This window comes from Zeugodacus cucurbitae, chromosome 3 (assembly GCF_028554725.1).
Source record: "Zeugodacus cucurbitae isolate PBARC_wt_2022May chromosome 3, idZeuCucr1.2, whole genome shotgun sequence".
In the NCBI taxonomy this organism is placed as follows: Eukaryota; Metazoa; Arthropoda; class Insecta; order Diptera; family Tephritidae; genus Zeugodacus; species Zeugodacus cucurbitae.
Window position 1 is genome coordinate 38,951,576 of NC_071668.1, and position 124,013 is coordinate 39,075,588.

A 124,013-nucleotide genomic window follows, 5' to 3' on the forward strand; every position below is an offset into this window, starting at 1 on the left:
AAAGTTAAAGTTATTTTGTTAGTGTAAAAGGAACAATATGCCTCTCTCATTTGCAATTGCAAATATGCAAGACCATTTGCACCAGATTGTGAATTGCCCTAGTATATATATATAATAAGTACAGTACGCATATGTATGTTTGTATGCTTGCGCATTAATTTTCTTTCGTTTCTGTTTCATTTCTGCGAATTCTCAACTATTTTGTGTGACTTTTGGTTGAAATATTCTGCGTAAACCGTTGAAAAGTTAAGACTTCACAGGATCATTTCTGTAGACAGTGTTTTTTATTTACTGATTAATATCATGGCATTGGAAGCAATGACAGATCATGTCGCGCTTTGCGAGATGAAATGATAAAATTACGTCAAAATCCAATTATCACCTTAGAAAAAGAATTATTCGAGTTTCTTAGCACAAGAAAATGTTTATCAATAATGTTTAATGAGACACGTTCAGTTTCGGTTTCGCAATAGTACTCGAGCTCTGGTTGCCCAGAGCTCCTTTATTTATAGAATATTTTTAGCCTAGTTCATGTAAGTGACACACACACATAGTTGTGTTATACATGTACATATCTTAATCCTAATCCACTGTACATAACTGCATTATGTACACATAAATTAATCTTAAGTGTTTTCAACGGCGACAGCATAACATAACAATCTCTTATCTGTTTGTTAGTTTAGGATCAATTGTGATCCTTTAATCCTTTAAAGCTGCTTTCGACAGCACGAAAAGGAGCTGCCTTTATGCCGCGATGTCTGAATTTGGTATCCCCGCAAAACTAATACGGCTGTGTAAGCTGACGTTGAGCAACACCAAAAGCTCCGTCAGGAAGGACTTCTCCGAGCCGTTCGATACCAGACGAGGTTTCAGACAAAGTGACTCACTCTCGTGTGATTTCTTTAACCTGATGCTGGAGAAAATAATACGAGCTGCAGAGCTAAATCGAGAAGGTACAATCTTCTATAAGAGTGTACAGCTACTGGCGTACGCCGATGATATCGATATCATCGGAAACAACACCCGCGCCGTTAGTTCTGCTTTTTCCAGACTGGATAAGGAAGCGAAGCGTATGGGTCTGGTGGTGAACGAGGACAAGACGAAATATCTCCTGTCGTCAAACAAACAGTCAGCGCATTCGCGTCTTGGCTCCCACGTCACTGTTGACAGTCATAACGTTGAAGTTGTAGATAATTTCGTCTACCTGGGAACCAGCATTAACACCAATAACAATGTCAGCCTGGAAATCCAACGCAGAATCACTCTCGCCAACAGGTGCTACTATGGACTAAATAGGCAATTGAAAAGTAAAGTCCTCTCTCGACGAACAAAATCCAAACTCTACAAGTCTCTCATCATTCCCGTCCTACTTTACGGTGCAGAAGCGTGGACGATGTCAACATCCGATGAGACGGCACTAGGAGTTTTCGAGAGAAAGGTTTTGCGGAAGATTTATGGTCCCTTAAGAATTGGCAACGGCGAATACCGCAGACGATGGAACGATGAGCTGTATGTGTTATTCGACGACATAGACATAGTCCAGCGAATAAAAAAAACAGCGGCTACGCTGGCTAGGTCATGTTGTCCGAATGGATGAAAGTGCTCCAGCTCTGAAAGTATTCGATGCAGTACCCGCTGGTGGAAACAGAGGAAGAGGGAGACCTCCACTCCGATGGAAGGACCAGGTGGAGAGGGACCTGGCTTCGCTTGGAATAACCAATTGGCGCCAACTGCCAGAAGGAGGGATGCGTGGCGCGCTGTTTTGGACTCGGCTATAACCGCGTAAGCGGTGTCTACGCCAGTCAAGAAGAAGAAGAAGAGATCACTTGATCGATTTACTTTTTAAATAAACGCTCTGTAAAATGGAAAACTAAAAATATATAAATATAATATATGAATAGTTTAAAAACTCTTTTTTTAAACAATTTGTATTATAATTAAATTTTGAACAACCCTTTCACGACAACCATGTTTTGGTTTTTAACGCGAGGAAATCTTTTATTATTCCATATTTTAATTACACTTAAATTTACACTATTACATTCTTGATTATTACACTACGGTGGACTCATGAAAACTCGAACACACGATAACTCGAACGTTCGGAAACTTTAACACTTTTTTTTCTCCATTGGCTACTTTAAAACTCGAACAAAATATGATGGCTTAAAACTCGAACAAAAATGTTCCATTGTTTTATACGCGAAAACATATAATATACGATATACGTATGTATATATTCGAACTGTTGTTTGTTAACTTGTCCACGTCAGTATCCAGAAGTTGTGCAACGGCCGATGCGGGCACTATTGTTGTTAGATGCGTATTGTTTTATTAAAAGGCGCCTTATTGGCGACTAGTAACGGTACTTTTCTTTTGAATTCGCTATACTGGCGGCGGTTTTGTCATGATTACATCGCTTTCAATTGATATTCTTCATGAGCAAACGTAATCGTGCGCGGTTCAGGTCAAGTGTATTTTGTTGCATTATGGGACGAAAATTAAATGTTTTGAGCTTAGCAAAAAAGGCGAAATAATTAATGCAGTCAAAAATGGTGAATGTGTTACAACTCTATCCAAAAAGTTCACGATTGCAAAGTTCCCAAGTTAGGGTAAGTTACTTTGGAGAAGTGCTGGAAAATATTTTAATATTTGCCAACCGGGAAGACGATGACGAAGATGATGTTCCGTTTAATCTTTTGGAAAACCAAATGGAAGCAGAAGCCAAAAAATTGGAAAATGAAGCTGCAAATATTCTCAAAGGCTTAAATCCTGAGGTATGGTGGTGATTCAAAATAAAACAAGTAAGGAAGGGCTAAGTTCGGGTATAACCGAACATTTAATACTCTCGCAATTTATTTATTTAATGTATCAATATAACATATAATTTGGACTACATATTCGTCATATATGTATATGGTATAAAGTCAATTGAAAGTTGGAAATCCTAAAAAAAATTTTACTGTTTTATATAAAATAACTTTTTTTGTAATAAAACACTTAAATACGTTTAAAATGTGGCATGTGAATCTTCAAATTGTTGAAGAACCAACATGTAATATTGCAAAACACTTATCGATAGTCAAGTTTTATCAGCATCGAAAATCATCATATGGAACGAATCGCGCATAAACGTGCATTTCAAGTACATAACTGAAAACTAAAAGATCTACACAATGACTCGACAGCTTTTGGAGGGTCAATCATTTTACTATCTGGCGATTTCTGCCAGTAATTCCAAGATCAACTGCTGCCTCAAATCATCGAATCTATGACGTTATGTGTATGAACTTCAGTTAACAACAAAAATGAGAGTTTTGTTGCTGAACGATACACCTGTTGAAGATATTTCCGAGCAATAACTGACTATTGGTAATGACCGAGTACATTTCGACGAATCGAACAGATTTCCAATTTCTGTAACTTTGTCTTATCGAATAACGAACTTATCAACAAAGTGTTATCAATCACTAAAATGATGAATGGTTGAGTGAGCCATCAATTTCCGCGGTTTATAATAAAGAAGTAGATTACTTAAACTCCGTATTCACCTAATTCACTATGAGATCATTGGTACACTTCATTCATTCAAATCTATTGACTGTGTAATAAACGAATATGAAGCCACCAACTATCCAACTGTGCCCCATTTATTAGCTTGTTTTGAAGTTATACCTCTTATACGACTTCGGAAAAGGTTGCGATAATTGTTTAACGCTGCAGTGGAGAGGGAAAAGCGTTGAACAATTATCGCGAGAGAGAGAGAATGAGAATAAAGCAGAGAACTTAAAGCACTTGCCATGCTTATGCCACTTGAGCAATTCCTGTTTTTGTAGAACAATGTTTAAATTTTTGGTTGGTGACATATTCACATGTATGTTTGTATGCTTGTGCATTATTTGTTTTTCTTTCGTTTCTGTTTCATTTCTGCGATTTCTCAACTATTTTGTGTGACTTTTGGTTGAAATACTCTGCGTTGGCCATTGAAAAGTTAAAGTTATTTTGTTAGTGTAAAAGGAACAATATGCCTCTCTCATTTGCAATTGCAAATATGCAAGACCATTTGCACCAGATTGTGAATTGCCCTAGTATATATATATAATAAGTACAGTACGCATATGTATGTTTGTATGCTTGCGCATTAATTTTCTTTCGTTTCTGTTTCATTTCTGCGAATTCTCAACTATTTTGTGTGACTTTTGGTTGAAATATTCTGCGTAAACCGTTGAAAAGTTAAGACTTCACAGGATCATTTCTGTAGACAGTGTTTTTTATTTACTGATTAATATCATGGCATTGGAAGCAATGACAGATCATGTCGCGCTTTGCGAGATGAAATGATAAAATTACGTCAAAATCCAATTATCACCTTAGAAAAAGAATTATTCGAGTTTCTTAGCACAAGAAAATGTTTATCAATAATGTTTAATGAGACACGTTCAGTTTCGGTTTCACAATAGTACTCGAGCTCTGGTTGCCCAGAGCTCCTTTATTTATAGAATATTTTTAGCCTAGTTCATGTATGTGACACACACACATAGTTGTGTTATACATGTACATAACTGCATTATGTACACATAACTTAATCTTAAGTGTTTTCAACGGCGACAGCATAACATAACAATCTCTTATCTGTTTGTTAGTTTAGGATCAATTGTGATCCTTTACAATAAACAGTGTAATATTCGTATTGCAGTATTTGTATTGTACTACAAACTCTATTCAATATACCCGAACATGTATTTCCAGTGTTGATAGAAATGGGCCATTGATAAATACGTTTCTATGTTTAGCGATAATGCACACAAATATTCGTAATATGATATCTTTATGCGTATAGTTTACAAAAATATCTTATCTACAACTGTAGCCGTTAAGAACTGTTCAGAAATCTGAACAAATAATATTTTTCAATTGTCAAAGTCTTCGTGCTCATGTTGATGATTTCTCAAATAGAGTGTTTAAACAGTAAAACAAGAATTGGCGATTTGTGTGCGGTAGAATGCAAAATGAACCCTAGCGATAATCATAATAGTAAAAAAATGAATTTAATTGTCATTTTTATATCACCAAATTCATCGATGAGAGATATAAAATTGTTCATAGGTAAAGTTTTATTACCGTTGTCAACTGCAGGTTCGCAAGCTTTTGCAGATATTATCGGAGAACTAGTAGAGTATAGCGAACAACCGGTACTCGTTGCGGGAGATTTCAATGTAAATTTCTCATTGCTAGAAGCTGAACCATTACTGGCATTTCTCAGAGAGAAATTTTCATTAGAAATGATCATACGACAAAAGTAGGTACGACTATTGATGCGGTATTCGCGAGAAATATAGATAAAATAGATGTAAGACATTTCATATCGTATTTTAGTTATCATAATCCAATTGTAAATATTATAGATATCAATCCGTCAGAACCCAGAAATGATAATTGATTTGGACTTTGCTTTATAAAATGTGCATAATAAATTTATAAAATGTGAACTTAAGAAAGTATTGGTCACTGCACCATATTTTTATCCTTTCCCTCTCGCTAGCTTTCTTTCATACAAAATGATATGGATTTCTTGAAATATCACTAAGAAGTATATATACGTATAACCCACAAATGCCCAGAAACTAAACCCGCTATTTTCGGTTCGTTCTACCAAAACCCCAAATGAAAATATACAATAACAAAATCATGCATTTAATTATATGTATATTGTAAATATCATGCCATTTCTTCTACTTCTTCCTGACTGGCGTAGACAACGCTTACGCGGTTATAGCCGAGTTCACAACAGCGCGCCACGCATTTCTCCTTTTGGCAGTTTGGGGCCAATTGGTAATACGAAGTGAAGACAGGTCCTTCTCCACCTAGTGCTTCCATCGGAGTAGAGGCCTCCCTCTTCCTCGGCTTCCACCAGCGGTTACTGTATCGAGCACTTTCAGAGCTCGGGCACTTTCGTCCATTCGAACAACATGACTGTCGAATAACACACACAGCTCATCATTCCATCTTCTGCGGTATTCGCCGTGGCCAATGTGTAAGGGACTATTAATCTTTCGCAAAACCCTTCTCTCGAAAACAACAAGAGTTGTCTCATCGGATGTTGTCATCGTCAACGCTTCTGCACCGTAAAGTAGGACGGGAATGATGAGAGACTTGTAGAGTTTGGTTTTTGTTCGTCGAGAGAGGACTTTACTTTTCAATTGCCTACTTAATCTATAGTAGAACCTGTTGGCAAGAGTGATTCTGCGTTGGATTTCCAGGTTGACATTGTTATTGCTTTTAATGCTGGTTCACAGGTAGACGAAATTATCTACAACTTCAAAGTTATGACTGTCAACAGTGACGTGGGAGCCAAGGTGCGAATGCACTGACTGTTTGTTTGATGACAGGAGATATCTCGTCTTGTCCTAGTTGACCGACAGACCCATTCGTTTCGCTTGCTTATCTAAGAGCGAAAAAGCAGAACTAACGGCGCGGGTGTTGTTTCCAATGATATCAATATCATCGGCATACGTCAGTTGCTGTACACTTTTATAGAATATTGTAAATCAGCAGGCAACATCAACCAAGCAGGTATCAGCAAACGAGCGGACACCAATGAAAAATACAATGCAATGTGAGCATGTACCAAAGAGAAAAGTACAATCTGTACATACTGGCATTGACCGCTACGTCAACATTAAAATGAAATCAAGTCCTATCAAGACAGCTGTTAATGCCAAAAAGTTAATACAAATAAGGCTGGAATTTTAAATGGCAACAGATTTGCCATACTAAGCAATGGTTTGGACGACGATGCGAAGGGTACCACCGTATTTGCGTGAGCGTAGCTCAAATGCACTTGTTGATAAACTCAGTGAAATTGTAGGTACCAATTCGTGACTTTGAAAAAAGGCAAAATAGATGCAACTAAAATACAATCCTACTCTGAGAAAAGTTTTATGGATATAGTGAAATTTTTGTCAAATAACAACAAGAATTATTATTCTTATCAACTGAAGAGCTCTAAAGGCCTAGTTGTTGTTGTAAATGGCATTGAGTCTTCGGTAGAATCTAATGATATCAAAGAAGCCCTTGAAGAATGCGGCTTTGGAATTAAAAATGTGGTAAATCTTTAATAGAAATAAAGTACCACATCCAATGTTTAAAATTGAATTGTTGCCAAACTCTAATCCAATTAAAAAGAATGAAACACACCCAATATACAATTAAAAATATTTACTCCATCGTAGAATTACCGTTGAAGAACCTCATAAAAGAAATGGTCCGGTACAATGCACTAACTGCCAAGAGTATGGGCATAGCAAATCTTTTTGCATTCTACGCAGTGTTTGTGTGGTATGTAATATTTACACCTAACATCAAAATGTGCTCTTAAAAAAGAGGATACAAATAAAAAATGCAGTAATTGTGGAGGAAATCACCCTACTAACTACAGGGGCTGCCCTGTATATAAAGACTTGAAATCAAAATTGTCACTGGGAATTCAAGCTCGTCGTAACCAAATGATGTATATCCCTCGTAACGAAAATGTAGAAATTACAGACCAGAGTTCGAAACCTGGTAATTCTAAGAATATCCTTGTCCAAGTAAGCTAAGCAAATGTGGTAAAAGGCAATGCTGTGCAAATGCAACAACCGCAAAACCCACCAATTGGAGGTATTGAAAATATGATTCTAAATCTAACTCAATGTATGACACTATTCATGTCTACCATGCAAAACATAATCCAAGATTTGATCAAATCTCAAAACCAAATGTTGCAAACCTTAAAAATAAAAAAAATGAGTATACTAAACATTTGTATATGGAATGCCAACGGTGTAAACCAACACAAACTGGAGTTAATACGATTCCTGACTGAAAAAAGCATAGATGTTAAGCTGCTATTAGAAACTCATTTAACAAATACAAACAATTTCTTTATAGCGGGATATAGACTTCATGTTACAAATCATCCAGATGGAAGGCGACCGGTGGAATAGCAGTATTAGTTAGAAATCGGCTAAACCACCATGCTTTAGAACCGCATGCTACAGCGCAGTTACAAGCTATAACAATATCATTGAAAAATCGAGGTTCTGACCTCAATCTGACGGCTATATACTGTCCACCTCGTTTTAAAATTACAGGCTGCGAATTTAAAGATTTTTTTGGAACGCTAGGTCCAAGATTTCTAGCAGGTGGTAGATTTTGCTGTAGTCAAAAATATAGATAGATGGCTTATAACAGTAGATACATGTATTGACTTATGTTCTGATCATTCTCCTGTAATTATAAAGTTATGCGAACAGCCCATGATAGTTGAGCCAAAAGTATCTCTAACATCTTTTAAAACTAACTGGTTGGAATATAGAAAATATATCAGTAGCCACATTAATATCGATTTCAAAATAAATACAGGAAGAGATATTGATGAAAGCATAATTGAATTCAATGATGTAATAACTAATGCAGCTGTCTTGGCAACACCTAAAAGAAACGTTAAGGTTTTTAGGAACATGACTAATAATGAAATAGAAAAGCTTGTAAATGAGAAAAGGCAAGCGAGACGTGAATGGCAGTTAAGTCCTTCCCCTTCAACTCTGCGTCAACTAAAATCGGCTGTACGTAAGTTAAAAAAAGCACTTAAACGCGATGAAGAATACAATACTGAAAATTATATTTAGCACCTGTGTCCAAATTCTAGCAAGAAAAACTCCCTTTGGAAAGCGCAAAAGTCTTTTAAGCCACCAGTAGATTCCAACATGCTTATAAGACAGTCGAATGGTAATTGGGCGCGTAGTAATGAGGAAAAGGCAAATTGCTTTGCAAATCACCTAGAAAAGGTATTTCAACCCAATGGCCCAAAAAACAACTTTAAGTTGCCAACTTTGCTCAATATCGCAAAAGAGTCAAGCCTGACTATTAGGACGTCTACTTATGAAATTACCAAGATCATAAAAGAGCTAAGTCCAAAAAAGTCTCCAGGACACGATAATATTACTCCAAAAATGTTAATTGAGTTACCAAATATTGCTATATCAGAGCTCCCTTTGCTCTTTAATGCAATTCTTGGTTTCGGGTACTATCCAATTTCGTGGAAAAAGTCGCGGATCATTATGATAGATAAACCTGGAAAAGACTTAAAGACAACCGTCTTCCTACAGACCAATAAGTCTCTTACCATGTCTTTAAAAAATATTCGAAAAAGTTTTACTATCAAAAATGTCTCCTTTCCTCCACGAAAATAATATAATACCAACCCACCAATTCGGGTTTCGTGCTAAACATGGTACGGTGGAGCAAGTGAATAGAATTACAAACGAAATCAGGAAGGCATTCGAGCACAGAGAGTACTGTTCAGCTATTTTTCTCGATGTAACTCAGGCGTTCGATAAGGTCTGGAATGAAGGCCTTTTATGGAAAATCAAAAACGTTTTACCTTACGAATTGCATAAAACATTGTAGTCATATTTAAGAAATAGGAAATTTACAGTTAAAGTAGCAGATTTCATATCAGAAGAGAAATAAGCGCTGGTGAACCTCAGGGCAGTGTATTAGGCCCTACTCTGTGCATAATATATACAGCAGACATTCCAATAGCTAATAACGAATTGACATCCAGTTTTGCGGATGACACAGCCATAGTAAGCCGTTAGAAATGCCCCATTAGAGCATCAAGAGTGTTAGACGAGCACTTAACTTTTGTCGAAGAATGGCTAGTAAACTGGCGTATAAATATTGATGAGCAAAAATGCAAGCATGTTACATTTTCTCTAAGACCAGAAACATGTCGGACAGTTAAAATAAGCAATGTACTAGTACACGAAGCGAATGAAGTAACTTATCTTGGGATTCACCATGGTACATGTGTAATGAAAATATACATAAGGATCTTGATATTCCTATAGTAAAGAAGGAAAAAGAGGACAGCAGAAAGAAATATATTTCTAAACTTCGTGAACATCCAAACCCATTGAACAAATGCCTTGGTACATTCCTGCAATCAAACACGTTTAAAAAGAAGAGATTTACCTGCCTACTAAAGAGCAACGTTCCACCAAAAAAGCTCAAACACATTCTTGAGCTTACTTATGTAGTTGTAAATAGATTTAAAATTTTAATACTTATTGTTAGGCTTTAAACAAAGCAGATTCAATAAATAAAGACATATTGAAACAAGTAAGGAAGGGCTAAGTTCGGGTGTAACCGAAGGTTTTATACTCTCGCAATTTATTTATTTAACCCTTTCATGTCAGAATTAAAATGGGCGGAGCTAACATTTTTTTTAGGACAGATATATATTAGTCTTAACTCAAATATGAAGTGATAAAAATTTCAAAGTCCTATGTATCCTGGTTCATTAGTTACAGGATGTTGCTTATAGGCACAAATTAGATTATTATAAAAAAACTAAACACTTTTCTCGTGAAATTTTTTTTTTAAATAACTCTCTTATCTATACTTATTTATATAGTTCACTTTGTTTTAAAATAAAACAATTTTTTTTTTATGTTTTTGAGTACTTTTTGTATAAACACTTCAGTATAACTTTTTCGCGAAACCGATTTTGACAATTCCACTCTGCGGAGAAGGCCTACTGAATGAATACGTGCACAGCTCATTACAAAAAATTTAACTGTAAGCTTGCACAACACATAAGTCTACATAATTGAAAAAACCGCTGGTCAAAAATATTTAAATAACGAGAGTTAGAAGCCGGTAAGTACAATGTTGCCTATAGGCAACATTTGACATGAAAGGGTTAACTTTATTTATATTATATTATACACAATTTGACCCACATATTCGTCATATATATTGTATAAAGTCCATTGAAAGTTGGAAACCCTAATATTAGGTTAGAAGCACTGAGGTCCTCATGTTCGATATATGGGGTCTTGAAAACCTATGGTCCAATTTCGGCGATTTTTAGAATGGGGCTGCCACACTATAAACGTAGTATTTATGCAAAGTTCTGTATCAATATCTTCAGAAGTGCTTTCTTAATGTATTGTAAAGTAAACGATTCAGAATGACTTAAAGTTCTGGTATATAGGAAGTAGGCGTGGTTGTGAAGCGATTTGGCCAACATATCATTGGGGTGTTAGGAAACTATTACAAACCAATTTTCATTGAAATCGGTCTAGTAGTTCTTGAGATATGGTTTTTGACCCATAAGTGGGCGATGCCACGCCCATTTTCCATTTGGTAAAAAAAGCTGAGTGCAGCTTCCATCTGCCATTTCTTATCTGAAATTTAGTATTTCTGGCGTTTTTCGTTAATGAGTTAACCCACTTTTAGTAGTTTTCAACATAACCTTTATATGGGAGGTAGGCGTTGTTATAATCCGATTTTCTCCATTTTTGGACTGTATAAGGTTGTACCTAAAAAAACGACTCCAGAAAGTTTCCTTGAAATAGCTTTAGTAGTTTGCGAGATATGTACAAAAAACTTAGTAGGGGGCGGGGCCACGCCCACTTCCCCAAAAAAATTACATCCACATATGCCCCTTTATAGTGCGATCCTTCATACCAAATTTTATTTCCATAGCTTTATTTATGGCTTAGTTATGGCACTTTATGTGTTTTAGGTTTTCGCCATTTTGTGGGCGTGGCTGTGGTCTGATTACGCCCATTTTCGAACTTAACCTTCTTATGATGCCAAGAAATACGTCTTCCAAGTTTCATCAAGATATCTCAATTTTTATTCAAGTTACAGCTTGCACGGACGGACGGACAGACGGACGGACAGACAGACATCCGGATTTGAACTTTTCTCGTCACCCTGATCATTTTGATATATATAACCCTATATCTAACTCGTTTAGTTTTAGGACTTACAACCTAAAGCCTTTGTTGCGAGAGTATAAAAAAGGTTAAAGAAGTCATACGATAGCGAGTCACCTTGTCTGAAACCTCGTTTCGTATCGAATGGCTCGGAGAGGTCCTTCCCGATCCTGTCGGAGGTTTTGGTGTTGCTCAACGTCAGCTTACACATCCGTATTAGTTTAGCAGGGATACCAAGTTCAGACATAGTGCCATAGAGACAACTCCTTTTCGTGCTGTTGAAAACAGCTTTAAAATCGACAAAGAGATGGCACGTGGTAAAGATCTGGTCAGTTGTTGATTTTCCAGGTCTAAAGGCACACTGATAAGGTCCAATTAGTTTGTTGACGGTGGGCTTTAGTTTTTCACACAGTACGCTCGATAGAACCTTATAAGCGATGTTAAGGAGGCTTATCCCACGGTGGATTGGTCAGAGTACACTGAGATGCCAATCGTCAGGCATGCTTTCTCCCGACCATATTCCGCATAGAAGCTGATGCATGCACCTTATCAGCTCTTCGCCGCCGTATTTGAATAGCTCGCCGCTTTGTTTTTTTTGGCGATTTGGGAATCGGGTGTTGTACTTTCGCAGCCATTCAGCCGGCTGGAGAAGTGTTCCCTTCACAAACACAGTATACACTGATCATCAACAACTAGATCACCTCTGGTTGTCCTACAGGAGTGTCCTCCGGTCTTTAAACCTTCAAGTTGTCGCCGGATCTTTTCGTAAAATTTACCTATGTCGGCCAGCATCATACCAGCTGTTTTTTTGACTTTTCCGAAAGCCAATGGTTACGGTTGCAGCTGTACGTAAGGAGTTTATATGCCGTTCCACAGTTCTCTTATACCGAGATGCTGATGAGTGCTCTCAGAGAGCAGGGGTGCAAGTCGAGTAGAAAATCGTTCGGCTGTCGGTTGTGATTGCAGCTTCTCGATGTCGAACCTTATTTGTGTTTGTTGACGTGTGCACTTTTCTATACAGAGGCGGGTGCGTATCTGAGCTGCTTCAAGATAGTGGTCCGAGTCGATCTTGGGGCATCATCTATCACAACATGATCGATCTGGTTGCGAGTGATTCGATCGGTGGACAGCCAAGCAGCTTGATGAATTTTCTTATGCTGGAAAGTAGTACTACAGACGACCATTTTTCAGGCCCGAGCGAAGTCGATTAGCCTCAGACCGTTTGGCGATGTTTTGTCATGTAGCTGAATTTTTCGACTGTTGTGCCAAAGACACCTTCTTTACTCTGACGTTAAAATCGCCAAGCACGATTCTGACATCGTGACGGGGGCAGCGCTCATGGGTGCGTTTTAGGCGCTCATAGGAAGCATCTTTGGTCACATCGTCCTTCCCTTCCTTTGGGCGCAAATCAGCAATGTGTTGAAAAACTTCGCTTTGATGCGGATTGTCGCTAGACGTTCATCCACCGGAGTGAATACCAGGGCTCGACGACGGAGTCTCTCTCCCACCACGAAACCCACACCGAATTTGCACTCCTTTATATGGCCGCTGTAGTAGATGTCAGTAGGACCCACCTTATTCCGTCCTTGTCCCGTCCATCGCAATTCTTTACTTTACGAGGACATCAACCAGCTGGGCAGAGGCACCGTCCTAATTAAGTGTCCGGACATTCCAGGTGCATGCCTTTAAATAATAGTTCTTAATACGTTTGCTGTGGTCTTCATCAAAATTGGGGTTTCTTATCCGAGGCTGTTGCTTTCTATTCATTGGTTATTAGTTTTAATGTGGTGGGTTCCAAACCCTATGCACAACCGCATAAGCGTGATTCGCCTTCTCACTTTAGCTCGGATACTTGTTAGAGAAATTCATTTGCTGCTACAGTTACCTCGCTAAGTCTGAAAGCCTCTTATGTTTCAGTCGGTTTTCTCGTTCAGCAATACCGATGAGTCTGGATGCCTCTTCATTTACATGCTGTATAAGCCTAATTTCGTGAGTCTTTGCAACTTTTTTTATTTCGTTTACTACTGAATTCACACCAAGATCACGGTGAAGGTCAGCAGGTCTAACATACCAGGAGCATTAACAATACTTCTTAGTAGCTTATTTTGAAGGCGCTGAATGCTGGCAATACAGTTTTGACTTGAGCAACCCCAAAGTTGAGTTCCATAGGCCCAAATTGGCTTTAGTTCTTGATTATATATAAAAAGCTTGTTTTCGATTGAAAGCGTGAATCTCCTACCGACTAGATGGTAAAATTTTTACTTTTGTGAACAAATTTTAAATCAAGCTCACACCTTTTTTTCTTGACATGCTTTTTCCAGCGAAGCTTACTCTAGGGTACTACACTATATACATATGTATATAGTATTGAATAGTTGAACAATTTATGATCTGTTTTTTCATTAATTTCACTAGTAATAGATTCATCAACTTTCTGTGAGGAGGGTTTTTATAAACTAAAAAGTAAAATTTTTTTTTTTACAACATAAAAGTTCGAATTGACAGTGAGATGAAGTATTACTGTATCACTCTCCTCAATTCCATCTTTTGGCTTTGGAAAACTTATATTTTACGTTTTACTTATTTTAAAATGCGTGCTTCAATAATTTAAACTTGAATTAGACTGCAGATCACTGATTTAAATAAAACACGCAAAATAACAAGTAGCTATTATATATGTAGCTCAAAACAAAACTTGTTCAAACACACGAGAACTTTGGTTGTTTCTTTTTCTCATTCAGGGTGCTGTACGAGAGAAGAGTTGATGTAAATGTTCATGGAAATTTTACCCTTTTTTGTATATGTATGTATGTAGTGGTGTTATTAAAATTTCTTTGAATGTGTTGGAGTTTCAGTACCCATGACTTGCTGGGTATGCACTTGGTTGAATTAGTAGTTAGTTTATTTCTTCGGAATTCGGTCGTATAGCTGAAACAGGCTTGTCCAACATACGGCCCCCGGGCCACCATCCAGGCCCACCATCTATTGGAGTCTTTGGGCATCCCAGTTGTATAGGTTTGCTTCTATACGTTTACATGTGTGTGTGTCAATTAAAAAACTTACTCTATTGCAAGTAAAACAGTGCTCCCTGTAGTAAATAAAATAATTAGTTGATAAAAAATAGTACCTATAAATTACTGTACTTTGCAAGTGCCTACAAATTGGTTTAAATCTCATGAGTATATCAAGCAAAACGCGTACATGTAGAAAAAGAAAACAAAACAAAACAAGCGTGCCATATGACACGAATTGATTAAAATAGCGCAACAACAAATTCATGATAAATATTTTCGTCACAAACATCAGCACGAGCTAATGGGAAAACCTGTGTATTTGTTTTTTCGCATTCTCGCTCCAGCAAATTTTGTGGAAAAAATAGCAACAACATTCATCATTTTTTCTTATGATCCGTTAACCAAGAAGTAATAGGAAATCCTATGCAAAAAAAATTATAGTTTGGGAGCGATAAAAAAACAAATTGTTTTTGTTCTCGCACCACAAATCTCATTTTTGGAAAGCCTTTACATTTGCTTTTGTACAAATTAATATACATCATATGAATGTGTGCTTACATCATGTAGAAAAAAACGGCTCTCAATAAATCGGATTCAACTTGTTTTGACAGTTTTAAGACAACGATCGTAGCGATTCAAGCGTTATGTATCGCGAGGAAGAAAGTGAATTTGAGCAGTGTTTTGCGTTAAATCAGTTTGTGAATTAGTTGTGTTTTTAATAAAGAAACCTCTGTTTTTATAGCCTTTGGCACTACATATATTATTTCGTGAATTATTGCATTGAAATATTAAAACGGTAAGCAAATAATGCAATTCTCCAAAAATGTAATTATCTTAGTTATGTTTTTTTCTTTAGTTATAATTTACGAGCTGCGCTACAATTAAAAATTTTCAGATCAATATGTCATCATCAGAAAAGAGACGTAAAGTTGATGCAGAATGTCGAATGTTTAAAAATAGCTTTTTTTGTCATAGAACAAAATGAAACTATACTGTGCCTCATAAGTCACGAAAAAATATCAGTTTGCAAGGAATACAATATAAAGCGCCATTATTCTACAAAACACGCTTCTAAATATGATGAGTACAAAGGTCAAATTCGAATTGATTGTGTAAATTCGTTAAAAAAAATATGAGCGGCCAACAAGCGATATTCAAAATACCTAAAGAATATTCCGAAACTGTTACAAAAATTAGTTTCATGATAGCAGAAGTCATTGCCAAGCGAAGCAAACCTCTATCAGACGGAGAGTTCGTCAAGGAATGCTTGGAGATATTCGCTTCAGTAGCCTGTCCGGAGCAGAAAATAATAATAAAAACAAGTAAGGAAGGGCTAAGTTCGGGTGTAACCGAACATTTTATACTCTCGCAATTTATTTATTTAACTTTATTTATATTATATAATACACAATTTGACCCACATATTCGTGATATATATTGTATAAAGTCCATTGAAAGTTGGAAACCATAATATAAGGTTAGAAGCACCGAGGTCCTCGTGTTCGATATATGGGGCCTTAAAAACCTATGGGCCGATTTCGGCGTTTTTTAGAATGGGGCTGCCACACTATAAACATAGTATTTGTGCAAAGCTCTGCACCGATATCTTCACTAGTGGTTAGTTTATATATTGTAAAGTACACGATTCAGATCGTCTTCAAAGTTCTGGTATATAGGAAGTAGGCGTGGTTGTGAAGCGATTTTATCATTGGGATATAAGGAAACTATTACAAACCAAGTTTCATTGAAATCGGTCGAGTAGTTCCTGAGATATGGTTTTTGACCCATAAGTGGGCGACGCCACGCCCATTTTCCATTTTGTAAAAAAATCTGAGTGCAGCTTTCATCTGCCATTTCTTATGTGAAATTTAGTGTTTCTGGCATTTTTCGTTACTGAGTTAACTCACTTTTAGTAATTTTCAACCTAACTTTTGTATGGGAGGTGGGCGTGGTTATTATCCGATTTCTTTCATTTTTGGACTGTATTAGAGCGGGAGCGGGACCACGGGAGCGGGACCACGCCCACTTCCCCAAAAAAATTACATCCAAATATGCCCCTTCATAGTGCGATCCTTCATACCAAATTTTATTTCCATAGCTTAATTTATGGCTTAGATATGGCACTTTATGTGTTTTCGGTTTTCGCCATTTTGTGGGCGTGGAAGTGGTCCGATTTTGCTCATTTTCGAAAGCAACCTTCCTATGGTGCCAAGAAATAAGTGTGCCAAGTTTCATCAAGATATCTTAATTTTTACTCAAGTTAAAGCTTGCACAGACGGACGGACGGACAGACAGACATTCGGATTTGAACTCCACTCTTCACCCTGATCACTTTGGTATATATAACCCTATATCTAACTCGTTTAGTTTTGGGTGTTACAAACAACCGTTATGTGAACAAAACTATAATACTCTCTTTAGCAACATTTGTTGCGAGAGTATAAATATAAGTTTGTCACATCAAACCATAGCAAGAAGAATTGATTTCATGGCCAACGATATTGAGTCGTCTTTAAAAACGCAATTAAAGAAATGTGTTTCATATAGTTTAGCGCTCGACGAAAGTACTGATATGTCAGATACAGCCCAATTGGCAGTTTTCGTGAGAGGATTCGGATACTCCTATACCGTTATCGAGGAATTGTTAGATTTGCGTTCAATGAAAGATACAACCACTGGACAAGACATCTACGAAGAAGTTTAAAGTTGTATAGAAAAATATGAACTTCAAACAATAATCTTTGCGGCTTAACAACTGATGGTGCGCCTGCAATGACAGGGAAGAGAAACGGCTTTGTGGTTTTGATGCGTAATAGCATGACACATACAATCATACAGCATCATTGTATTATTCACCAAGAACAGCTATGTGCAAAATTTCTAGACCTGAAACACGTGATGGATAAAGTAGTGCAGACAGTTAATTTTATACGCGCAAGAGGGCTTAACCACAGACGGTTCCAGGCTTTTCTGGCTGATGTCGGTTCAGATCATGAAGACATTGTATACTTCAGTCGCGTTCGCTGGCTCAGCAGAGCAGCTACACTAAAACGATCCTATTCCCTGCTGGACGACTTAAAGATTTTTCTTGACAACAAAGACCAAGAAATTTCTTTCCTTACTGATGAGCAGTGGTTGGCTGATCTGGTTTTCCTGGTTGATATAACTAAATATCTTCCTGTTCTTAACTTGAAACTGCAACGGAAAGACCAACTATGCACACAGTTATACGAACACGTTCTAGCTTTCACAAAAAAGCTTTTGTTGTTGGAAAAGCAGCTGGAACAAAAGCAGTTGATTCATTGGGGGACCTTATCTACAAGAAAGCAAGATACCTTGGATTTTGACAAGTACGTTTTGATGTTACAAAGATTAAGGAACGAGTTTGACGAGAGATTCGCAGACTTCAAATCACAAACTGAAAGTGTTTCAAAATCCATATGATGTTGAAATTGAAGGCGCTGCGCTGAATTTATAGCTGGAGTTAATAGAATTGCAAAGCAGCATATAATAATTGTCTTCCAAACTTAATTGAATTTTACAAAAAGTATATTACACCCAGTCAATACCCAAACCTTACTAAGCTGTCTATTCAACAAATTTCTTTATTTGGTAGTACATATGTTTGCGAGCGCTGTTTTCTCGCATGAAATTTAACAAATCAAAAACCAGATCATCTTTATTAGATAGCCATCTTAAAGGCATTTTGCGCATACAGACATCTCATTAATTAGATTTTAAGAATAACAGCCCTATTCTGAAAAAACCTCATAACTGAGTTGTGAGAAAAAATTTGTGAGGTTTCTTGTGACGTATAATTTGTGAGTCTATTCTGGCTCGAACATCATAAGAAAAAAGCTTAAAAAAGTCACCAATTGAGGTGAAAAGCATTTTGCTGTCAAACAGTTGTTTCAAAAGAAATAAATTCGAAATAAATAAAAATTGATGTAAAATTTGTAAACAAATGAAATTACGTATTTACAGTCGAAAGTTAAAAAACAAAAGAATTATAAAACAAGTAAGGAAGATATGGTTTTTGACCCATAAGTGGGCGGAATCACGCCCATTTAAAATTGTGTATACCATTTTGTGAGCAGCTCTTCTGTACCATTTTTACAATGAAATTTAAGGTTTCTGGTGGTTTTCCTTACTGAACTTACTGCATTTTTAGTAATTTTCAATATAACCTTTGTATGGGAGGTGGGCGTGGTTATTACCCGATTTTCTTCATTTTTGGACGGTATAAGGTAGTACCTAAAAGAAACGACTCTAGAAAGTCTCCTTGATATAACTTAATTAGTTTGCGAGGTATGTACAAAAAACTTAGTAATAGGCGGGGCCACGCCCAATTCCCCAAAAAAATTACATCCCTTCCTAGAACAATCCTTTGTACCAAATTTTCGGTTATCGCCATTTTGTGGGCGTGGCAGTGGTCCGATTACGCATTTTCGAACTTAGCCTTCTTATGGTGCCAAGAAATACGTCTTCCAAGTTTCATCAAGATATCTCAATTTTTACTCAAGTTACAGCTTGCACGGACGGACGGACAGACGTCCGGATTTGAACTTTTTTCGTCATCCTGATCATTTTAATATATATAACCCTATATCTAACTCGTTTAGTTTTGGATTTGTAACCAACCGTTATGTAGACAAAACTATAATACTTTCGTAGCAACTTTGTTGCGAGAGTATAAAAATAACCTGGGTGTTAATCATCGTCTATAGAGGCTGTGCGTCAGTGTCCTTTGCTTTACAAAAATAAGGCGTCCTTATCGGATCGTAGATGTGGTTGGCAGCAAATCGCTCAACAAATGAAAATGCAAGGTACGTCCATATTGCTCCAGATTCGGTTAAACACAATTATTCGATAACTGAACTTTTATAGAGGCCATTTTTTTTCAAAGAACAATTCCTCCATGCTCGTTATAGCACGCAAATATTTACACATTTGTTTACAAATATTGCTAAAAACCAAAACAAACACAAATATTTTTGTATTGTGATGGCTGCTTTCACACGTCACAGATATTTGTGAGCATTTGAGCTTTTGAATTTTCTCCAGCATAAGGTAATCATCACAAAATCCAAAAACCTCACAATAGTGAGTGTGGTGATTTTTGTGAGGGCATGAGAATAGGGCTGTAAGAATAACTTTATATGCTAAGGCCATAGTTACATTAATAATAATATATTAAGATTTATGTGATGTTGCTTTTTATAAATAAATAATTATACCAAAACTGAAGGTCATTTTATTTTTTTTTTTGGCCCGCTACGGTTATGAAAATGCTAAACCTGGCCCTTCACAAAATTATGTTGGACGGGCCTGAGCTAGAATATTAGAGGAAATAAATAATTGGAAGTTTTAGGCCATTTTTGTTATACACTTAGATATAGTTATTTATACTATAAGGCTTATTTCAAATGAAATATCATGCAGAATGGAGGTAGATACAGAGATAGTCAAAATTATTTACACATCGAACGTTTATTTTACAAATTTCACAGAAAAAGCTTTTGCTTGTTGTTGTTATTGTGGCAGTTCCACACAATGTTATGTTGTTGTAAACATTGATCTATTTCTAAGCGAACGATGCCAGACGATGAGAATAGCTGGACATATGACAGAGAAATGGGCAAAAGAACTGATGATTCGCAGTAGTCAAAAGTATTACACACATTTTTTTTTGCTTCAAAAGTATTTCCACACCTCGATTTAGCCTATATTCTTGGATTTGGTTGAAATAAGAGTAGTGATTCGTTTCTATTGTATTCATAACTAACTAACAAAGACTTAAAATATAAACCTTGGTAAATAAAATGCCGAAAATAATTATATATCGATTATAACTAGATCGGAGACTGTTATTAAGTTTAAGACTGGTGTTTCGGCATCGGAGTTAGTAAAAATGTAAATTCTGTTTATAATGTCATTAAAAAGGAGGACACGAACAATTGAAAGGATAATTTAAAGAGAAGTGGGCGGAAACCTGTGATAATTCAAAGATAATGTAGAGGATTAGTAGGAACTGACATACAAAATCCCACAATTAGTCCTCTTAATATTGCAGCAGCATCGAATCAGCATACTGTATGACCAGTCAATGATGCTACAGTGCTCAGGACATTAAAAAAGTTAACATAAATGCTTTTGTTGTCCATAAATTGGTCAATATTTCCGAAAATAAAAAAGCGGTATACCAGTAATTTGCCTTAAATTAGATCCTGGAGCTTGTCGTGGGCACATAATGCTGAATTTTCCAGTTCCGGGGCTTGTTTAGCAAACGCAAAACAGAGTCGGAGGTGACATGCCGATTTTTAGGGGAACTTTTCCTTCCTTAAGTTTTGGAGATGTGTAAATAATTTGGATTACCTCTGTATATATGTATATTTGTACCAGTGAAAGAAAAAATTAAAAAAACAACTTAAAAAATTATAAAAAAACTAAATATATTCAAAGCAGTGAAATAAAATAAAATAAGCTCAAAAGTTTCTAGGAAGTTATAGGTGTATTTTAAATTGATAACTTTATAAATTCCCGTATATGTGTGGTTGACGGTGACCTTCCTGGGCAAAGCAACGGGATCCATAAGACAGCATAACGATCATGTCTCGTCAAGGACATTTAAAACTCAAGGTCAAGCAAGGTAAGGTGATTCCTGGGCAAAACAAGGTAACCCCTGGGCAAAGCAACGGGATCCAACTGGGACAACATAACGATCACGTCTCGCAAGTACAGTTTGCGACGACAAACACGACAGCAATCGTAGAAAGTAGAAACAAATTGACAACGGCGTTGGCCGCCGCATTGGAGCTACAACAACATTGCAAGTGTTCTGGTAGCAACCACATTAGCAACGCAGAGAGTTTGAAAATATATATATAATAACTATACATAAACCGTTGGTTACATACAAATATACCAGCTCTTTACTAATAACATACAAGTACATATATTTGGAAAATACATATATAATCATTAAGTTAATTACATTTTAAGAATTTATGGATACCTTGGAAATAAGCATATTTAATCTGGTGTTAACGTGTATTAAAAACATAGAAAATTTTGATGGCAACGATCCAAATCAATTGCCAGATTTTATAAAACAAGTCCAAAATATTATACCGTCAATAACAGAGTTTGATACAAATAATATTATATTTGGTTACATAAATAATAAATGTGTAGGTAGGACTAGAGACGCTATACATAGACATGCAAATGTAACTACATGGCCTATTTTAAAATCAATTCTTACTAGGCACTAGAGAGGCTATACATAGACATGCAAATGTAACTACATTTAAAATCAATTCTTACCTATTTTAAAATCAATTCTTACAGCTAATTTTGGCGAGAAATATTCCAGTAACGATTTAATGGATAATTTGAAAACTTGTACATTAAAGGGTACAATCGAAAACTATTATTATAAAATAAACAAAATTGCAAATAAGATTCATAACAGAAATTTAACACATGGCGATAACACGTATTCAACAGAAGAAATTAATAGAATTGCGCTTAAAACATTTAGAGACCATCTTCCAGAACCAACCCGCACCATGATTTTTTCGAGAAATCCTGTCACTTTAGAAGATGCTTTCAAAATTATAATAGATGCAAGGCACCAAAATTATACACAGTTTGGGCCAACAGAGCAAAACTATTTTAACACAAATAGTGGAGTTAAATTTAGCAACGACCATAACAATGTAAACACTCAAATTAACCAATTTCCAAATAATTCGAACAGTAATAGATACAAACGACAATTTTATTATAACAATAGAGAAAACAATAATTCAATTAGACCTTATTCTACCAGTGTCAAAAATATTCATAACCTACCATATCAAAATCAACAATTTGTCAATAACCCTAAACATAATAACATAAGTAGCTCTAGATTAACAAATCAAACCAGGCGATCAAACAATTCACAATTTTCACAAAGAAATCGGCAACAATTTAATAATAGTACAAATTGTTATGAAAATGGTCAGCCAGTGCCATCATTATTATGGAAAAATTATAACTCGCATAATAATACAAACCAACAAATTGAACCGATGGAAATTGGGAACTCCAGTGTAAATTTTCCCATTTCCGCCGAACACAACTACCTTACATAATAATAAATACCGCTTTGAAATCTTTAAGGTTTATAATTGATACAGGAGCAGAGTTTAGTTTGATAAACCCTGATATTTGTCACCCTAAGTGGAAGCAAGACGTTAATGTATTAGCAAGAGCTTTAGGGACAAATACATTGATAAAAAAGTTGTGTAAATCCAATGTTTAAAGAATTTAAACTAAAAGATTATTTCTGCGAATTTTTAGAGTGTAAATTTAATAATAATTTTGATGGTCTCATAGGAAATAATATTTTAAGGGACTTAAACTGCATTATTGACTTTACTAACAGACAGTTCATAACAAAAAATGCTGTTATAACTCTCTTTCTCACTGAAGAAGAAGAAGTTTATAACAAAAAAGCATATAAAGAAAACTGGAAAAATTCGAAAAGGAAAAATTATTTCGAATTGTCAATAAATATAAAAACGTTTTTTTATAAAAAAGATGACAAGTTATCTTTTACAAATGAACTTAAACACAGGATAATAACTAAAAATGATATGCCAATATACTCTAGGTTATATAGATATCCAGAGGTTCATAAGGCTGAAGTTGATAAGCAAATTGAAAGTATGTTAAAACAAGGGATCATTAGGCATTCAAACAGTCCATACAATAGCCCTATTTGCGTCGTCCCTAAAAAATTAGATGCGTCTAAGCAACAAAATTGGCGAATAGTCATCGACTATCGTAAACTCAATGATGTTACTATTGAGGATCGTTTTCCAATACCAAATGTAGATGACATTTTAGACAAACTAGGAAAATGCAATTATTTTACGACACTTGATTTAGCTAAGGGATTTCATAAGGTGGAAATGCATCCTGATGACATTGAAAAAACTGCATTTTCTACAGCTACCGGTCACTACGAGTTTTTACGAATGCCATTTGGACTACGAAATGCACCAGCTACCTTTCAAAGGATGATACATAATGTATTAAGGGGATATATTGGCACGAATTGCTTGGTTTATTTGGATGATGTTATCATCTTTTCAACAAGCTTAGAAGAACACTTAGAAGCTATTGAAAAAGTGTTAAAGCGTTTGAAAGAAGCCAATCTTAAAGTACAAGTTGACAAGTGTACCTTTCTTGCAAAGGAAACCGAGTTGTTAGGCCACCTTATTACTCCTGAGGGCATTACACCAAACCCTGAAAAAGTTAAGGCTATAGACAAAATAATGTTGCCTAAAACCCAAAAAGAAAGTAAATCTTTCTTAGGTATTACAGGGTACTATAGACGTTTTATAAAAGATTACTCTAAAGCAGCATACGACCTAATAAAATATTTAAAAAAGGGCTTAAAAATAAATATTAATGATCAGGATTACAAAGATTCTTTCTTTAAATTAAAAATGTTAATAAAAAATGAAGGGTTATCTATAGCTGCGAGAAAGTGGTGTAAGCCTAGCAATCATACTGCACAATACCGTGCAATATCGTTTTACCGATGGTGACAGCTGTCCGGTCACGCGATATTCTCGAAATATTTAATATATACATCCCCCCAGTTACAAGTTGACCAACAGGATATCACCCGAATTTTAGTGCGCTACTTCGTGGTGAAAACCGATAGGTACTTGGCGACTTTAACGCGCACCACGATCTTTGGCATTTTTGCCTGTCAAATGATCGGAGAATTATGAGCACTTGCATCAGTTCGCCGGTCATCACCATTGCTAGCGGTGGTCTGATAAATTGCATAACCTGGCGACCTATGCACAGTGGTTCCGCCATAGGCCAAAAATCAAAAAATCCATCACACGATTTTTTGACAAAAATCTAAATTGTCCACACTTCCTATTTGCAAACTGGATTTTCCTAAAAATCTATTTCTAAAAATAGAGTTAAATGCATGAACAGCTGTATTTTTTTAAAGCACACCATAATTTTTTTTTAATTTCGCAGCAACAACGAACTTTCATTTGTTCTGGTAATTGTTCAGGTTAACGAATCAAGATTATTTTTAATGGTTTTTGAAGCTAAAGGTATTTATTTTAACTTTTGAAATTAATTAAGATCTATTTTTTGTATTTTTTGTATCTTTTTTTCTGCGTCTTCAATGTGTTTACATAAACTTTTAATTGTGTTCCCCCGCGATCCCCCTTTAATTATATTTTATATAGTATTTAGCAGAGCCTTAAGGTAATTAAAGAGTTAAGGTTAGTTGCGGATGTAGTTGCAATCGTCAAAATAATAATGGCCTTTGAATTAACTTGTTTTAAGTTCAAACTCATCATAATTGGGCTAAGAAAGCTTGGAAAGAAGGATAAACCATCTTTATTTCAATATGTGTACGGTTTACTAGATGATACATTATAAGTTTTTGTTTTAATTATAATGGCTGTTGAATGGCAGTGAAAAAATGAACTGTATTAAATTGGTTGATAATTTGCTTTTTTTCAACATGATTTTTATACTCTCGCAACAAATGTTGCTAAAGAGAGTATTATAGTTTTGTTCACATAACGGTTGTTTGTAACACCCAAAACTAAACGAGTTAGATATAGGGTTATATGTACCAAAGTGATCAGGGTGAAGAGTGGAGTTCAAATCCGTATGTCTGTCTGCCTGTCCGTCCGTCTGTGCAAGCTGTAACTTGAGTAAAAATTAAGATATCTTGATGAAACTTTGCACACTTATTTCTTGGCACCATAGGAAGGTTGCTTTCGAAAATGAGCAAAATCGGACCGCTGCCACGCCCACAAAATGGCGAAAACCGAAAACACATAAAGTGCCATAACTAAGCCATAAATAAAGCTATGGAAATAAAATTTGGTATGAATGATCGCACTATGAAGAGGCATCTTTGGATGTAATTTTTTTGGGGAAGTGGGCGTGGCCCCGCCCCCAAATAGGTTTTTTGTACATATATCGGAAACCAATAGAGCTATAAACGAGTTAGATACTTTCTACAGTCGTTCTTTTTAGCCACTTCTTAATACAGTCCAAAAATTAAAGAAATCGGATAATAACCACGCCCACCTCCCATACAAAGGTTAGGTTGAAAATTACTAAAAGTGGGTTAACTCACTAACGAAAAACGTCAGAAACACTAAATTTCACATAAGAAATGGCAGATGGAAGCTGCAGTCAGATTGGCCTATTTAAAATCAATTCTTACAGCTAGTCGAGAAATATTCCAGTACCGATTTAATGGACATCCACCATCCACAGAGTCTCCTTCACAATTAAGGGACCGGACATTCCATTTACCTGGAATCATAGTTCTCAATACGTTTGCAGTGGTCGTCATCAAAATTGGGGTCTGTTGTTTCCTTCTCACTGGGGAGTTACGATGATTTTTGACCCTATTACGGTTTATAACTCGACTCAATTAAGACTAGGGCAATTAAATTCCAGATCACCCCAACTAAAATGTGTTATTACGGATCATTACCAACTTAAATATGTAAAGAATTAACCATCTCATTTTAAACGAAAATTTTAAGTTTCTTTATAAAAGTGTGAATAAATATTGAAATGGAGATAAGATAAGATGTTACAGTCAAAACTGATGTACTGCAAAATACAAAAAGGCTTCGTGATCTTTCGATTCCATTGGAACTTCAAAGCGCCAAGTATGGCAATGTTGTAGTGCCTATCGTGGCTTTTGAATAATATTGGTTACAGCTTGAAGTTATTTCAGTTTAAATAAATAATTGTTTGATTTTTTACTAAATTAGACAAAGAAAGATTTTCACAAACGTACAAATGTGGTGGAAAAACGGGAAATTATGCACCACTCGACGTTCCCTTATTGACAGTAGTTATCACAAATCCTTGAAAATGATTTTAACGTTAGACACCTAGCGCCTTCCCTTATTCCGACAATCTCAGCTTGGAATACCGAATTGTAGTCGTTTAGCTTTAAGCTTCTTTCTGTGTGTGGGTATTTACAGAAGAAGCTTGCTCCCGTTCCTGATCACCTTTTGATCCGTCGGTGAATATATAGATTTCACCGTTGGTACTATCTATGATTGTTTCATTGGTCCAATCTTCTCTGCTGGGGAAGGAGAATGTTGCTTTAATTTCCTCAACAGTCTCGGTTTCCCGGTCACAGGACCAATCCAAACCGAGTTCAGTGACAAGATTTATTATGATCCCATGTCCCCATTGGTGCAATGTTTGGGTCCAGTGGCCCAAGATCTTTAGCCTACACGCTGTAAGCGCTGCAACATACTTCACTTGTATATGTATTGGCCGGATATCAAGGATAACCTCCAAGGACTTTGTTGAATTTGTTTTCATAGCACCGGTTATCCCTATTGGAGGATGGAGTCATATGTAGAAGTTCACGTAAGTGAGGAAAGTTTCTGACTTTCATTCACTTGGGAGTGGCCAAGAACGATTCTTTTACATGTGGCTCAGGCAGCTCACGACTTCCGGTCTTAGACCAAGTATCCTCTAGGTAGCCCACAGACATCCGTTTGGAGGCGAGCTAAAGTGAGAAGGCGAAACCAGCTTCTGCGGTTGTGCGTAGGGTTTGGGACCCACCACATAAAAACACCCCCCCCCCCCCCCCCAATGAAAAGAACAAAACAGCCTCGGATGAGAGACCCCCCTTTTGATGACGACCCATGCAAACGTTTAAAGGAATACGATTTAAGGGCATGCACCTGGAATGTCCGGACCCTTAATTGGGAAGTTGCCTCTGCCCAGCTGGTTGATGTCCTCGTAAGAGTAAAGGCTGACATCACCGCAATCCAAGAAATGCGATGGACGCAAAAGGACGGAAGAAGGTGGGTCCTTGTGACATCTACTACAGCGGCCATATAAAGGAGCGCAAATTCGGTGTGGGATTCGTGGTGGGAGAGAGACTCCGTCGTCGAGTCCTGGCATTCACTCCGGTGGATGAACGTCTAGCCACAATCCGCATCAAAGCGAGGTTCTTCAACATATCGCTGATTTGCGCCCACGCCCCGACGGAAGAGAAGGACGAAGTGATCAAAGATACCTTCTATGAGCGCCTAGAACGTACCTATGAGCGCTGCCCCCGCCACGATGTCAAAATCGTGCTTGGCGATTTCAACGCTAGGGTGGGTAAAGAAGGTGTCTTTGGCACAACAGTCGGAAAATTCAGCCTCCATTACGAAACATCACCAAACGGTCTGAGGCTGATCGACTTCGCCGGGGCCCGAAATATGGTCGTCTGTAGTACTAGATTCCAGCATAAGAAAATCCATCAAGCTACTTGGCTGTCCCCAGATCGAATCACTCGCAACCAGATCGATCATGTTGCTGCTGGTATGATGAGGATTGTCGTCTCTCAGTGGAGAGAAAACAGACTACCTACCTCGCAACGTTGCGATCGACCGCAACACGAGCGGAATGGGGAAGATACCGAGAGCTGAAGAGGGAAGCGAGACGCATTTGCAGACAAAAAAAGAAAGAGGCCGAAATGCGTGAGTATGAAGAGCTTGACAAGCTGGCCGACAGGGTAATGCTCGAAAATTTTACGAAAAGATCCGGCGACTAACTGAAGGTTTCAAGACCGGAGCACACTCCTGTAGGACCCCCAGAGGTGATCTAGTTATTGATGACCAGAGTAAGCTGAGTTAGTGGAGGGAACACTTATCCAGCCTGCTGCATGACTGTGAAAGTACAACAACAGGAGATGGCGAACCCGATTCCCCAATCGACGACGATGGAGCAGATGTTCCATTGCCCGACCGTGAAGAAATTCGAATAGCAATTACCCGCTTGAAGAACAATAAGGCGGCGGGGTCTGATGGATTACCGGCCGAGCTATTCAAATACGGCGGCGAAGAGCTGATAAGGTGCTTGCATCAGCTTCTTTGTAGAATATGGTCGGAAGAAAGCATGCCTGACGATTGACAAAGTACACTGTACTCTGCCCAATACACAAAAAGGGAGACCCCACAATTTGCGCCAATTACCGTGGGATAAGTCTCCTCAACATCGCGTATAAGGTTCTGTCGAGCGTATTGTGTGGAAGACTAAAGCCCACCGTCAACAAACTGATTGGGCCTTATCAGTGTGGCTTTAGACCTGGAAAATCAACAACAGACCAGATATTCACCATGCGCCAAATTTTGGAGAAGACCCGTGAAAATAGGATCGACACACACCATCTCTTTGTCGACTTTAAAGCTGCTTTCGACAGCACGAAAAGGAATTGCCTTTATGCCGCGATGTCTGAATTTGGTATCCCCGCAAAACTAATACGGCTGTGTAAGCTGACGTTGAGCAACACCAAAAGCTCCGTCAGACAAGGTGACTCACTATCGTGCGACTTCTTTAACTTGATGCTGGAAAAAATTATAAGAGCTGCAGAGCTAAATCGACTCTTCTACAAGAGTGTACAGCTACTGGCGTACGCCGATGATATCGATATCATTGGAAACAACACCCGCGCCGTTAGTTCTGCTTTTTCCAGACTGGATAAGAAAGCGAAGCGTATGGGTCTGGTGGTGAACGAGGACAAGACGAAATATCTCCTGTCATCAAACAAACAGTCAGCGCATTCGCGTCTTGGCTCCCACGTCACTGTTAACAGTCATAACTTTGAAGTTGTCGATAATTTCGTCTACCTGGGAACCAGCATTAACAGCAATAACAATGTCAGCCTGGAAATCCAACGCAGAATCACTCTTGCCAACAGGTGCTACTATGGACTAAGTAGGCAATTGAAAAGTAAAGTCCTCTCTCGTCGCACAAAAACCAAACTCTACAAGTCCCTCATCATTCCCGTCCTACTTTACGGTGCAGAAGCGTGGACGATGTCAACATCCGATGAGACGGCGTTAGGAGTTTTCTGGAGAAAGGTTTTACGGAAGATTTATGAACCCTTAAACATTGGCAACGGCGAATACCGCAGACGGTGGAAGGATGATCTGTATGTGTTATTCGAGGACATAGACATAGTCCAGCGAATAAAAAAACAGTGGCTACGCTGGCTAGGTCATGTTGTTCGAATGGATGAAAGTGCTCCAACTCTGAAAGTATTCGATGCAGTAACCGCTGGTGGAAGCAGAGGAAGAGGGAGACCTCCACTCCGATGGAAGGACCAGGTGGAGAGGGACCTGGCTTCGCTTGGAATAACCAATTGGCGCCAAACTGCCAGAAGGAGGGATGCGTGGCGCGCTGTTTTGGACTCGGCTATAACCGCGTAAGCGGTGTCTACGCCAGTCAAGAAGAAGAAGAAGGTTATCCCTATCAAGCAGGTCCTTTGAACCTGTTCCAATGGTTTAATCCGGCACTTTTTCGTTAGCGCTTTCCACCAAACTAACGCACCATATGTTAGCGTCGGTCGAAACACACTTGTATACAGCCAATATACCATCTGGGGTCGAAGACCCCACCCACGTAGACAACCCACTTCGATGCAATGGCTCTTCTGCATTAGTTCCATATACGGAGAGCTTTGGAAGCACTACACTCAATGTGTTCTCTCCAGCTTAATTTTTTATCTAGGATGACCCCAATATATTTGACGGAGCTAGTAATTTTAATGCTTTTACCCCTTATAGATGGGGGATTGAATTGTGGAATTTTCGTCCTTCTTGTAAAAAGACAGATTTCTGTTTTTTCCGGATTTACCGAGAGCCCATGTCTCTCCGCCCAAATAGAGGAGATTTCCAGGGCTTTCTCTAGAAGCCGTGATAAACGATTGAGATTTTGAGATCAATGCAGCGGTGTTGGCGTTATTGAAGGCCCCCTCGACATCTATAAAAGCCGCGAGGGTGGACACTTTCTTGTCCAAAGATTTCTCGATAGTCCCCACTACTTCGTGTAGAGCGGTATCAACCGATTTACCTCTGACATACGCATGCTGCTTGAAGGACAAACGCTTGGGTGGAATTTGTTGTTTGATTAAGTCGTCACAGATTCTTTCCATACTTTTCAGTAGGTAGGACGTTAGACTGATCGGCCTATACGATTTTGGCAAGGAAATCGGTTTGGGGATGAAGATAACCTTGGCATCCTGCCATTTACGCTAGACGGACACAGGCGGTAAATATTTTAGCCATACGGACTGATAGTAAGTCTGCCCCGTATTGTAAAAGGGCAGGAAATATCCCATCAGTGCCTGCTGCTTTGAATGGTTTGAAACTCCTAAAAGCCCTAATCACCATCTCCGGAGTGCAAACGAGGCCGTCAACATGAGTAGATTGTACAAAAGGTTGCGGACTGCCCGTCGTGGACTGTGGGAAGTGTGTATCTAATAAGATTTTTATTGAATCCGCCATGTCTAAGGCCCTTTGTCCTTGGTTGTCTACCATTAGCGCGGTCTGCATGTGGTCTTTAGATAAAAATCAATTGCTCTGTTGCTCTGTGCCCCCGATGTTGACACTAAAATCAGTGTACCTATGATCGGAAAATGAGTGTTCCAAGGAGACCCTCCAGTCCGACACTTGGCCTACCGCATTAGTATTGCATATCGTTATGTCTAAGACTTCCCTTCTACGCCTATTAATAAAGGTGGGGGTATTACCTATATTCATGGTCAGAAGGTCCTTAGAATTAAAGTATTCGAACAGGGCTAATCCCCTAGGATTACAGTCTGAGCTTCCCCAGGCCATATGATTGGAATTAGCGTCCGTTCCAATGATTAATTGCATACCTGTTTTTCCTGCGTACTCCGTTATCTTCCTCAGCTCTTCCGTGGGGGGCGGAGATGGGGAGACGAAGGGCAGGTAGAGTGCCACCAAAAGCAGTGGTTGGTCGGTTACTTTAACCACAGTGATGTCCTCCGTCGACAAGTCTGCTAAAAGAGAGTACCAAAGGTACCTGGATTAGGGCAATGTCAGCCTTACCTTTTTCTAGTCTGTCGACCAGTAGTGCGTTTCTGTAACTTTTCGTTATAATATCGAAAGAAATATCACTTTTGCGTAACGAAAGGTTTATAACGAACAATTTTTTTGAAGTGTTTCTGTAACTCAGAAAAGTCACCTTTCGTTATGGTTGTGGTGAGTCGTTATCAATGTTATCGAAAATGTGCTATAACTAAAATGAATGCATAAACGTCTGTCAATGTACACGAATATATTTGTTTTGTTTACTGCAAAAAAGTTTTGTTTACTCTTATTTTTTTATTCGTAAGTACAAATAATATTTTATATACTATATATATATTTTGAATGTATAAATTTAGTATCAATGTTATAATTTCTTAGTGAATCAAATTATGATAGCTGCTGCATTATTTGCCTTATTGGAGGACCAACGGAATATGTTACGCGTTCATCGGCGACATCTGAGGGATACAACTGACCCATTTCATTTGCCGGAAGATCGCTTTGAAGAGCTATTCCGTTTTAAAAAAGATCCCGCAATAGCCTTGTTACAAGAGCTAAGTCCTCATATGAAAAGTGGCGAAAGGCGTACGTTTGTCCCTAAATCATTAAGAATGAGTGCAGCACTTCATTACTATGCGACAGGATCATATTTGAGAGACGTTGGCCAAGATTTTGTGTGCTCATTAAGCAAGACAGTTGTGTGTCGTGCAGTAAAAGAAGTCACAAACATCATTGAAGGAAAATTAATGTGTAAATACATTAAATTTCCAACATCTTTAGAGGAACAAAACAAAATAAAACAAACGTAAGAAAATCATTATATAGGTACATAAAAAATATTGTGTATGTACATATGTGTCTATATTTTTACAGATTTTTTTCATCTACAGGTTTATTCTATATATATATATATATACATACATGCATATGTTTATATATAATATACTGAACGAACCTTTTTCCACTGCTCAACGGTTTTACATGCTCCTCCGCATGCATTCAATTCCGATGTGAGAGTTGCCCAAACAGCATTAGCAGCTTTGCCGCTGTTTGGGCCACCAAATTGTCCGTTATCAACATTTCTATGATTTTTCAATAAATCTAGAAATTTTTGTTTTTGTTGTTTGGTAACTTTTCCACTTCTTACTTTTTTCTGTTAATAATATAAACATAAACAAACCATCAAAATTTTTCCAGCAACCTCGCTCATCTTTATTTTGGCGCAAAATATCACTGCAATTTTTTTAATGATATAATAACGAATATCATAACGAAAGAAATAACGAAAATGCTTTTCACCAAACTTACAGAAACACTACACTTCGTCATACTAGTGAATTCGATATATCGTTCGTTATTATGCATAACGAGAAGTTACAGAAACGCACTACAGATTCGTGGACGCCACACTGCTACGGTGGCAGTTGATCTGCGTGATCAGCATTATGGGGGGCTACTCAGAAGCTTATCCTCCTGAGAAGGGGTCAGCCCTGAGGAGCCTACCATTTCCGCGTCAGTTCCCGTCGCCTGTCACGATGCGCTGTTTGTTGCACGTGGGTCCCTGCGTTCCCTCGACAGTGCTGTCGACGACGACGTGGTTCCCGGGCGTCCCACGACCGTCACTCTGACCGGTGGTTGTACCTCCTGTGTCCTCGCACTAGTCTTGGTAGAACGGTCCTCGTCTGGGCGAACCTTCCCCGAAGGAGGTTTGCTTTCTACCTGACGGTGCCCTATTCTAAATTGGACAGTGGAGAACAACAGGTGAGCCCTACCACCTACAGATTCCAGGTGATTCTTAGTCTATACCCATGACGATAACGTCCCCTTCCGGAGTGCTACTGCGATGGAATATTTCCCACAGTTCCGTCCTCAGTGCCGTGTTCTGTTTGGCCAGCATCTTCACGATGCACTCCGTGGACATAACCGCCGCTCGTCCCCTAACGAAGATGTGAGTCTTTAGGGGTTCAGGGACCTCATCGTCGCGCACCATGCGCAGCTTGCAGTTATCCCATAGCTCCGGCAGACTCTCCACCATGGAACGAATGGCTGAAGTGTCCTCCACGGAGTTGATGGCCAGACGGAAGACGCCCTTCTCGAAGCGAGCCATGTCGATTTTGAAAACAGACCTGCTGGAAGTCGAAGATAGGATTAAATCCGTCAGACCGTCACCAAAAGCCGCCTCAAACAGGGACTGCTGCTCGGTCGACATGCTCCCCCCGGGTCTACCCGTGTCTATTACCGCATAGTTGAAAGGATGGGCCACCTCTGCGTAAGACCTCTTGTCCTTTTCTATACTGGCGTTGCTCTTCTTGCTGGTCCCGGAACCTGAGGGTCCATTGCTGTCCCGCTCTGGTGGTCCCTTGCAAGGAGCTTGATGTTTAGCTCTCTTCTAGCTTTTTGGTTCCTCTGGTGTACGGAGTCTTTTCCCTGACTCCGGAGGAATTTCGTTTGTACCGATAGGGGGGGTCCCGCTGCCTTAAATTCTTGTTCCGGCAGCCAGTAACCGCTGTTTGCGCGCTGCGCGTCTAGCGGCACCAGAGCGTTTACCAGATTTTCGGGCAGGGTTCCCTGCCCCCTCGGCTTTTTGTTTTGACGAACATTTTTGTTCGTCTTTGAGCGGGGTTGGGGCCTCCAGAATCCGTGCCCCTGCCACAGCCGAAGCTGTGGGTGGATTGCCACTTGCGTGGGTTCCACCTGGAGTAATAATCATTTCGTTATTACCTTCGCTCATCATTTTAGGTTGCATTTTTACCTTATGCTAAAGGTGGACGAGGCTTTTCAGAGGGCATTGTTCGCTTCATCCTCCTACTTCCCGAGACGCTTACTAGAAGCCATCCGGGGTGCCTCGTCCTACCCTCCTCCTTTTACAACACGGGCTTGGGACCGGCTATGGCGGAGTTCTATTTGTTTATTAGTATAATATAATAAAATATTTTACATCATAATACAAATGTACTCATATTTCTAACGAGTTCTATATACAATTTTTCTTAAAGTTTATATTTCAGTTTTTGATTTTCAATTTAATGGGCAATGGGATAAACTATTTTAAACCTACATAAAACACAGATATGGCCAAAATATGATAAGACTAGATCTGGGGTATTAATAAATAGGTCCAGGAAAAGTATTTTCAGACTTACAGCTACTCTAACTGCATACCCTTTAATAACATTTGTCACGGCTGTGAACTAAGGGGAATAAGGAAACAATTTTCCACTTTCTATGTGATTGTCCAGCTCTATCGCAGATCCGACACAGGACACTTGAAAGCCATCAGGCATCAAGCTTGAATGGATGTCCACTAAAAGGATATCGGACATAAGTAGATTCATTGAAAACACAAAGTGGTTTGAACGGAAAGATGAAACGGGATAATAGTAAATTATAAGGTCTGCGAATAGTGTATCAAAATAGCACATTTAGTGCTAATTGGGCTATAAAATTATATGGGTGCACTCCTACCTAGTACCTACATAAAACACTAACTTTTATTTTTTGGCACTTTGCTTATACTAAATTCTAAAAGCACAATTATTTCTTAGTTCATTTTTTCGGGGTTTTCCTACATACTAAACTTTTTCTATAAATAAATAGATAAATTTTTATTTATATTTTATTCATCAAACAAACAGTCAGCGCATTTGCGTCTTTGCTCCCACGTCACTGTTGACAGTCATTACTTTGAAGTTGTAGATAATATCGTATACCTAAGCACCAGCATCAACTTTAGACTGAGTAGGCAATTGAAAAGTAAAGTCCTCTCTCGACGAACCAAAATTAAACTCTACAAGTCGCAGGACGGAAGTCCTGATGTAAGTCGCAGAAGCGTGGACGATGACAACATCCGATGAGACGACTCTTGGGGTTTTCGAGAGAAAGGTTTTGCGCAAGATTTATGGTCCTCTAAACATTGGCAACGGCGAATACCGCAGACGATGGAACGATGATCTGAACATTTATACGACGACATTGCCATAGTTCAGCGAATAAAAAGACAGCGGCTACGCTGGGTAGGTCATGTTGTACGGATGGATGAAAACACTCCCGCTCTGAAAGTGTTCGATGCAGTACCCGCTGGTGGAAGCCGAGGAAGAGGGAGGCCTCTACTCCGATGGAAGCACCAGGTGGAGATGAACCTGTCTTCACTTGGTATTACCAATTGGCGCCAAACTACCAAAAGGAGAGATGCGTGGCGCGTTGTTGTGAACTCTGCTATAACCACGTAAACGTTGTCTGCGCCAGTCAAGAAGAAAAATAATAAGAATATTTAAAAGGTTAGGTGGGTTCAAAAATTGTATTTTTTATAGTAAAAAGTAAAATTTTATTTTAAATATTCTAAATATATGTAGGTCCTTTGGAAGTTTCTCCAATCTGACCAAGACGATTTCAACTTAAAACTTTAAACGAGTGTATCTCAAAACTACATTTTTTTAGTCCGTGGATACGATTTCTCGAAAAGTTGTGAAATGATTTTGTTAAAATTTTTCTCACATCGTTGAAATATCACTAGTTAATCAATGAAGAAATTTTATTTTATTTTTATTGCTATTTTTTTTCTATACAATATGTATCGAAAATATGACAAAACAAACAAGGAAGCGCTAAGTATGGTGCAACCGAACATTTTATACTCTTGCAATATATTGATATAGTTTTATTAAGATAACACATAATTTGAACCATATACATATAAGGCATAAAGTGCTCTAGAATAACGAAATCATCATATAATATATAGTATATGGGGGCTGAAGTAATTTTTACTGAGTTCACTAATTTTCGCCACCAAAGTACACTATATCCAGGCTATAAGCTCACATCATTTTGGAAAGATATATCTCATATTAACCGATTTAAAAGGTATTAAGCCAGTTGTATTTTTGAAAAATCTATAATTAGTTATATAAGAACTGGTGGAAGTTATGGTACAATTTTAACCATCTTTGGTACAGAGACGCACTATTGGAAGAAAAATATACCCTCTGAATTAAATTAATACTATGTTCGGACCGTCATTGAAAACATGTTGTCATAGAAAAAATGGGGTTTCGTTCTAAAACTTGTGTTTTCATCCATGCACAATCAATCAAACGATATCTGAAGTGCTGAACAGAAAGACCACGACACCACGTAGCGACGGCTGATCACAAATGTCGCTTTGAAGCCAGCGTCTTGAACATTTTGAAGACGGCAGCAACATATCAAACAGCAATTTCATTGTTGCCGTACTAAAATCTTTCACTGCAATAAAATTTACATATTTAGTTTAAAGTGAAATTATTTATGCAAAAAATTAAAAAAATGGCGATTTATTTGTCGATCGATTGTTATTGTAAATGAGATATCAAAGCTATTTTACGTTTCTGCTGGCGAAATAACATCATATTTGTTATAACTTTTAATAATTTTACATTTCGCATATTAGTGGCAACTCTACAATGGGCAGCTGTAAATTAGAAACATTTTTAATTTAGCGACAACGACAACTACAAGCCTGTGGTCACGTAGTTGTGCTGTTGTCAACAAATCTGTGCCAATAAGAACGCGTGTATTTTAATATTTGACAGGTGTCGCTCGTCGCTTGTCGTCTTCTATGTGTTCAGCACATCAATGAAAACCAATTTTCTCTGAAAACTACTTGAAAACTTACATTCCATTCATTATAATCGGTGTCTGCTCTAGATTAGTCGATATTATTGGAAGACATGTTGTGCCAGCTCTAAATTGCTTACTTTGTGAAAATAATGGAAAAAAAGAAATAAAAATAAGAAAGCAAAGGCTAAGTTCGGGTGTGACTGAACATTTTATATTCTCCCAATTTATTTGTTAAATGTTATTAGGCGCGTTTTCTTTTCAAATGCTGCCTCTTTATATTTCAACATTGTAGACATGCTGCACACATTCTTTGAATGTGTGCAATTTTTTAATGATAAAAGAACAAAAAACATTGTCGCAATATTATGCTGATCAACTCTCACTCACAATTTGAAAACCGGAGTACAGGGCAGAAACATATAATCCCAGTCAAACATATAATCGCTCTGTAAAAAGAAAATTTACTATAACTATGTAATAATATCAGTAACAAATTATTAATACGCCCTTACATCATATCACTTCAAAAGGTTGCCACTTAACTACAAAAGGTTGGTATTGTGTATGTGTTGGTAAAAACGGAAAAAATTTGCACGTGTAGTGGTGTATGAGTTAGTTCCGTCTTGTAAGGTACATGCAGTTCGACCCATATATTCGGCAAAAAGTCCACTAGAAAACAAAAATATAAAAAAAATAATAAAAATATTATATATAAGCTGTCATCGATTGGCTAACTGCTATAGACAGGCCAATCGAACAAACTTTCCAAATTTTCTTTTGACTTGGCAGCACTTAAATCGAATTGTCTATACTTGGTTGCACTGAACTCTTCTACCACCGTCAATGTCTTACCTTTTCTGCAACAAATTTAACTTTATTAAAGTATTTTATTCAATAAATTCAATACAAAAATGCTTACAATTTATCTTTACCTGCCATTTTCAATTTCAAATTTGTGTATAACAATATTTATTATTTTGACAGTGATTTGTCCTTTGAGCCGTTGACAATAGTAAAATGGTTCTAAAATGTGTAAAACAAAACTTGATAGCAATCAGCAAGCGGCGAAAAATTACTCTCCTGCACGAATTCAACTAGATAACTTTGTTGTTACTTTCACATGTAAAATTTTTAACAGGCGAGCAGCGCCCAAAGATAGCGAGCAGAGAAGTGACCAAACGATGGCAGATATAGTATATATGAAAGATGGGGTAATTCTTGAAGTTTCATTAATATAGCATTAGTTTTACTCAAGTTATCGTTTGTACGGTCTCGTCATCCTGATCATTTTGATATTTATAACCCTTTATCTAACTCATTCAGTTTTATGATTTATAAACAAACTTTGATACTTTCTTAGCAACGCTTTGCGGGAGTATAAAAATGGTCAAATGTAAACAAACGAGCATTATCAGTCTCTCATTTTTTATATACTTTATACCAGGTCACAAAAAAAAACGAGCGTTAAAATGGATGCTGCAATTGGCTTAATATATATTATAATAAAAAAACATATATACATACATACGTACATATATCCAAAGTCCGAAATGTATAATAATAGCGGCCTTTACAAGGTCACACGTGCTCGCGAACATGGCATGATGCAAAAGTTTGACGTTTTCGTTCTCACGGTCATGCATGTGTGTGAACTTCGCTTTCGTTCAGATTTCAACGAGTAAACATGGCACGCGCATTAGTGGCAGCTCTTCTTATTGAAAAAGGAGGAAGAGGAAGAAATTGCAAAAAGTGGCAAGAAAAAACGAATTTGGGTGCCAGATTGGCGTAAGAAAAGACCAACACTCTCGCATACAAATTTGTTAAAAGAACTAGAAATATCTTGCCCAAAGCATTACAAAAACTTTCTAAGGATGGATGTTGCAGTTTACAACGACCTCTTGGCGCTGATAACGCCATAAATTAAACTCTTTCCAAAATTGCTCGTTCATGCGCGACACCATCTCTGTACACTGTCTTTTTTTCGACTGAAAAAATACACTGCGTGCATCATGCAGCCCTTCACACGATCACACTTGTGTGACTCACCAGCAGAAAAATTAAACAATTTTGAAATCTTTGAACATGTGTGACATGCATGTTTTTTTCCCCTTTACACGATACAACTTGGTGTGATGTCACACATGTTGTCACACATATGTGACCGTGTAAAGGCCGCTAATGAATTTTTTATTATTAATAATTATTTCGGAAAGGATTTTACAGCCTTAATGTAGAAGCGTTACGTAATGTTCTATATTATCCAAACTATTTCCTAATGTTTCTGTTTATGCATATGTATGTATTTGCATTTTTGACAGGTTTGTGATCATCGACTTCTGTTCACCGCTGTCAACGCGATATATCCCGTGTCTTGTCACGATTCTGGTCTTTGGTCCACATCTCCAACACGTATGCACCTCATAAGTACATATAACATACAAATTGATTCGTGGTTGTTAGGTGACCAAGGATAGCCATTGGAGCCATGGGTGTTAATGCCAGTCGCTGAATCTGCAAATGAAAGGGAAGTGCGTTACAATAAATTGCACGCCAAAGTACGCAATACCATTGAGAGAGCCTTTGGTGTATTGAAGTCACGATTCCGATGCCTCTCAAAACACCGCATTCTTCATTACAGCCCTGAAAAAGCGGCTATGGTTATTTCCGCGTTTACAATTCTTCAGAAGTTTTACTGAAGCATGGTGTGGCTGCAGACCTTGGTTTCGATGAAGTTTTAGAAGAATCACAAGAATCGAAAACCACGAGGTATCGAAAACGCTAATTTTATGGAGGGTGCTAGAGTAAGAGAACGCTATATCATGTCTTTATAATATATGTACATATATCCAAAGGCGTTATGTACTATAAATGCAAGTAGGTAAATGCAAGTAGTAAATGCATCTTGCTGACAATCCGGTAGCACTTCTATAATCGATTGTTGGCAATACACAGCCGATTATTCTGGAAACTACGAATGTCGATGTCTTGTAAAATCGGGCAATTTATCGAGTTATATTGTCGATTCTTGTTTATTCTGGCATACATGTTCGCCACACTGTTATTTCTTATCTGGAGTGCCTCCTTCCAAAGTAATCGGAATTGTGTTGCGATATGACCTCACCGTTGGAAAGAGGACGTCTCCCCGATTAAAAAATATGTATGGTTAGAGGAACCGCAGACGCTTAGCTTTCGAGTTATTCGACTTTATCGACTGTATGTGTTTAAAATTATGAGCAGGCATGGACATAGACTTAGCATGTGCTAAAAAAGCGTAAGTGATCGGATACGTACAGACACCGATTGTCACCAACACGCATAAGCGAAGAGCGTAAAACGAGCACATACGATGGGGCAATACGATAAAAACAGCTGCGACAAAATTTGTCTGCAATCAGCAGTTGACTGAGCAGGTTTATGCAGACGAAGTTATACGAGTATATTTTACGTATGAATTTAAAACAATTATTTCATCGTGAAATTGCATAAAATGTCTTTTCTAAATAATTACATAACCCAAATTTACTATAATTTATACTAAATATAAAATATTATTAATTTTAACATACATTAGCATATTGTGCAATGGTGCGATAAAGCTACTCTCTATACCTATGCAGGCAGACTGAATATTTTTGATCGCTGATTCGCTTGGTCCCACAGTAAGCGCACCAACAAAATCTCATTTTGTGATACCCGATTGATTGTGATGGTGCCCAAGGAGCTCTACGCGAAAAAACTTCGGGCACTCCCGGTTTTGGATATATTATTACAGTGAAGCCGATAGCCGCCTGTGCAAAAAAAAGTTCTACGCGATAAAGTTTGGACACTCCTGGTTTTGGCTCGACCAGGCTTACTTTCTCAAAGCGCGGCCGAAGTTTTTTATATAAATATTTGATGCGGAAAAAAGTGCGACGACAAAGAATATACCGTTGAACTTCCATAACTCGAACTGCTCTAACTCGAAGTTCTCCATAATTCGAACTATTGAATTGGCAATAAAAGTCAAAATTCATACAAATTACCTTTTGTAACTCGGAAGTCTCTCTAACTCGAAGTTTTTTTGTGGATTATGGTGATTCGAGTTAGAGAAGTTCCACCGTATATGCAAATAAAGAAAACGCAGTCTAAACAAGTGAGGAAGAGCTAAGTTCGGGTGTAACCAAACATTTTATACTCTCGCAATTTATTTATTTAATTTTATTAATATAACACACAATTTGACCCACATATTCGTCATATATATGGTATAAAGTCCATTGCAAGTTTGAAACCTTAATATTATATGGTGGAAGTTAGGTGAAGTTATGACCCGTATTTTAGGCACGGAGACATATCGAGCCTTTACCGCCATTTTAGCGTAAGCGACAAAAACCAAACTTTACAGGAGAAGGTTTTTTTTAAATACTTTTAACCATTAATGTGGTAGTAATTTAAATTTTTTTTTTTCAATTATATATGTAAATGTCTGAAAAGCATTAATGTATGAGAAATTTTAAATTACTACCACATTAATGGTTAAAAGTATTTAAAAAAAACCTTCTCCTGTAAAGTTTGGTGTTTGTCGCTTACGCTAAAATGGCGGTAAAGGCTCGATATTATTAAATGAAAGATATTCCCTAGGAATTTCTTCAAAATATATTAGAGACTTACCCATATTTCCGGTAAAAAAAAATTAGAAGCCCTGAGATCCTCATATTCGATATATGGAGTCTTGTAAATTTATGGTCCGATTTCGACGATTTTTAAAAGGCGATGCCACACTATAAATGTAGTATTTGTGCAAAGTCCTGTTCCGATATCTTCACTGGTGCTTACTTTATATATTGTAAAGTAAACGGTTCAGATCGTCTTCAAAGTTCTGGTATATAGGAAGTAGGCGTGGTTGTGAACCGATTTGGACTATTTTCACAACATATAATTGGGACGCAAGGGAAATATTACAAACCGAATTTCATTGAAATATGTTGAGTAGATTCGGAAATATGGTTTTTGACCCATAAGTAGGCGGAACCACGCCCATTTCAAATTGTGTATACCATTTTGAGTACAGCTCTTCTGTATCTTCTTTATAATAAAATTTAAATTTCTGTTGGTTTTCCTTACTTAGTAGGGGGCGGGGCCACACCCACTTTCCCCACAAAATTAAATCCAAATATGACCCTTCCTAGAACAATCGTTTGTACTAAATTTTACTTTCATAGCTTAATTTTTGGCTTAGTTATAGCTCTTTATGTGTTTTCGGTTATTGCCATTTTGTGGACGTGGCAGTGGTCCGATTCCGCCCATCTTCGAACTTAATTCTTTCTTCGTTCCTTATGGTGCCAAGGAACACGTGTTCCAAGTTTCATTAAGATATCTCAATTTTTATTCAAGTTACAGCTAGCGCGGTCGGACAGACAGACATTAGGATTTGAACTTCAGCTAATAGTGTGCTAAAGTGTTGAACACAAAGACCACGACGTAGCGACGGCTGATATCAAATGTCGCTTTGAAGCCAGCGTCTTGAACATTTTGAAGACGGCAGCGACATATTAAACAGTAAGTTAATTGTTGCCGTACTAAAATCTTTCACTTCAATAAAATTTACATATTTAGTTTAAAGTGAAATTATTTGTGCAAAAAATGTAAAAATGGTCGATTTATTTGTTTTAAATAATCGACTGTTATTATACATGATATATCAAAGCTATTTTACTTTTCTGATGGCAAAATAACGTCATACTTATTATAATTATTATTTAATAATTGTACATTTCACATATTAGTGGCAACTCTACAGCTGCCCGTTTTCGTCGCCAATATTAGAAACATTTTTAATTCAGCGATAACGACATCTACAAGCCTGTTGTCGCGTAGTCGTCTGTTGTTAAAAAATCTGTGTCCATAAAAACGTGTGTATTTTAATATTTGACAGATGTCGCTCGTCGCTTGTCGTCTTCTTTGTGTTCAGCACATAAGTAGTTTTTACAGCCGGTTTCTCGAAACAAATTTAAGTGCAAAATAAATTATTTCAGTTTCACCATTTGACAGCCCTATTCTGAAAAAATCTCATAACTGAAAAGCATTTTACTGTTTTTAATAAATATAAACAAATTAAAGTTTTAAATGGATAACCAAGAAATGTAAGTAATTTTTCAAATTCAATAATTTTAATGTAAATGTAATGATTTCATTTACTTTTAGGCGTACAAATGTTGAAAGAACAACTCTGGAGCAGCTGCAACATTATATAACTTTTTGCAAGCAGCATCCTGAGTTGCAACGGGGGAAGCTAACTCCGACCAACCTTCAAGAGCTGCAAATGCTTTGGTTTGGTTTGGTGATACTATACTAACAGCCCTATTATGAAAAAACCTCATAACTGAGGTGAGAGGAAAATTTTGAGAAAATTCTTGTGAGTTATATTCTGTGAAAAGCTATTTTGTGAAAACCCTCAAGAGCTGCAAATGCTTTGGTCGGTTTGGTGATATACTATAGCTACTAAAGATATTGGGTGGTGATTTTTGTGATGGCATGAGAATATGGCAGTTAATTTTTATTTTCTCGCAATATGTTGCACAGAGTATTATAGTTTTGTTCACATAACGGTTGTTTGTGTCACCAAGAAATAAAATAGTTGGATATGGGGTTATATATATATAAATGATCAGGATGACGAGTGGAGTTGAAATCCGGATGTCTGTCCGTCCGTCCGTCCGTGCAAGCGATACCTTGAGTAAAAATTAAGATATCTTAATGAAACTTGGAACACGTGTTCCTTGGGACCGTGAAAGGGTTGCTTTCGAAAATTGCAAAATCGGTCCAGTGCCACGCCCACAAAATGGCGAAAACCAAAAACACATAAATTGTCATAACTAAGCTATAAATAAAGTTATAACGGTAAAGTTTGGAATAAAGGATCGCACTAGGAAGGGGCATATTTGGATTTATTTTTTTTTTTGGGTTATTTGTATATATCTCGCAAACCAATGAAGCTATACAAACCAAACTTTCTGCAGTCGATTATCTTACGTACCCCACCACACACCATGAAAATAGTTGAAATCGAATAATAACCACGACCACCTCCAATACAAAGGTTAGGTTGAAAATTACTAAAAGTAAGTTAACTCAGTAACGAAAACCGTCAGAAACACTAAATTTCAAAGAAATAATAGCTGAAGGAAGCTGCACTCAGATTTTTTTGTAAAATGGAAAATGGGGTGGCGTCGCCCACTTATGGGTCAAAAACCATATCTCAGGAACTACTCGACCGATTTCAATGAAACTTGGTTTGTAATAGTTTCCTTACCTCACACTGAATGTGAAAATTGGCCAAATCGCTTCACAACCATTATATGTACATATCTCGCAAACCAATGAAGCTATACAAACCAAACTTTCTGCAGTCGATTATCTTACGTACCCCACCACACACCATGAAAATAGTTGAAATCGAATAATAACCACGACCACATCCAATACAAAGGTTAGGTTGAAAATTACTAAAAGTAAGTTAACTCAGTAACGAAAACCATCAGAAACACTAAATTTCAAAGAAATAATAGCTGAAGAAAGCTGCACTCAGATTTTTTTGCAAAATGGAAAATGGGGTGGCGTCGCCCACTTATGGGTCAAAAACCATATCTCAGGAACTACTCGACCGATTTCAATGAAACTTGGTTTGTAATAGTTTCCTTACCTCACACTGAATGTGAATATTGGCCAAATCGCTTCACAACCACGCCTACTTCCTATATTCCAGAACTTTGAAGACGATCTGAATCGTTTACTTTACAATATATAAAGTAAGCACTAGTGAGGATATCGGTAAAGAACTTTGCACAAATATTATGTTTATAGTGTGGCAGCCCCATTCTAAAAATCGCCAAAATCGGACCAAAGGTTTTCAAGGCCCCATATATCGAACATGAGGACCTCGGTGCTTCTAACCTAATATTAGGGTTTCGAACTTTCAATGGACAATATATATGACGAATATGTGGGTCAAATTGTGTATTATACAATATTAATTAAGTTAAATAAATAAATTGCGAGAGTATAAAATGTTCGGTTACACCCGAACTTAGCCCTTCCTTACTTGTTATTTAAATGTTCACGCTTTGCCATTTAAATATTATTAAAATACTGTCATATCCAACTATGTTTACTTTTTTGTATCAACTGATTATGATCGTCAAAGTAATCGGAATATTGCCTTCTGTAATTTTTTTAACTTAATGTAACGAAAATGGCACCAGAACAAACTAGAATTGACAATCGAAATCGATAACTTGCCAGATCTATCTAGACATCGATATTCGTAGTTGCCAGAATGTTCGAGTGACGATAACATGTTAGCAATCGACTATATAAGGGCTGCCGGGCTGGCAGCAACACACAGTTCTGATAAGAGAGTTGTCGAGTGAGGACAATTCTAAGGAGAGAGTTGTCGAGCAAAGTGTAAACAAGTTATAAGTTAGAGTTGTAAAGTAGAGTATTGAGTACTAAAGTGTTAAGTTATAAGGAATTAAAAAATAAAGATTAGTGTATAGCCATTAAAGTGTGACTTTTATTTGACAATCCAGTGATCGAACCCAGGGTAGAGTTTTAGAGTAAACGACAGATTTTGGAAATCCGTTACATTAATTTTCTATAATTATCGTTGCCGAACAGGAACTACTGACGCGATTCCTTATCATCGTTGCTCTTATCCTGAAATCTATAGCTCCAGTTATCCATGCTTGACTCAACTCAGCTTAGAAAAATTAGCTATACTTCACACAACTTCAACCTCAGCTGTTATTATTGTAACGAAAATGGCACCAGAACAAACTAGATTTGACAATCGAAATCGATGTATCTAGTCATCGATATTCGTAATTGCCATAATGTTCGAGTGGCGATGTATCGCTTACAATCGACTATATAAGGGCTGCCGGACTGGGAGCAAGACACATTTCTAGGTAAATTAGAGTTTTGAGTAATAAAGTGTTAAGTTATAAGTAATTAGCAATAAAGATTAGTGTATAGTCATTAAAGTGTGACTTTTATTTGACAATCCAGTGATCGAACTCAGGGTAGAGTTTCAGTGTAAACGACAGGTTTTTCATACCAAGATTGAAGATTTTAAAACTTGTATACAAAAAAGTCTTCACTATTAGGAAATCTGTGAACACGTGAAGATTTTCTGTTTGAAAGCAAGCTCTTTAATAAATATAGGAATATAGCTTTGAGCAGAATAGCTCAAACGAAACATGCACACGTAGTTCAGTTTTTCGAGAATTAGAATTGTTAGAAGATGTAATAAATTAGAGCCAGCCTAGCGTATAAATGATAGGTGAATAAATCATTAAATAAATCAAATTGTATTTGAGCATTTACAATCAATTTTTTATTACATAAATTCGCAAAATAAAATCTCAATTCCACAAATTCTTGCAGAGATTTGCAATAGTTAAGTTTCTGTTTTAAAAATTACACTCATATCTTACCTATTTGAATTGATTTGTTTATTGCACTTAAAGTTAAACAACTTTTTACGTTAAAAATCAAATTAGAGGCTTTTTTATTAAACCCTTTAAAGAAATAATTGTTGTGAAATAAGTATTTTCTTCTGAATTATCTGATTTTTTTTATTATTTGATTTATTATTTATATTTATTTATAAATAGAATTTCAGCATATTTAATTTTAACCGAAAACATTCAGGCAATACTGGAATAGTGTCATAATGAGAATGAAAAGAGAAACAGTGAGAGAGAGAGAGCAGTTCAATTGTCAACGTAACTTAAGGTCCAGACCCAATGGTGGCTGGCTTTACATGCTTCCCAGCAAGTCATGGGTACTGAAACTCCCAACACATTCAAAGAAATTTTAATAACACCATTACATACACACATACACAACAAAGGGGAAAATGTGCATAAACATTTAACTCAACTCTTCTCTCATACAGCACCCTGAATGATAGAAAGAAACAACCAAAGTTCTCGTGTTTGAACAAATTTTGTTTTGAGCTATATCATGGCTGCTTGTGAAGTTTTATTTTGCGTGTTTTATTTAATTCAGTGATCTAATTGAAGTATAAATTATTGAAGCACGCATTTTTAAATAAGTAAAACGTAAAATAAAAGTTTTCTAAGGCCAAAATATGGAATTGAAGAGGGTGATACAGTAATACTTCATTGCACTATCAATTCGAAGCACGCAATAGAAGCTACGCCAATTGATGTTGACAATGGCGAAACCATTTAATACGTAAATAATTGTTGAATATAATAATATTATCTTGCCTTAAATTCTAATTAATTTTCCACACAGATATTTCAAACCTCATATGGCGCGTTAAAGGTACGCAAACTTATTGGTGTCACTTATTGTAGCAGCGTAGAACTTTCGAAGCGATGGAATATGTGCTGCAAGCAAATCCAAAACTATGGACGCAAACGCTGCTACATGGAACACAAATCATTCACACACCAGATATTACGTTAGATGTCACTTTTTTGCGTGCAATTAAACCTTTTGGTCAACACAAGCACGAGAATTGGAACGACATGGTTTAGGTGCTTTTGAAACCGTTTATTATCACGACGTGTGTCAACTGGGTTTTGCCAATGAGCTAGAGGGCAAAGCAGTTTCAGTATCTTTGAGCTTACCGGCACTTGGCCGTGCCATTAGCAGCTAAAACACAGAAATTAAAAGGTTAATTTAAGTGAATGTTTGTGCTCATAGAAACTTAAAAACTTTTTGTATGTTAAATTAGGAGGACTTTTTTGATTCATTTTCACCTTGTATTGAGGAATCATAACGTTGTTGTATCGCTTTACAAGGACATAAATTCACCGAAATTAGTTCAATGGAAATACTACAGCAAGAGCATGGATGTTAAGACTTGAACGGTGCCGTGTTAGATTTAGAATTCCTGAAACATAAGGTAATTATTACCAACTTTTATTACAAACTTTATAAAAATTCAAATTTTACTTTATATTTTATAGAAACCCTCCTCCCAGAAAATGGACGAATCTAGTACTAATGAAATTAATGAAAGAACAGATCTTCCAAATCTCCTAAAGAAACCAAAATAGTTCTCACATAATGTGCGCAGCTTACACTTCCAGGCCGCTCGGGGTATTTGACATTTGCCACTCTTCCTCCAGCCTTTGTCAGATAGCAAAAATTATTCAAATATTCAATACGTTATACATATGTATATAGTGTAGTACGATAATACATTTATAAAGTAAATATAATAATAAACACCTAAATGGCATGATATTTTAAATAAATATGAAATATAATTAATGATTTTGTTATTAAATTCTCATTTGGGATTTTGGTAGAACTAACCGAAAATAGCGGGTATAGTTTCTGGGCTTTTGTGGGTCGCAGTACTGAAAGTGTGCGTGCAGTTTTGGTTCGCAGTTGTGGGTCTTTCATCCGTGATTGTACCAATACCATTCCCCAAATTGTGCAAGAGGTATATATACATTGCTAAATGATGAATGTAATGTGCAAGAAAGGGATGAACGATCATACGTACACAATAGTTTCGGGTACTTTTGTCAATTCGCCCTTAAGAATGGCATAGAAACTTTCATTGAAACTGAGGGTACCGCTCCCTGGCATTTCACAGGAGAATTCGCCGGTACCTGTCTTGCAGGGTTTCGTTAACTTTGCGTACTTTGAATGCTTGTATGAGCGCTTTGAACGCTTTCAAAATAATGTCGCAATCACTGTTGCCACACACTTAATTATTTGTACATCAAAAATTAAAACAAAACTTGCTAATAGTTTCATGTTATTTGTTATATTATTATAAACTCTTCGTTCTACATAGATATATCAAATATTTTAAATATTCTACATTTTAACTATTTGTACTGGCAAACGCACAGGTGATAAATTTTTGTGTGCCAATGTAGCAACAAAAAAATTACTGAAATTGGTACATTTCGCCCAAACTGGTAACCCAACTTACAATATCAAATGTCAAAAGCGCCAGAAGCGATGGCAAATAGAGCATAGATCTATTCGTAACTTCAAGCGCTTGAAGCAAAGCTCCATTTGGTCTCTTTTCATATCCTCTAATATAGTTCTATTCAGTTTTGACAGTTCTCACTGCAAAGCAAATAAAGCCAGCCAGCATTGGGTCTGGAAGTCAAGTCAAGCGTTCGTTAATCAAATACATGCAATGCCCATTGAACAGATCTTTTATGTGACAGTTCTCAAGTCTGGCTAGGTCAAGTCAAGCATGGATAACTAGAGCTTATGAGTTGCCGAAACTTGTGAATCCTCGTCTGAGCCAAAGTGTATTTAACAAAGTGAACTAAGTATATGACATTTAATTTTTTTTACCCGTATTTGACATGTATGTTTTCATTGATTTAACCCTTACATTTACCCAAAAATTAAATTCAAAAGAAAATAAATTTTAAACGAGAAACAAGATTTTTTTAAATAAATTTAAAGTATACCGAATACTTGCTGCTTGTGCAAAACAACTCATGGAAGAAACTTCCCAATGTTTTGTCCTCAAATCGACAAAACGCAATGGGAAGAATGGGAAAAATTATGTGGAATGAAATTCGACTAAGCCCAAATGCAGTACCTTCACTAAAAGTACTTCCCGTTATTCAAGAAAGCATTTAAGAAACTCTAATCTTCTGATAAATAGAATTTTATGTGTTTTTATTATTGATTAGACCTCAAGACAAACTTGTTTGTGCTAAAATTTTAACCAGTGATCGGAAGCTCTACATGCTATGCTGCAGTTTTGGTGGTGAGGAGTTTCTTTTGTGGAATTGGCCCAAGTTTCTAGTGCTGTTAAAACCGAGTAAGTTACTTTCGGTTGAACAAGATTAAACATGTTATCAATTATGATACATTGGAGAATATAATAACAAAAGTATATTCAGCAAACTTCACATTCGTTTCGGACATGGGTCCTTCTAATCAAGCAATGTGGAAAGATATTGGTATCTCAACTTGTAAGTGGTATGTTCTATTTTTACGAGAATACTTTCTAATTTACAATTATTCATACTAATTCACTAGCAAAAACTTGGTTTAATCACCCGATACACAGCGCGTGCTCGTTTTTGCTGATGCACCGCACCTATTAAAATTTATTAGAAATCACTTTATTGATAGTGGTTTTATTTATGAAGGCAAAATTTTTACAGCAGGTTTTGAACCTAACGACAATCTCGGATGTATCTATTACATATAAATTAAGCGAAGAGCTTTTGGAAGTAAAAGGCACAAGCCGTCAAGAAGTAAAGCTGGCTGCGCAAATATTTTCAAACACGTGTGCTAATACTATAAGAAGATGCTACATAAATGGAGTACCTATGAGTACCCAAATGCCAACTTTGGGATTGAGTATACTTTAACGCAGCGCCTGAACCAAGACATCTTGGAGTATTTTTTTTTTGGCGCTATGAGAAGGGTTGGGTGGCAATATGACCATCCAACACCGCTACATTTTTGGCTTCGAAAATATATGCTTGGTACATATATATTTACAGTATCCTTTATAGATATTTATTTAAATTGGTTTTTTTGCTCGAAACACCGAAAATTTAAGCTCTACATTGAACGTACAAGAGGACGATACAAAATATCTGACACTAGATCCGGAGGCGGAATATTTTTTAGAAGATGAGAGATACATACACGTCGAACACTTTTTAAGTAACGACCTTGACTTCATTCTTCTTCTTGGCTGGCGTAGACACCGCTTACGCGGTTATAGCCGAGTCCAAAACAGCGCGCCACGCATCCCTCCTTCTGGCAGTTTGGCGCCAATTGGTTATTCCAAGCGAAGCCAGGTCCCTCTCCACCTGGTCCTTCCATCGGAGTGGAGGTCACCCTCTTCCTCTGCTTCCACCAGCGGGTACTGCATCGAATACTTTCAGAGCTGGAGCACTTTCATCCATTCGGACAACATGACCTAGCCAGCGTAGCCGCTGTTTTTTTATTCGCTGGACTATGTCTATGTCGTCGAATAACACATACAGCTCATCGTTCCATCGTCTGCGGTATTCGCCGTTGCCAATTCTTAAGGGACCATAAATCTTCCGCAAAACCTTTCTCTCGAAAACTCCTAGTGCCGTCTCATCGGATGTTGACATCGTCCACGCTTCTGCACCGTAAAGTAGGACGGGAATGATGAGAGACTTGTAGAGTTTGGTTTTTGTTCGTCGAGAGAGGACTTTACTTTTCAATTGCCTATTTAGTCCATAGTAGCACCTGTTGGCGAGAGTGATTCTGCGTTGGATTTCCAGGCTGACATTGTTATTGGTGTTAATGCTGGTTCCCAGGTAGACGAAATTATCTACAACTTCAAAGTTATGACTGTCAACAGTGACGTGGGAGCCAAGACGCGAATGCGCTGACTGTTTGTTTGACGACAGGAGAGATTTCGTCTTGTCCTCGTTCACCACCAGACCCATACGCTTCGCTTCCTTATCCAGTCTGGAAAAAGCAGAACTAACGGCGCGGGTGTTGTTTCCGATGATATCGATATCATCGGCGTACGCCAGTAGCTGTACACTCTTATAGAAGATTGTACCTTCTCGATTTAGCTCTGCAGCTCGTATTATTTTCTCCAGCATCAGGTTAAAGAAATCACACGAGAGTGAGTCACCTTGTCTGAAACCTCGTCTGGTATCGAACGGCTCGGAGAGGTCCTTCCCGATCCTGACGGAGCTTTTGGTGTTGCTCAACGTCAGCTTACACAGCCGTATTAGTTTTGCGGGGATACCAAATTCAGACATCGCGGCATAAAGGCAGCTCCTTTTCGTGCTGTCGAAAGCAGCTTTAAAGTCGACAAAGAGATGGTGTGTGTCGGGTCTTCTCCAAAATTTGGCGCATGGTGAATATCTGGTCTGTTGTTGATTTTCCAGGTCTAAAGCCACACAAATCAAGCTCTACAAGTCGCTTATCATTCCCGTCCTGCTCTACGGTGCAGAAGCTTGGACGATGTCAACATCAGATGAGACGACCCTAGGAGTTTTCGAGAGGAAAATTTTGCGCAAGATTTATGGTTCTCAGAACATTGGCAACGGCGAATACCGCAGACGATGGAACGATGAGCTGTACGAGTTATACGACGACATTGACATAGTTCGGCGAATAAAAAGGCAGCGGCTTCGCTGGCTAGGTCATGTTGTCCGAATGGACGAAAACACTCCAGCCCTGAAAGTGTTCGATGCAGTACCCGCCGGAGGAAGCCGAGGAAGGGGAAGGCCTCCACTCCGTTGGAGGGACCAGGTGGAGAGCGACCTGGTTAAACTTGGGATCTCCAACTGGCGCCGAACTGCGAAGGAGAGAGAGAGGTGGCGCACTATCGTCGATTCGGCTATAACCGGCTAAACGGTTGCAACGCCAATCACATACAAAGCCACACTGATAAGGTCCAATCAGTTTGTTGACGGTGGGCTTTAGTCTTTCACACAATACGCTCGACAGAACCTTATACGCGATGTTGAGGGGGCTTATCCCACGGTAGTTGGCGCAAATTGTGGGGTCTCCCTTTTTGTGTATTGGGCAGAGTACACTGAGATTCCAATCGTCAGGCATGCTTTCTTCCGACCATATTCTGCAAAGAAGCTGATGCAAGCACCTTATCAGCTCTTCGCCGCCGTATTTGAATAGCTCGGCCGGTAATCCATCGGCACCCGCCGCCTTATTGTTCTTCAAGCGGGTAATTGCTATTCGAATTTCTTCGCGGTCGGGCAATGGAACATCTGCTCCATCGTCGTCGATTGGGGAATCGGGTTCGCCATCTCCTGGTGTTGTACTTTCACTGCCATTCAGCAGGCTGGAGAAGTGTTCCCTCCACAAACTCAGTATATTCTGGTCATCAATAACTAGATCACCTCTGGGGGTCCTACAGGAGTGCGCTCCGGTCTTGAAACCTTTAGTTAGATCTTTTCGTAAAATTTTCGAGCATTACCCCTGTCGGCCAGCTTGTCAAGCTCTTCATACTCACGCATTTCGGCCTCTTTCTTTTTTTGTCTGCAAATGCGTCTCGCTCTTTCACTTGGGAGTGACCAGGAACGATTCTTTTACATGTGGCTCAAGCAGCTCACGACTTCCGGTCTTAGACCAAGTATCCTCTGAGTAGCCAACAGACATCCGTTTGGAGGCGAGCTAAAGTGAGAAGGCGAAACCCGCCTATGCGGTTGTGCGTAGGGTTTGGGACCCACCACATAAAAACACCCCCCAATGACTTCATTAATAATCAAAATTTAAGTAGTTCAAGTTTGGGTTCATTTCATGAAGATGGGCTGGAATATTTGGGTGGATTCTTAATACACAAATTAAATTTACGGGATAGGATTTCAACAGATAGTACATTGACATGGGTTGACCAGCGAGGGGGAGCAGGACTTAAAAATCGAACCAAATTTTTTTAGACCAGTTAAAACTTTTAGAAGACGTGTTCATAAATGTAAACAGCGATAAAATTTGCAGTAACAGAAATTTGGTAGAGATAGTTTTTGATAAATGTAAAGATATTGCTCTTGAGGATAATATCAAGAAATTGTTTTTAGGTACAGGGTACATTTTCGAATCAAACATTTGAAAAATAAACAATCGCATAAAAAACATCTCAACAGCAAAAAAATGTTTTATACACTTACATGAGAATGCACTTTTATAAACAAAACTATTCATTTAATTTTTGATGTATATGACCTTTGCTTTTTTGCGCTTAATGCGGGTACTAATAACGACTTATTGTAACTATATACATAAATATGAAATAATGGAATTATTTGTAAAATAAATATGAATTCATTGTAACGTTGAGAACGAATAAATTGGCTGTTTCTATTTCGATTACGTTTCATGCAAAGTGTATTCAACAAAGTGAACTAAGTATTTGACATACCCGCTTTTGACAATAAAATAGTAAACAATACATGTATTTGTTTACATTAACCCGTATTTTTTATCGTGAACAATATAATATATATAAATAAAATATTTTGCAATTTGTCAGTTGGAGCACAAAACATTAGTAAATTGCTGCCATGATTTTTTTGCACAAGCAGAAAGTATTCGGCATTTTCTTTTATTCATTTAAAAAATATTTTTGTTGGTTTGAAATTTGTTTACTTTTGAATTTCAAAATTTGAATTTATGGATAAATGTAAGGGTTAAAGCAATGGCAACAAACATGTCAAATTCGGGTACAAAAAAATTAAATGTCATATACTTAGTTCACTTTGTTGAATACACTTTGGTTTCATGACTTCATATTCATATTGTTCAAAACAAATATTATTATTCAAGATAAAAAAAAAATAAAAAATAAAAGAGTGCGTGGTGTCCCTACGCACGGATACTTCTTAGTGATATTCCAAGAAATGCATATCATTTTGTATGAAAGAAAACTAGCGAGAGACACTTTCTTAAATTCACATTTTATAAAATTATGCACATTTTATAAACCAAAGTCCAAATCAATTATCATTTCTGGCTTCTGACGGATTGATATCTATAATATTTACAATTGGATTATGATAACTAAAATACGTACCTAAGTCGTACCTACTTTTGTCGTAGGATCATTTCTTCCATTGATCATTTCTAATGAAAATTTCTCTCTGAGGAATGCCAGTATTGGTTCAGCTTCTACATACACATGCGAATATGTTTATACATACACATGTGAATATGTCACCAACCAATAATGCGCAACCATTGTATGCGTACACATTTTTCGAAGTCGTATAAGAAGTATAACTTCAAAAAAAATTAATTTTATTGAATGAAAAAATTTACTTCGCCGGGTGAGGCTCGAACCCACAACCTTAAGAAATTTGAAAAATTTAATTTTATTGAAATAAGAAAAGAATTTAATGGCCCGGGTGGGGCTCGAACCCACAACCTTAAGAAATTTTAAAAATTTAATTTTATTGAAATAAATAAAAAATTTTATGCCCCGGTTGAGGCTCGATCCCACAACCTTAAGAGATTTTAAAAATTTAATTTTATTGAAATAAAATACATACACATGTGAATATGTCATCAACCAAAAGTAATACTTTCGATTTGCAAAGAAAGTACATGAAGACTGACTACAAGAAATGATCCTGTGAAGCATAGTCTTAACTTTTCAACGGCAAATGCAAAGAATTTCAACCAAAAGTCACATAAACTATTTGAGAATTCGCAGAAATTAAACAGAAACGAAAGAAAAAAAAAATAAAAAGAACCATACACATAATGTTCGCAAATTTGTTTACATGCATATGTGTGTAAATATGTGCACTTGTAGTACATTTCATGTAAAATCTTCGTTGCCACGGACAACGAATGACCGCAAATAGTAATTTTTTTGTGACAGACTTGTAATCAGTGTCGCGTTTTCGCAGACAAAGAGGTCCATGTCCCCAACTCATATTATTATGGATTGTTTTATGTCTTTTTGGCATCATATATTAGTAGAATATTTAAATACATTTCATTATTTATATTTGCTAATAGCTACTCTGGCTAGGTCATGTTGTTCGAATGGATGAAATTGCTCCAGCTCTGAAAGTATTCGGTGCAGTACCCGCTGGTGGAAGCTGAGGAAGAGGGAGACCTCCACTCCGATGGAAGGACCAGGTGGAGAGGGACCTGGCTTCGCTTGGTATAACCAATTGGCGTCAAACTGCCAGAAGGAGGGATACGTGGCGCGCTGTTTTGGACTCGGCTATAACCGCGTAAGCGGTGTCTACGCCAGTCAAGAAGAAGAATAGTAAGTCAATACTATCCAATACATATTTTGCGCATTTATAATTACGGAGGGATCACTTGAAACGACTCTATAAAGCTCGATGTGTTGAAAAATTGATGACCGCCTGCGCGACGCTACATTGTGTTGTGGGTAGAAAATTGGCTTGTCGTAAATATGTATGAATATGTATGAGCATGCAAACATATCGACATAAATTTTTGGCGTTTGTTGTTTTTGTAGAACATTGCTTTTGATTTTTGGTGGTTGACAAACTTACGTGCACGCATATACAAATGTAAGTTTGTGTGTTTGTTCAATGACATATAAACAAGTACATATGTATGTATGTTTATGCATAATGTCGCAACAATTATCGCAACTTTTCCGAATTCGTATAAGAAGTATAACTTCAAAAAGGGTTAATGTAAACAAATACATGAATTGTTTACTATTTTAGTGTCAAAAACGGGTTTGTAAAATACTTAATTCACTTTGTTGAATACATTTTGATCCAGCCAACTTGTGTGCACTTTGGATTGGCAATATTGACTGTAATAAAATTATCGTGATAATATCTATTGCATGTCAATTGGCCGCATAAGGAATATTTTTTGTTTTTAATTCCGGACACTTATGAAAATTAAAATAACAAGGGAAATATGAAATTACTGAAATTGAGGTGGACACCTTTATATTTCACAAGTGAAAGGCAGTTTTTATTTCATTAAATGTGTTATGTTCATAAATTTGATATGGCTAAATATATCTTAGGATCCATTTGTTTTCAAGAAACCTCTCCCTGGAAAGGATCGTATCTAGCCATATTAGGAAGCCAGAATATTATTACCGCTTTCGATATCCGGGTAACACAATGGGCGTCTCAGATATAAAGAATGCATTACAAATAGAAGCAATTCGAGTGAGTTGTAAGATGGCAGGGCAGGTACTCGAAGCCTGCTCCCAACTAATAAAAGTAAGTTATGGTCTATTACTTTTGCTTTTATGTAATTGTTTTTATTAATTCAATTTATAGAATAAAATATGTTTTAAATTTTTAATTTATTTAAAACATATGTGCCCTGATTTTGAAAGTGGTATAAGTCATATTTTTTTTGTTTCGAGATATTAAGAGTTTTGCATTTTAAAGGATTAAAAAATATTCTTGCATTATGGATTATGATTTTTCGATAGTAAAGTAGTCCCAACAAACAAGTTTTTATTATGATTGTGAAATTTATAGCCAATTTTTAAAAGAAAATGTGGTTTTGAAAGGTTTAAATAACTTGCACTACTTTCAAAATTAACTGCATAACTTTATAAATGACTTATTCCATCAATGAAACAATTTTATTAGTAATTAACATTTTATTTAAACTCATTTCATTGTGACTGAGTAAATTATTTATTAGATTTTAGGGAAATAAAGTGTTTGTGAAAAATTGGTGGAATATAGGGTAGTGGATCCATCATATCTTTACGTTTTTCTTTTGTTCTTGATATAATGGTTGTGTTTAATGGAAGTAAATCAATATTTCCGTATATTCCAGGTCTTCCTTTTTTAGGTGAGAGTTTGAATTCGGAGTTGTCATCCAAGGAAATTTTATAAAACATCTTATATGGTGCATTTTTTTGAAATCTGATTCATTGTATTTTCACCAAGGCACAGTTTCTCCATTGATGGTTTTCTTTCTATTATTTGTTGATTATTTTAGTTGTCTTGTAGAAATAAAATCTTTTTGATCCATTTGTACTACCGAAAATGGGTTTCTCATCTTACATGATTTTATTAAATCTATAATAATGCTCAGGAATGTATAAATAATTCAATTAATTTTAGTTTCTATCAAACCAAAATCGCGATCATTCCGCAAAAAAGAATGGCCGGATACCATAAATTTATGATCAATTGTTTCAACATTATTATCAGATGACTGAACAATTTTTAACCATATTAAAGCTTTGTTAATGTTTCGATTTTGTCCTGAGCAGGCATCACTAGCTATTATATGTTTTTGAGTGGTAATGTCCCGAATGTGCTTTAAGATGCAGGATCCTGTGATCCTCTTGAGGCGATTGTTTCATTCCATGCATACATTTTAGCATTTCCATTGTGGAAATTATGAACCCTAAATTTTATACATATATGTTGCGCATATAGTAAGCTACAGAAACAGAAAGTTTTGAATATGGAAGCACTTTCTGTAGGTCAAATGTGAATCCGTAATTTTCACTGGGGTTAGCTTTTGTTTTTTGTATGTCATATGTTAAACTTTTTCGATCCTGTTCGCCACTTTTAAGATGTGAATCATGAATTTCCATAAGATACAAATTCTCGTCTTCATTACTGGATGCTTCAATTTTTAGTTTTACCAAATCACACTTTTGGCACGTGTCTTTACGAGGAGTATGAAAATTTAGGTTGAACTCAGTATTAAATATTTTTCTATAAGTCCATTCCTTTATACATGATGTATTATTTTCATCACATTTTCCCACATATAGTCCATACATTTTTCGAATATCTAAATCAGCTCTTAGGCAATTTCGACCTGAAGTGTGATGTGATCGCGTGTAATGGCTCTCACATGCTGGAAAACTAAGAATATGATCTCGTACTACTTTAATTTTTTCTTCATCTGTTTTTCTAGATGAACTAGCCATTTTGCCACGACCATCCATTCCAGGTATTTCAGAATGTAAGGCACGGCTTAATCTTCCGTTAGATATTTTGAAAGTATCCAAAAAAAGAGTTTTGCAAACAGAAACTTCCGAACTCATACATACATACATATAGATGAAACTTAAGACTCCATTTTCTCATATATCCTTTGTGATTTCTGGGGCGTTTTTGTTTTATTGATTGTTTTCTAATCAAACCATACAGAAACATATTCTGTTTTTCGAAACTTGCTATATGAATATATAATCAAAATTAGCTTTCCTGTCTTCATATCCGATTCCATTTAAACACTATAAGACAATCTATATTTTCGAAAAGTTTAGCACTCACGGTCTCAGAGTTTTTTGTTTCATATTCCTCTCCACGAGGAATTTTGCTTTCTTCCATTTAAAAGGGTTCCGAATTCACTTTTAAACTATGAGGTGATTCATCAGTAGACGATATAATTCTTATTCGTTTCCATTTCTTGGGAGCATTACTTACATTTATTCGCCGTAAAATGTCTACAATTAACTTTAAATAGTAGGTTTTTACATTAAACGTTTTACTTCATCATACCTGAACCACTATCTGAAGACATGACAAAATTACTTTGTGAACACGCTGACTTATACCACCATCAAAACGAACAATATCTGTATTTCAGTTAACAACTAAAAAATAAACACATTTTAAAGAGTTAATTTGCATGACATGCTGCTAATCTCTTCAGATTATGTTATTTTATTAAGATTTGATAAGTAATAACTGATAAAGATTTTTAAAATTTTTGACTTATACCACTTTTAAAACCAAGGGTTCATATGTATATGTACGTAAGTATTTAAAAACAACACCGTAATACAAGAAGAGCTTTGGCAACAGTATATCAAAATACATACATATGCTTAACCAACGGTACAAGCTTTTTTCTTTTGCTATATTTTAGAATTGACCTTGTAACGGGACATACATATATTCTCGGAATTTGCAAGAATCAAATGGTATTCTTGAGTAGTCTGTTTTCATGAAATTTTATCGGTTGTGCAAAGAATTGTGGTATAAATGGGATATGGGATGAAAGAGGAATATCTCCAGAATTTCCTTTTGTCACTTCACATATTCAGCCTTATGCGGGAAATACATTTGCAAAATTCTGCATGCAGAAAAAGAAATTGTACTGAGTTGACAGTTCAAATTCTGCACCTCAATGCAGCCTTCATGGCATGTGAAATTTGAATTTCTCTGCGCAGAGCCCAAGTTGGCACCATTCAAATATTTAATTTTTGAGAAATGTCTGGCAGCTTTCTGAATTGCCCTTAGCTGTTCTCTTTCTCTACTGCTAGCTAGTAACAGTTAAGCTCCAATTATGCAAAATTTTTTTTTAAAGGGTTTAATAAAAAAATATTTTATTTTATTTACAACGTAAAAACTTGTTTAACTTTAAATGCAATAGACAAACCAAATATTTTTAAAACAAGTACGATATGAGGGTAATTTTTGTCACAAAAATATAACTAACAGAAAAACCTTATTTTGCGAATTTATGTAATACTAGCACACCCGGCCACACGTTTTTGTAGCTAAGGTATACATTAAATTAAATTGGTCTAATCTTGGCTTCGGCGACGATATTGATTACTCGAGGTTGATTTATGTTTCGCAGCATGATGACAACTCACACTACCTTTAATTGCAAAGTGAGTGGTGATAGTACAGGAAATTTTAAATAGTTTGGGATAATTGACTACGTCATCCTGGTTTGTAGCTGTGTCAACTCTCTTGGACCGAAATTCTAAATTGTCATCATCGATATCTATTTTTTTACCACCAATATAGGTCATTCAATCAGTCATCTATGGTTATCATATTGAGGTTTCATGTCAGGAAAACTGAATTGGTTCTGGAATTACATCAGCCCTCATATACTATATATGATGATTTTCAATTGGACTTTATGCCGAATATATAGGTGAAATGGTGTGTTCTTCTTCTTCTTGACTGGCGTAGAAACCGCTTACGCGGTTATAGCCGAGTCCACAACAGCGGGCCACGCATCTCTCCTTTTGGCAGTTTGGCGCTAATTGGTAATACCAAGTGAAGACAGGTCCTTCTCCACCAGGTCCTTCCATCGGAGTCTCCCTCTTCCTGGGCTTCCACCAACGTGTACTGCATCGAAAACTTTCAGAGCTGGGGCAATTTCCTCCATTCGTACAACATGACCCAGCCAGCGTAGCCGTTGTCTTTTTATTCGCTGGACTATGTCTATGTCGTCGAACAACACATACAGCTCATCATTCCATCTTCTGCGGTATTCGCCGTTGCCAATGTTTAAGGGACCATAAATCTTCCGCAGAACCTTTCTCTCGAAAACTCATAGTGCCGTCTCATCGGTTGTTGACACCGTCTACGCTTCTGCACCATAAAGTAGGACGGGAATGATGAGGGACTTGTAGAGTTTAATTTTTGTTCGTCGAGATAACAAATTTGTATGTTATCTTAATAAAATTACATCAATAACTTGCGAGAGTATAAAATGTTCGGTTGGACCCGAACTTAGCCTTTCCTTATTTGTTACAAAATGTTTTGGGCTATCGACACAACCTTATAAAATTGAACAATAACAAAAATATTTTAACAAAGCAACAATGACAACCTTCAAAATATTATTTTTTTGTTTTCTCTATTTATATTTTTCTTGTCAACTCGAATAAAATTCACTTTCTAATCGTTTTCTGGCCTTCCACGAATATTTCAAGACTAAAATTAGCCAGATCGGTTTGGCCGTTCTCGTTTTTTTGCGGCACAAACGAACTGTAATTAATTTTTATATTATACTAGCAGACCCGGCGAACTTCGTACCGCCTTAGTGTAAATTTGATGCACTACTTTATTTTGTATAGCTGACCTATCTTATGTATGCGTACCTATTCAATTTTAACTGGAATCTATAATATCCTCCATATAAAAATGAATACCTATAACAAATTGTTTGTATGGGAGATTAGAAAAGTGTGAATTTTAGACATTTTCAGGCAATTTTTCTAAAATTTTATCTCCGTAAGAACCATTCTCAAACCCCCTGGAATACACACAAAAAGAATCAGCCAAATCGGTCAAGCCGTTTTAATGCTAAGTCGTGACAATGGAAAACGGGTTTCATTTTTATATATATAGATTATTATCAAGCGACAATTATTTTTAATTCCGCACAGGACCATTCAAATATTTCAAAATTTTTAACTCGTGATATCTTTTGAATGGTATGTCAGAATCTAATAATTCAAAAAGTTATATAAAGGTTTTGAAGTATTTTTTTTACATTATCGAATTTTTGGTAAGGAACCATATTTTTTTTAAACTATATATAGCCTATGTCACTCAGGGATAGTAGTTTCGGAGCCTATTCGAGACAAACAAACAAAAAAACAAACATTTCCTCTTTATAATATTAGTATAGATTATTATCAAGCGGCAATTATTTTTAATTCCGCACAGGACCATTCAAAAATTTCAAAATTTTTAACTCGTGATATCTTTCAAAAATTCAAAAAGTTATATAAAGGTTTTGAAGCGATCTTAAATAATAAATCATTTATTTCGATAAGGATTAATACTAAGGTATAAATAAAGAGCCTTTTCAAGTAGTGGTATTTCAATTAATTTTTTTATATAAAATCGCTTATTGTGACAAAACTATAATAGTTTTTTGTAGATAATGATAAGTTCTACAAAATTGTAGTACATCACTTTGTTATATCTTCAATCGTTTTCGCAGCATTCGCGATTAAAGAAAGTTTTTTGGTATATTTTTTACATTATCGGATTTTTGGTAAGGAACCCTATTTTTTTTAAACTAAATATAGCCTATGTCACTCAGGGATAGTATAGCTTTCCAACGGTGAAAGAATTTTTACAATCGGTTCAGTAGTTTCGGAGCCTATTCGAGACAAACAAACAAAAAAACAAACATTTCCTTTTTATAATATTAGTATAGATTATTATCAAGCGACAATTATTTTTAATTCCGCACAGGACCATTCAAAAATTTCAAAATTTTTAACTCGTGATATCTTTTGAATGGTATGTCAGAATCTAATAATTCAAAAAGTTATATAAAGGTTTTGAAGCGATCTTAAATAATAAATCATTTATTTCGATAAGGATTAATACTAAGGTATAAATAAAGAGCCTTTTCAAGTAGTGGCATTTTAATTAGTTTTTTATATAAAATCGCTTATTGTGACAAAACTATAATAGTTAGAGGTATGATGTCGCGACGTTTTTTTTTTGTAGATAATGATAAGTTCTACAAAATTGTAGTACATCACTTTGTTATATCTTCAATCGTTTTCGCAGCATTCGCGATTAAAGAAAGTTTTTTGGTATTTGGTAAGGAACCCTATTTTTTTTAAACTAAATATAGCCTATGTCACTCAGGGATAGTATAGCTTTCCAACGGTGAACGAATTTTTCAAATCGGTTCAGTAGTTTCGGAGCCTATTCGAGACAAACAAACAAAAAAAACAAACATTTCCTCTTTATAATATTAGTATAGATAGTTCGGTTCAGTAGTTTCGGAGCCTATTCGAGACAAACAAACAAAAAAACAAACATTTCCTCTTTATAATATTAGTATAGATTATTATCAAGCGACAATTATTTTTAATTCCGCACAGGACCATTCAAAAATTTCAAAATTTTTAACTCGTGATTTCTTTTGAATGGTATGTCAGAATCTAATAAATCAAAAAGTTATATAAAGGTTTTGAAGCGATCTTAAATAATAAATCATTTATTTCGGTAAGGATTAATACTAAGGTATAAATAAAGAGCCTTTTCAAGTAGTGGTATTTTAATTAATTTTTTTATATAAAATCGTTTATTGTGACAAAACTATAATAGTTAGAGATATGATGTCGCGACGTTTTTTGTAGATAATGATAAGTTCTACAAAATTGTAGTACATCACTTTGTTATATCTTCAATCGTTTTCGCAGCATTCGCGATGAAAGAAAGTTTTTTGGTATTTTTTTTACATTATCGGATTTTTGGTAAGGAACCCTATTTTTTTTTAAACTAAATATAGCCTATGTCACTCAGGGATTGTATAGCTTTCCAACGGTGAACGAATTTTTCAAATCGGTTCAGTAGTTTCGGAGCCTATTCGAGACAAACAAACAACAAAACAAACATTTCCTCTTTATAATATTAGTATAGATTATTATCAAGCGACAATTTTATTTTAATTCCGCACACGACCATTTTGTGGGGAGCCGATAGGGATGCAAACGATGTATCGATATTTTTGAAACATCGATGTTTTCGTCAAAAAGCATCGATGTCTCGAATCTATTTCCTGCAAGACAGGTACCGGCGAATTCTTCGGTGAAAAGTCAGGGAGCGGTACCCGCAGTTTCAATGAAAGTTTCTATGCAATTCTTAAGGGCGAATTGACAAAAGTACCCGAAACTATTGTGTACGTGTGATCGTTCATCCCTTTCTTGCACATTACATTCATCATTTAACAATTTATATATACCTCTTGCACAATTTGGGGAATGGTATTGGTACAATCACGGATGAAAGACCCACAACTGCGAACCAAAACTACACGTGCACTTTCAGTACTGCGACCCACAAAAGCCCAGAAACTATACCCGCTATTTTCGGTTAGTTCTACCAAAATCCCAAATGAGAATTTAATAACAAAAGCATTAATTATATTTCATATTTATTTAAAATATCATGCCATTTAGGTGTTTATTATTATATTTACTTTATAAATGTATTATCGTACTACACAATATCGATTAAAACTCTTAAGGGTTTTTACTTTGTGTTTTATTTATTGTTGTAAAATTGTTACTTATTTATAAAACATTTATAAAATATATTGGTATACAGCATTTTTAATTTTTCCATCTGGCGCGTAAATGAATAAGCACCTTGGTGTTCCCACTCTCGAGCATGCGACGAACAATTAGCCGTGGGAGAAGCACGGTTCTTCCAAATTGACGCCGCACACTTGAAACGTTTGCCCTTGCGATTTGTTGATGGTCATCGCAAAGGCAAGACGTACTGGGAACTGCAAGCACTTAAATTCAAACGGCATGTCCGTTGGAATCATGGGAATGCGTGGTAAGAGTACAACTTCACCTGCTGCCTTGCCATTTAGTATTGTAGCTTCAATCAAATTTGGCCACAATTTTTTTACTAAAAGTCTTGTGCCATTACACAATGTCGGTGGCTTCAGGTTTCGTAGAAGTATAATGGGTGAACCGACTTTCAGGACCAAACGATGCGGTGGCACACCGGGGGGATCCAAAGAATTCAAGAATTCAGTTGGATAATTGACTACTTCATCTTCATTCGTTGACGTGTAATTTTTCGGTGCCAATATTGCGCGTTCACTTAATATTCGGAAATACACTTTCAATCAATTCTTCGTTCAATTGTAAAAGTGTACAAAACTTTTTCGGCAATGTGATCAAACCGGTATCATCGATTGGTAATTTGCCTTAGCCAATGTCCAACAACTGCTTCGAAAACACCGCTGCGGATCGATCGATTTGCAATTGGACCTGCATGTTCACGGTTAAAGTCAGCCTTTGAACATGTCTCCACAAAACTGGCGATTTTAAACATGCGTTTATTTCATCGGCAGTAGTTGATCGAGGAATGACTGGCAAAGTTTGCCGAAAATCGCCGGATAATAAGACTAATGCTCCGCCAAAAAGTTGTTGCTTTTGGCGTAAATCTTGCATTGTTTTATTGAATGCTTCTAATGACTTTTTGTTAGCCATTGGGCACTCATCCCATAGAACTATTCCAGCTCCTCGCAAAACTTTTGCTATTGCTGAATTCCTCGATATGTTGCACGTTGGTGTTTCAACGACTTGGATGTTCAACGGTAATTTCAATGTGCTGAATGTGCTGTTCGACCGCCATCAAGCAGAGTAGCAGCGATGCCTGACGAAACAATTGCCAGCGCAATTTTCTGCTGTGACCGTATAGTAGCAGGAATCAAAGATATCAGAAACGTTTTCCCTGTACCACCGGGCGCATCCATAAAGTAGAATCCACCGGCATTTTTGTCAACCGCTCGTATAATCTTATCATAAGCATTTTTCTGCTGAATATTCAATTTGGTAATGTTAGCTTGTTTGAAAGCACGCAATTCATTGCAATCGTATTGTTGTTCACGTTGAAGCTCATGATCAGCATATCAATCGCTGAACGATTGGGCGCAGTTATGCCAAGTTGCGCTATTCGCAATTGTAAGGCACAGATCTTCAACCAATATCAAAGCATCATTATACATTTGTAATGTATATAGCAAGTGTGCGTCCGATGCTCGATTACGCGCCAAAATTATTAAGTCCTTGGTCATGCAGTCTTTGTACTTATTCCACAGTTCTTGCGGATGACGGAAGGCTTGTATATATTATTATGGCGAATAGTACGCGTATTTGTTTTGGATGAGATGTGAGTGGTGCGTCATGAAGTGCGGTGTCCCAATGCATATCATCTTCTAACAAATGCAATCGCTGACATGCTTCACCATACGTCGCACACAACTGACCGTCAACAGTTTTCAAATCATCAAATGATCTTGGTCCGCGCACGTTGACTAATAGCAGACGCAAATAGAAACATTCGGCGTTGTTCGGATGGATGGTGTAAATGCGTCCCATGGCATCAGTTTTACGGACATTTGGATAACCGTCAACACGCTCCCCTTGCTTTCGTCGCTGAAATGTTTTCGATGATGGATTCCAAGTGAAATATTGTGGTATTTCGGAATATAGCAATGTTCTTGCAAATTCATCGTTTTCACACAACTCGAAAAAGGTAGTTAGTGTTTTCCCCGGTGGTCGTACTGTTGTACATTGTCTGCAGTGAAATAAACGCGTTGACCATTTTCGAGATGAACTGCCAAATGAAGGCATTTGACAGGACTGCCAATCTTGCGGCAAAACATTATTTCATGAGAATTTGTATAAGCGGGATGTATCATTTTTTTTTTGTTTTTTGCAAAACGTGCAATGATACACACATTAAATTTCTTATGTGCACCCTCCAAACAGACCCCAATCACCCCTGAAAATTTCATTGAAATCGGGCAAACCGTCTAGGAGGAGTATACGAACAGGAAGTTTTGCCACTTAATTTTATATATATAGATGTAAAACGTATTGAATATTTGAACAATTTTTGCTATCTGACAAAGACTGGAGGAAGAGTGGCAAATGTCAAATACTCCGAGCGGCCTGGAAGTGTAAGCTGCGCACATTATGTGAGAACTATTTTGGTTTCTTTAGGAGATTTGGAAGATCTGTTCTTTCATTAATTTCATTAGTACTAGATTCGTCCATTTTCTGGGAGGAGGGTTTCTATAAAATATAAAGTAAAATTAGAATTTTTACAACATAAAAGTTGGTAATAATTACCTTATGCTTCAGGAATTCTAAATCTAGCACTGGCAACGTTCTAGTCTTAACATCCATGCTCTTGCTGTAGTATTTCCATTGAACTAATTTCGGTGAATCCATGTCCTTGTATAGCGATACAACAACGTTATGATTGCTCAATACAAGGTGAAAATGAATCAAAAAAGTCCTCCTAATTAAACATACAAGAAGTTTTTAAATTTTTATGATCACAAACATTCACTTAAATTTACCCTTTAATTTCTGTGCTTTAGCTGCTAATGGCACGGCCAACTGAGGTGCCGGTAAGTTCAAAAATACTGCAACTGCTTTGCTCTCTAGATCATTGGCAAAACTCAGTTTATACACGTCGCGATGATAAACGGTTACAAAAGCACCCAAACTACGTGATTCCAATTCTTCACTTGCTTGTGTTGACCAAAAGGTTTAATTCCACGTAAAAAAAGCGACATTAAACCTAATATCTGGTGTCTAAATGATTTGTGTTCCATGTAGCAGCGTTTGCATCCATAGTTTTGGATTTGCTTGCAGCACATATTCCATCGCTTCGAAAGTTCTACGCTGCTACAATAAGTGACACCAATAAGTTTGCGTACCTTTAACGCGCCATATGAGGTTGAAATATCTGTGTGGAAAATTAATTAGAATTTAAGGCAAGCTAATATATTCAACAATTATTTATGTATTAAATGATTTCGCCATTGATGTTGACCATTGTTGGCGTAGCTTCTATTTCGTGCTTCGAATTGACAGTGCAATGAAGTATTTCTGTATCACCCTCTTCATTTCCATATTTTGGCTTTAGAAAACTTTTATTTTACGTATTACTTATTTAAAAATGCGTGCTTTAAAAATTTAAACTTTAATTAGGCTGCAGATCACTGAATTAAATAAAGCACGCAAAATAATACTTCACAAGCAGCCATGATATAGCTCAAAACAAAACTTGTTCAAACACGAGAACTTTGGTTGTTTCTTTCTATCATTCAGGGTGCTGTATGAGAGAAGAGTTGAGTTAAATGTTTATGCACATTTCGCCCTTTGTTTCGTATGTGTGTATGTAGTGGTGTTATTAAAATTTCTTTGAATGTGTTGGAGTTTCAGTACCCATGACTTGCGGGGTTTGGATACGCTTTATTACATTGGAATTCAATTTTTGTAAAATACGGAGATTATGATTTATTTATAAAATTTAATTCTGGCGTATGCTACTGCGTTAGATCAGAGATTCAAATTACTGCATTTTAAAGATGCTATGGCTAAAAGAAATACGTTTTTTTGTTTCATAAAAAAATCAAAGAATCGCGCTGATACAACGGAATCTTCGGATGAGTGTGAAACAGAATACTCGTTTGATATTTGGAACCAGAATAAATATTTGGTCCACCTCAAATTTTGAAATGTAGGCTGTCAAATTTATCTAAAATTACAGGGACGGAAGGTTGAAGAGAAAGTGTATCTCGGTTGTTACCGACTGTTTTCTAAACCCAGGGCAACTATTACGCAGAAGTAAAATCGAAAAGAAACGACAGTGAAAAAACTTCCCATGTCGTTGTTTTGAAATTCTGTTATTTATTGGGAAAAAACTTTAACAAACTTATAATGCCAAGTGAAATAAAATGTATCAACTTAAGACGTACTACATTTCATTTATTTATGCTTCTGCTTCTGTATCCCTTAGCTTTTCATACTCAATTTAAAATAAGTTAAAAAAGTTCAAAAATACATCGAGGTTTCAATGTATCGATGTTTTAATGGTCGATGTTTTTGATTTCGATGGGTTTTGAAGAAACATCGGAACATCGAACCATCGATATTTCATTTCACGATGTTTGCATCCCTAGGAGCCGACCGCGCGAGTGATATTAACCCCCTTCCCGTACCTCCGTGCCCGAGTGAAGCCTACAACTCTACACCGCATAGTTAGCCACCAAGCGACTTTTAAAAATTTTTAACTCGTGATATCTTTTGAATGGTATGTCAGAATCTAATAATTCAAAAAGTTATATAAAGGTTTTGAAGCGATCTTAAATAATAAATCATTTATTTCGATAAGGATTAATACCAAGGTACAAATAAAGAGCCTTTTTAAGTAGTGGTATTTTAATTAATTTTTTTTATATAAAATCGCTTATTGTGAAAAAACTATAATAGTTAGATATATGATGTCGGGACGTTTTTTTAAGATAAATACATTATCGGAGTTTTGGTAAGGAACCCTATTTTTTTTTAAACTAAATATAGCCTATGTCCCTCAGGGATTGTATAACTTTCCAACGGTGAAAGAATTTTTCAAATCGGTTCAGTAGTTTCGGAGCCTATTCGAGACAAACAAACAACAAAACAAACCTTTCCACTATATAATATTAGTATAGATAATTTTAATTCTAAAATTTTAAATACAATTTGCTTAAAAGATTTATTCACTTATAATTGCCCTTGGCTGCCTCAAATTTATTACCTTTTCTAACAATTCTAAAACTCGAAAAATTCCATTTCACGTGCGGGTTCTTTTGTGCTAAAATATGTATTATATATGACTAACACTTATTATTTGTCAACATGGAACTCTTTTGAGAATTGTGTAAAAATTTAAATACTTATTTAACAGCCCTATTCTCATGCCCTCACAAAAATCACCACACTCACTATTGTGAGGTTTTTGGATTTTGTGATGGAGAAAATTCAAAAGCTCAAATGCTCACAATTTTCTCAAATATCTGTGACGTGTGAAAGCAGCCATCACAATACAAAAATATTTGTGTTTGTTTTGGTTTTTAGCAATATTTGTAAACAAATGTGTAAATATTTGCGTGCTATAACGAGCATGGAGGAATTGTTCTTTGAAAAAAATGGCCTCTATAAAAGTTCAGTTATCGATTAATTGTGTTTAACCGAATCTGGAGCAATATGGACGTACCTTGCATTTTCATTTGTTGAGCGATTTGCTGCCAACCACATCTACGATCCGATAAGGACGCATTATTTTTGTAAAGCAAAGGACACTGACGCACAGCCTCTATAGACGATGATTTACACCCAGGTTATTTTTATACTCTCGCAACAAATTTGCTACGAGAGTATTATAGTTTTGTCCACATAACGGTTGGTTGCAAGTCCAAAACTAAACGAGTTAGGTTATATATATCTAAATGATCAGGGTGACGAAAAAAGTTCAAATCCGGACATCTGTCCGTCCGTCCGTGCAAGCTGTAACTTGAAGTAAAAATTGAGATATCTTGATGAAATTTGGAAGACGTATTTCTTGGCACCATACCACGTCCACAAAATGGCGATAACCGAAAATTTGGTACAAAGGATTGTTCTAGGAAGGGGCATATTTGGCTGCATATTTGCGAATTGGGCGTGGCCCCGCCTACTACTAAGTTTTTTGAACATATCTCGCAAACTAATTAAGCTATATAAAGGAAACTTTCTAGAGTCGTTTCTTTAAGGTACTACCTTATACCGTTCAAAAATGAAGGAAATCGGGTCATAACCACGCCCACTTCCCATACAAAGGGTTTATTGAAAATTACTAAAAATGTAGTAAGTTCAGTAAAGAAACCCACCAGAAACCTTAAATTTCATTGTGAAGATGGTACAGAAGAGCTGCTCTCAAAATGGTATACAAAATTGTAAATGGGCGTGGTTCCGCCCACTTATGGGTCAAAAACCATATCTTCCTTACTTGTTTTATAATTCTTTTGTTTTTTAACTTTCGACTGTAAATACGCAATTTCATTTGCTTCATTTGTTTACAAATTTTACATCAATTTGTATTTATTTTGAATTTATTTCTTTTGAAACAACTGTTTGACAGCAAAATGCTTTTCACCTCAATTGGTGACTTTTTTAAGCTTTTTTCTTATGAGGTTCGAGCCAGAATAGACTCACAAAATATACGTCACAAGAAACCTCACAAATTTTTCCTCACAACTCAGTTATGAGGTTTTTGCAGAATAGGGCTGTAAAGCTAAGCAGATGATTGTGCATATTTTTTTTTTTATTGAAAGAATATTTTGGCATCGATGCAATATCGAAATATTCAATATCATTCATATCGGAAAGAACAAACCGAAGGTCTGAAGATCAAAAATTATTTCACGTATTTTTTAGCTGTAGAAGATTGTGCAGATCTGCATGTAGAATATCTGCTCATGTAATTCCGTCATTATTGTAAGCTTCATGTGAATAAAGCATTCCCATGAATTTTTATTTTTACACGAAAGGAAAATTCGTATTATGAATTTCTTGTGAACCAAAACTCATATTCGAATTTCGGAATTCTATCACACATGTTTTTGTTTTGATCTTTTTGTTGATTCGTCTTTGGAAATTCATTTTTGTATATTTATAAAAAGGAAGTCGGACATTTTAATACCCGTGACATGTTAAGCGTACATATATAAATTATCCACATAATAATTTTCTGACTGGCCCGACTTGCGTCCAAAAAGGATGTAATGGCATATTTGAAGGAATAATGTAATAAACAACTTGAACGGACCCAAAAAAACCCCTGAAAACTCATGTTACTATTGCGGAATGCATGTACTTTCTCCTTATTTCCTCAATGAAAGCTCTTTACTATATCAGGAATCGCCACCAAAACCTTCAACTGTGTTTTGTTAATAGACCTTAGGCAAGGTTTTATGGCTATTCCTCACAAGAGGCTGTTCCTTAGACAATGAGGACAGTCCTTTGTGAAGTCAGAAAAAAAAACCCTAACTAGATATTTAGACTCGACATAGTACCGTGAACCTACTACAAATCTGCATAATTTAATTACTTCTAAATTTGCTAATTCGCGAGAATGTTCCAAAACGTGAGATCCAATGAATTTTAGTCTCAATCTTGTAAAGACCGAAGTGTTGAAATTATTACACTTTGTCTTCTTCCAGGCAACTATTGGAGCTTGAAGCTGATTCAATTTTGAATGGGACAATGACTCCTACAACTAAGGAAGTATTACAGAGGGCGAATAATTCCCTAGGCATCTTACGATTTTCCTATTGTCAAAAGGATCTTGCGACTAAGCAACGCTTGCACATCTCAGCTGAAGCCCAACTCTCTAGTAGAAAACCACAAGAGGATAGGTGGTGCTCCTACTTGTTCTCATTCTACTGTAGTTATGACTGACGTGCCTAGCCTTGAAAACTCATCAACCTTACGTTATTACCCAGGTCTGTGTCCTGGCAAATTAGTATAATTGTGAATATCTAACTGGTATCGACTGAAAGTGAGGGAAGACATTTTTTCCAGTCTCGAACGCGTAGTCAGCGAGCACTTACTACCAAACTCAAATGTAACTTCCCTGAAGGATGATAAGCTTCGAAACAATAGATCCGCCGCTACCAACTTGCGCTTTAAAAACGCTTAAAAAGTCGAGAAGCCTATTAAAGCCACCACCCCACATGGATCCTACCGAATACTTATTTAATTTTCGTTTTATATAGCCAAAGAACTACTTAATATACGTAGACCTTAGTTCATATCAAAAATGTTGTTAAAATGATTTAAATTGCCAATATTGATACTTGTTCCCTACAATTGATTTTGTGAACAAATATTACTGTTTCACATGAACAAAATTACATTTACAATTAAGGAGATTTTCCGAAGATGTGATATTTTCCTCATGTGAAATTCATGATATGAAAAACACAAATGTGTGGGTTTTTTCATTGGGAATGTCGTTCACATGACGACTTTCTTCCAAAATAACCATCGATGAGCTAAAGCCAGGGATGACTGGGGGTTACTTTCAAAGGATATTCTGTAAATGACGCTGACTGTTTGTTTGATGACAGGAGATATTTCGTCATTCACCTCCAGACCCATTCGCTACGCTTTCTTATCCAGGCGGGAAAAAGCAGAACTAATGGCGCGGTTGTTGCTTCCGATGATATCAATATGGATTGGGCAGAGCATACTGAGATTCCAATCGTCAGGCATGCTTTCTTCCGACTTCTGCATAGAAGCTGATGCATCCACCTTATTAGTTCTTCGCCGCCGTATTTGAATAGCTCTGCCGGTAATCTATCGGGCCCCGCTGCTTTGTCGTTCTTCAAGCGGGTAATTGCTATTCGAATTTCTTCATGGTCGGGTAATGGAACATCTGTTCCATCGTCATCGATTGGGGGATCGGGTTCGCCTTCTCCTGGTGTTGTACTTTCACTGCCATTCAGCAGCTCGGAGAAGTGTTCCCTCCATAATCCCAGTATGACCTGGACATCGGTTACCAGATTACCACCTTGGTCTCTACATGAGGATGCTCCGGTCTTGAAACCTTCGTTAAGTCGCTTCATTTTTTCATAAAATTTTCGAGCATTACCTCTGTCTCCAGCTTCTCAAGCTCTTCGTACTCACGCATTTCTGCCTCTTTCTTTTTTTGTCTGCAGATGCGTCTCGCTTCCCTCTTTAACTCTCGGTATCTATCCCATCCCGCACGTGTTGTGGTCGTTTGCAACGTTGCGAGGTAGGCAGTCTGTTTTCTCCGCTGCGAGACGACAATCCTCATCGTACCAGCTTGTTTTTTCTCGTTGCCGAAATCCAATTGTTTCGGCTGCAGCGGTACGCAGTAAGTTTGAGAGGCCATTCCACAGTTCCCTTATACCGAGATGCTGATGAGTGCTCTCAGAGAGCAGGAGTGCAAGTCGAGTAGAGTATTTCGTGGCTGTCTGTTGCGATTGCAGCTTTTCGACGTCGAACCTTCCTTGTGTTTGTTGACGGCCGTTCTTTGCTGCAACCAGGTAATGGTCCGAGTCTGTATTTCGTCCTCGGAGCGTACGCAAGTCTAAATCACAGGAGACATGTCTTCCGTCTATCACAACATGATCGATTTGGTTACGCGTGTTTCGATCAGGAGACAGCCAAGTACCTTGATGTATTTTCTTATGCTGGAATCTGGTACTACAGACGACCATATTTCGGGCCCCAGCGAAGTCGATCAGCCTCAGGCCGTTTGGCGATGTTTCGTCATGGAGGCTGAATTTTCCGACTGTTGTGCCAAAGACACCTTCTTTACCCACCCTGGCGTTAAAATCGCCAAGCACGATTTTGACATCGTGGCGGGGGCAGCGCTTACAGGTGCGTTCTAGGCGCTCATAGAAAGCATCTTTAGTCACATCGTCCTTCTCTTCCGTTGGGGCGTGGGCGTAAATCAGCGATATGTTGATTGTTTTGATGCGAATTGTGGCAAGACGTTAATCCACCGAGGTGAATGCCAGGACTCGAGACGGAGTCTCTCTCCCACCACAAATCCAACACCAAATTTGCGCTCCTTTATATTGCCGCTGCAGTAGATGTCACATGGACCCACCTTCTTCCGTCCTTGTCCTGTCCATCGCATTTCTTGGATGGCGGTGTTGTCAGCCTTTAGTTGTATGAGACATCAACCAGCTGACACTTTCCCAATTAAGAAGACGACAAGCGACGAGCGACATCTGTCAAATATTAAAATGCACGCGTTCTTATGGGCACAGATTTTTTTAACAACAGCACGACTTCGCGACAAAAAGGTTGAAGTCTTCGCTAAAACCAAATTAGAAATTTTCTAATTTTGCCGACGACAATGGCCGCTATAGAGCTGCCACTATATGACATGTAAAATTATTCAAAGTTCTAACATTTTTTTGCACAAATAATTTCACTTTAAATTAAATATGTATATTTTATTGAAGTGAAAGATTTTAGTACGGCAACAATGAAATTGCTGTTTGATATGTCGCTGCCGTCTTCAAAATGTTCAAGACGCTGGCGACATTTGTGATCAGCCGTCGCTACGTCGTGTCGTGTCGTCGTCTTTGTGTTCAGCACTTAAAACGTTTGCAGGGGTCGTCATCAAAAGGGGGGTGTCTCATCCGAGGCTTTCGTCGATTTTTCATTGGTACTTCGTTTTTATGTGGTGGGTCCCAAACCCTACGCACAACCGCAGAAGCGGGCTTCGCCTTCTCACTTTAGCTCGCCTTCAAACGGATGTCTGTTGGCTACCCAGAGGATACTTGGTCTAAAACCGGAAGTCGTGAGCTGCTTGAACCATGTGGAGAAGAATCGTTTCTGGCCACTCCCAAGTGAATGACAATAAAAAACTTTCCTCACTTGCGTGAACTTCTACACATGATCCCATCCTCCAATGAAATATAATAATCGATGGAGGTTTCAACATTTGTCAAGTCCAAAGAGACTACAATAAGATATATTCTCGAAGAAACAATTTTTAGTTCCCTGCTTGATATATGGGCATTTCCGCTAGAAGGTCTACCACAGATAAAATATTAAACATTATTAGAATTACAAAGTTTTTGCATATTTTCATAGGAAAATATCTAAATTTATTTTTATTAAATTATTTTTAAATTAATTCATAAGCAATTACGAGATATACCAAAGCCAAGTCGAATAGGAGCTACTTTTCTCATTTCGATTTTTCTACTACATTTGTCTTTTCGTCAAAATTGTTAAAGAAACATATCACGTATAATTTTTTGCTTTGTGCAAAATCCTTATAAGGGTACAAAGAGCAAATATGTAAATACATTTACATTAATTATTTACATATGAGCAAAAACCACACTTTAAATTCCACTAACTAGCTATTTAAATAGATTTTGGTGAAAATTATAGGCTTACAAATCAAGAGTGCTCATTTTATCAATGTTGTCAGAAGAAAATCGTTTGCCTTTAAAAGTGACAAGTTAACGCACGATAAATATCTTAACTAAAATTAAGAAATCCTTTAGTTGCTTTTCTAAAATATTTATTTTTTTATGTAACTGCTCTCAGTTTAAAATCAAATTTATATTATCAAGCTTGGTTGATTTTATAAAATAATTAAAATAGTCTTCATTAGAATATAATTTTTTTGCATGGAGCCGTCGATGGAGTGGGAGCAGTTATCAAACGAAAAGTCTAGCAGATAACGAAATCCAAAAATGTTTATTCCCGAGGACAACATTTTCTTAAAAAACTGTATTTCACATTCATAATACTATTATCATTTCATACTATAGAATTTAAAAAAAAAACAAACTATAAATTATTTTTGGATGAAATTCAAGCCATCTTTAAAGGCCATCAATGCGCAACATTTTACAATCAAAAACATTTGAATATTGCCTCACAATTCGCTGAAATCGACTTCCATTTTTTGTCCCGTGCGAATGCCTTGGTTTTTTGCAATTATCTGGAAAATGAAAACCGTTCCAAAATCAACCTTAACACTAAATGTAGAGCTAATGAAGAGCTATTAAAAAATCCTACTGTCAAAATTAAAAAAAACATTTTAGTTCATATTTTATTTTAGTTGAAAGGTGTACGATTGTCCCGTTCGACATGGCGGAATTGTCCATATGTAGAACATTCAATTACAACTGCAGGCACAAAACTTGTAGCAGTACGTTCTGAAAGTTTCCGATTTCGAGGAAGGGGAAGGCCTCCACTCCGCTGGAGGGACCAGGTGGAGAGCGACCTGGTTATTCCAACTGGCGCCGAACTGCGAGGGAAAGAGAGACGTGGCACGCTATTATCGATTTGGCTATAACCGGCTAAACTGTTTCAACGCCAATAACGTACATACCAGAGAACGTCAGGGTGTCACTTTTTAGGACCCGAATCACACTTATAAATGTGGAGTGCTTGTCGCACTCACAAACAGCAAGAAAAGAATAACACACCCAAACGCACAAATCGTTTCCGTGCTTTGTCACTCAGTCAAACAGTAAGCGTCGATTCTATTTCACCAGACGCCCAAAAATTTTGCGTAGATAAGTGAACGGCACAATGCACTCAAAGCAACGATAGATCACAAAAAGGAATGCGCAAAAATGAGCTGTGAGCGAAACACCCATGTTTTACAGTTATGAGATCGAGTGTCTTCAACTTTTATGCATGGAAATTTAAAATTGTATACTATTTTATTATTTAAAATTAAATACATAAGTACATATGAATATATAACACACAATGAAGCAGCAAAACGCGGCTTTTTATTTTCATTTCACATATATGTATGTATATGTGCATATTCAAAAACAAATATATATGCATGTATGAAGCTAATGTAAGAATAACAACAACACACATGTCTCTCACATATTGTTTGTCTCAATTGTTGTGCTCTCAATTTCGCTCATTCCTTTTGCTTTTTCGTCGGCCACGAAATCGGTTTCAGCTTGCGCGTATGAGCATGTTCTAAATTATCAGTACAAGGCAACAAGCCATATTTTAGTACACTTATTGTTAGGGTGTACCCTTGACGTTCTCTGATACATACATACGCCATAGAAATTAAATAGTGATGTAAGAATAAATGTACAATTGATAAATGTTTTTAAATATATACATCTAAGAATCATTGTGAGAACGTATTATCATATTCTTCAATATGGAAAACAAACAAACTTCCTTATACCTAAGACAGACATATGGTTTCAATACTATAATATGTACTACAATAAAAGCTCTAGAAACCATGAACCAGCATAGTGACACACTTGTAGTATATTGTACTATGTTTACATTCATCAGCTGATACAAATAAATTCAATCAAAATGTATTATGAATAACGGGCAGGAAAATTGATCCTGACTTAGTTATAACTTCAAGCAATCTTAAAATATTATCCAATATAATTATTACATATTACATATTATTACATACATATTACATATTTTTCACATAATTTTTTTTTTCAAATTTTGTTTTTTTGATTTCAATTAATTTTGAATTTAATTTTTTTTCTGTATGTCAAAATGTCAGAAAACATATCGTAGGCATAACGTGCAAAGGTGCTAAGTGCCATTTTTGAATTATTAAATAAAAAAAAAAAAACTGAATAAAAATTGAAGTTCAAAATTTTTTTTTATTTTTCTAACGCAGTTTTGCCAACTGATATTTCATTTAAGTACAAAAAAAATATAATAAAAAATTTAATGAGCGCCTTTATATAGGCCTTTTTTGGACTTGGCACATTTTCTGGAGTTATTTGCACTTGGATTTATTGGACTTAGCACATTTTCGAAAAAGAAATATTGCAGTTTTTTTTGCAAATGGCGTATTTTATTATCACAAAAAAATATTATACAGTCATACTTCGTTGCTGTCGTTTAAATGAATACATAAGTACTTAAATGGAAAATCTTTGTTTAAGCCTTAAACTTTAAGGTATCACAAAAAGTTAATATTTCAGTTCAGCCTTAATTCATTGCTGTTTAGAAATTATAAATGAAACAAAACAAAAAATATATTAAAAAATAAGAAGATATCACTCATGTGGCAGGTCGTCATAATATTGATGGTAGTCTCTTGGCAAAGAAGTTTTTAAATATTGCAAATCTGCGTATTTTCTTGCTGTTAATTTTCTTCTTTCTTGGTGAAGCTGTGGCAAATTAGACGAATTCGTTGGCACAACACCTCTGTCCACTCTTTGTTGTAAATAGCTCCATGGCTCGGGAAAACGCAATTTATAAAATATTTCCCTTTCCGGTGTGTATTTAATCGCACGAATTGCGGTGACTTTTGATCCACCCTTTCCGCGACCAGGAAGAATTGTTTTTAAAAATTGTATACCCTTGAAACATTTGAAAAAAGTATAATCCAAATACTCTACCATATAAGGTGTAGGTTTCTTTCGAGCATTCTGACATATTTGAGTATACTCTGCTGGTACATTAACAATTCGGTGTTTAATAACACGCTCGATAACTGAATGTACGCTGTCAGCTTCCATTTGGGTGTGCCCTGAGCAAAGCGTTACTCATAGAAACATTCCTATTCTGGTACGTACATCCATCACTATAAAGAATAATTTTCGTAGCAGCTGCATTCTCGGTAAGATTTGGAATTATTTTATTCTCGATGAAGTACACCCAAATGCTAGCAAATTCTTCGGCAGATAATCCACCTTCTACTTCGTTCCATATGAAGCAATAAGCATCATGATTTATCAAATTGTAAAACACCAAATTGTGGACGTGCAACCTCGTGCGGTTTTTTTTATTTTTTTTTAATCGATCCAAACAGGGTTAGATCGCCGAAAGGCAGCCCTTGACCGGATAAAATCCGGGTCAACTCCGGTGCGTAGAACCGGCTGCTGTGGGAGTCGTGCGGTAATAAAGGCTGCTTACTTGGGATTTTGGTGGAAGGTTTATTCGATTTTGTCCTTTTGTTTCTCTTCCCTAGCTTCATGTTTTTTGCCTGGTGAATATTGTAGACGTCATCCAAAATATCTCCCACAGTATGTCGCACACAGATTTCACACTGATCTTTTTTAGGGAAGAATAGACCAAGCTTTTGATCCGCAAAGGCGTTATAAAATGCTGAAATAGAGTGGGGGTTTTCCATGTGCATTACACCAATCCTCTACGTAAAATTCGAAGAGTTGTTTTTTTGACGACCATTCTGGCAAAAGATATTTTTTTTGAGTTGTTGCACGGCTATAATGTGATTCCATGGTTGGCAGAGAATTGAAAAACGAATTTAGAGATTCACGTGCAATGCTACAACTTTGTTGTGGTGCGTTCTGTGTAGTGTTTCTTGAAATCGTAGGCTGCTTAACCCAATTTAGCACCGTACGTCTGCCAATACTAAGAGTGTTCAAGAAGCACGATTGCCGCTTCGTCAACCCCAAGTATCACAAAAAAACATCTAAGCGAAGTGTCGAATAACACAGCAGCTATGCCGTGTTACCTAGCAAAAAAGACAAAGCACACTTTAGGTAGCAATCACATTGTCATGTGGACTTAGCCCGCTCGATTTGACAGTTGCGGACTTAGCACTTTTGCACACCACTGCCCAAAATAGCTTTAAAATAAAGTAAACCATTTTTTTTTGTAGCTGATGTGTTTTATATTTATCTATCGAATCTCTTCAAAATATCAATTTTGACCATAAGTGGACTTAGCACCTTTGCACGTTAAGCCGACGATATGATTGTGGCAGAACACAACACCACAAAATTTCAATGGGTTCTAGAACTCTATTGTAGTAGGGAACACCATTTGCTTTCAAACAAAATTCGGAAAACCGGTGATACACATATGGTTTCTGAAGCATACTAAAATGTATACTACATGTCTGTCTCTGGTATTACGTGTTTGACTTTTCTATTATTGAATTTGTATACATTCTCATTTTCTGTCAGTAACGTAAACTTTTTTGAAAATATGTGTACGAAAGAGGGTACAACTTTTTCTACAATTCGAAAAAAAAATAAACTCGGTTAAACCAACACAGGTGTTAAGCAACAGAAGGGATTATCCTCAATATTAAAAGATGTACATATATGGTATCTGCAATGTGCAGCGCTCGTTTTCCTCATAATGGTAAGCACATTAATATTATAAAATATAAATGCGAAAAGTGATTTTTAAACATAGAATGTTTACTAAAAAATCTATATATAAAGTATGTGAAACAGCTTGTTAAAATTTTTGAATTTTGAACTTTAAGGTTGAACATCTAGAAAACTAAGCGTCTGCGGTACCTATAACACAATATATACTTTTTAATCAGTAGGACCCCCTCTTTCAAATGGTCCAGATCGCGGCACCAAAAAAATCGGAATTGTGCCGATAACACAATCTGAGCCATATATTCATTATAAATTTCATTTGATTTATGAAAATCATCAACACAAATGTTTAATCTATATGAATTTGTATTATGTAATGGTTTGCATGCATCGTTTAAATAATATATAAATATTGCGCAAAACCTTTCCCTCGAAAACCCCAAGAGTCGTCTCATCGACTTTGTCATCGTTCACGTTTCAACGCCATACATCAGGACGGGAATAATGAGCGACTTATAGAGTTTGATTTTGGTTCGTCGAGAGGGGATTTTACTTTTCAATTGCCTACTCAGTCCAAAGTAGCACCTGTTGGCAAGAGTGATTCTGCGTTTGATTTCGAGGCTGAATTTGTTGGTGTTGTTAATGCTGGTTCCCAGATAAACGGAATTATCTACAAGATAATGCAATGAGTTTGAGATGCAGTGATGAGTGCTCTCAGAGAGCAGGAGTGCAAGTCGTAGCTTGATGAATTTTCTTATGCTGGAATCTGGTACTGCATACAACCATATTTCGGGCCCCAGCGAAGTCGATCAGCTTCAGGACTTTTGGCGATGTTTCGTCATGGAGGCTGAATTTTCCGACTGTTGTGCTTAGGACACCTTCTTTAATAATTGCGTTGCGAAGGGTAATCGGTACTCTGTAAAACTTGCGAATTGTAGAAAATAAATATGTAAATGCTTTTTCGTTCACATATTTTCAAAAATGTTTACATTACTGCCAGAAAAATATGAGAATGTAAACAAATTCAAAAACAGAAAAGTCCAAACACGTAGGGCAATGTTCGGGTGTAACCGTACATTTTATACTATCATATTATTATATATTGTAATACTCAGAGGTAAGGAAATTTTTTCAGGTGTTGGTAAAATTTTATATTAAACCTGATTGAAGAATACGATAAGAAAATGTTTTATATACGGAATTCCAAATTGTATTTCTTACATCAATATGACAACTTTTTTATATTTCATACTTAAAAGTAATAATATTTTTAACTATAACAATACTTTGTTAATTATTATATTATGTTTATAGTCATATAAAGGCATTCTTACAACGATTCTTAAATATATAGATTTATCAATCGTACATTTATTCTCAAACTACTATTTAATTTGGATGGCGTAGTTCTACAATCTGTGTACCTGCAGTTGTAGTTGAATGTTTTTTATCAAGCAGGGACCTAAAAAATGTTTCTTCGAGAGTATGTATATCTTTTTGTAGTTCCTTTAGACTTGACAAATGTTAAAATCTACAGCGATTATTAGTGTTAGTTAGTTAGTTATTAGTGAGGACTTACATAATGAAGTTCTGCAATCAAATCTCTGACAGAAAAATCTGAATTTCTATAAAATACCAAATTATTAATATTGAAGCATTGAAGCAAACGAACAGACGACATACAGACATCCAGCTTTCAACCCTTTTCGTCATACTGGTCATTTTAATTTTAGGTGTTAAAAACAACGGTTATGTGAACGAAACTATTGTACTCTCTGTAGAACATGTTCCGAGAGTATAAAAAGGGTACAATATAAACAATCATATGTTACATACATAATTCAAATTGTATTGTGTTTTAAATTAAAGAAAGAAGCCAAAATTGCTAAACGTTTGATTACTTGAGTACTTTGATTGCGAAGGGGAAAAAACAAATGCGTTGAACGGAATTTACAATTCGATTGTCGCATTTACGGAGTATCTATTTTTGCGTTTGCGAGTATTTTCACGTGCGCAACGCCCCCTAACCCCCCTGGACTACTAACAACATCTGTTAATACACCATAAAATTAAGAGGAAAATGTATATTACATCCATAATTTGAATTTTTTAGTAACTAATTACTGTATTTAATTATAACTATTTTAAAAAGAATTTTTTCGAAATTCGAAACCAAATATTTATATTTTGGAGGCTAACTTCGAAAATCGTAGAAACAACGTTTTTTTTTTACTTATTACTCAATCTCCCGAAAAAAAAACTAGTTCGATCCAATACCCAGCCGAGTGTTATACAGTATAATACATAAAGTATCTTAAGAAACTTAAGAGTATGTCTAACCTGTGTTAGTTTCTAATTTTATGTTTTGTCCGGTAATATGTAAACTAACATCTTTATACAATATCAAATATAAATAATGTTATGTATTTAAATTTTTATATTTGAAGGCAGGTACAACAACAGATGAAATCGACGCTTTTGTTCACGATCAGATAATTTCTGGGGGAGGTTACCCATCTCCTCTTCGATATGCTGGATTTCCAAAATCTGTATGCACATCAATTAACAACGTTGCTTGCCATGGAATTCCGGACGCAACCCAACTAGCCGATGGAGATATAATAAATGTTGATGTTACCGTTTTTTTGAATGGCTATCATGGAGATAGTTCTAAAACATTTCTTGTGGGAAATGTTGATGATTTGGGGGTATTTTTAGTAAAGTCAGCAGAGGAATGTCTACAGAATTGCATTAAAATATGCAAACCTGGAACCCCTTTTAGTGCAATTGGTCGATATATTACAGATTTCTGCAACATAAAGAAATTGAATGTCATACCTGCATTTGCTGGCCATGGAATTGGAAAATCATTTCATGAGCCACCAGAAATCCTGCATTTTTGTAAAAATATAAAGAAACTAATATATGTATGTGAAATTAATTTAAATTTATTTTGAAACTATTGTAGATAATTCTGAACCAGGGCTTATGCGAGCTGGAATGATATTTACTATTGAGCCCATACTTAGTCTTGGAAAGCCCGCAGTTAGGGTAATGGAAGATGGCTGGACCGCAGTTTCCGTAGATGGTCTACGAAGTGCACAATTTGAACACACTATACTTATAACAAAACATGGAAATGAGGTGTTAACGAATGTAAACTAATTAAACAAGTTTTTCTCGACAAGTGAATTACATTTATGAGTTTTATTTATTCAATTTGTAGTTGAGACAAAATAAAAAAGAAACATAAATATGTGTATGTTTTCCTGCTGACAGTGTTCAGCGCATTAATTGCATAAGATATTAAAAAGGGGAACACAACAAATAATTTGTATTTGTGACTTAAATGGTACAGGGATTTAATCGAATGAGGCAATTAAGGGAGAAGTTTATATGTAAATTCACAGAAAAAACAACGATGCTTCAAAATGTAGGCACTCAAGCAAGATCACTGTATTGTTTTCGCTTGTTTTCAGATTTGTACAACTATGGGTTTAATGTAAACAATAAAATGAAAATGTTCGGCAACGTTGATTTATAATTTGAAGATAGTTAATTTTACTTAATGGGTCAAAAACCATATCTCAAGAAAAAGGATCTATTTAAACGTAATTCAATTCATAACATTTTTTTGTCATCCTCACGGTATCGTTTGAAAGGGTTTGGGACCCACCACATAAAAACAAGGTATCAATGAAAAATTGACGAAAGCCACGGATGAGACACCCCCCTTTTGATGACGACCACTTCAAACGTTTTAAGGATAATGATTTAAGGACATGCACCTGGAATGTCCGGACCCTTAATTGGGAAGGTGTCTCTGCCCAGCTGGTTGATGTCCTCATACGACTAAAGGCTGACATCACCGCCATCCAAGAAATGCGATAGACGGGACAAGGACGGAAGCAGGTGGGTCCTTGTGACATGTATTACAGCGGCCATATACAGGAGCGCAAATTTGGTGTTGGATTTGTGGTGGGAGAGAGACTCCATCGTCCGAGTCATCCTGGCTGGATGAACGTCTAGCCACAATCCGCATAAAAGCGAGGTTCTTCAACATATCGCTTATTTGTGCCCAAGACCCTACGGAAGAGAAGAACGATGTGACTAAAGATACTTTCTTTGAGCGCCTAGATTCCAGCATAAGAAAATTCATCAAGCAACATGGTTGTCTCCTGATTGAAACACACGTAACCAAATCGATCACATTGTGATAGATGGAAGACATGTCTCCAGTGTTTTAGACGGGCGTACGCTCCGAGGACGAAATATAGACTCGGACCATTATCTGGTTGCAGGAAAGAACGGCCGTCAACAAATACAAGGAAGGTTCGACGTCGAAACGCTGCAATTACAACAGACAGCCAAAAACTACTCTACTCGACTTGCACTCATGCTCTCTGAGAGCACTCATCAGCATAGCGGTATAAGGGAACTGTGGAACGGCATCTCAAACTCACAACAGGAGATGTCGAACCCAATTCCCCAATCGATGACGATGGAACAGACCGTCAACAAACTGATTGGACCTTATCAGTGTGGCTTTAGACCTGGAAAATCCACAACTGACTAGATATTCACCATGCACCAAATCTTGGCGAATACCCGTGAAAAGAGGATCGACACACACCACCTTTTTGTCGATTTTAGACTGCTTTCGACAGCACGAAAAAGAGCTGCCTTTATGCCGCGATATCCAAATCGCAAAACTAATTCGGCTGTGTGAGTTGACGTTGAGTAACACCACAAGCTCCGTCAGGATTGGGAAGGCCTTTTCCGAGCCGTTCGATGCCAAACGCGCCGTTAGTTCCGCTTTTCCGCGGATGGGTCTGGAAGTGAATGAGGACAAGACGAAATATCTCCTGTCATCAAACTAACAGTTAGCACATTCGAGTCTTGGCCCTCACGTCACTGTTGACAGTCAGCGGCGAATACCGCAGACGATGGAACGATGAGCTGTACGAGTTATACGACAACATTGACATAGTTCAGCGAATAAAAAGACAGCGGGTACCTGACTAGATCATTTTGTCCGAATGGACGCGAACACTCCAGCTCTGAAAAAGATGCAGTACCCGCCGGAGGAAACCGAGGAAGGGTAAGGCTTCCACTCCATTGGAAGGACTAGGTGGAGAGCGATACTGATCTATACTTGAGTCTTGAGTTGATAAGTCATTCCTGCACGTTCTATGGTAGCGTTGAAGTTTCTCAGATACACAGTTTTTTGATAAATTATATATAGTTTGAATATTACAAATATACTCATTCTTAGGACTGCAAGTACTCCTATAGTTATGTACATATTCTGGATTGGGTGTTGAAGAAGATTGGTATTAAAAATTTATTTAATTTTTTAATGTTGTCAAATTGTTATTTGTTTTCTGATTCCAATATTTCAAGAATGTTAATTCTTTCGTTTCCATTAGCTATAATATAATCTTTAATTTCTTGTACTTCTGAGTCAATAATAATTGTTTCATTAAATTAGATTAAATTCAATCCTTCAATTGATTTTCCGTTTAAAATATGTTTTCCTTGTAATACGACAGTACCATGTCCTAAATCTATAATAGGTGCGTTATTTTCTTGGATAACATTATAATGGGCTTCGTAACCTTTGATCATTGGTATCGTACAATTGTCATTAGGCTCTTGTTTACAAATATATTTACTTAAATTATTTTTACATTTAGCTGTTAATATTATTTTATCTTCACATTTACTTACGATTTTATTGATATCCAAAATGGCTTGACGATAGGATAATGGAGTAACTTTGTATGTTGTGCATGACTGGATATTTATAAATTCGAGTATATCAATAACCGGTATACTAGTTTGTTCCTTTCCTAATATCCTTTCAATCTCGTCCGCATTTATGAAAAAAATTTCCGTTCTTCGCGAAATTAATTGTCGTAGTTAAGTCAAATAACTTCTTGTAGAATTCTTGCAATATAATTTTTTGTTTAATCGTCTTAATATTAAATGTTTTCATCATTATTTCAAAGTTGGTATTAATTTGTCTTTGTTTGTTATTATTTTCAATTATGTCGTTGAGTATTGTTTTAATTTCAATCAGATCGTCGTAGTCTGGAACTCCTGTGATAAATTTCTAAATCGATCCTAAGAAATTAAGAGATCGTCTTGAGCGTCTGGCTCGTCCATTATTCAGTAGTTGTTTTCTGAGGATTCTATTCTGTTGAACAATGCGGTTTCTGTTGCGTTTTCACTAGGCATCTCTCCTTCATGTTTTTATTCCTTCAGTCTTGCTCCTTTCAAAAAATAATTCGATAGGTTTCCTTTTTGTGACGGAATGTATTGTCCTATTGTATTCCTTGATTGTGTTGAATAGTTCTTCAGTCGCGGTTGATTTATTTTGTTTAATGCGAATTCTAGTAATTTCCAGAATGGTTGAATGCAGCCGTTCAACTTGAGCGTTCAATGTTGAATGGTTTGCTGCGGTCATTGAATGTTCAATATATAGCCGTTTGGGCGCTGCTTGCCTGTCAAAAATTTTACATATGAAAGCAACAACAAAGTTATCTATTCCTGCAGGAGATTATGCGAATACCTCATTAAAAATTCTATCGCCGGTTGCTGAGTGCTGCCAAGTTTTTTACACACACACATTTTAGAACCATTTTACTATTGTGATGGCTCAAAGGGCAAATTACTGTCAAAATAATAAAAAATGTTATATATAAATTTGAAATTGAAAATGGCAGGCGAAGATAAATCGTAGTATTTTTGTATTGAATTTATTGAATAAAAACTAAAAGAAAAATTAAATTTGTTGCAGAAAAGGTAAGACATGGACGGTGGTAGAAGAGTTCAGTGCGACCAAGTATAGACAATTCGATTTCAGTGCTGCCAGTTGTATGAAAATTTGAAAAATTTGTTCGATTGGCTTGTCTATAGCAGTTAGCCAATTTAATTTTTTATATTTGGCCAATAGCAAGTTTCTAGTATCTCTAATGTATTATTTTCTGCGTTTCTATGTGCTTTTTCATGCGTATGTTTAATTATATTTTCTCTATCCTCTTCACTCGTAATGTCCTTTAATAGATTTTGACAAAAAACCTTTTCCTCTATATTAAATGAAGAGTTTATAATATCATGAATTCCATACCAGGTTTCTAGTGTAGTGTGAAATGCGGTCGTGATATTATATATATATTTGGCGTAGAAACCGCTTTAAGCCGAATCCACCAAAGCGCGTCACTCGTTCCTCCTTTTTGCTTTTTGGCGCCAACTGGAAACACCAAGTGAAGCCAGGTCACTTTGCACTTGGTCTCTCCACCGGAGTGGAGGTCGTCCTCTTCCGCGACTTCCTCCGGGTACTGCATCGAACACTTTCAGAGCTGGAGTGTTTTCATCCATTCTTACAACACGACCTAGCCAGCGTAACCGCTGTCTTTTTATTCGCTGAACTATGTCAATGTCGACGTATAAATCGTACAGCTCATCGTTCCATCGTCTGCGGTATTCGCCGTTGCCAATGTTTAGAGGACCATAAATATTGCGCAAAACCTTTCCCTCGAAAACCCCAAGAGTCGTCTCATCGGCATTTGTCATCGTCCACGCTTCAACATACATCAGGACGAGAATAATGAGCGACTTGTAGAGTTTGATTGTTGTTCGTGGAGAGATGACTTTACTTTGCAATTGCCTACTCAGTCCAAAGTAGCACTTGTTGGCAAGAGTGATTCGTTTCATTTCAAGGCTGACATTGTTGGTGTTGTTAATGCTGGTTCCCAAGTAGACGAAACTATCTACTACTTCAAAGTTATGACTATAAACAGTGACGTGGTGTGTGTCGATCCTCTTTTCACGAATTTTTGCATGGTGAAAATCTGGTGCGTTGTAGATTTGCCAGGTCTTAAGCCACACTGATAAGGTCCAATCAGTTTGTTGACGGTGGGCTTTAGTCTTTCACAAAGTACGCTCGATAGAACGTTATAAGCGATATTGAGGAGGCATGCTTTCGTCCAACCATATTCTGCAGAGAAATTGATACATTCACCTTATCAGTTCTTCGCCGTCGTATTTTAATAGCACGGCCGGTAATCCATCGGCCCCGCAGCTTTGTTGTTCTTCAAGCGGGTAATTACTATTCGAATTTCTTCACGGTCTGACAATGGAATATCTGTTCCATCGTCGTCGATTGGGGAATCGGGCTCGCCCGTGATATTAGGTTTGATAATTTTCGTTAGTGTATATATCAAGTCTTGTGGTGTGACGTAATTAACATAAAATCTCTCGTGGTTTGCGAAAATTGTTGCACTTTCTAATGCATTTTGTTCACATTTTTATACTCTCGCAACATAGTTGCTAGCCACAAAGTTGCTAAGAGAGTATTATAGTTTTGTTCACATAAGGGTTGTTTGTAACACCCAAAACTAAACGATATAGGGTTATATATACCAAAGTGATCAGAGCGACGAGACGAGTCAAAATCCGAATGTCTGTCTGTCCGTCCGTCCGTCTGTGCCAGCTGTAACTTGAGTAAACATTAAGATATCTTGATGAAACTTGGCACACTTGTTCTTGGCACCATAGGAAGGTTGCTTTCGAAAAAGGGCAAAATCGGACCACTGCCAAGCCCACAAAATGGCGAAAGCTGAAAACACATAAAGTGTCATAACTAAGCCATAAATAAAGCTATGGGGAAGTGGGCGTGGCCCCGCCTCCAAATAGGTTTTTTGTACATATCTCGCAAACCAATAAAGCTATATAAACCACACTTTCTGCAGTTGTTTTTTTAGCCACTTCTTAATACAGTCCAAAAATGAAAGAAATCGGATAATAACCACGCCCACCTCCCATACAAAGGTTAGGTTGAAAATTACTAAAAGTGCGTTAACTCACTAACGAAACACGTCAGAAACACTAAATTTTACAGAATAAATACCAGAAAAAAGCTGCACCAAGATTTTTTTACAAAATGGAAAATGGGCGTGGCATCTCCCACTTATGGGTCAAAAACCATATCTCAGGAACTACTTGACAGATTTCAATGAAATACGGTATATAATATTTTATTGACACCCTGATGACACTTGTGAAAAATGGATGAAATCGGTTCACAACTACGACAACTTCCCATATAACTCAATTTTGAATTCCATCTGATTTTTTTACTTTATAAGATATACATTAGGAATCAATGAAGATAGTGAATTGGAATTTATACCGAATATATGGGTCAAATTGTGTGTTATCTTAATAAAAATATAGTAATAAATTGCGAGAGTATAAAATGTTCGTTTGCACTCGCACTTAACCTTTCCTTACTTGTTTTTATCACAATTTGTGTTTTAAATACGTTCAGTGGAGCTGTTGGGTCACCTAAAGTTGAACCCTGTACTTTATTATCTATTATTCAGTTACTTTATATTTAACTACTCATATCTTTATAAGAGCATACATACTCTCAATTGTTTTAACAAACATATGTACATACTAAAGTTAATTTGGATGCTCCTGCATCACTCTTGTATATACACACGTATGCATGTGTACATATGTACGCACCAACATAATAGCGAGAGTGCCTTTTGTCATCTCCTTTTGCGCAACTCTTTCGCATGTACAGGTACATAGCCATGCATACCAAATATTAGCAAAAGTAAAATCATTATACCTAATTACATTTTTATTGCATTAAATAATACAGTCTATTGCTGACCACCAAGACGGCGTGTCTTTCTTTGTTCCGCACTTTCAGTTGAATTGCACAGCCCAAACTTCTTATTTAAATTGTTGTATAGTTGTCATACCGCGGTCGGGAAAAACTCTTAATGATCCTACAGTTTTTGGCGCCCAACGTGGGGCAGTGTTTTTAAATTAATTTAGTGCTCGCGATAAAATTTAATATTGGGTGAAATTTAACTTAATTTAAATTTTTGTACGCGACTATTTAACAATAAATCTAACGTCATTTGTGCTCTTGGTGGTCATCGTAACACTCGCCACACTAGTCTATGTCATCATTATCGCTAGAGGATCGCATCATTGGAAACCCTATTTGGATTGTTCTTCGCATCAAGTTGCAGAATCTTGGATAAACGTCATTGCGGTAATACCTCATGGTTGGACCTAAATCAGTTATACGAGACCTCGAACACCGCTGTTCCGCACCGGTTTTTCTCGCTGCCGCTATTCTAAAAAATTCGCTGCCATCGTTACTGTTCGCTGCCATCGTTGCTGTTCGCTGCCATCGTTGCTGTTCGCTACCATCGTTGCTGTTCGCTATCATCGTTGCTGCTCGCTGCCGCTGAAAACATTTGTCGCACTGCTTGATTAGCTGTCGCTGCTACTGCTGGCTATTTAGCTTTCAATATCGTTTGATACGCTAATACATCGCTTGTAGCTGATCACACATCACACTTCATCTCTGCCGCTGCACTTACTGTTTTTTCGTTGACACGCAATCGTTATTTGTTTGTGTACACCTTCGCTTACCTACATACATACATATCGCTATATCCGTATACCCAACGAACCATTTGAACGCGGTGCTGCCATTTGTCATAGCTTCGTTGGACCAAAGGAAATCCAATCGCAAGTATTCAAATATTATATTCGCTTTTATTACTCGTCGTTATATCGCCAATTTAAATAAATATTCAATTACAAGTCGCATTTTTGGTAAGTTATACAACATTCTTAAAATGTCTTTGGAAGAGCTTAAACAGCAACGTGCTAACATTAAGAAAAACATTTCTCGCATAAAAAAGATTGTGGAGGCCAGTCTACGGCCAGGTGCTAAACTACTTTCATCAACCGAGTATAAATGTCGACTTGGCATTCTTGAATCATACTTCAAAAATGTATTGTCTACACAGACGGAAATCGAAAGGATAGATTCAGAGGATTGCGGACGTATGGATCTTGAGGAGCTGTATATTACAACAAAATTAATCATTCAGGCCCAGGTCACCGAGAATCACAACAATACACTGTCAGATTCTCGGGATCAAAGCTGGCCAAACTTAAACTTCGCTCATTCAACGGCAAGTACTCTGAATATCAAAACTTTATAACATCCTTTCAGCAAATTATTGATCGAGAATATAGCTTATCTAACATAGAGAAGTTTAATCATTTACGCAACTGTCTCACTGGACCGGCATTAGAAACTATTGACGCCTTTCAAGTTTCCAATGAAAATTATTCGAAGGCATTGGAAAGGCTTAAAACTCGGTACGATAACCCAACTCTCATATTTTTAGAAAATATTTCGTCTTTATTTGAACTTTCGTCCATTTCTAAGCCCAATGGTGGTCAGTTGAGAAGTTTACTCGATAAAGCATCAGCAATTTACGGTTCATTGTTGTCATTAGGAAGTGAAAGCCAAATTTCACAGGCTATGCTCATTTATTTAGTTTTAAAAAAGGCAGATGAAGAAACCAATCGCAAATGGAAAGAGTCATTGGACTTTAAAACTTTGCCAAGTTGGAAGGATTGCACTCACGTTTTGGAGAGACATTGCCAGTACCTCGACTCAATTGATAACGCGCACACCGTTGGATACGTACATCAAAGCACTACTAACGCTCATAGATCGAAACCTTCTCGTAAGGGTTATTCATTTTCTTGCTCCAACTCGCTTTGTTCGGTATGTTCCAGCAACATTCATAAAATACACAATTGCGACCGTTTCAAGGCGCTTAGTGTATCGCAACGCTTTGACCATGTAAAACAGTTGGGCCTTTGTATTAACTGTTTGGCAAAGGGACACCAGTTATCGAACTGTCCATCAACGCATAAGTGCAAGATATGCTTTCGTCAACACATACCTTATTACATCGTCAGATTACGCCAGATTCATCAAATTCTACTTCGACATCTGCTGTTCACGCACACATGAACAATTCGTCATCGCTTGATAACATCATCCTCACCACAGCGGAGGTTCTAGTTCGCGACGCTTCTGGAAATTATCGTCCTGGCCGCGCTTTGCTTGACTGTTGTTCCCAAGTCAATTTCATTACTGACGAGCTTTCACAAAAGTTGATGCTTCCACGCAGTAAACACAACATTGAGATACAAGGCATTGGCAAGTCCTCTACCAATATAAGGTACAAAACTTCCACAAATATTAAATCGCAAGCGACTAGTTTCGAATTACCTCTTGAGTTTTGTATTACTTCGCACATCGCTTATCATCCGGAACCGGAGATAGATACATCTACTTGGCACATTCCACTAAACATAGTATAGTATCGCTGATAATCAATTCAATAAATCAAAGACAATTGACTTACAACTGGGAACGGAGAGTTTCTTTAGTTTACTTTCCGTAGGACAAATTAAACTTGGTAATAATCTTCCAATTTTACAGAAAACGCTACTAGGTTGGGTAGTCTCGGGGCGCTATCGATCGAACACTAACGCGCTTAATACCAAATGCTTGTTTGTCACTGAGGAGTCCATCGATTCAAAGTTGGAAAAATTGTGGCACATTGAAGAAATTGCAACAAAGCCGGACGTGTGGACACGAGAACAACATAGCTGCGAAAAGTTATATAATGACACCGTATCTAGAAGTCTAAATGGTAGGATCATTGTGAACATCCCATTCAAGGATGATCCTTCCTGCTTGAGTGAATCTTATAACACCGCTCTGCGTCGATTCAATGCGCTAGAACGTCGGTTACAGCAGTTACCTATACTCAGGAAACAATACGTAGACTTCATGGAGGAATATGAAAGTCTAGGCCACATGGAAGCATTGCCCAACCCAAACTTGGAAAGGCCTCATTACTATATCCCTCATCACTGCATTTTGAAACCAAATAGCACCACGACAAAATTGCGAGTTGTATTCGATGCATCTTGTCGAACAACTACGCAAAAATCGATAAACGACATTCAAATGGTTGGACCTACAATTCAAAACGAACTTGTAATTACTTTGCTTCGTTTTCGTTTACATCGCTTCGCTCTTACTGCAGACATCGTTAAAATGTATAGGCAGATACTAATCAATGAGGAACATCGTAGGTTCCAGTATATTTTGTGGAGGAGTTCGCCTCATCATGATATTCAAACATTTCAACTCAATACTGTCACATACGGAATGGCAGCCGCCCCATATCTTGCTGTTCGTAGTCTACATTACCTCGCGGATCAGCATGTGTCGCAATTCGTCGTTGGGTCAGATGTTGTCAAGTCATCATTCTACGTCGACGACCTGCTGTGTGGAGCTGACTCACTTGCCGAGTTATCCAGGATAAAACATGAAGTAACAGAGTTACTAAAGCTAGGTGGACTTGAGCTATCAAAGTGGCATTCCAACCACCAATGTTTTAGAGTTGATCACACTGACAAGGCTTTAAATCTCGACACTTCTGTTACTAGTGCTCTTGGTCTTATATGGAATCAAATTCAAGATCATTTTATGTTTTCATTCTTACCAAAGCATCCAACAAACGGAAATATCACTAAAAGAACAATACTATCCATCGCTTCATCGCTCTTCGACCCACTTGGACTACTAGCACCAGTAATCGTAACCGCTAAAATTCTACTTCAGGAGATTTGGTTGCTGAAGCTTGAATGGGATGAATCAGTTCCACAACACATCGCTTCGGCGTGGAAAACATTCGTCAAAAATTTCTCGGATCTACCTTCAGTTAAAATTCCAAGGTTCTGTCTACATGCTAACATGCAGTCCTTACAAATACATGGATTTTGTGATTCTTCTATACGTGCTTACGGCTGCGGAATATATACACGCACAGTTGACAATGTTGGTAATATTAGCGTTCGTCTACTTACAGCAAAATCACGTGTAGCACCAACTAAACGACAGTCACTACCAAAATTGGAACTTTGCGGTGCACTACTACTTTCTCGACTATTTGTAAAAATTAAATCTACACTCTCTAATTACAATTTCGATACTTTTCTTTGGACAGATTCTCAAATTGTTCTTCATTGGCTTCAAATGCATTCAAGTACTCTTTCAGCCTTTGTTGGGAACAGAGTATCAGAAATTCAGGATTCGACTGCGGACGCTTGTTGGAAACATGTGCCAACGAAAAGCAACCCAGCAGATATTGTTTCCAGAGGAAGTACACCATTTGAGCTCACAAATTCAATTTGGCTCAACGGTCCTGAGTTTCTATATGAAGATGAAGGAAATTGGCCTAAAGGAAAAAGTAACGACGTTGACATGGAAATTGTTAATGCAGAAATGCGCAAATCAGTATTTAAGATAATTGTAACCAATAATTACATTCTTGAAGCACTCAACAGATACAGTACTCATACTCGTGAAGTGCGGATTGTCTCATGGATGCTACGTTTTTACACTAGACTTAAGAAATCTAATACGGAATTTGCAAATGGACCAATTACTCCTGATGAACTACATCGCGCTTTGCTGTGCATTGTTTGGAACGTTCAACAACAACACTTCGCTGCAGATATTCGATCGTTACAAAGCAACACTATGACAAATGGCATGCTACGAAATTTGAACCCGTTCTTGGAAACCACTAACGGATTTGAACTATGTGGATTTGCTACGCGGTATGTTCGATATCTACATATTAAAAACTACCATGCTGGACCTAAAGCGCTGTTGGCTTTAATTCGTTTACACTTTTGGATCGTCAATGCCCGTGACCTTACTAGACGTATTGTCCGGTCATGTATTCATTGCGTTCGTTACAAACCAAAATTACTTCAACATATGATGGGTAATCTTCCTGTTGAGCGGTTAACCCCATCACGCCCATTCTCTCGTTGTGGCGTCGACTTCTGTGGACCTGTCAACGTATATCTTCGTATTAGGGGCAAGGTACCCTATAAGGCTTATATTGCGATATTTGGGTGTTTCGCGACAAAGGCTGTCCACATCGAAGTAGTCTCAGACTTGTCCACGGATGCATTTTTGGCATCCCTCAAACGAATGATTGGAAGAAGAGGTCTTCCATCAGATATTTTCTGCGACAACGCAACTAATTTCGTCGGCGCTTGTGGCAAACTAGCTGAATTGAAAGCCTTTCTGTTTAAGAACGAGAACCAAGATGTCATAAAAAATTATTGCGCTAATGAATTTGTTAATTTTCATTTTATCCCTCCTAGGGCACCTCATTTTGGTGGCATTTGGGAAGCCGCAGTTAAATCAGCTAAAGGACATTTAAATCGAAGCTTCATGAATACCAAGTTAACGTATGAGGAACTAACTACAGCCTTGGTAGAAATAGAAGCAGTTCTAAACTCTCGACCTATATCACCACTTTCTTCTGACCCCAGCGACTACGAAGCTTTGACTCCAGGTCACTTTTTAACTAGTAGTGCTTTGAAGACTCTTCCCGAGCGAGCAGTAGCAGACAACGTCAATCCAGTCAACAAGTGGAATGAAATAACCGCCATCAAACAAATATTTTGGAGACGTTGGTCACACGACTACATAAGCGAACTTCAAGCGAGATCAAAATGGACTACTCACCATGGAAATGTCAGTAAAAATGCATTGGTTCTTATCCATGAAGACAACGTACCACCGCAACGATGGCAAATTGGTCGTGTCATAGATGCTGTTCCAGGAAAAGATGCACGAGAAAGAGTAGTTGATGTGCAAACCTCTAAAGGCATCATTCGTCGCCCAATTCACAAAATTGCAGTTTTACCTGTTTGAAAGTCCTTTCAACGGGGCCGGGATGTTGGGTCACCTAAAGTTGAACCCTGTACTTTATTATCTATTATTCAGTTACTTTATATTTAACTACTCATATCTTTATAAGAGCATACATACTCTCAATTGTTTTAACAAACATATGCACATACTAAAGTTAATTTGGATGCTCCTGCATCACTCTTGTATATACACACGTATGCATGTGTACATATGTACGCACCAACATAATAGCGAGAGTGCCTTTTGTCATCTCCTACAGGTATATAGCCATGCATACCAAATATTAGCATAAGTAAAATCATTATACCTAATTACATTTTTATTGCATTAAATAATACAGTCTATTGCTGACCACCAAGACGGCGTGTCTTTCTTCTTCTTATTTAAATTGTTGTATAGTTGTCATACCGCGGTCGGGAAAAACTCTTCCTGATCCTACAGGAGCGCTGACATATTTAATTTTGATTGACGAGGATGATTCCTGCGAGTGTATTGAGTCGTTCGTAGTTACGTTTACTTGACGGCTGAGTGCGTCGGCTACTACATTTAAATCTCCTTTAATATATTTAATTTTTGCTCCGTTTTCTTCTATAAAATTTTTCCATCGTTTCAATTTTGAATTTGGGTTGTCATCTGATATGGAAAAAATTAGGGATTGATATCGGATTACTAGTGAGACCATACAGATAATTCCTAAGTTTCTTGAGGGCCCAAACGATTGCTAACCTTTCTTTTTCGTTGGTTGAATAATTTTGTTCAGTTCGCGTTAATGTACGTGAAATGAATGCTATAGGTTTCTTGCCTTGTGACAATACAGCTCCAATCGCATGATTGCTTGCGTCTGTAGTCAAATCAAATCCTTTTCCAAAATCTGGTTGGAATAATTCTATTTGTTCTTTTAGTTTATTTTTTAGTGTTTCAATTGCTTTAAATGCTTCGTCATCTAATTTTACATGTACTGAGCTACTTTTATTCTTTGAAATATTACCATTCTCTCCTCGTAGGTAGAGTGTTAATGGTTTCGTTATGGATGCAAATCCTTTTATACATTTTCTATTATATGAGGTCATTCCCAAGAAAGATCTTAAGTCTTTCAAATTTGTAGGGGTTTTGTTCCTATCTATAGCTTCTATTTATCCAGGATATACTGTAATTCTACCGTTTTTAATTATATGTCCCAAAAATCTATCTGCCTTTGAACAAATTTAGACTTTTCATCCGAGATTTTCATGTTGGCTGCGTGTAAAGTGTGTATTATATTGATGATATCTTTCATATGTTGTTCAGGGTTAGTTGAATATATTAGGACATCATCTATCTACACGTATGCGCATACTCCTATGAATGGTCTGAGGATGTCGTCAACGCATCTTTGAAAGATCGACGGTGCGTTTTTCAGTCCAAATCGTTGTCGTAGAAATTCATATTTGTCATAAAGTTATGGAAATAAAATTTGGAACATAGGATCGCATTAGGGAGGGGCACATTTTAATGTAATTTTTTTGGAAAAGTGGGCGTGAACCCGCCCCCAAATAGGTTTTTTGTATATATCTTGCAAACCAATAAAGCTATATTAACCAAACTTTCTGCAGTCGTTTCTTTTAGCCGTTTCCTTATACAGTCCAAAAATGAAAGAAATCGGATAATAACCACGCCTACCTCCCATACAAAGGTTAGGTTCAAACTGACTAAAAGTGCGTTAACTCACTAACGAGAAACGTCAGAAACACCAAATTTTACATTAGAAATGGCAGATGAAAGCTGCACTGAGATTTTTTTACAAAATGTAAAATGGGCGTGGAGTCGCCCACTTATTGGTCAAAAACCATATCTCAAGAACTACTCCACAGATTTCAATGAAATTCGGTATATAATATTTTCTTGACACCCTGACGACACTGGTGGAATATGGGCGAAATCGGTTCACAACTACGCCTACTTCCCATATAACTCAATTTTGAATCCTTCTGATTCGTTCACTTTATAATGTATACATAAGGAACCCATAAAGATAGCGAAATAAAACTTTACACAAATACTGTAGTTGAGCTGTGGAAAAATTGTTAAAATCGAACATGACTTTTCAAGGCCCCTGATATCAAACATGAAGAACTCAGTGCCTAAGGGTGATTTTTCACCGAAAATATAGGTAAATCTCTAAATAAATTGCGAGAGTATAAAATGTTCGGTTGCAACCGAACTTAGCCTTTCCTTACTTGTTTTATTTCAGTTTCTACAAATGCTCTATCTGCTTGGGGGTATGGATACTGTCTGACACAAATATAGTTATTTGCTTCTGTTCTGATTTCTGCCTCTACTCTAGTTAGGTAGGGTAATGTTGTACTCTGCTCATTTCTTTTCATTAATTCATTTATTTCTTTTTTATACATTTTTTCTCCTATCATATAATTTATTCTTGTTAATTTATTCTTTTTCACAATTAATACATTTCTTTCTGTATCTATCATTGCTTTAAACCTTTAATTCCTATCAAGAAATCGAAATCTTGTAAGGTATCGAGTTCTAAAAATTCCATACTATTATGTCCACTTTCTTTTTATATTTAATTAATGATTTACCGTGTAAAGTAGCGGCTTGTTTTCTACTTTCTACTTCTATCCTTTTTGCGTGAGGGAATTTTGGATTTACATAATTTTCTTCTGCACCACTATCAATTAAAATGTACTCTTAGTTACCTTCTTCTGTGGTCCTTGCAAGCGTTGGTAACCCATGCCTTAGAATAAAAAAATATTCTTCCTGTTCATATTCAGATCCACTACTTCTGGTCTGGTCTAAGAACATATTTGTTCTGTTCGTTGTGGAATGGTTGCACTTCTTCCTAATTGTAGTACGGATAACTGTCGTTGCAGATCGGAGACTGCGTTGGTTAATGCAATTAAATTTGCTTGTTCTGTCATCTTGCTGGTTTATTTGTTGATTTATTTTACTAAAAATCGGTCTCCGCTTGTATTCTTGGTGCGCTGCTTGATATGGTATTCTTTCTATGGAAGTGTGTTGTTTGCTAAGGATGGTATATTGATCCTTTACTTTCAATTTGTTGTCGTATTAGGATTTTTATGTGAATCCATTTTGATTGACGTTGTGTGGGATGATGCACTGGTAAACTTCTTGGATGGTTTAAATGAAACTTTTTTTTGTCCAGGGACTAGGTTCTTCCCTTTCAGGCAGACTGACTAAGGATATTATTGATGATCCTTTTTTGTTGCTGCCCCACGTTGGGCGCCAGTTAATTTTTTTACTCGTTAGGAATAAAATAAATATATAATTTTAAGTAAGCCAATGAGATTGGTTCTGACTGATTCTTTATTTGTATAATATTTCCCCGCATACACATGTACTTCAATTTTGAATATATTACACTTAACTGTACAAGTGTTATAAGTGGTAACTTGTTACTCGGCAGTCGATAATGGTAAAGTGACGTGGAGGTTATTGTTCCAGTTGCTTATATAGGTTTACTAGTAAATAACTATTTGGGTTGTTATTGTTTGTTGTACTGATAGTGCACTTCTATTGTTCTAAGATAAATATTTTTTTGATGATTTTTCTTTAATGTTTACTGGAACATAAGGTTGTGGTTAAAGGTTAAAGTATTAACTTGCGCTATCATCGATTCGGCTATAACCGGCTACACGGTTTCAACGCCAATCTTATACATACATCTAATCGTTCACTTTACAATATATAAATTAAGCACCACTGAAGATAGACATAAAATACATAAAACTGATATTAATATACAAAACATACATATTCCCTGATGTTAATGCACACAAGCAGCAACCGATAAGAAAGTATCAAGCGTGTGTACGTATGTGTATAAGTGTGATAGATGCACTAATCTAAAGAGTTGTAAAATATGAATGCGTTGGCATTTGAAGCATGCAATAAAAATATAATACACACATTCGCCAGTGACAATTCCAAATATTAATTTTCGTCGGTGTTCGCTACTCATAATTCGAACTAGCGAAATTCGACTGAAATTTCGTTCGCTTCGCAGTGAAAATGTATGAATTGCGATAAGGGTTTCAAATCTTCTTCTTCTTGACTGGCGTAGACACCGCTTACGCGGTTATAGCCGAGTTCAAAACAGCGCGCCACGTATCCCTCCTTCTGGCAGTTTTGCGCCAATTGGTTATACCAAGCGAAGCCAGGTCCTCTCCACCTGGTCCTTCCATCGAAGTGGAGGTCTCCCTCTTCCTCGGCTTCCACCAGCGGGTACTGCATCGAATACCTTCAGAGCTGGAGCACTTTCATCCATTCGAACAACATGACCTAGCCAGCGTAGCCGCTGTCTTTTTATTCGCTGGACTATGTCTATGTCGTCGAATAACACATACAGCTCATCGTTCCATCGTCTGCGGTATTCGCCAATGTTTAAGGGACCATATATCTTCCGCAAAACCTTTCTCTCGAAAACTCCTAGTGACGTCTCATCGGATGTTGACATCGTCCACGCTTCTGCACCGTAAAGTAGGACGGGAATGATGAGGGACTTGTAGAGTTTGGTTTTTGTTCGTCGAGAGAGGACTTTACTTTTCAATTGCCTACTTAGTCATAGTAGCACCTGTTGGCAAGAGTGATTCTGCGTTGGATTTCCAGGCTGACATTGTTATTGCTGTTAATGCTGGTTCCCAGGTAGACGAAATTATCTACAACTTCAAAGTTATGACTGTCAACAGTGACGTGGGAGCCAAGACGCGAATGCGCTGACTGTTTGTTCGATGACAGGAGATATTTCGTCTTGTCCTCGTTCACCACCAGACCCATACGCTTCGCTTCCTTATCCAGTCTGGAAAAAGCAGAACTAACGGCGCGGGTGTTGTTTCCAATGATATTGATATCATCGGCGTACGCCAGTAGCTGTACACTCTTGTAGAAGATTTTACCTTCTCTATTTAGCTCTGCAGCTCGTATAATTTTTTCCAGCATCAAGTTAAAGAAGTCGCACGATAGTGAGTCACCTTGTCTGAAACCTCTTCTGGTATCGAATGGCTCGGAGAGGTCCTTCCCGATCATGACGGAGCTTTTGGTGTTGCTCAACGTCAGCTTACACAGCCGTATTAGTTTTGCGGGGATACCAAATTCAGACATTGCGGCATAAAGGCAACTCCTTTTCTTGCTGTCGAAAGCAGCTTTAAAGTCGACAAAGAGATGGTGTGTGCGATCCTATTTTCACGGGTCTTCTCCAAAATTTGGCGCATGGTGAATATCTGATCTGTTGTTGATTTTTCAGGCCTAAAGCCACACTGATAAGGTCCAATAAGTTTGTTGACGGTGGGCTTTTGTCTTTTACACAATACGGTCTCCCTTTTTGTGTATTGGGCAGAGTACACTGAGATTCCAATCGTCAGACATTCTTTCTTCCGACCATATTCTGCAAAGAAGCTTATGCATGCACCTTATCAGCTCTTCGCCGCCGTATTTGAATAGCTCGGCCGATAATCCATCGGCCCCCGCCGCCTTATTGTTCTTCAAGCGGGAAATTGCTATTCGAATTTCTTCACGTTCGGGCAATGGAACATCTGCTCCATCGTCGTCGATTGGGTAATCGGGTTCGCCATCTCCTGGTGTTGTACTTTCACTGCCATTCAACAGGCTGGAGAAGTGTTCCTTCCACAAACTCAGTATACTCTGGTCATCAATAACTAGATCACCTCTGGGTGTCCTACAGGAGTGTGCTCCGGTCTTGAAACCTTCAGTTAGTCGCCGGATCTTTTCGTAAAATTTTCGAGCATTACCCCTGTCGGCCAGCTTGTCAAGCTCTTCATACTCGAGCATTTCGGCCTCTTCCTTTTTTTGTCTGCAAATGCTTCTCGCTTCTCGCGTGGGCGCAAGTCAGCGATATGTTGAAGAAGCTCGCTTTGATGCGGATTATAGCTAGACGTTCATCCACCGGAGTGAATGCCAGGACTCGACGACGGAGTATCTCACCCACCACGAATCCCACACCGAATTTGCGCTCCTTTATATGGCCGCTGTAGTAGATGTCACAGGGATATGTTTTACAGTTTACATCAAAAGCTCCGTCGGGATCGGGAAGGACATCTCCGAGCCGTTCGATACCAAACGAGGTTTCAGACAAGGTGACTCGCTATCGTGTGACTTCTTTAACTTGATGCTGGAAAAAATAGGTTGAGCCGCAAAGCTAAACATAGATGGTACAATTTTTTTATAAGAGTGTACAGCTACTGGCGTACGCCGATGATATTTATATCATTGGAAACAAAACCTGCGCCGTTAGTTCTGCTTTGTCCCGCCTGGATAAAGAAGCGAAGCGAATGGGTCTGGTGGTGTACGAGGACAAGACGAAATATCTCCTGTCATCAAACAAACAGTCAGCGCATTCGCGTCTTGGCTTCCATGTCACTGTTGACAGTCATAACTTTGAAGTTGTAGATAATTTGGTATACCCAGGAACCAGCATTAACACCGATAATAATGTCAGCCTTGAAGTCCAACGCAGAATCACTCTTGCCAACAGGACTGAGTAGGCAATAGAAAAGTAAAGTCCTCTCTCGACGAACAAAAACTAAACTCTGCAAGTCCCTCATCATTCCCGTCCTACTTTATGGTTACACGCTGGTGGAAGCCGAGGAAGAGAGAGACCTCCACTCCGATTGAAGGACCTGTCTTCACTTCGTATTACCAATTCGCGCCAAACTGCCAAAAGGAGAGATGCGTTTTGCGCTGTTGTGGACTCGGCTATAATCGCGTAAGCGGTTTCTACGCCAGTCAAGAAGAAGAAGAAGAAGAAAACATATTACGCGATATAGGGCGATAATATAACTAAATTATGTTTGAACAAGAAAACTACCATAAACAATATTTTGTTTACATACCCTCTTCCAGAATTGAACCATTACTATAAAATGAAGTTAATACACTTGAAAAACATGAGAATATAACAACTCTTACTTAAATTATTTGAATCCGTCATAATCTTTGTAATATCTTAAATAGGAAACACTAAAGTACTTTTTTTTTAATTTCGTCAACTGAGATCATTAAAATATATAAAATATAATTAACTTTTGCTTGATAAACTTTTATTAAAAAAGCTGGTTTTTGGCCAGCTAATTTTGAATAATCAACCTATATGCGTCCTCGATATTGCACTCTACACTAGCAATGGTACAAAGATAGAGAACTGAAGTTAAACCTTGACTTAAGGTATTCTGTAGCACTCTTATTAGGGATTATCATTTCGCCTGTCCTATGCTGCGGCTCAAACGTAAAATCAAGCCCCTAGGTGGAACAAGGATTTCGAATCGTGTAGACGTAGTGTAAGAAAAATCCTCAACTTTGCCAAGCTAGCTGAAAACAAGGACTGTTGGGATGAATATAAAGATAAGTTAAAGGAATACAAAAGTTGTTGCGCAGGAACAGACGTCAGTTCTGGAAAAACTTTTGTAAAAATTTCAAAAAGGTTGCAAAGCGTAGAAGGCCAAAACTTACGGCTAGTCCTGCTGTGGTTGAGTGTGATTTTCAGAGGATGTCTGAATTTTGAATATGTACCACACTCAAAAATATATTAGAAAGTCCTAGAATCGTTTATCAGGGACACAGCGCCTCTTGGCAGCTTGTCCAAATCATAACATGCATATACAAGAGACAGATCCGTGGAGACTGCATTACCTTCTCTGGTATGTAACTTTGAAAAAAATACAAGGAATATTCTCGGGGAGCATTTGCATTTCTGGAGCATTCAATACGGAATGCATTTTACAAAGTATCGAGTCAGTGAGTGTTACGCCTGCCATACAACGGTGGGTCAAAAGCCTCTTGGTTTCAAGGAAGATAAAGGCAGAATGGAATGATGCCAGAATGACCAAGGAAATATGTAGAGGTACGAGCATGGCGGAGTACTATCTCCACTCTTACGGACATTAGTGGTGAACCACTTGTTAAGGCATTTTAACGACAAAGATCCCAAGATAGCAGTGTATGCGGATGACGTTGCCATCATAATAACGAGAAAGTGTTAACACAAAGTCAGCAGACTGATTACCAGCACTCTCAATACTCTTAAAACCTAAGCAACGGTAACGGGACTGAAACCGTCCCCTAAAGGTTTCTTCTCTGCGCAGGTACCTCCCGTCCAACCGACGCGTGGGGCGCAATCCGCAAACGAGCGGAATTTGCTGAGTCATGAAAGGCAAGAGTTTTTAAGCGTCGAGATCTCAAACTGCTCAGCTACAGAAAGAAAAATTTCAACAGCTAACATTAAAATTTACAAAAACAAAAGGTTAAAAAATGTTTAATGTTACTTATTAAGCGAAGACAAAATAGTTTTTTTAATGCTGAAGATCGAATCAGACAGGTCAAATGTGCTGGAATGTGAATTAAAATCATAACATATTTGACGGAATGGTTCGTTTAACTCAAAATTTGTTCTCGAAGATTTTAAAAGTAATGGTCTAAACTGCCTAGATAAACGAAATGGGACATTGAACTTGATATCAGACAAAAGGAAAGAGCTACTAACAGAACCATTCAGAAGTTTTACTAGAAATATTATACCTAGCATTTCACTACGACTAGTGAGTGTATGTAGATTTATAAGTTTTAAACGACTAGTATACGGAGGAAGATTCAATCTTGAATCCCAGTGTAAGTGACCTAAAGCAAAAAGTAAAAATTGTTTTTGAACGGACTCGTAACTTATCAGAATGGGTATTGTAGCTAGAATTCCATACCACAGAACCATACTCCAATATAGGTCTTACCAATGTTGTAAAAAGAGTTTTAGTAATATACGGATCACTAAATTCTTTAGACCAACGTTTAACAATGCTAAGAACACCTTTAGCTTTTAAAATAATTCAATTTACATGAGAATTGAAATTTAGTTTCTGGTCCATAGTAACTCCTAAATCAACAAAGCTAGATACTTCCTCTAAACTGAAGTTATTTATTACGTAGGGAGAAGGATCAACAGATCTACGGGAAAAGCACATCGTTTTACATTTTTTAAGATTCAGTGGCATATCAATTATGTGACACCAAGTAACTAAATTATTTAAGTCCGATTGTAACTCAGTTCTATCATTATAAGAAGTATATGATTTAAAAAGTTTTACATCATCCGCATATAATAAAATGTTTGAAAACTTAATTACGGAAGGTATATCATTAATAAACAATAAGAACAGAATCGGACCGAGATGACTACCTTGTGGAACGCCTGAAGGGACCATATGTGGGAAGGAAGAAGTCAATGGAGGAGAAGTGCAGTCAGCTTTTTCAGGGATGGATCGAATGGGAAAGGTGGGAGGGGGAGTTTTCTGCAGAAAGCTCTCTATCAACACCAGCTTTAGGCTACCTGATCACTGTAATGTCTTCCAAGCAGAGGTCGCTGCGATCAAATTAGCAGTATACGCACTGCTCCGTATGGTGACCTATTTAAGAGAGGTATCTATTCACTCCGGCAGCAAAGCGGCAATACTGGCATTGGAATCAATGACAGTACGCTCTGGGCTAGTTAAGAGTGTCTTGTGGTTCAGAGTAACTTGTGTAGTGTGGGTAGATTAGATTAGATTAGATTGTGAGGATTGCACCGCGACCTAAGGTCTATTGTGCCCTCTCCAGTTATCACAGCACCCCTCCAACCCCGTCACGTTAAGAAATCTTAACAGTGTTGCAGGGCTGATGCATGCGATACTTCCTCTTTGGGGATAAAGAGCCCCAATTGACTGTCCCCTCTCCTTCGCGATCGCCGGGCAGTCAAGAAGTAGGTGCTCTGGTGTCTCCGCCTCTAAATCACAAAATCGGCAAAGGTCCGACGAGTGTATTCCCATTTTGTGCAGATGACACCGTAGTCTGCAGTGGTCGGTATATAGTTCCACCAATTGTCTCAGCTTGTTCCTGGGGAGCGCCATTAACTGTTTGAATCATTTCAGATTGTATCCTCCTAGGAACAGTTTTGAGTAGCGAAGTCCCTGCTTGTGCAACCAACAGCGATTCCTGCTTGCTGCCTCCTCCTCTTTCAGACGGGTTGTAAGAACATGCCGACCAACCGCAATAAAGGGTTCTGGTCCGATTGGGTTGGTGGCCGCGGCCTTCCTTGCCAGTTGGTCCGCGAATTCGTTTCCCTTTATTCCTTTATGCCCTGGAACCCAAGCTAGGGTTATGCTGTTATTTCTGCAAATCCTGTTCAAAGTATCTATGCAGTCCATGACCAGCTCCGAGTCCACCTCGAAGGATGATAGTGCCTGAAGAGCTGCTTGGCTATCGCTGATAATGGCTATGCGTTCCTTATGATATCCCCTGTCCAATATTACCTCTGCACACTTGCTAATGGCATAGACTTCAGCTTGGAAGATGCTGGGGAAATTGCCCATGGATAAAGACAGCATCAGGCGTGGCCCCGGTATCCCGGCGCCTATACCAACTGCTGTCTTTGATCCGTCAGTGTACCATTGTTGTGTGCTTCTACTTATGAGTTCCTTAAGAGTTGAGTCCTCCCATTCCCTTTTGTTGGATATTACTGTTTTGAAACGTCTCACAAGATGAACCCTTTTAATGATATCGTCCCTCGGCAGGAGAGTCATTGGAAGCTTCCTACCGATGATATCCAGTTGCCGGGCGCTTAACATCCTGCTGTTTCCTAAACCTGGCCTTGTTAGCGCCAGTAAGGTTTTCTTGGCCATAGTGCCAACCACCAAATGAAGTGGGGTAAGGTTTAGGATTGCCTCCAAAGCTGCAGTTGGACACGTGCGCATAGCACCAAGTTTTGCCTGCCAGGCGTTTGCATACCATTAGTGCCTTGGTATCCTTCGCCATCACGGAGTCCACATGCTTCTTCCACCTCAGTTTCGTATCTAATAATACTCCAAGATATTTTATTTCCTCTACCCTAGCTACCGCTTCGCCATTGAGTGTAATGGAACCCAGGGCTGGAAGCGATCTTCTTTTTGTGAAGGGGATAATGGCTATTTTTGATGAATTGATGTTGAGTCCAACATTAATACACCATTTCATCGCTAGGGTTAGTCCTCTTTGGACAATGTCTCTAAGAGTGCTTTCGAATTTGCCTCTGGCAATGATTACGATGTCATCCGCATATCCCTGACATCGTATTCCTTTTTCTGATAGCACCTCTAATAGCTCGTCCACGACTAGACTCCACAGAAGCGGTGAGATAACCCCACCCTGGGGACAGCCTTTTGTCGTGCCTAGACGTATACTGCGTGAGCCTATCTGCGTTTCTGCGATTCTTGTACTGAGAACTGCACTAACCCATCTTACGATCGATGGATCGATCCGCCTCCTGTTTAGGGCTCTAGTGACCCTTACGTGGGAGGTGTTATCAAACGCACCCTCTATGTCTAGAAAGGCACACAGGACCACCTCACCGGTCGCAAATGCATCCTCAACCTCCGATACCAAGCTGTACAGAGCCGTGTCAGTTGATCTACCAACTCTGTAGGCGTGTTGGCTCGAGTGTAACGGGTAAAGCTCTAATGCCACAGTCCTGATGTAGTTATCCACAATTTTTTCCATGCCTTTCAGTAGGAAGGAGGTAAGACTGATTGGCCTGTGTGATTTCGCCAAGGAGTAGTCCCTCCTACCAACTTTCGGTATGAAGACTACCTGTGCGATTCTCCATTTTTCCCGGATGTAGGCATGTGCTAGACTATCTCTCATCAGCCTGACTAGGTGATTGAGGATATGTTCCTGACCATGCTGGAGCAGCGCTGGGAAAATACCATTTGCTCCTGCTGATTTGTACTTTTTAAAAGTTCCTATGGCCCATCTTACTGAGTCGGTGGTAAAGACTTCTTTAGCCACCTTCCAGTCCAGTGGACCAGGCTTATGATCCTCCGTCCGGACTAGCTGTTCCGTAGAGATCGCACCTGGGAAGTGCGTCTTCAGCAGACATTTCGCCCTTTCCTCCAGACTTGTTGTGAACGTGCCATCAGGCTTCCTGATTGCTAACTTCGTCTCGATGGCTCCTTTGGGAAGGGCTTTGTGGAGCCTTTCTGCCGCAGGAGTTGAAGAGACGTTCTCACAAAATTTCCTGAAGTTGTCCCTTTTTGCAATCCTAATTTCCTTACTGTACTCAGTCAGGTTTCTCCTGTATTCGGTCCATTCACCAGTGCGTTTGGGTTTGTTAAATAGTCGCCGCACCACCCTCCTTAGTGACGAGAGTTTCTTGGACCACCATGGGTTTTTGTTTTTAACTTTCAGGGATGTCAGAGGGCAGCTTGCCTGAAATGCATCTATTATGATGCTCTCCATAATAACTGCCCTATCTTCGATTCCCCTGCATCCACTTTCACCGCTGTTATACACAACACTCTCCGCGTTTAGTGTGGGTAACCGGTCACCGCGGGATCGTTGGTAACTGTATAGCGGACAAGCTTGCAAGGGAGGGTACCCTAGCTACATTGTCGTCGGAATGGGAGCGCGTTGGTAGTCCATGGTCCACCTGCGCAATAGCGCTGGACATGCAGACTACGCATGAGCTTGTCAAACGCTGGTCAACTACCAGTACTTGTGTAGTGGCGAGGACCGTTTGGCCCTCTGTGGAGCGTAAGCGGTCCCTACAACTGCTTTCTCTGGACATGGTCCATATCAGCGCGATCATTGTTGTACTTACTGGGCATTGTCCAATGGGTACCCATGCGCGATTTTCTTTTTTTGCAGAGATCTGCCTACAAACCTAACCTAACCTAACCCCTTCTTAACATGCAAGACTTAAGCGGGGATCCCTGTATTTAATACCTTTTATATACATTCATCATCAAACATATATATTATATATAAACTTTTCATTTATATAAAATCACAAACTTTATTATTAAATACATACATACAGAATCTAAAGTGAACACTAAGGTGAGTAATTGGCTGACTTCTTAAATGTATTTTCCTTTGCACAATTTGAACAATGTCACAGATTCCCATGCAACTGAAAATACTTTGATGATGTATCAAATTGCTAATGACAACACTGCGCAGTAAATACGCGCATCGCTAAATTTATTGATGGAATTGATCAATACAATGGCGACCGAAGAAGAAAGGATAGAAAGTTTGTAAATGTCTACAATATTTCAAGCTAAAAAAACACGTCATTTCGCATCTTATTAATGTTTTTTGCTATTTTCTTCCATGACACATTTTTCTGCACAAATAGTTTAGTCAGTCCTTTTTCGTAAAAGTATTCTTGTTTTTTTACAATAAATTGGCTTTTTCACTTCAATTAAATTGAAAATTTCTTCTAACAAAATGTTTGTCTGTTCGCAAACGCAATAGTCTGCAAAGCATACAAGTTAACATATCACAGTAAAGCGCTACACAAGTGCAGCTATGACTGTGATTGGAGCGTAAATAACAACAACACGCGCGGCTCATGTTGCAGACAGTCAGAAACCCTAGCCAGTGGTAAACAACACCAGCAGTCCACATCGTGGGAATTGCCAAATCAGCAATTAGATCATGAGGCAATCCGCGTGAGGCTTTGGCTAAGTAAGTTTTGGTAGGTGTTAGGCATTTAGGTGCAGTCACCGAAAAGTTAGTTGTAAGAACTAGATCGGCGTGAACGGCCGCCCTACATAGTAGGGATATAAATAAAGTTAAAAAAATATAAACGCTTCGTTTTTATTTACTGGCGCCCAACGTGGGGCCACAGAAAATATCCTTATAAAAGGATTAGTTAAAGTGGCCGTGGGTTCGAACCCACCTTATATAAAACCTTAAATCAAATCTTAAACAAAACTTTAAATAAAACATTAAACAAAATTCTACCAAAACTTTAACCAAAACTTAATGTGAATTAAATTCTGAATCTTATAAGTGTTTTGATAAGAGTGTTGCGTACCAAGTGAACAAGTCCAGTTTCGTGTGACTTAGAAAGAATAATTGAAACTCCAGCATTCGAAGGATCACCACTAACCACCTCAACGGAGAAAGCAGTGACAGACATCGGAAGCCGAAACTATCAGAGGAACTTGAACCAGGACATTGTACCATAATAATAATGAAACTGTAAGTAGAGTGCTCTTCTTAATACTAGAATATTAAATGTAATAAAATACAAAAATAAAAGATTGTAAACAAGATACAATTCGAACTTTAATGAATGCCGCTGTTCGGGCAGCAACTGAACAAACTAGACGAGAATTTCAAGCGACAATAGACTCGCTGACGGATAGGCTCACACAGATGGAAAGACCATCTCAAGTTGAACAATATAGCGAAGTTACAATTGACCCGACAGTTAGGTGTGACGAATCCTTGGACGTAGTGAAGTCCTTACCGGAATTCACTGGCGATCAGTCGCGATACGTATCGTGGCGTCAGGCAGCGCATACTGCATATAAAATTTTCAAAAATGTTGAAGGTAGTTCTAAGCACTATCAGGCGGTGGCAATCATTAGGAATAAGATAGTGGGATCAGCAGATTCGATCCTGTCTTCCTTTAACACTATCCTTAATTTTTATGCCATCATAGCCAGACTTGATTTTACATATGCAGATAAAAAACCTGTCTACATATTAGAACAGGAAATGTCTACCCTCCGCCAAGGAAAGAGGACAATCACAGAATTTTACGACGAGGTCGAAATAAAATTAACAGCAATTAATAATAAAACACTAATGTCCTATCAGAATAAGGATGTCTTAGAATCACTAAACACAAAGTACCGTCAGGATGCATTACGAGTATTTATATCTGGATTAAATCGCCCACTCTGCGATATTTTGTTTTCATCAAGGCCATCGGATATGGCGTCAGCTTAAGCACTTGCACAGGAGCTAGAGTCAAACCAGGCGCGTTCATTGTTCGCCTGCAGATTTTCCGATAACAGATTTCAAGACTATAGTATGCAAACACGCAATTTGAATAGAATGCCTCTGATTAGAAACAGTGTGCCATTCCCTAAACAACCAAGCGGACAGGCCCAACAACGACCAACACCTATGGATATTGATCCTAGTCTCTCCAGATTCCGAGTTCCCCAACGGAACGATCGATCAAATGATCACTCGCCGCAGGTAACTCAATCTAACCCTACTTCCTTTAATCCCAGACCTTTTCCCTCTGGTAGAACAGCTTTTGGGAACCAATACCCATGGGGCTCCGGTCAGCTAGCGCAGAAAATAATAATGTCAATGTATAAATCACTTAGATTAATATCCTTCAACTGAAGTTTCCAAGAACGATTACTCCTATCAGCAAGATGAAAATGATGATTTTGTAAATGATAATAGTGATTTTAAAAATAATGAAATTTCAGACGAAATTAATTTTTTAGGGGAAGATCCCTGCAACCGTATGTTAGCAGGACATTCCAAGGAAAACAATTGAAATTTTTTGTAGATACTGGTGCTTCAAAGAATTATGTAAAACCAACAAACTGGAAGGATATAAAGCCTATTCCGTCAATATGCACCGTCAATATTTTCAGTTCTAATTTTGATTTTTTTATTTTACCAACACTTAAAACTTTTGATGGTATCATTGGTTATGAACTTCTACGCAAAATCGATACGAAGTTAGATATTAAGAAAGGAATTTTATTTTATGCAGGGGGTTCTGAAAAATTAATGTATTTTCAGTGCACCGATGTTAATGGCGTAATTGTTAAAGGAGATATCGAACGATTAAAAGAGAAATATGCTGCCGAATTTTCTGACCCAAATGAATCTTTACCGTTTAATACAAACATTGTAGCAACTGAGAGAACAGTTAACAATGAACCAGTTTATTCTAAATCATACCCGTATCCAATGGCAGCTTCTGAGTTTGTTAACAAGGAGGTTAATGATCTTCTGCGTGATGGAATCATTATTATCATCGATTGGTAATTGATTTTAAGAATTTAAACGAAAAAACTATTACCGACAAGTAAATTCCCGATACATCCGTAATTCTTTCAAACCTAGGAAAATCATCAATTTTTACCACAATAGAACTGAAATCTGGATTTCACCAGATTATGCTTGCAGAAAAAGATAGGGAAAAAACTACGTTTTCCGTGAACGGGAAATACGAGTTTTGCAGATTACCATTTGGATTGAAAAATGGTCCTAGCATATTTCAACGTGCAATTGATGACGTACTAAGGGAGGAAATCGGAAAAACATGTCACGTTTATATAGATGACATTATTGTTTTTTCCAAAGATTACAAAACACACTTATAGGTCGTCAGCCAAGTCTTGGAAAAATTATATTCAGCTAACATGAGAGTTTCACTAGAAAAAACCCAATTTTTTTTAAATCAGACGTTGAATTCCTAGGATTTGTTGTCTCAAAAGACGGAATTAAGACCTCAAAGGATAAGGTAAAAGACATAGTCGACTATGAAGTTCCGAAAACACTTCGCGCGTTGCGTTCTTTCTTAGATTTGTCTAGCTACTACAGACGCTTTATTAAAGACTATGCATCGATAGCGAAACCTCTCACAAGGTATTTACAGGGTGATTGTTCCATCAGTACCAACATGTCCAAGAATATAAAAATTACATTTGACAAAGAAGCTCATGAAGCGTTTAAAAAAATCTAGGATATTCTGTCTTCAGAAGATATTCTTCTTCTATATCCTGACTACGAGAAGCCTTTCGACTTGACCACAGATGCGTCATCTTACGCCTTGGGGGCAGTACTCTCACAGGGTGGCAGACTTATAACTTTGATATCGCGAACTTTAACACAAACGGAAGAAAACTATGCAACAAATGAGAGGGAGCTCCTCGCGATCGTTTGGGCTCTTCAGAAACTCAGAAATTATCTCTATGGAGCAAACAACATTAATATCTTCACAGATCACCAGCCGCTAACATTCTCAATTTCTGATAAAAACCCCAACGTCAAATTGAAACGTTGGAGAGACTTTGTAGAAGAATTTTCCCCTAAATACCACTACAAACCCGGCAAAGAAAATGTTGTCGCAGATGCATTATCCAGGCAACATATAAACAATTTAGAAAACAATAATATGTCTAATTCTGACAACGAAACTGTTCATAGCGAAAATTCATCCACAGATGTAATATCCACCGTGATAAATCCCATAAATTATTTTTTTAACCAGATTATTCTCGAAAGTGGGGATAGGAATTCAAGACAACAAAAATTCTTTTGAAATCTCGAATCAGGCATCATATATTTTTCCAAAATGTTGACAAAGTAATTGACCTATTAAAGAGCTCTGTAAACCCTAATGTTACAAATGATTTGCTATGCGATTTGTCTGTGTTAGGGAAAATTCAACATAAAAATAAAACAACCTTTCCAGCAGTGAAATTCGTTCACACCAAAATTTTTGTCACTGACATCTTTAACGAGGATGATCAAAAAGAAATCCTTCACACAGAACCTAATAGAGCTCATCAGTGACTTAAAGAAAACAATATGCAAATATTAAGGGATTATTATTTCCCAAATATGCGAAAAATGTTAAAAGAAATTATACTCAACTGTAAAATTTGCCAAGAGGCAAACCACCCAGTCCTGAAATGGGAAAAACCTCAATACCTAGTAAATCCGGTGAAATTCTGCATGTGGATATTTTTTCCACAGATAGCAATTAATTTAAAAAACACCAAATTGCCTGTATTAAATGAAAATCGAAAAATTAAATAGCCGACAAATTAAAACACGTCCGTATCGTTCTCCGGTTAAATACAAGAAGGATCGCTTAGCCTAAATCTTAAAATAACGGCTTAAACTAGTGGTAATTGTAAGTATATATTACATAAGGGGTAAGTATGATTATCTTTCGTTAAACATTGTACTAGATTATGTTAAGGTAAGTAAAAGATTGGTATAATAAATTAATTAACTAGGGTAAATATTTTATATGTTTAATAATTCAATTTTTAATATTTATTTTACAATTCATTTTCTTATTTATTATTTATTTAGTTTTATAGTATGTTTACATATGAAAATTATCTCGTTATAAGCTCGTTTAATAATCTAACCGTTTACATAGGCCAAAGGAGATTATCAAATGTCAAATTTGTTGTATTTGTTTTCTTCTTGATGAAAATAAATTGTTATGAACCAAAATTTTTACTCCGGAACGAATAAATGTTTATAATTACGTTGAAACCCTCAAAAAAGGATAAAATAAGAAATATTAAAGATATGGAAGAGAAACAAAGGAACGCAATTATGTATTTTATTGCGCAGATTGCTGCCAGTAGTAAGAAGTTGGCAGAAGTACGGAAAAGATGACAACTCAGATTGATTAAAATATTAACAGAAATACACAAGCGAAATGCGTTATTACTTTTTGTAATGAATAACATTAGACCAAAACGTTTGTGGAAACACGTAAGTAATTGCATGACTTTTTATAAAATTCCCACAAGTTATCCGCTTGTCGTTGTTTTGTAGGAAAGGTACGGTAATTTTTGGGAGCTCGACGTTGCTTACAATAGTGACAAATTCTTCAAGGAGAGCTTCAGGATGAGTCGGGAATCATTCTCAATTTTATGTAATGAGCTATCACACATTGGCAAACGTAATACTACATACAGGGAATGTATTCCATAAGAAAAAAATAGCTATCGCTTTGTACACCCTTGGTTCTTCTGCTGAATATAGAACAATTGGGAGACTATTCGGGGTTTCCAAAGCGTCTGTATGTTGTATTTTTAAAGATTTTTTAAATATTTAACCAGCTCATTTCTCACGCAAGAAAAAATTACGGAGTGCGTTGAAGGGTTTACAAAGATTGGATTTCCACAATGTCTGGGTGCAGTAGGTAAGCTTGTGAATTTCAAATATTTTACCCATAACATGCAAATACAATTTATTTCAGATGGATGCCATATTGAGATTAGGCCCTCCGCATCTGATGCTGTTGACTATTTCAACTACAATGGATGGTACTCAATGGTTTTACTAGCCCTCGTAGACAACAGGTAAGTTAACAACATACATATTTTAGATAATACTTAAACTCTTTTCAGATATAGATTTATGTACATTAACGTTGGAGCACCTGGTCGTTGTAATGATTCTCAAATATTTGAAAAATCCAACTTGAAAAGAATTTTGCAAAACCCTCTGCTTAAAGAGAATGCGAAAAAAATTGGTGAAACTAATGTCCCAATTGTAGTTCTTGGGGACTCAGCATTTCGCTTTTCTCCGGATTACGAGGATTACGAGAATATTTTTAATTACCACTTATCTAAATCTCGAAGGGTTGTGGAAAACGCATTTGGTCACCTAAAAGCAGGATTTAGAAGGATAGGGAAAGGAATTGACAACGATATTAAAAATGCAATATCAATAATAAAATGTTCTTGCGTCTTGCACAATTTTGTAAATGAAATGAATGACAACATAAACACGAAATGGTTGGAAGTGCAAAATAATTTCGAAATCGCACGTCCACGAGAGCAACCAGATCCATTATTCATTTCTGGAGCCGACGACCCTAATGCTGAAAACATCAGAAAATCAATGAGCTATTGACGTAACTTTCTACGTAAGTTGTATTTATTTTCAGTTCATATTCAATATTACTATATATATATTCAATATTTCATATTCAATCAGTTCATTTTTATATCACATATTGATACACTATAACGAAACAAAAGACAAAAAGTTAATTAACAAATTAACATTAACAAAACAAAAGTAATTCAATTCACAAACTAAATAATACATGAGCAGAACAATTAAGCATTTAAAACATTACATTAAACAGAAAGATGTTGAACTTCTCCTGGACTAGAAAGAAAAAAATTGACACAGCTACGAAGTTATATGCGTTTTTTAAAAACTTCCAGAAATTTTTCCAGGATGGAATTTCTTTCTCTTTCAATTTGTATGGCCTCCCTGCCATCCTCCTTAATTGCTTCAATTTCAGCCTGTATTTTGGTATTCGAAGTCTGGAATACATCAAAAAACTCATATTGAATGTTAACTGATGCATTTGTCTTTTTCTTTTTCTTTACAGGTTACTCGACTGAAGGCGGAAATTCTTCTTGCGAATCTATAGAAGAGTTATTTGGGGAGAGCGCACACTCCACAACTTCGTAAACTGTAATAAATAAAATTTTATAAAAATAAATAAAAACTATTAAAATTCCTATTTTATTTTACTAACCTGCGCTCTCTTCCACAAATGTTTCTAAATTGCAACTTTTATAGCTGCCGAGAATGCTATAAATTTTCGTATAATATTCCCAAGTCGAAGGGCTGCCACCAGAGGGACCAACAATTTTCTTCTCATCTCTGTAAATAGGTACATTTTTGAAAACATTTATATGAATATTAAATGAACATGAATATTGAATAAACTTACCTGTATTTATTTGTTAAATTGTGTATTTGGGAAAACTTTAGAATAGCATCCCACGATTTCGCGGATAAAATGTGTATGATTGGATAGAGGAGATCCTACAGATTAAGAATATAAATAATTATAGCCGCAGGAGACTTATAGTTTTCGAGATATTCACGTTTAAAGTCTAAAAATTGTCTAATTGCTATGTAGTTAATTTTTCATTTATATTTTGCACTTATTATACACTTACACTTCACTACTTTCTTTCTATATATTTATTTTATATTAGTTATTTAGAAATTTGCTTTAAATAAGCATTTTAATTTTTATTCAATTTTATCAATTGACACAATGACAAAAGGGTTGCATGCTGACGAAAAAGAAACATTGCCATATCTAAAAAAATACAAATGAATCATAATAAATAAAAAGGAGGTATTTTACCCCAAATTATATCTCGGGGTGTCCTAAGTCCCATTCGTGTAGGATTATATAGTATTTCTGCATTGCTTGAAAAAAAAATAACCCTGGTCGAGCCAACACCGGGAATTATCAAAGAGATGGAAATCATAACTTTTTTAGTGTAGAACTACTTTCTGCATTGACGGCCTTCGGCCGCGTTTCAAACAAAATAACCCTGGTCGAGTGAACACCGGGTATTATAAAAGAGATGGAAATTACAACTTCTTTTGCGTAGAACTAACTTCAGCATTGGCGGCCTTCGGCCGCGCTTCTAAAAAATAACCCTGGTTGAGCGAACACCGGGGATTATCAAAGAGATGGAAATCACAACTTCTTTCGCGTAGAACTATTTTCTGCATTGGCGGCCTTCGGCCGCGCTTCAAAAAATAACCCTGGTCGAGCCAACACCAGGGATTATCAAAGAGATGGAAATCACAATTTCTTTCGCGTAGAACTAGTTTCTGCATTGGCGGCCTTCGGCCGCGCTTCAAAAAAATAACCCTGGCCGATTCAACACCGGGGTTTATCAAAGTAAGATAAATACTGAACTATTTTTCCAATCATAGTATAGTGGTTCTTGTATATGGGATAAAATCCCTCCCTTCTATATATTTTCATTCATTTTACAATTTTTTAGATATGGCAATGCAAATTTCGAAATAATTAATATAAAATAAATATATAGAAAGAAAGTAGTGAAGTGTAAGTGTATAATAAGTGCAAAATATAAATGAAAAATTAACTATATAGCCAGAAATTAGGGATCAGGAGAAGTTCAACTTCTTTGTTCCACTTGGATCTCTTCTTTCTGCAAAATGTATAGATTTAAATATATTGTAAATTAATGTTTTATTATAAGTATATTTACAAACCTCTTTTCCACACTGTCGGCCATTTTGGTTAACATTTCTCTTCTTTTTCTCAAAAATTATCGATAAAAATAGGAATAACACCGAAAATCTAGTTGTATAAAACGAAATAATTTTAAAATCTCGGATTATCAAGAGAGAAATTTTGTATGCGAAATCTCGTTTCATAATTACAGATTATCGAGTTAAGCTCGTAAATGGAGATAATCTCGTTATATGTAAACATAGTATTAGGTTTAAAAAGATGTAAATGTATGTCGCTTGACGCAACACCGGCAACCTTGATAGGAATACTTTCCTTCAATCTCCTTCGGAAGTAAGGCCAGTTTGTGGCCTTTGATGAGAGCTGCAGTAGGTTGGCTTTGAAGTTCTGCCAGTTAGTGTCAAAGCGCAATGGAATCGACTCATCCCAATCTAGTTTTTGAATCCAAAGCTCTTGCAATAAGATTTTTGCTTTGGTAACTAGAGGGGCTAGTAATCCAAGAGGATCAAAAAGGCGAGCAGAAACTGATAATATGTTTCGTTTAGTGGCTCGAAGATCATTAAAATTGTCATCTAAGACAAATCGAAACAAATCCTCTTTCGGCAACAAATGGATTCCTAACGTTTTAATGGAACTGTTGTCATTGAAGTTTAATGACTTTTCAGTGTAATCACTGTCGAAAAATTTAGGTTGAATCCGGCCGAGTGTAATATTTTAATTACCTCACTTAAAAGACTAGAGACTCAAAATTTTCGGATCCTGTTAATAAATCATCAACATAAAAGTCTCTTTTAATGGTCAATTAACCGAGTGGATATTTAATTGTATTGGCATCACTGAGCATTTGCAAACACCGTGTTGCGAGAAATGGAGCAGGCGCTGTGCCGTAAGTTACGGTGTAAACTCGAAAAATTTGTATTTGCTCTGAAGGATGCTCTCTCCACACTATGAGTTGACAATTCCTGTCTTCTTCATGCATAATAATTTGTCGGTACATTTTAGTAATGTCCGCTGTTAGTGCATACTTATGTAAGCGAAAGCGTAGAAAAGTTGAGTATAACACTTCTTGGATGGTTGGACCTACCATCAAAAGTTCATTCAATGCTACTTGAGATGAAGATCGGCTCGAAGCGTCAAAGACAACACGTAATTTGGTTGTAGTGCATTCGGGCCTTAAAACGCATTGATGCGGAATGAAGTAGTGTGGCTCACTAGGTATCTTATTGTTCGTTGAGCTCATGTGTCCCAGTGCTCTATATTCATTCATAAAGCCCAGATACATTCTACGAAGTTCTGGATATTTTAATGTTTTTCTCTCCAGGGCCTGAAACCGCCGAACTGCGGTTTCAAATGGGTGACCGAGTAACTTACGGTCAGCTTTAAAGGGCATTCTGACTTGAAGCCGTCCTGAAGGTAATACTTGAGTTGTATTAACGAAAAAATTTTTACACTCTTGTTGCTCTGGTGTAAATCTATTGCCATTTGATTCTTAAGGTAATTCTTCTAAAGCCCAAAATTTTTGGACTACGGAATCTATTGACGTTAAGTCTTCTTCAGCTTGGCATAATGTGCTATGTATTTTGGGAGGAGAACTTAAATTGCTGACGTATTTCCCAGATACAATCCACCCTAAAATTTGTAATGTTGGTTGATTAGGACCATTTTTAATTGGGCTAACAGCTAAAAGCTCGAAAAATGTTTCTGCACCCAATAGGATGTCAACTTTATTTCATATGTGGAATTCTGGATCCGCCAATTCAATATTGTGCGGTATTTTCCAGCCATTAACATTGATGTCATGGTCTGGATGATTAGCCGAAATGCTACGCATTATCCAGAATTCCGCCGAAAATTCGTAATTATTTACCCGGGACTTAACAAACGCGCTTAATTTTGCCCCCACTTTCGTATTGGAATTGCCGATTCCAATTACGCTTAACGTTTTGTGTTGGCGTCGAATCCGCAACTTCTGCGCTAAGTTCTCCGTCATGAAGTTGACCTCGGACCCTGAGTCCAGTAACGTTCTCGCAGGCAGGTACTCGCCGCAACTGGTCCTCAATTGGATTACTGCTGTTGCCAACATGACCCGGTCCGGCATGCTTGTTGTATGAATGGCATGTGTGATTGATGGTTGCGGATGTGGTGCAGCGGGGAAGGAAACTGGATACTGGTGCAACAATGTGTGATACGATCGATTGCACATACGACATCGATCCGCTCTGCACTTGGAGACAGTGTGGCCCTTACGCAAGCAATTTATGCATAAGGGCACCGATTTCACGAGCTCGAACCTTTGCTGCACCGGAAGCGCCTTGAAAGTGGGGCAGGCAGTCTATCCTTAGATTTGCATTGCTGACAAAGGGGCTGCCTCGTATTTGCTGCAACTAGCGCCGATTTGGTCCTGTACGTTTGTTGTTGCTTCCCATGACTCGTACTGCCTGTTGGTATGGGCTTCGTCCTTGAGTGTGATGCTCCTTCCGCTGATAGCTGCTGGTATCTTCGATTGAGGGTGGCTTCGCATTCCATCCACAGTGGCAGCTTGTCGTAGTCCAGCTGTTCTTCCCATTTGGATCGGGTGGCAGGATCGACCTTTGTCATTACGATATGTATAATTATCGCGTTTGTTATTTGTTTCTCATTGCCCAGCGATAGCCGCTGATACTTCATCAATCATTGATCGCAATGAAGGCGCGGATGGCTTTGGGATGGTTGGCAGCTCAAAAAGTTTAGTATTGTATTGAAAAATATCAAACATTTATTATCATAAACTTTTTTAAGGCTTGCCAACGTTTTCGGATAATTTTCCCAAAGCCTCACCAGATAAACAATTAATGAAATGGTTAAATTTTTCAATATCTGGGATATTTGGATCATTATGAACCAAACTCTCAAACAAGCTCATAAAATTTTTAAATTCCAAATATTCTCCCCTGAGTTTCGGCAAATTCATTTTTGGGAGCCGAGAGCTCTGCGAAGCTACGAAAGATGTTTCGGCTATTGACGACTATTTTTAGCTAAAATTGATTTTATGATGGACTTCGTTCCAACGATAATGTCCTCTAACTCCCCTCGGGCCACATCGTCTTCATCAATCTCTTCAATTTTGGATTGGCATGTCATTAGTTTGTCAATATGTGAATCTAAAATGTCGAGCCGACATTCTAATTCAATTGTATCTAGCGATATGATTTTTTCGAAAAGGCCCGTTTTTATGCGCAAAATACTACTTTTCGCAACCGTTCTTTGACGTCTTAACGATTTTAAGTCCTTCAACTCCTTACTTGGAGACAGGCTTGCGATATTTGGCTTGGGCTTGCTCATTGTGTTTTATTTGAATTGAAAATTCACGAAAAATTATTTGGCAAAAAAAATAAATTTGGGAATCTAACGACGAAAACGAAAATTATCGATTCTCAATTTAAGAAAAAGCCAAATTGAAAATACACCAATGAGCAAATTACAAAATAGCACAACCAGTGAAATGTGATACGAAAAAGTTTGTTCGAAAATCGATAAAAAAATGCGAAAAAACGACCGATAAGTTGCACGAAAAAATTGCGAAAAATGAAAAAATTTGAAAATGTGTCACCTTTATTTATAGAATTAAAGGGCTACCACAAAATCTCCTGTTTCACAAGACGTACATATGTATATGTGTATGTGCACATATGTATGTACGTACATTTTATATATTTAAAAATATGTACATATATACAAAAATGTATATACGAAAATATGTAATTTTTTAAATATGGATATATATATATATATATATGTATGTAAATGTAATGTTGTGTGAAACAGGGAGAGCCAAGAATTGAAAGTGTGCACTTTAGGTTATTAATTTTAATTTATTTTTTTTTGTTATCTTCTTTTTTTTTTGCACCACTTTAAAGAAATCACACTCGTTACCCGCTGTGAGTGCGAAGGCGATTTGCCCGCAGTCACGTCCCTTTTGCAGATGATGTAGCGGCAGCTCATTTCCACGAAGCGTCAGTAGTGTTGTAGATGCAGCGTCGGTGGCCGGTGTAACAGCAGTGATGACGTTGGCGTAGCAGTGGTGGATGTAGCAGCAGTGATGACGTTGGCGTAGCAGTGGTGGATGTAGCAGCAGTGAGGACGTTGGCTTAGCAGTGGTGGATGTAGCAGCAGTGATGACGTTGGCGTGGACGTCGCAGCGGCGATGGTGGTGACGTAGTAGCAGCAGCAAGGATGATGGCGCAGCAGCAGCAGCGAGGATGGATGATGACGTAGGTTTTTTTTAAACAGTAAATGCTAACTGATCACCGCACAGTAAATTTGGTACGTATTTTTAATATTTTTTTTAAACGGTGTTGTACCACTACACCGGCACTTTCTCCTTAACGGCACTCGAATTTAACTGCCACCAAGTTAAACACTTTGGTACGACTTTTTGTGTAACTCACTGTACCCTTTGCTTATATACATATACAAGTACGCATGTGTACATATGCATTTTCTTTTGATCGCTTGCACTATTTTCTTGTTCGCGCACCTTTTCTATTTCGCACGTTTTATTCGCCACTTTGAGCACTTGTACATATGCCCCTCTTACAGAGAGACACTATTAGAAGAAAAATATTTCCTCTGAATTAAATTAAGATACATGAGAGATTTACCGAAATTTTAGGTGAAAATTTTCCATTGGACACTAAGTTCTTCATATTTGATATCCGGGCATTCAAAAGTTATAGTCCGATTTCGACAATTTTTTCACAAGCGATGCCAGGGATCATATACAGTATTTGTGGAAAGTTTTATTTCGCTATCTTCATTGGTTCCTTATGTATATATTATAAAGAGAAGGAATAAGATGGAATTCAAAATTGAGTTATAATATATGGGAAGTTGTCGTGGTTGTGAACCGATTTCAACCGATTTTCCACACGTGTCAATAAAATATTATATACCGAATTTCATTGAAATCTGTCGAGTACTTCCTGAGATATGGTTTTTGACCCATAAGTAGGCGATGCCACGCCCATTTTCCATTTTTTAAAAAAATCTGAGTGCAGCTTCTTTCAGATATGTCTTCTGTAAAATTTAGTGTTTCTGACGTTTTTCATTAGTGAGTTAATTTTTTTTCAACCTTTGTATGGGAGGTGAGCGTGGTTATTATCCGATTTTTTTCATTTTTGGACTGTATTAAGAAGTGGTTAAAAGAAGCGACTGCAGAAAGTTTGGTTTATAAAGCTTTATTGGTTTGTGAAATATATACAAAAAACCTATTTGGGGCGGGCCACGCCCACTTTCCCAAAAATATTACATCGAAATATGCCCTTGCTAGGGCGATCCTTTCTACAAAATTTTTCTTTTATAACTTTATGTATGGCTTAGGTATGACACTTTATGTGTTTTCGGTTTTCGCCATTTCGTGGGCGTGGCAGTATACCGATTTTGCCCATTTTCGAAAGCGACCTTCTCACGGTCCCAAGGAACATGTGGTCCAAGTTTCATTAACATATCTCAATTTTTACTCAAGTTATCCATTGCACGGATCGACAGACAGACATTCGGATTTTGACTCGTCTCGTCACCCTGATCATTTTCATAACCCTATATCTAACTCGTTTAATTTTATGACTTACAAACAACCGTTATGGGAACAAAACTATAATACTCTCTTAGCAACTTTTGTTGCGAGAGTATAAAAAGTGGACGCATGAGCGTAAAAAAATGCTCATAGCCGTAAGACTCCGCCACGAGAGCGATTTTGAACAACAATTTGGCAACAAACCAAGAGGTGGATAATACTTTTTCTTTTTCGGTTCATGAAATTATGCGCTTATTCACCAACATGTTAGGTACATATAAAAGGAGAAATGCAACCTCGGATGAGCCCCACACCAATTGGGATTTTCTAAATAAAACCAATGAAAATTAATTTGATATGTATTTATAAAAAAACGTGTGTTTATTTAATTATCTATGCAGATAAAATAGATATCTGCTTAATTATCTATCTAGCTTAATTATCTATGCAGATAATAAAGTGGCATTGTCGTCCGAATAACTTTATTCTTCTTCTCTCTGTTGACTTGCAGTTGGTAATCGTGAAAAGCTGTTTTCGAAAATAAATGATTCATTTGCTTCTTCCTCACTTATGACGCAGGCTTCATGGCCATTATATTAGTTTTTAGAAAATTTGATTGTAACACAACAATATGTTTCAAAATACGGATTTTTTTTAATCCCTTGCTTTTTCTACATGAACTCTTCTTGAGCATACATTTTTGTTATATTTACAGCCCTATTCTGAAAAAACCTTATAACTGAGTTGAGAGGAAAAATTTGTGAGGTTTCTTG

The 124,013-nt window shown here is 37.2% G+C and overlaps 3 protein-coding genes and 1 long non-coding RNA gene across 9 annotated transcripts; 2 read left to right on the plus strand and 2 right to left on the minus strand.

Annotated features, from left to right (window-relative positions):
- The first annotated feature begins 31,349 nt into the window (after positions 1 to 31,349).
- Positions 31,350 to 48,758, plus strand: LOC128920076 (uncharacterized). Of its 3 annotated transcripts, XR_008470204.1 has the most exons (7): positions 31,351 to 31,998; positions 32,077 to 32,503; positions 39,615 to 43,418; positions 43,480 to 46,241; positions 47,599 to 47,982; positions 48,044 to 48,214; positions 48,279 to 48,758. It is a non-coding gene; the product is annotated as an uncharacterized LOC128920076 (long non-coding RNA). The 3 variants fall into 3 exon arrangements; XR_008470203.1 differs by having other exon boundaries at positions 31,350 to 31,998; positions 39,615 to 46,241; XR_008470205.1 differs by lacking the exon at positions 43,480 to 46,241 and having other exon boundaries at positions 31,750 to 31,998; positions 39,615 to 40,062; positions 48,279 to 48,670.
- Positions 32,905 to 34,537, minus strand: LOC128920075 (uncharacterized). The gene has a single exon (XM_054226416.1). It carries the CDS (start codon positions 33,905 to 33,907, stop codon positions 33,494 to 33,496), a length of 414 nt encoding a protein of 137 aa, XP_054082391.1. The 5' UTR covers positions 33,908 to 34,537; the 3' UTR covers positions 32,905 to 33,493.
- A 7,799-nt stretch (positions 48,759 to 56,557) lies between the features above and the next one.
- Positions 56,558 to 83,619, plus strand: LOC105220117 (methionine aminopeptidase 1D, mitochondrial). 3 transcript variants are annotated; one of them, XM_054226413.1, is made up of 4 exons: positions 56,558 to 56,699; positions 56,792 to 56,993; positions 82,875 to 83,328; positions 83,396 to 83,619. In XM_054226413.1, exons 1-4 carry the CDS (start codon positions 56,680 to 56,682, stop codon positions 83,590 to 83,592), a joined length of 873 nt encoding a protein of 290 aa, XP_054082388.1. In that variant the 5' UTR covers positions 56,558 to 56,679; the 3' UTR covers positions 83,593 to 83,619. The 3 variants fall into 3 exon arrangements, with proteins under 3 accessions (XP_054082388.1, XP_011194833.1, XP_028901452.1); XM_011196531.3 differs by having other exon boundaries at positions 56,570 to 56,729; XM_029045619.2 differs by having other exon boundaries at positions 56,606 to 56,993.
- Positions 83,620 to 113,916: 30,297 nt separating this feature from the next.
- On the minus strand, positions 113,917 to 120,469 carry LOC128920074 (uncharacterized). 2 transcript variants are annotated; one of them, XM_054226415.1, is made up of 5 exons: positions 117,707 to 117,770; positions 117,615 to 117,642; positions 116,391 to 116,485; positions 116,193 to 116,320; positions 113,917 to 116,126 (listed from the first exon to the last, which is right to left on the minus strand). In XM_054226415.1, exons 1-5 carry the CDS (start codon positions 117,739 to 117,741, stop codon positions 116,044 to 116,046), a joined length of 369 nt encoding a protein of 122 aa, XP_054082390.1. In that variant the 5' UTR covers positions 117,742 to 117,770; the 3' UTR covers positions 113,917 to 116,043. The 2 variants fall into 2 exon arrangements, with proteins under 2 accessions (XP_054082390.1, XP_054082389.1); XM_054226414.1 differs by lacking the exon at positions 117,615 to 117,642 and having other exon boundaries at positions 117,707 to 120,469.
- Between the last annotated feature and the right edge of the window lie 3,544 nt (positions 120,470 to 124,013).

Bases quoted from the DNA above. Each gene is read 5' to 3' on its own strand.
- LOC128920075 (XM_054226416.1), bottom strand. From the start codon at position 33,907: ATGTCGACCGAGCAGCAGTCCCTGTTTGAGGCGGCTTTTGGTGACGGT.
- LOC105220117 (XM_011196531.3), top strand. From the start codon at position 56,680: ATGAAATTACTGAAATTGAGGTGGACACCTTTATATTTCACAAGTGAA. The intron at 56,994-82,874 runs GTAAGTTATGGT...TTATATTTGAAG, and splicing joins CCTGCTCCCAACTAATAAAA to GCAGGTACAACAACAGATGA. The intron at 83,329-83,395 runs GTAAAAATATAA...AAACTATTGTAG, and splicing joins ACCAGAAATCCTGCATTTTT to ATAATTCTGAACCAGGGCTT.
- LOC128920074 (XM_054226414.1), bottom strand. From the start codon at position 117,871: ATGAAACGAGATTTCGCATACAAAATTTCTCTCTTGATAATCCGAGAT. The intron at 116,321-116,390 runs GTAAGTTTATTC...ACCTATTTACAG, and splicing joins AATTTAACAAATAAATACAG to AGATGAGAAGAAAATTGTTG. The intron at 116,127-116,192 runs GTTAGTAAAATA...TATTTATTACAG, and splicing joins ATTTGTGGAAGAGAGCGCAG to TTTACGAAGTTGTGGAGTGT.